We start from the raw sequence: 142,099 nt of genomic DNA, 5'->3' as shown, positions 1-142,099 counted from the left end.
TGTTTTAGCCAAAGATGGGATTGAGCAGAACCTTTCAAAGTTCTACTTCTGCTCAGAAGGAGGACGCTGGTACTTTGAGACAGGAGTCTGCCAGGCTCCTCATTTGCCAGCAAATTAATAAACTTCTCTTTCTTTCTCCTCAAACCACTTGTCCTTGTTCTTCTGATGTGGCCTCTTGGACAAGTGCTAAACTTTCAGTAACATCACCTAGAAGTCTGCTCCAACACATTCCTGGGAGTAGAGAAACCTCCTGGCAAGAAGAATCGGAGCCCCTTTAATATCCAGAGTTACATCAGCATATTTGGTGAGCTGGAGGGTAGGAGATACACCCACAACGATTTGGTGGCCTCCCACAAGAGTAAAGTTCTTAGTAGGCTAGTGGTCTGAAGCATTCCAGGAAATCTCGCCTAAGATAAGGGAAAGATAGCTCACCTCACAACTCCAGTCAAGAAAGGGGTATAGCACATGATAGACCTGTTGGGAATTTGGAGGTAGAATGTAGCTTATCTGGGAATACTGTCCTGATCCAATTATCAGATAACCCAAAAGTCATCTGGGAGAGACAGCTCTACAGTAGTGGCAGACTGCTTTTATTTTTTGTTATTATTTTTTTTTTGAGACAGAGTCTCGCTTTGTTGCCCAGGCTAGAGTGAGTGCCGTGGCGTCAGCCTAGCTCACAGCAACCTCAATCTCCTGGGCTCAAGTGATCCTACTGCCTCAGCCTCCCGAGTAGCTGGGACTACAGGCATGCATCACCATGCCCGGCTAATTTTTTGTATATATATTAGTTGGCCAATTAACTTCTTTCTATTTATAGTAGAGACAGGGTCTCACTCTTGCTCAGGCTGGTTTCCAACTCCTGACCTCGAGCAATCCGCCCGCCTCGGCCTCCCGGAGTGCTAGGATTACAGGTGTGAGCCACCGCGCCCGGCCAGCAGACTGCTTTTAAAAAGAAATTCCCGGCCGGGCGCGGTGGCTCACGCCTGTAATCCTAGCTCTCTGGGAGGCCGAGGCGGGCGGATTGCTCAAGGTCAGGAGTTCAAAACCAGCCTGAGCAAGAGCGAGACCCCGTCTCTACTATAAATAGAAAGAAATTAATTGGCCAACTGATATGTATATAAAAAATTAGCCGGGCATGGTGGCGCATGCCTGTAGTCCCAGCTACTTGGGAGGCTGAGGCAGAAGGATCGCTGGAGCCCAGGAGTTTGAGGTTGCTGTGAGCCAGGCTGACGCCACGGCACTCACTCTAGCCTGGACAACAAAGCGAGACTCTGTCTCAAAAAAAAAAAAAAACAAAAAACAAAAAAACAAAACAAAAGAAATTCCCATTCTAGATATATACCCAACAGAACTGCATGCACCTATGCCCTAGGAGGCACGATGAGAATGTTTTATGGCAGCACAATTCATAGAAACCAAAAACTGTAAACGACCCAAATTTCTGTCAACATTAGAACAGATAAATTGTGGTATAGACATCAATGAAATATGTATTGGTTATCTGTCATACATAACAAACTACCTCAAGACTTAGTGACTTTAAAAAAACAACCTTTCCTTTAGCTCCCAATTCTGTGGATCACCAATTTAGACGAGCTCCGCTGGAGAGTTGTTCTGGTCTCTGCTGAGCTGCTTTATGCATCTGTGATCAGCTGTGAGACTCTTTTACATCTCTGAGGCCTCAGCTCAGACGACCGAGGTAACTCACTTCTGGTCCCTGTATACTATCTCCAGCAGTCTAGCCCAGGCTTGTTCACAGGACAGAAGCGGAAGGCCCAACACACAGGGCAGACGCACACAGGCTGCTGGAGGCCTAAGCTCAGAACTGGCTCAGGGTCACTTTCACCACGTTCTACTGGCCAAAACAAGTCAAGGTGCCCACCCAGACTCAAGGGAAGAGAACCAGACCCCATCGTTTGATGGAAGGAGCTTTAAAGGCATGAGTATGAGGAGCAGTGAAGGGTTTAATAATCTGCTACTACACATGACAACATAGAGGAATCTCAAAAATGATGTTGAGGCCGGGCGCGGTGGCTCACGCCTGTAATCCTAGCTCTTGGGAGGCCGAGGTGGGCGGATTGCTCAAGGTCAGGAGTTCAAAACCAGCCTGAGCAAGAGTGAGACCCCGTCTCTACTATAAATAGAAAGAAATTAATTGGCCAACTGATATAAGTATAAAAAATTAGCCGGGCATGGTGGCGAATGCCTGTAGTCCCAGCTACTCGGGAGGCTGAGGCAGAAGGATCACTCAAGCCCAGGAGTTTGAGGTTGCTGTGAGCTAGGCTGACGCCACGGCACTCACTCTAGCCTGGACAACAAAGCGAGACTCTGTCTCAAAAAAAAAAAAAAAAATGATGTTGCGTGAAATCAGCCAGGCATAAAAAAATGCATACTGTAAAATCTGTCAGTGGAAAAGAACCCGAGCTCTGTAATTTAATGAGGTTTATTTCCAGCCAAATATGTGCTACCATGGCTCAAAGAGCCATGCCCAAGAAGCCTTAACCAAGTGGTCCTGACATGGTTGGGTTACAGTGTGGTTTTATACATTTCAGGAAGACAGGAATTACACATAAAGTCATAAATCAATACATGGAAGGCATACATAGCTTTTGCCCAAAAAGGCAGGACATCTTGAAGTGGGGTATTACAGCTTATAGATGGGTTTAAAAATTATTTGATTTGTAATTGGTTAAAGAAATGAAGTTTTGTCTAAATGCTTGGAATGTTTTAAATTAAGGAAGTCTGTTAATCAGAGACAAGCCACCAAACATATACTCAGACCCAAGTGAAGGATTTAATAAATGTAACCCTTTTTAAGTAAATTATGACTTGCAGGTGTGTTTTAAGCTTTGTCTTGCATATCCTTAGGCCTGTTAATGAATTACAAAGGATATCACAAAGAAAGGAGGGGGGCATGATGGGGCATGTCTGACCTCCCTTCTCATGACCAGCACTTCAGCTTTAGGGTCTTCCTGGGGTCCCCTTGGCCAAGAGGGGGTCCATTCAGTTAGCTGGGGGACTTAAGATTTTATTTTAGTTCACAAATCTTTTTTTTTTTTTTTTTTTTTTGAGACAGAGTCTCGCTTTGTTGCCCAGGCTAGAGTGAGTGCCGTGGCGTCAGCCTAGCTCACAGCAACCTCAAACTCCTGGGCTCGAGCAATCCTCCTGCCTCAGCCTCCCGAGTAGCTGGGACTACAGGCATGCGCCACCATGCCCGGCTAATTTTTTAATATATATATCAGTTGGCCAATTAATTTCTTTCTATTTTTAGTAGAGACAGGGTCTCGCTCTTGCTCAGGCTGGTTTTGAACTCCTGACCTTGAGCAATCCGCCCGCCTCGGCCTCCCAGAGAGCTAGGATTACAGGCGTGAGCCACCGCGCCCGGCCTCACAAATCTTTTTTGTATAAAGTTCAAAAACAAGTAGAACCAAAGTGTAGGGCTTATAGATACATGTTTAATAAAGCATTTTTAAATAAAGGAATTAATTATCATAACCGTCAGGATGGTCTTCACTTTGGGAGGATGGTTACTTTAAGGACAGTGGAAAAATGTTATGATTGAGAAGCTACACATAGGGCTTGTGGGTCACAGGCAGTGTACAATGTCTTAACCTGCATGGTAGTGACCTACGTGATCATTTTAAATCATTAAGTGGTAGATTTATGTTCCGTGCATTTTTCTTTGTCTTATATCTCATGATAAAAATATTAAATACTATATGATATTGGCACAAGAACAAAAAAAGAACAAATAGAACAGAATAGAGAACAGTTCATATTTATAGATGAGAATTTTATATATTGTAAATATTGCATCACAATTTAATGACTAAAGTAAATATTACTTAGAAGGTAGTATTGCAAAAACTGTCTCACTAGAGAGAAAAAAATTAAACTGTATTCTTACCTACCAGAGTATACAAGGAGAGCTCCAATAGGATGAAAGACCTCAAGGCAAAAGGTTGCAAGTTAACAACAACTATTTTGAGTTAATATCTTCCTGGCTTCTGAGGCAGGGAAGGACTTCAAAAGAACAACAAAAGAACAAATCACAAGGCCAAAACTGATTAAGTTAATTGCATCAAATTAAGGAAATTTATTTAATGAAGAACATCATGATCAATGTTAACAAAGATGACAAATTGAGTGTTGTTATACCTAAAACTAATTTTTATTTATTTTTTTTTTTTTTTGAGACAGAGTCTCACTTTGTTGTCCAGGCTAGAGTGAGTGCCGTGGCGTCAGCCTAGCTCACAGCAACCTCAAACTCCTGGGCTCGAGTGATCCTTCTGCCTCAGCCTCCCGAGTAGCTGGGACTACAGGCATGTGCCACTATGCCCGGCTAATTTTTTATATATATATATCAGTTGGCCAATTAATGTCTTTCTGTTTATAGTAGAGACGGGGTCTCGCTCTTGCTCAGGCTGGTTTTGAACTCCTGACCTTGAGCAATCCGCCCGCCTCGGCCTCCCAAGAGCTAGGATTACAGGCGTGAGCCACCGCGCCCGGCCTAAAACTAATTTTTAAAAAACTAATACAGTATCAAACATATACGAGGAACTATTAAAATTAAGATTAAAAGCAGAAACCTCAAAAGAAAAATAAACAAAGGAAATGAATAGGCAATTTGCAAAAGAGGAAATAAAACAGGTTGGCAAACATATAAAGAGAGGCCCAAACTCATTAGCTATCAGAGTGATGCAAACTTTTAAAATAATGAGATATGGCCAGGCGCAGTGGCTCACGCCTGTAATCCTATCACTCTAGGAGGCTGAGGTGGGTGGATCATTTGAGCTCAGGAGTTCGAGACCAGCCTGAGCAAGAGCAAGACCCTGTCTATACTAAAAATAGAAAGAAATTACTTGGACAGCAAAAAATACATAGAAAAAATTACCACCGGGCATGGTAGTACATGCTTGTAGTCCCAGCTACTCAGGAGACTGAGGCAGGAGGATTGCTTGAGCCCAGGAGTTTGAGGTTGCTGTGAGCTAGGCTGACGCCACAGCACTCACTCTAGCCCGGGCAACAAAGTGAGACTCTGTCTCAGAAAAAAAAAAAAAATTAGCCAGGTGTCATGTCATGCACCTGTAGTCCCAGCTACTGTTACAGTCTTACCAGGTTCATTGCCCACTGCTCAAGAGGAAGCCAATACACTGAGACAGCAGGGCCAGAGAAAGAGTTTAATTCACAGGTGCCATGCAAGAAGATGGGAGGAAGTTCTCAAACCTGTCTCCCTGAGAATTTGGGAGAAAGGGATTTTTAGATAGTTTGGCAGGCAAAGGGCTAGGCAATTGGGTCCACTAACTGGCTGGGTTTGGGGCAGAACCACAGTGGCATAGAAATTCTCTTCCTTGCTGAGTCAGTTCTCTGGTATGGGCCACCGGTCTGGGTGGGTCAGTGGTTCACTGGAATGCAAGACCTGGAAGATATCTCAAAAACTAGCCTTAGGTTTCACAAGGCGATTTCATCTATGGAGAAAGCTAAGAATCTTTATGACCATCTGCTGCGTGACTCCTGAGTGGCAATTACAGGAAAGCAAACTAAGGGACAATGGCTGGTTATTGTTGTTATTTTTAACTATGCCTGTGCCTTTGCAGAGTTTAGGTACTTACCACAGTTCTCACCTTGCATGCCTTTATTAATTTTAAAGGGTGGTTTCACTACTCAGGAGGCTGAGGCAGGAGGATCACATGAGCCCAGGAGTTTGAGGTTGCAGTGAGCTATGATGTACTCTTGCCTGGGCAACAGAGTGAGACCCTGTTGAAAGAAAGAAAGGAAGGAAAGGAAAGGAAGGAAGGATGGATTTGAAATGAAAAATACAATCTTCCTCAATAGCTTCTCTCTCTGTGACAAACATTAAGATTTGTGTGTGTGTGTGTGTACTGCACACATCTTTAAAAAATGCTGACTGAATTTCCTACTACATGTTTGTATGAACACATAATTTTCATTTACATCACATTGTTCTGTAACTTACTCTCTTCACTACATAATACACTTTGGCCATCTCTCCCTTTCAGCACTTACAAACCTACCTCCCTTTTAAACAGCTCAATTATTTTTATAAAACTCCAGTTTAATTTCCCTGCCAATAGATACTTCAGTTTGCCTTTTAAGTTGTTTGCTATTTAAAAAATTCGCTTTTTTAATTGTTTGCTATTAAACTGTAGGGCCCAAGGGAAAACTTCCCCTTCACCCTCTGAAAGTTCACTGAAAATCAACTGACAAACAGGCAAATTAATAGGAGAAAAGGCATACAAAATGTATTACCATGCACACATGTGCATGGGAGTCATACAAAATATAAAAACTTGGAAAAAGGGCCAGATGGTTCATGATTTCATATCCTCTTGAGGTTACACAAAGACAGGGGCTCTGAATGTGGCAAGACGGGTTACGGAGGGAGAGGGAGGAAAGCACAGCTGGCACAGGCAGTCTTGTTACTAGAAGAGCGGCACAGGCAGCAGCAGCCCCCAGAAACAAAGGTAGCCCGTGGCTGAGTTAATCCTTCCTAGATGCAGGCAAGGGAGAGGCCTCAGAGAAAGGCTGGCTGTTTATTTCACCAATGTAGATTTTTCTGTACACATGCAAATCTCCTCCACAAAAGGCAGCTTTTCAAAGCTATTCCTATCTGCAGGCCCTCTGAATAACCATCTCAAAATATGTCAAAGAAGTATATTTTGGGGTAAAATATTTTTGGTTTCCTTTAGTCCCCCATTTGAAAGTTTATTTTCAGAAAGTTTCACATACTAAAGTTGGTAGCTATGGAGAGAGTTGGGTTAGAGGTTGTGAGATAAGAGATTGGCAAAGACTGGGGAAAAAACATAGATTGGAACAAGCAACCCATATCTTCTTGACCCAGTCTCTCAGTCCTGAGAATAGGTCAGTTCCATTACACAGCCGTGTCCCATTCCAGGGGGTGGCATTGCAGACGGGCTCTCAAAGCTAGACCTTTGTGTATGATGCAGACACACAGATCTTTAATGAGAGGCCATTTCTATGGAAGCAGAAGAAAAACAAAGGTTAATGTCTGGTGTAGTCTTTAAACTAGATTTTTCTCTGAAGCACGTCCAGTTGGAGTAGGAAGGTAATCTGACAGATTTTCCTGGATTGTAGGTTGAATCGTCATTCAAGTAATCTTTCCAAGTGACCCATACGTCACTAGGCATGCAGGCTGTTTACAAACTGCTGTAGTGATTTCTCCCAACATTCTTATCAAGTTGTCTAGCTTTAGTTTTTGGGGTATTCAGAAAAGCACAGTTTTAATTTCTAGTGATTTTAAGTGAGCAGGGTGGAAGAAAAATTAGAAATGTTAGTATAAGGAATCACAGCCAGATATTGGAGGAAACTAAAAATTTAGGATTTAGTCCAGATTGCAGGGAAATAATAAAATCTGAAAAAGAAAAACAATGAGCTGGAATCTAATAACATGTGTACTATAGGTTTTCTCCAGAACATAATTATTTTTTTCTCTCTAGTCCTTCATTTCTACAAAGGATAAAACATAGTAAGACAAATTTATTTGCAAAATAAGTTTTAGTCTCATTATACTTGGCTTGATTATTTGCATAAAGTACAGCAAGAATAGTGATTGGCCATATGGGCACTTTTTAAGTTGGCTTTGTTGGAACTTTTTCATAAGAAATTTTACATTAGAGTTTTTAAAACCTCTTAAGGCTTAGGAGCCAAGCTAAAGGCTGTGTCTGTAATACTTGTATGAATTGGATGAATTCCTCCCCCAAATATCTTGAGATTCCTGGGCTTGTCAGAAGTGCCATTCTTTACTTACCACGAGGTCAAGAACTTTGTAAGGGAACCATGTAGACAAGGTACCAGGCCAGTGGTTTTCCAAGTCTATTGGACTTATAAAGTCAACCTCAATCCCTCAAAGCAGACTAGTTACATTTGACAATATGACATTCCAGTCAAAGCCTTGATAAAATAACTGGTGTTTCAAATTGTGTCCTAATACAAAAAGGAAATAGATTTATGGAACTTATACAAATAACTATATTGCCAAAAATAAGAATACTCACAGTTTCTGAATTCTGGAGGGACCAGCTAGAGAAAAAGGTAAATGTTTCTATGCACACAAAGTATACTTTACCCACCCACTGCAAACTGTAAGTAGCTTAAAAGAAAAAAGTTCTCCTGACTCTGGAAAAAAAAAAGAATCATCAATGTTTCAAACAAAAAAGTCATAAAAAATTATTTTAGTCCTTCATCAGTTCAGTTCTCATTCTGCTTGATGTAAGGTTGGCAATTTTGAGTCCAGCTTTTTTCATTGAAAATTTTTTGAAATTCTCACCCAGTCCAAATGTATGATCTCAAAGTTGTCAGAAACCTGTACTTAAGAATACTTGGGAACCTATGAACATCCTCTCATATACTTTAAATCATCCCCCGATTACTTACAATAACTAATACAATGCCTACATATCACTTAATTCACATGGATTTAATGTAATACTTGACATATGGCAAATCCAAATTTTGCTTTTGGGAACTTTATAGAACTTGTTTTTCCCCTAATATTTTTGATCTTCAGTTGGTTGCATCCACAGATATGGAGCTCATGGATATGGAGGGCCAACTGTAATTTAAAAGGAAAAGTTGTAGGATGAGATACCCATAAGAGGCTTTGAAAAACATACCATGTGGTCAGAAAAAATACTTGATATAATTTCAGTCTTCTTGAGCAAAGGTAGCAGAAGGAAGGAAATAATAAAGATTAGAGCAGAAATGAATGAAATAGAAACTAGAAAAACAATAGAAAAGATTGAAAAAACTAAAATTTGCTTTTTTGAAAAGCAAATGAAATTGACAAATCTTTAACTAGACTAAGAAAAAGAGATCACTCAAATAAATAAAATTGCAAATAAAATTAAGGAGACATTACAACTGGTATCACAGAAATACAAAGGAGGTAAAATATTACTATGAAGAATACTTGGGCCAGGCACAGTGTCTCATGCCTGTAATCCTAGCACTCTGGGAGGCCGAGGCGGGCGGATTGCTCAAGGTCGGGAGTTCGAAACCAGCCTGAGAGAGACCCCGTCTCTACTAAAAAAAAAAAATAGAAAGAAATTAATTGACCAACTAAAAGTATATATACAAAAAATTAGCCGGGCATGGTGGTGCATGCCTGTAGTCCCAGCTACTCGGGAGGCTGAGGCAGGAGGATCGCTTGAGCCCAGGAGTTTGAGGTTGCTGTGAGCTAGGCTGACGCCACGGCACTCACTCTAGCCTGGGCAACAAAAAGTGAGACTCTGTCTCAAAAAAAAAAAAAAAAAAGAAAAAAGAAAAGAAAAGAATATTTGTAGTCTTTTCCATGAACTTTCTTAAAGACACAATACTTTAGGATTTGCAAAGAGCTTTTAGAAGAAAAGGATCAGAATAAAACAATTTACTGATGACAATAAGACTTAAAATAATGATGGTTAAAGACACAACTGATAAAGAAATTTGGTAATTTTCCATGGCCTAAAACAATTTTACATAGCACATTTTTAGGAATCCTATACAATTTTGGAATACATATTAACACATTTATACAAATATAATGCAAAGAAGTTTGAACATGGTTTCTTATTTGACAATGCTTTCCATATAATTTGACATACTATTAATAAATCAGCCTGAAGGCTAGGCAGGTGGTAATCCTAGTACTTTTCGGGAGGCCTAGGCAAGAGGATCATTTGAAGCCAGGAGTTCAAGACCAGCCTGAGGACCAGCAAGATGTCCTCACTACAAAAAAAAAAATAACAATCATAATAGAAAAATTAGCTGAGCATGGGTGGCATGTGCCTGTAGTCCCAGCTTCTTGGGAAACTGAGGCAGGAGGATCACTTGAGCCCAGGAGTTTGAGCTTGCAATACTCATTGTACATCATAACTATACTCTAGCCCCACAACAGAGCGAGACCCTGTCTCAAAAAAAAAAAAAAACAACCCTGTATATTATCTCTCTTTTGGATGCTTTGGGAGCCATCTAAAATATCACAAATTTAGTTGGAGGTCAAAAATACTAAATTTTGATTTTAAAATTTCATTTTGGAAAGTCTGTCAAATATATCAAAGGTTTAAAACACATGATCAAAATAAGATTATAGGTCACTGTAAAATAATCGTCATTCATTTAGCCAAAGTAATACTTAAAAGATTTCAAAAGCAAAACACCTTTACTCTTTGATAGAGAGGAGACTCAGTTTTCTAAAAATAAAAAGACCTAATAAAAACAGCATGAGGCACACAAAATCTATTTCTCCTTTTTTCTTTTTTGCAGTTTACTCAAAAGATGAATCAGTTTATTACTACTTCTTATGAATACTATATGCAAATACAAGACTTAATCAAAAGAGAAAACCAAATTCTAGTTTTACATTTGTGTATTTTTTAATATTAAGGCTCAATTTTAAAACCTTTATAATGAATTTATTTAATTTTAGTCAGTTTAACCACACAAGAGTTTTAAATTCTTTTTTACCAACTTTCTATTTCTGCTTAATTTTATCTGTATGATTTTTTCCTTCATTTTGAAACATTTAAATAACCTCTAACAAAATGTTTTTTAACATTTGTATGCCTTTATAATTTTCCTAACCAAAAACATATCTTGTTTTTCTCATATAATTTACATATAGAATTATCTCCCTTATTTTAGTAATTTTAATTACATAATATTAATTTGATTTTTAACTCTTAATAACCCAAATTTCCAGTGAGGACAATCTTGCGACCCTGGTCCCAACAATTCTATTAAGCCATCTCCTATGGTTTAGCATAATTGAAAATAAACAGCAAAGAACATTTTTCTACCCCTTTGATTACTGGCCTTGGGAATGAATGGAGGTTTTAATTCCCAAAAAGGGTGGGAGTTTTAAAGAGACAACTCAAGAAACATTTCATTGCCCTTTTTCAGATCTTTACCTCTGTTACAAAATCACTAGAAGTCACTTTTAGGTCCCTTAATGTGATAACCAGAACTCACATATCACCTTTCAGTACTTTTTTTGATCCATTACCTAATGAAGGAAATAGGAACTGACACAGGTGACAAAAGGAGGGGCAGAGGCAAGTGGAAGAATGATCCTAGGGGAGCCAGTCTGGTGAAATCTTAAGCTTCCCAGAAGGCCAATGAAATTTTATAATTTTTTAAGCAAAAATATCATCAACAAGAAAGGAAGTGAACAGAGGAACCAAACATACAATTAAAAAGGAGTTTCAGTCAAATGAAAAAATTCCCATAGGAGAAATAGGAAGCAAAAGAGAGGAGGGAAGTATTTTTCGAATATATAGTCTGAATATCAGCTTTTAATTAAGCTGAATTTTGATCAGATTTTAAGCTCAGATTTTAGCCTGGAAAAATGACCAGTATTCCTGGCCTTTGAACTATTTTTTGCTCCTTTCTTTCAAACCAACAGTACCTACCAAATGACACAAAACCAAAACAAATAAGCCTTTTATGACTTAACCAGGAGTATAGGAGGTGTCTCCAAAGAGGTGCAAAACAACACTCATCACAAGATCCAGAGCTACCCCAAAGACAGTTGGAAAAAAAGAGAAAACTTATAGAGGAGCAGGAAAACAACAGCTGTCCATGGAAGTGGAAAGAATCAATAACAAGTGGATACTCTAAAAAGTCATCACGCAAATATAAAAATTCGAACAAAGAATTCAAACTAATTATTATACATGTTTCTATTTTCTCCTGAGTTAAAGGATTAAAATCTCTAAGGAACTGGTTCCCTGACCAGGAAACAAGCCTGGGCCACAGCAGTGAAAACATGAGCTGCTACCCACTCGACTGCAGGCTGGAGTGCCTTCTTTGCAAATCCCTCAGGGATCCAAAGCAGGTGGTTTGAGTGTACAAAGAAGTTTACCAAGGGAATTTTTAAGGCTATAATTCTTTCGTATCTTTTTCATAGGTACCATTAAGACAGCTGTTTAAATAAGGCGAGAGCTCTCTAAAAAGCATTCTTTTATATATAGCCAATTTATTTATTTAATAAATGACTCAAGCCAATAAGCCTTGTTCATGGAAGGTCCTAGAGGTAACTTTCCAGATATAGAATACCTTGGACATAAATGACATTTTTTAAAATTGGCACAAAAGATGCAGTTCTCCATTCCTCCAAAAATTTACTTTTAGAAGTAGGCTGAGACAGCAAGACTCTTGATGCCACAGACAGTTAATATTGGTGTCTCCAATATTGCACAAATTGCGGAGCAGTGGGGAGCTGCCAGTCGCAGACCTGTCAATCCGTGACACTAGGTAGGTCCTCCTGGAATTGGACTTTCCCAAGACAAACCAAGCAACAAGGGTTGAGACAACAAAAGCCCTCACAGGTGGGACTTTTTATTAAGAAAAAATGCCTTGATTACTTAGCACATTCAGAACAAACAGTGAGCTGCTTACTATCTTACATGTCTCAGGGTTCCCACTCCTGTCCTTTTCAGACTGGCCATGGGATGTAACCTGAAAATCCTTCCTCCCAGATGGGGGACACTGAGTGCTCCTGTTTGGTCAAAAGTCAAGCTTTCAAGGACATAAGAAAAGAGGGACTCTTTATAACAAATGACATGGAAAAACGGAGATAAGCGGAAAAATAAAGACTATTTTCATGAGGAAAATGATCATACAATATGAATATTTATTCCAAAAATTACACCAGAGTCCCTACACCTAAAATTAGTCTGTATAAATGCTTTTATCCCATTAATCTTAAAGTTGGAAAAGGAAAAAGGGATAAAACAGTGATTTTTACAATTCACTCGAACAGATTCCACAGACAGACACTCGGGGATCTGACTGGTAAGAAATTCTTACCCTTCTGCCAGCTTGTCAGTCCTGTGCTCCCTTGGCTGTGGCTTCCAGAAGAGCAGAGCAGGTTTGGTTATTCTACTCACAGTGCCAAAACCGTAGGGGCCAAGAGAAAACGTCCCCTTTGCCCTCTGAAGTTTTGCTGAAAATCAACTGAAAAAAGACAAATTAATAGGGGGGGGAAAGGCATGCAAAATTTATTAACATGCACCATGTGCATGGCAGTCTTTCAAAATATGAAGACTCAAAGAAAGGGCCAGATGGTTGATACTTTCCCAGCATCTTGAGGTTACACAAGGAATGGGGGCTTGGATCTTGGCAGACACGTTATGGGGGCAGAGAAGAGAAGAGGCCTGGCTAGCGAGGGCAGACTTGTTACACAGATGACAACTCACAGTAGCAGCTCTCAGAAAGAAGAGCTGGTAGCCCGTGGTTGACTTAATCCTTCCTAGATCCAGACAAGGGAGAGACCTCAGAGAAAGCCTGGCTGTGTATTTTACCAAGGTAGATTTTTCTGTACAGCTGCAAATCGCCTCCACACAAAGGAGCTTTTCAGGGCTGTTCCTTTCTGCAGACCCTCTGCATAGCCATCTTGAAATATATCAAAGAAGGGTATTTTGGGGTAAAATATTTTTGGTTTCCTTTAAAACAGTGCCTCTGCAAATGTTCTTGTACATACGCTTTGGGGAAATTTTATCCAGTGTTTTCACAATGTAAATCCCAAGTAGTGAAATTTCTCAGTGAAAACATACATGCACTTAATTTTTTTTTTTAAGGGATAAGGTCTCACTATGTTGCCCAGGCTGGAGTGCAGTGACTATTCACAGGCGCGATCATCGTACACTGCAGCCTCGAACTCCTGCCCTCCAGCATTCTTCAGCCTCCTGAGTAGCTGGGATCATAGGCTCATGCCACTGTGCTCAGTTTAGATATTTGACAGATATTGTCAAATTACCTTCCCAAACGTTGCAACAATATTAAGTCTCATCAAAAATATGTGAAAGTACCTATTTATCCATACTTTTGACAGTGCTGGGTATTATAAAGCTTTTTTTATTTTTTGCCACTCTAAAAGTTGAAAGATTATATCTTGTTGATGTTTTAAACTCTATGTTTTTAGATATGTGTGAGACTAAGTATATTTCCATAATTTTACAGACCATTTGTATTTTTCCCTGTGAACTGTCTGTTCTTATAACTTGCCTACTTTCTTCTTAGTTGTTTTGCTTTCTCATTCATTTGTATGAGAGTTATTTTGCAAATTTAAGGCAATTAGCCATTTTATCATATGTTCTACAATTACATTTTCACAGTCTGTCTTGTCTTTTGCCAAACAGAAGTTTTAAATTTTTACACAGTCAAATTTATCAATCTGTTCTTTTATGGCTTCTGGAGAAAAGATATTTAAATTTTAAATTTTATTCTATGGCTTGGAAGTTTTTTTCTGAGAGGATTGATTAGACTGAGGTGAAGAGGGAGGGAGTTATTGAGACAATTGCAACGTAAAGGCAGAACAAAGACTAAGTGAGGAGGTGGCCGGGGTCTTTGGGGTAACAGCAGCAGCAGCTCAGCAGAGGCCGACCTCCAGGGCAGTGACATCCCAGCAGGGTCTGTTGGATCTTTCCACTTTAAGGGAGTTCTTAGCTACACCAGTGAGCAGCCCAGTCTGGTCCTGAGCTGGGGGGTGGGCCACATACCAAGTGCTTTCCAGTCACATCAGGAAAGAGAATTCCCCAAGATAAATGGATGTCATAATTATCTGGGCTTTGGGGGATATTTCAAAGTAGGATATAAAAACTTAATAAAGTTTTTCTTTATTAAGTTGGTAAAACTGGCCATACTTGTACCGTAAACCCCACAACTAAAAGGTTTTCTCCACCAGGGTTCCAAGAAAGATTAAGATTTTTTAAATTTTAATAATTTGAGTTCTCTCTCTCTTTTTTTTTCTTGTTTAGTCTAGCTAAGGATTTGTCAATTTTATTTATCTTTAAAAAAAACAACTTTTAGTATCTTTGATCTTTTCTATTGTTTTTCTATTTTCTGTTTCATCTATTCCACTCTAATCTATATTATTTCCTTTCTTCTGCTAACTTTGAGCTTAGTTTGTTTTTCTTTTTCTAGTTCCTTGAGCTGTTAAGTTGGGTGGCTTATATGACAGCTTTTTTTTTTCTAAATGTAGGCATTTATGGCTATAAATACCCTTCTTAGAACTGCTTTTGCCACATCCCATAAGTTTTGGCATGTTTTACTTCCACTTTCATGTCTCTCAAGATTTTTTTTATTTCCCTTTTTATTTCTTCTTTGACCCATTGGTTGTTCAGGAGTGTGTTGTTTAATTTCCACATATTTGTGAATGTTCTGATTTCCCTCCTGTTGGATAACCTAGAATAAATAAGTACATTACTAGAATTACACAACATACCAAGAGTAAATCATAAAGAAATAGAGAATCTGCTGCAGAAATGTAATATCTTATTACAAAAAAAAGAAAAAAAAATCTGCACATACCAATTACAAGTAAAGAGATTGAATTGGTAATCAAAAACTTCCCAATAAAGAAAATTCCAGGACCAGATGGCTTCACAGATACATTCTACCAAACATTTAAAGAAGAATTCATGCCAATCCTATTCAAAGTCTTCCAAAAAACTGAAGAAGTGGGAACACTTCCAAAGTCATTTTATGAGGCCAACATTACCCTGACACCAAAGCCAGATAAAGTCACTATAAAAATAAAAATAAAAAACTACAGGCCAATATGCCTGATGAACATAGATATAAGAATACTCAACAAAACACTAGCACACCAAATTGAACTGCCCATTAAAAGGATCATTCACCATAGAGGGATTTATCCTTAGGATGCAAGGATGGTTCAACTTATGCAAATCAATAAATGCTCCATACCACATTAACAGAATGAAAAATAGAAATCATATGATCATCTCAAATATGCAGAAAAAGCATTTGACAAAATACAACATCCTTTCAGAATAAAAACTCTCAACAAACTAGGTATAGAAGGAATGTACCCTAACATAATAAAGGCCATATATGACAAGCCCACCACTAACACTGTATGAAACAGTGAAAAACTGAAAGCTTTTCCTCTAAGATCAGGTAGGAATAAGACAACGATGTCCATGCTCACCACTTCTATTCAACATAGTCCTGCAAATTCTAGCCCGAGCAATTAGGCAAAAAAAGAAATAAAAGGCATCAAAATGGGAAAAAAGAAGTAAAATTGTCTCTATTTGCAGACCACATGATCTTAAATATAGAAAACCCTAAAGACTCCACCAAAAAACTATTAGAACCAATTAATAAGTGCAGTAAAGTAACAAGACACAGAATCAATGTACAAAAATTAGTTGCATTTCTATACACTAAAAAAGAAGTATCTGAAAAAGAAATAAAGAAAACAATTTCATTTATGATAGCATCAAAAACAACAAAATAGCTAGGCGCGGTGGCTCACGCCTGTAATCCTAGCACTCTGGGAGGCTGAGGCGGGCAGATTGCTCAAGGTCAGGAGTTCGAAACCACCCTGAGCAAGAGCAAGACCCCGTCTCTACTATAAATAGAAACAAATTAATTGGCCAACTAATATATATAGAAAAAATTAGCCAGGCATGGTGGCACATGCCTGTAGTCCCAGCTACTCGGAAGGCTGAGGCAGGAGGATTGCTTGAGCCCAGGAGTTTGAGGTTGCTGTGAACTAGGCTGACGCCATGGCACTCACTCTAGCCTGGGCAACAAAGCGAGACTCTGTCTCAAAAAAAAAAAAAAAAAAAGACAACAACAACAAAATACTTAGGAATAAATTTAACCAAAGAAGTGAAAGATCTGTACACTGAAAACCATAAAACACTGATGAAAGAAATTGAAGATCACACAAATAAATGGAAAGATATAGTGTGTTCAAGGATTGGAAGGATTAATATTGTTAAAATGTCCATATTGCCCAAAGCAATCTATAGATTCAATTCAATCCCTATCAAAATTCCAATAGCAATCTTCACAGAAATAGAAAAAACGATCCTAAAATTTTTATGAAACCATAAAAGTCCCCAAATAGCCAAAGCAATCTTGAGAAAGAAAAGCAAATCTGGAGACATCACATTTCCTGATTTCAAAGTATATTACAAAGCTATAGTAATCAAAACAGTATATTACTAGTATAAAAACAGATACATAGACCAACATAACAAAATCAAGAGCTCAGAAATAAACCCACACATATACAATCAACTAATATTTGGTAAGGATACCAAGAATACACTATGGGGTAAGAATATTCTCTTCAATATGTGCTGGGAAAACTAGATATCCACATACAAAAGAATAAAATTAGACCCTTCTCTTACACTGCTCACAAAAATTAACTTGAAAGGAATTAAAGACTTAAATGTGTGACCTAAAACCATAAAACTTCTAGGAAAAAAACATAGGGAGAAAATCTCCTTGACATTAGTCATTACAATGACTTTTTGGATATGACACCAAAAGCAAAAGTAACAAAAGCAAAATAAATAAGTGGTACTATATCTAACTAAAAACTTTCTGCACAGGGAAGGAAACAATTAACAAAATGAAAAGACAACCTACAGAGTAGGAAAAAATATCTGTAAACTACATGTCTGATAAGTGGTAATATCCAAAATACACAAGAAATTCCTACAACCTAATAGTAAAAACAAATAATCTGATTTAAAAATGGGCAAAGAACTTGAATGGATGTTTCTCCAAAGCAGACATACAAATAGTCAATAGCTACATGAAAAGGTGCTTAGCATCTCTAATTATCAGGAAAATGCAAATCAAAACCACAGTGAGATGTTGCCTTACACATGTCAGAATGTCTTTTACCAAAAAAGACAGATTATGTGTTGGTGAGGATGTAGAGAAAAGGGAACCCTTGCACACTGTTGGCGGGAATTTAAATTGATACAGCCATTATGGAAAACAATATGGAGGCTCCTCAAAAAAATTAAAAATTGGGCCAGGGGTGGTGGGTCATGCCTGTAATCCTAGCACTCTGGGAGGCCAAGGCAGGAGGATCACTTGAGGTCAGGAGCTCAAGACCAGCCTGAGCAAGATCGAGACCCCATCTCTACTAAAAATAGAAAATATTAGCCAGGCATGGTGGTGCATGCCTGTAGTCCCAGCCACTCTGGAGTCTAGGCAGGAGGATCGCTTGAGCCCAGGAGTTTGAAGTTGCAGTGAGCTAGGCTGATGCCACAGCACTATAGCCCAGACAACAGAGTGAGACACTGTCTCAAAAAAAAAAAAAATTAAAAATAGAACTACCATATGATCCAGCAATCCCACCTCTAAGTATGTATTCAATGGAAATGAAATCAAACAGACACCTGCACTCCCATGTTCATTTCAGTATTATTCACGTTAGCTAAGACATGGAAACTACCCAAGTGTCTGTTGATGGACGAATGAATAAAGAAAGTGTGATGTGTATGTGTGTGTGTGTGTGTGTGTGTGTGTGTGTGTGTGTGTGTGTAATGAAATGTTATTTGGCCACACAAAAAAAGAAGGAAACCTTGCCATTTGTGACAACATGGATGAATCTGCTAATCAAAATAAGCCAGACACAGAATGCCAAACACTGTATGATCTTACTTACATGTGGAATATAAAAATGCTGAACTCACAGAAACAGAGTAGAGTGGTGGTTGCCAGGATGGGAGTTTGGGGGAATAGGGAGATGTTGATCAAAACAATACAAACTTTCAGCTATAAGATAAATACGTTCTAGTGATCTACAGTAAGCATGGGTGGTGATGGATATGTTCCTTGATTTGATTGTGATAACTATTATACAACATATACATATATGAAATTATCACATTGTGTGCCTTGAATACATACAATCTAAATTGTACATACAATTACATGTATGTACATACAACTGTACATACAATTAAATATTTTAAAAGAAAAAAAATGATTGAAAACAATCAGCTATTTTGGAACTTTGCTAGCTGGGTGATGCTGCTGTTTGCCAGTGATGGGCAGTGACGGAGCAGCCCCATTAGCCATTTCATTATAGACCTTTGGGTCCCACAAGGCAGTGAGATGTACAACAATGTCAGCATCTCCCTGTGGATTGACCTCCCCAACCTTCCCTGACACCGCTGACTACCTGACAGGAGTGAACAAGCTTGATGTGGGCAACAGACAATCAGAAGCAAACTTTCATGCCTGGCAGCTTCCCCTCCCACCCAAGAACTTTGCTGTTGTTAATGTTACAAAACTTGGAATATGTGAGCCAGAAGTGAATTGTACTGTGAGTTTTATTCAATTTCTTGAAATTCTCTCACTGAGTTATTATGCCTTTCTATTTTATATTTATTATCATTTGTATCTCACAAACAAGTCCAGTGTGGCAATTTTTTTAAGCTAAGGTGTAAGATGAGAAAGGGGGATTCTATGCCAGGCCTACGACAATTCTGAAGGTTAGTGATAAAGAATTATAATCTTCTGAGTCACTTCACTGCACTAGGGCAAGAAGTGGTGCTATGGACTCAATTTTGTGTCCCCCTCAAAATTCATATGTGGAAGCCCTAATCCCCAGTGCAGTGGTATTTGGAGCTGGGGCTTTGGGGAGATAATTAAGTCATGAGGGTGGAGCTCTCTTGAATGGGATTAGTGCCTTTATAAGAAGAGACACAAGAGAGATGATCTCTCTTTCTCTCAGTGGTATGAGGATATAGCAAGAATGTGTTCCTCTATGAACCAGGAAGAAGGCCCTCACAAGCTGCAATTTATTACAGAAGCTGAAAAGACAAGGGGTAGATGTCTTTGGAGCACAATTAATTCTGTAATATACAGGCCTCTTCCAAGCCTCTGACTCAGTCTCCCTTATAGCAAAATGATTATGTGCCTAACATTTGAGGAGTCAGTGTAGATAGGGGTAGATTTAAAGACACAGTTAATCCATGCTATAAAGCCATTCCATACAATTGATATTTTTGTACTGATTTGATTACGTTTCCCCCCCCCCATCTACCACTGTTTGTACCTTGTGATAAACTTATACTATTTAGCATAGAAATTAGCTTATGATTAACAAACTCTGGTTTTTCCTCAGGCCAGTCATTTTCCACCAGCATTACATCCTAAAGAGTCTTTAACTAGATTTCCCAATACATTGACCATCAGTATCAATATTATAATCTTAGTAGCAATGCCAGTGTCACACCATTTTGCAAAATGGTAGTGGATAAAACCTGAAAAGTACATCAACAGATCCTGGCATATTACCAGAGTTCCACTCAGTCAGTAACAACCGGTCCAGTTGGTCATCATTTCATGTGACCAGCATATCTCCAGGGATATTTATGCCAGTCAGGTTTGCAGGTTCCATTCAACCCGTCAGGTTCCAAAAGCAGGAGCGGTCTTGGCAACATACGGCCTCACCAGTTCAGGCATCTGGCATGACTGAGCTAAGGAAGACGATATCATCTCTTGCCTTGAGCCTCTCGTGGAGTACAAAAGTAATATTGGATTTTCCTCATTACATAACTCATTTATTCACTCATTTAGCCTCAGCTGCTATTCCTCCCTCTCTCCAATTATCGCTTTACCCAACCTTTTACAACTCTGAAGAGACATGACTTAAGCCACTGTCCTGATCCAGACTGGCAGCAGCAAGACTGATCTAGCAAGTGTCGCCTCCTCGTTCACTCTTGTTGTCATGGCCTAGGGCTACGTAGGTACGGCTAGCAGGATACCATTATCACCAGGCAATACTGGTGCATTCCCTGTCAGCCCAACTTTGCCATATGGGGGGAAAGTACAGTCCACCTCATTGGGATCTTAGGAATCCTGATCTAAAAGTTTCAAAGTATAATTATAGCTTCTTGTGTAAGGATTATCTCTGCCTCTGGTACCTGCAGTTGCAGCCCTGGTCCTGAGATCACTGTGTCAGGGAGGAAAAGAGAAAGTTGAAGTGATGTGGCAAAAAAAGAGAGAAAAAAAATGAGCCAATGTGGAGAAGAACTGTAATCTATCTGTCAGCTACCTGAGGACCCTCTCCCCAGGGCATCTGTCCCATAGCCATCTGCAGTCTGTCTCTCTTCTTGGCAGGCAAAACAGATCTTGTTGGCATTTTGCACAAGAGGAATATGTCTAGTTTCAGCCACCTCCGCATTACTGAAGTGCCCAACATTCACTCATGTGTTGGGTCCAGTTGGCCACCTCAAGCAAGCACACCAGGATGTACTCTTGCCAATTCTAATTACCTTCTGATCCTAGAAAGGAGCTCTTCTGATGGGCATCAACATGTCCTACTTTAATGTGCCCCTTAAGTTCCCACAGGGAGTTTTATAAAGCCTTGCCCTATGTGGGCATCTATTCAGTAGGCTGTCTTCCATCACTGCTCTACCTGACCATATAGCCAGGCCATTGGCCACTGCTCATGAGTCAGTAAAAACCAAAACCTAAATTCTCCCGTCACTGCAAGGAAAACAGCATGCAATTCAGACCATTGAGCTCATTCGTTATCCCCTTCAATCAAACTCTTTCAACCTGCCAATTTTAGTGTGGTGGCCTTCCAAACAGGATGCTGTTCATCCACCTTGGAACTGCCATCCATAAACCAATCAGCTATTTGTTGTTAATGCAGATCTGTGAACAGGGCACTGTCCAGGTGGCAGTAGGATGCAGAAGCTCCTCAGGTGGTTCCAAAGTCAGTCCTAGAAGAAAAGGGGCTACCTGTTTGTAGATACAATGAGTACCTCTTCACATTCCCCCAGTAACATGTTCCTGTGTGACCCATTTCCATTTTATTATGGAACTTTGTTGGGCACTGCCTTATTAGAATATTTCTTTGATATCACCCAAAATATTTTGGATATTTCAGGTTTTAGGAGAATTTTATGTCCTTCAGTTATATGTCCTTCAGTCTCTATTAAGTCCAATAGCAAGCTCGTAGTTGTTTCTCTACTGGCATACATCTTATCCCACCATTAGGAATATTCTGGTATAAAGTTCTATCGGCCACCTCTGGGTGGCACTCATAAGCTATTGCAATAACCTCAAGTCTATGTGTTATAGACACTTTCAAAATCACGTGTGAGCGTGGAACATAAGAGCCCAAAGACATCAAGAGAAAAGATACTTTTTGCAGTTCTCATGTTACCTGATTTTGTTTGAGACCCATTCCAATATGGCCTTTTTTGGGGGGTGTAGCTGTATGGGTAAGAACTAGCAATATTCCCACTGTGGAATATGTATCCTTCAACATACAAATAGATCAATGAGATTTGGGGCTCCTTTCTTTAGTTCAAAGGGTGAGTAATGAGATCAGTTTATTTTTACTCACCTATGGAATGTCATGTTGCACCTGCCCAGGTTATTCTGAAGAATTTCACCAGCTGGGCAGACCCTTGGGCCTTTGCTGGATTTACCAACCAGCCTCTGTTGGTCATGTGTGTCCCCCCGACATTTAGGACAGTCTTCAGTTGGTCTTCAGTTTCAGTTGTTATCATGATATCATCACCATAGAGTGCTGCTGCACTCAGAACCTGCATCGATCCAAACCTCTCACAAAATTGTGACAGTAGCTGGTGAATTCAAACAACCCTATAGCAAAACAGCAAATGTAAATTGGAATCATTCCCACATGAAAGCAATTGCTTCTTTTCTAAGATTGAGATAGAAAAACATTAGAGAGATCAATCACTGAGTACTAGTCTCTTCAGCCTGCTGTACTCTTTGTGCCGTTGAAACTATATCAGGACTCCTGATGGTGTGGGTGGCACTACTTTATTCAAGCTTCAACACTCCACTGATAGTCTACATCAGCCATCTGCTTTTCCACAGTCTATACAGGGCTATTGTACAAAGGATTCATTGGTATAGCACCTCAGCTTCTAACGTATCATTGATTTCTTTTTGTGCACCAGATATCCTACACTGTTTCGAAGTAACATTGAACAGCTCTAATTGCTCCCATTTAGCCTGTCCAATCAAGACTGGGCTGAGAGCAGATTCAGATGCTTTCTGTTTTATAAGATTACGTAGGGGAAGTGTTTCACAGTCAGATACAGAATCCATCCTAATACATTCAGGTAAAGAAGACATCTAAAATCTCTTCAAATATTCTGATTCTCATCCAAATTTTTGCTTTAGTCCCGTGAACCGCTGTATGTCTCTACCCTCCCACTCCTACTATGGTCCCCACCGGGATTTCACCAACAGGTTTTACATTTATACTGCATAGGGATCCCCTGTCAAGGAGTCCCAGGAAAGCCTCTTCCTTACTCCAGGCCATTTTACCCACATGTGTGCATAAGGTTTGAGCTGGGAATAAGCCAGAAGACCCAGGTCTCTGGTCAAATTTCATTTTGATTAATCTGACAGATCATTGCCACAGGCGATTCCAGCTCAGTTTTTCTCATTGTCTGCTTTGCCCTCTGGTTTTTGTTTTTTGTTTAACTTCTCAAAAGTTGGTTGATTGGTCAAGGCTTTTTTTTTATTATTATTTTGAGACAGAGTCTCACTCTGTTGCCCAGGCTAGAGTGAGTGCCATGGCGTTAGCCTAGCTCACAGCAACCTCAAACTCCTGGGCTCAAGTGATCCTCCTGCCTCAGCCTCCCGAGTAGCTGGGACTACAGGCATGCGCCACCATGCCCGGCTAATTTTTTCTATATATATTAGTTAGCCAATTAATTTCTTTCTATTTATAGTAGAGACGGGGTCTTGCTCTTGCTCAGGCTGGTTTCAAACTCCTGACCTCGAGCAATCCACCCACCTGTCTCGGCCTCCCAGAGTGCTAGGATTACAGGCGTGAGCCACCGCACCTGGCCAAGGCTTTTTAATATTGAGGGGGGGGGCAGTGGGGCTTCCCATCGGTCCACCCAACTTCCAACAGTGTTGCATTAAGACCTTTGTTTCAACCCCATCAATGTCAGATTTATTCACCCCACTTCTCAATAGCCATCTACAATTTCTACTCTGCTGGGACATGTCCCTTGACTCTTCCCTTTGTCTTTGCTCACTTTCTTGTGAATCATCCTAATTTTCTTAGCATCTGTAAGTTCCATAAGGGCATGCTAACAAAACAAGTCTTATGAGGCTTCTCTTACCATTGTTCGATTTTATAGCAATAAGGTTAGATAAAGTGCCCCTGCAAAAAAGGTCTCCTTAACCACAGTATTTATCATGATCTGCGTAAGGGGTATATTCAGTGGATAAAATGTCCTGATCATAATAAAGCCAATCCAACATGGCTTGCATAGGAAGCATACCAACCCCTTTATCTGGAAAGTTCTGCTTTATATTTATAGGAGGATGACAATTCCCCTTCTTCAGGTAAACAAACTAACAAATTTTACAGTGGTTTTTATACAGTCCACCAGGCTAGCTGTCCCCAGGAAATACGCTGCTATGTGTCATGATCATGCATGGCTACCTACAAGTGCTCAGCAGTGAGCTGTGGATATTGCAAAACGGAAGAACACTGACCTAAACATGTTCTTTCATCCTACAGTATGCAAAACTATGGACATCGCCCCCTAAGTTAATCCTTTCACAATGATTTCAATAAAGGTTTTACAAGAAGTTGATGATAAGTCTCCGCAAAATGACACAACTCTTTCACGTCATTCCTCCTGCTTTCAGTAGTTTCTTGGTTTTTGTCCTCCTCCAACATGGATATCCATCTCCATGACCAGGGGTTGTAGCCATGCTGTTGTCCCAGCATTTTTTCCCTTTGGCAGTGACCCTGAATCTAGTGGCCATAGCTCAGGCTGGCTGAAATCTGAGCTTGGCCCAGCATCAGGATCTTGCCCAGTGCTCTCTTTCACTTTTGCTTTAGCTATTACAGGTAGCAATAATCTAAGGATTGCATATTTGGCTTATTTCTTATTATTTTACATTTCTTTCTTTTTTTTTTTTTTTTTTTTTTTTTTGAGACAGAGTCTTGCTTTGTTGCCCAGGCTAGAGTGAGTGCCGTGGCATCAGCCTAGCTCACAGCAACCTCAATCTCTCCTGGGCTCAAACAATCCTGCTGCCTCAACCTCCCAAGTAGCTGGGACTACAGGCATGTATCACCATGCCCGGTTAATTTTTTCTATATATATTAGTTGGCCAATTACTTTCTTTCTATTTTTATAGTAGAGACAGGGTCTCGCTCTTGCTCAGGCTGGTTTTGAACTCCTGAGCTCAAACGATCTGCCCGCCTCAGCCTCCCAGAGTGCTAGGATTAAGGCGTGACCCACCTTGCCCAGCCTATTTTACATTTCTTTACATATCAAATAAGACAGCTCCTTGGGAGTTGGATCTACCACTTCTAAATTCCATTGGTAACTTTTACCTCTAGTAACTGATCACAGTGCAGATACAGTTCCACAGCACAGATGACCTGACAGCCATCCAGGAATTAAAGGTTCATCATTACCTGCCCTCTCATCCTTTTTCTTCCCAAATCACACATTTCAGTGGGTCAGGGTTGCTCTAGTGAATGCAAATCCAGATGCCAACTGCAAAAGTCACCCAACTATGAAGTTGGAGGAATAGTTCATAAGACTGCCCTCACTTTGACAGCCATTACAAGTTTGGAAATCCCCAAGACCATCCCTCAGGTTCAAACATTCATTAGAAGGACTCACAGAACTCACTTAAAGTGATTATACTCACAGTTTATTTATTTATTTATTTTATTTCAGCATATTATGGGGGTACAGATTTTAAGGTTTCAATAAATGCCCATTTCCCCCCTCCCCCCACAAGTCTGAGTCTCCAGCATGACCATCTCCCAGATGGTGCACATCTCACTCATTATATATGTATATACCCGCCCCCCTCCCCCCTGCCCAATACCCTATTACTGCAGTACCTATGTGACCACTTAGGTGCTGTTCAGTTAATACCAATTTGCTGGTTGAGTATATGTGGTGCTTGTTTTTCCATTCTTGGGAAACTTCACTTAATAGTATGGGTTCAAGCTCTAACCAGGAAAATATGAGATGTGCTATGTCACCATTGTTGCTTAGAGCTGAATAGTACTCCATGGTATACATATACCACATTTTATTAATCCATTCTTGGATTGATGGGCACTTGGGCTGTTTCCACAGCCTTGCAATTATGAATTGTGCTGCTTCGAGTGCAGGTGTCTTTTTTGTAGAGTGTCATTGGATCTTTTGGGTAGATGCCCAGCAATGGGATTGCTGGATCAAATGGTAGATTCACTTGTATCGCTTTAAGGTATCTCCATATTGCTTTCCACAGAGGTTGAACTAATTTGCAGTCCCACCAGCAGTGTAGGAGTATAGAATTTTTTTATTTCCATCTTGATTTCTTCATTTATGAAGTAATCATTTAGTAGGAGGTTGTTTAATTTCCACGTTTTTGTGTAGAAATGTGAGTTTCTGTTAGGGTTGATTTCTACTTTTATTCCACTGAGATCTGAGAAGGTACATGGTATGATTTCTATTTTTTTAAATTTCTTGAGATTTACTTTGTGTAAATCTCTAGGATATGGTCAATCTTAGAGAATGTCCCGTGAGCTGATGAGAAGAACGTATATTCAGTGGATTTTGGGTAGAATGTCCTGTAGATGTCAGTCAGACCCAGTTGTTCCAGGGCTTTGTTTAAGTCCATTTTTTTTTATTAATTTTCTGTTTGGAGAATCTGTCTTGTGCCGTCAGTAGGGTGTTGAAATCTCCGGTGATTATGGAGTTGCTATTAATCCTTTTGCTTAGATCCAGTAAGGTTTGCTTTATGAAACTGGGTGCACCTAAGTTGGGTGCATATATATTTAAAATTGTTATCTCTTCTTGTTGAAGTGTGCCCTTCACCATTATATAATGACCCTCTTTGTCTTTCACTACTTTTGTTGGTTTAAAAACTAAATCGTCTGAAATTAGAACTGCCACGCCAGCCTTCTTTTGGCTTCCACTTGCCTAGAATACTGATCTCCACCTTTTTACTTTTAGTCTATATGCATCCTTGCAGGTTAGATGTGTTTCCTGAAGACAGCATAGACTTGGCCTGTATTTTCTTATCCATTCAGCCAGCCTATGTCTCTTGAGTGGAGAGTTTAAGCCATTCACATTTATTGAGAGAACTGATAGGTAAGGTAGATTACTGTTCATTCTGTTGGGTTGGATATTGTTGCTTTGATTTCTCTCTTGAGCCATTGTATTATCTGGCCTTTAATCTTTGGGTTTTGGTTGTTTTTATATTCGTGAGTTTTTATTATGTTGTTCCGTACATAGCACTGTTTTGAGTACTTCTTGTAGGGCTGGTCTTGTCTCGGTGAATTCTCTGAGACTTTGCTTGTCTGAGAATGTCTTTATTTCTCCTTCATATATGAAGATACTCACAGTTTATTACAGGCAAAGGAGACAACAGATTAAAATCAGCTAAAGGAAGAGACAGCTAGGGCAGAGTCCAGGAAAATTACCAAATGTGGATCTTCTCATTGTCCTATTCCTGTGGAGTCAGGTAGTATCACTTTCCTGGCGTGGGTACATGACAGTGCACACTGAGTATTGCGAACCAGGGAAGCTCACCTAATCCTCCGTGTCTAGAGTCTTTATTGGGAGCCCATCATGTAGGCTTGGTTGACTGCCCAGTCACTGATGTCAGTTTTCAGCCCCTCAGGAGGCCAACTGATACATGCTGCATGAGGCAGAACCCCACCATCCATCACAATGTTACTGTCTGGCTGGCCCAAGGCCCCCGGGCAAAGACACCCCAGGGCAGAACATTCCAAGGCTTAGAGATCACCTCCCAGAGACTGAGGGCAATGGCCAGACCTCTTTTCGGACAAGATTAAATTCTTTCCTATATAAGTCTCAAGTCTCAAGAAAACTGCAGAACAAAATTCAACAGCATTTTCCTTTCCTTCCACACAAACGCATGGGTGGAGGAAGGATCCTATCTCTGAATCTGGAATATTCTGCTCATCCTGAGAACTTGACTTCAAGAAAAGAGGAAGAACCTAGTGAATTGAAGAAAATTTCATGAGATTCACTGATCTGTCCTAGAAAAGTTTTGGATTTCTGTGAAAGAGTATCATACCACTCATAGGAAAGCAATACACACTATACTGAAGTTTTCTACTTTTTATATATGTGTGCGCAAGCTCTCTCTTGTTTAACGACCATCAAGAATGGAACATATATTCTCTCTTTTCAGGTTAAAATGATATCCATGTGTGCTTATCGCAAGTTTGAGCCAGATTTCAGTATGTATTTGTACAATAAAAAGTAAGCATAGGTTTTAGATAAAAGACATGAATGTCATTCTATATTTTTAGTCTTGAAAAAAAAAACACTTTTTATGCACCTATAGGCCTACAGAGAGATCAAGACATTAATATACATGCCTAAAAATTGTTTAGGTAAAATTTTTAAATTTTTTTCAGGTGTTTTTTTTTTTTGTTTTTTTGTTTTGTTTTTTTTTTTGTTTTTTGAGACAAGAATCTCACTCTGTTGCCCAGATTAGAGTGCTGTGGCATCAGCCTAGCTCACAGCAACCTCAAACTCCTGGACTCAAGTGATCCTCTTGCCTCAGCCTCCCAAGTAGCTGGGACTGCAGGTGCATGCCACCAAGCCCGGCTAATTTTTTCTATTTTTAGTTGCCTGGCTAATATTTTTTTCTATTTTTAGTAGAGACAGTGTCTCATTCTTGCTCAGGCTGGTCTCAAACTCCTGACCTCAAGCAATCCTCCCGCCTTGGCCTCCCAGAGTGCTATGATAACAGGCATGCTTCCCATATACTTTAAATCATCTCTAGATTACTTATAATACTTAATACAACATAAATTCTATGTTATACTGTATTGTTTAGGGAATAATGACAAGAAAAAAGTCTGTACATATTCAGCACAGACACAGTTTTTTTTTCAAATATTTTCAGTCAGTGATAGGTCAAATCTGTGGGATATGGAAGCCACAGATACAGATGACTGGCTGTAGATTTCTAGGTCAAAGGTTTATGTCCATTTATATTTGAAGCAATTTCCCATATTGCCTTCTCCTTGCCCCCACTCTCTTATTGCAGTTCTATCCTGCTTAATGATAAGGGTCACTGAGTCCTGTTAGGACGGTGAATCCTTTACTTCTCTGCTCTTCTTTGTCATAGGAGCTCGAAGATGGCAACCATAGCTTATAGTTCAATAGAATTCTTGCTTATTCCCAAGTAAAAGACCTCTAAATTCACAGAACTTTGAGATGTAGGCATTGAGAGAAATGTCCCAAGTTGGCCTCTGGGATGGTAAACAGGACCACTCTTGCTTCCACTCTGCTCTTCTCTGCCATGGTTTCTCCTGCATGGTCCTCCCCACCTAAACACAAAAGAAAGAGGAACAAAATGATCATTGCTAACAGCTTCTCAGAGGAGTCATCATCTTCCTAGCACATAAACAAGGAGTCAGATGACTGCACTTATTGGGAAGTGAAAGGTTGGAAAAAAATATTAGAACCATTAGTCTGTTTCCTGCATCCTTATTCTTCATTCACAATTTCGTTTAATGCAGAAATTATCTTATTAGCTTTGATGGCTTGATTACAGGCTCTGGCCGGGGCACAGGCATCTCAGGGACGTCCAAGAGGGCAGAGCTGGGGGATTCTATGCCCATGAGGTCCCTTCAATCCAGAACACTCTCTTTCCTGTGTCCCACATACACCCCCATTCTCCAACATCCGGGGCCTGCCCCAGAATCTCCAGGCAGGTGGGGAACACTGTGGGAGGATCTGTCAATGTCTAGGCAGAGAAACCACACAGCAAGCAGCTGTAGGAGCTGTCCCCTAGGCCAGCTGGGCTAATAGGAATGTTTCCTCTCCTGAGAGTCAGGATGTCTCCACCCTACCTGGGCCTTTGCTGACCCCTTCAGGCAAGGGAAGGAACTTCATCTGTGTCCACACCCACAGAGCTGGCCCCCATCTCCCCAGGCTTGCATCCGAAAGACAACCAGCGTCCCCAGACTCCATGCTGTGGGGAGGAAACCTGGTCTGTCATAGCGGCAAGTAGGAACAAATAGGACCTTCTCCCATGACTATAGGAAATTACTTCAGACTAAGAACCACTCTGTGAGCTCCAAAGGCATTGCTAGAGGCACCCAAGGCTAAACCACTAGCTATCCTCGGTCTATCTTCAAGTCTTATATTTGTCACTTCTTTGTGACTCTCTCCCTTTGGAAGGCAATTGTGGGGGTGACGGGAAATTTCTCCTTTGCCTCAGAAGGTTACTGAAAGATCAACTCACAATAAGGCAGATTAATAAGAGAAAGAGATTTATTTACCATGCATATGAGAAGAATCACATAGTGATTACCCAATATCCCAATGGGGTCCAGAAATTTATATATTCTCCTTGTAGAGTGAGGGGAGATGAGGAATACAGGTAATTCTGTTGAGAGGCAATAAATGGTTACTAGGGAGGAGGAATAGATACTCGGGAGAATGAATGGATGGGGAAAACAGATTGACTTGTCAATGATACTCTTTGGAAATTAACCTGATGGGTTGGACCACGTCTGGTTGCATTCTCGATCTTCTTTCCTGCAATATATTGGAAGACAGGAAGGGGAAGGAAAGGCCATTGTTCTTTTAAACGGATCCATCTGGTTTTATGCAGATAGAGGGAAAGCCCCTTCCAAAGCTTGTTGATCTGTAAGGGCCTTTAATTCAAAATACCCTTTATACCAAGGAGTCATATTTTGGGGTGAAATTCCATGAGCTCCTTCATTCGCCCTGTCTGGAACTTTCCTAGAAGTTTCATACATTAAAAGCTGACTCAGTGGCTGTGGAGAGAAAGAGCTGGTTAGTAGTCAAGTAAAAAGAGATCTGAAAAGGGACACAAGAACAGAGATTAGAATAAGAATGAATAAGTAGAAAAGAACAGATCTTAGCAATTTCCCCACACCCCATTAAGCCAGTCTGCCATTCCTGGGACTAGGTAAGAGTAATAGAATGGTTTTGCTTCATAAATCTGATGGAGAATGTTTATCTTGTCTTTTAACAGGTGTAGATCAGCCTCTACTTGCCCTAAGCTGTTTACACAGAAACAGAATTTTTCACCAATAATCCCACAAGCAAACTCCCTGTTGTGCTGTCAGCGCATCCAGGACGTGGCAGTTTAGAAATACAACAGAGGCTGTTGGCTTCTGTCTGAAGTGCTCCCAGTGCTTGCATGGTGATATTGAACTCTTGTTCTATTACCATGGAGAGATTCAAAACTGCCTTTTCAATTTTATAAGTTTCAGATGCTGGGAAAAGAGTCCTGAGCACGGGAAAGAACTTAGAATTGTGACACACAAGGGGGTTTTCTATAACATGTGTCTGGTACCTTTGTGTGCTACCCCTTTATGAACTAAAGAGCCCAATTTTATCATTTGGCAGCATTTAAAGTAGAGCACCTGGTACCAGAGGGTGTTAGATAACCAAGTCCACAGTGCCCTGACTATCCAGGTGGGAACCACTCATATACTTCATACCTCAAAGGGGGAGGCTTAAAAGAAGTGTTTAGAAAGGACCCTTTGGGGGGTCAAAAAGGAGGGAAAAGGAGTTTTTAGATGAAAAAATAGGGTTTCTTGATCCACAATCTTGGGGGAAAGCTGTCTACATTGTGAAGACGTCTGCTTCAGGAGCCTGGGAACTGACCCTGGAAGGCCTTACTTTCAGGTCACTTGTAGAGGTGGTACTTTAGTTATCTCAGTGTAGTTTGGGGTGGCTCGCATGAATACAGGAAGATTTCCCTTTTATTTTGACAGCAGTGTAGGTGGATAATAGTATTTCATAAGGGCCTTCCCAACAAGACACATGTCTTGTTTAGAAGAAGACACAGGTCTTCTTCTAAAAACTTTGATGTGCACATCATCTCTTGGTCAAATACAACGGCAAGGCCTATCAGTTGGCAGAGGCCAGGCTCCTTTCACCTGCATGACGACATCCTTTCACCTGCTGCAAGCATATTAGTTAGCGTCTATATGTAGCTAGTCACGGTGTTGAATTGTTCACATAAGCCCCCATGGTGTTCAGTCAGCCCAGGAATAGGAGGTTTAGAGGTACCAGTAGGCGTGGGGCGACTAAACACTATCTCAAAAGGGGTTAATCCATGTCTCTTATTTGTAGTATTCCAGATTTTTATAAGGGCCAAAGGCAGTACTTCTGGCCATTTAAGTCCAGTGTCTTGCCAGACTTTTCCCAAAGTCCTTTTTATGTCTAGGTTTTTACATTCCACTTGCCCTGAGAATTGGGATGATATGGGGTATGAAATTTTAAGAAGTACCCCAGAGCCTTTGCAAGCAAGTGGTTTATGTCTGCTATAAAATGAGTTCCTTGATCTGACTCAATCCATAAAGAAGTACTAGAATAAGGAATAATCTCAGTTACTCATTTCTCTACCACTGTTGTAGCATCAGCACACCTACTTGGATTGTATTTAGTCCATCCACTAAACTTGCAAATAATAACCAAACAGTGAAAAAAGTCTAAAGCTGGAGGTATTAATAAATCCATAAAATCAATTTGGAGAGCTGCAAGGAGTGGTCTGGGCCTTTGGGAGCTTCCTGGAGAGTGCTGGTTTCCTCCACAGATTTGGTGAGATTTCCAAACTGTACACTGGGAAATAATTTGGTCAGAGATTTTGTAGATCCAGAGAAGTACCAACTATATATTTTTTCCTTAATTATCCCCATTTGCAATTACATCTCATCTAATGGGAGATAAGTACAAGTCAAAAAGTTTTTAAAAAGAGGCCACAGGGAGTCTGGCCCAATATACAACCTGTCTGATAATTGTTTAGCACCCTTTTGTATCTATTTATCCTTTTTGTATTGTGCGGCATTAGCCTGATGATCAATAATATCAGACACAGATGAGGACAGGGTAATAAATTGAGCATGCTAAGGGTAGGGAGGGCCATTTGGGGTGGCATAGTTAGCAGCCCTACCTGTTCTATCATTTCCTAGGGATACAGCATCCGCTTCCTTAGTGTGGGCTGGGCAGTGAACAAAAGCAATCTTAGAAGGAAGGTGAATAGCTTGTAATAGGGCAGCAATTACAGGCCCATGGGCAAAAAGAGTCTCTGCAGAAGTTCAGAAACTATAAGATTTCCTAATTGTGCCAACTGCATGACAGACTGCAAAGGCGTATTTGGAGTCTGTGTAAATAGTGGCAGCTTTTCCTTTTGCCAGTGTGCAAGCTCTAGTGACAAAATTGACTCAAGGCATTTTGGGCTGAGCTTTTGAGTGCCCTGAGATATTTCATGTCCTAAGTAAGTAACAGTTGTCTGTACCCACTGGAGTTTTGACCTAGAGGCTTTATGACCTCGTTCAGCTAGAGTCTTTAAAAGAATAAGGGAGTTTAAGAGGACACCCTGTTTACAGAGCTAAAGACCATCAACATACTGAATAAGAGTGGGTCCCTGGGTAAAGGTTATAGAGTCTCAATGAGCTTTGAGAATTTGAGAGAATATTTAAGGACACTCACAGTATCTCTAAGGTATTCAGGACTACATTGTTTCCCTTTGAAGATGAATGTAAAGAGAAACTGAGTCAGGGTGCAACAAAATCGAAACGAAAGTTGAGCAGAGGTCAATTATTGTATTATTAAAGTTATGTGAACTAAAAAGCATGAGTTAGTTTCTATCTTGATAAAATATTTAAGTGCTTTTTTAAGTTAATGAATTAGAGCTCTTTTATATATTTTGATAGTGAAATATCACATACACACAACACACATATAGACACACAGACATACAGACATACAGACAGAAGCAGATCTTATAACTCTTATAAATAATTTTTATTTGCCAGCTCTTAAATATTGTTATTTTTATTCAGACTATCAATATCTTATTTATCTATTTCATTGTTTTAAGCAATTATTAGCTAGGCAATAATTTGCCATGTTTGCTGCTTCCAGGGCCTAATGCTTCTATATGTGTAGGGAGGAGTAGCCAGAAAGAAAAGTTCTTCAGAAATTAAGGATCCTGTTTTCACCCTGAGTCTTGGCTTTGGCTCTCAGGTCTCCATGATCAACTTAGGCAATGATTTTTTTCTTACCCAGGCACACAAGAAAAACAAACAAAGGGATAGAACGCAGAAATCTCTGTCATCCTAAAAGTTGGAGTTTGCACCCACTGTACTACTGCCATTTACTGTTAGTTTCTGTCTGATTCAATCAGACACTTGAGGCCTCTAACTGGATCTAAGCCAATGATTATTGGATGCAATCTGATCCCGGACCTAGTTCAGTTTCTATCGCAACTTCTGAACCCAGTTAGGATCAAAAATTTGCTCAACCTCAAAGAGCTCAAAACAACAAATCTGTAGAGCTTTGGAATCCAAGAGAGAACTTTCCCACAAACCCCAGTTGCAGCAAGAGACCAATGGACACAACGGGTCTGCTGGGTACCTCGCTTGGACTCGTGCTCCTGAGGGTCTCTGGGAGAACCTATTTCAGAAGCTACTTCTGACAAATTAAATTTAACCGAGTTTAATTGAGCAAAGAACCATTCCTGGATTGGACAGCCAAACCAAAGCAGGTTCAGAGAGACTACAACGCTGGAGAAGATTAATGGACAGAAAAGAGAAATTGACACCCAGAAAATGGAAGTGAGGTGTAGAAACAGCCGGATTGGTTACAGCTCAGTGTTGGCCTTACTTAAACAGTTTGAACAGTCAGCCACCTTTGATTGACCAAAACCCCATGATCAGCAAAGAGCAAGGAGTAGAGAGGAGAGGAGATGAATGGAGCAGACTTTAGCCAGGACAAACAGCTGACAATTTTGCTTTTGTCAAGCAAAAAAGGGTATTTTAACTAAAATACCCTTTTTTAACTAATACCCTATTTTAACTAAATACCCTATTTTAACTAAAATACCCTTTTAACCCTGTAAAACCAATAAGCCTTAACTGAGATTACAACTTAATCAAGGAAGCAAGACGCATCTCCAAAGAGGTGGAGAACAGTTTTCACAAAAATCAGAAAAGCCATAAAAACAGCTCAAAGCAAGTCAAGTCTCGATAGCCATAAATAAGGTATAATCCACATTTTTTTGTCCAGCCATATTTTCTAGGGTCTCAGCTGTTTAGCTGACCATTTATACATAAATGTCTAAAAGCCCTCCATGCTTCAACAGAATACAAGAAATCAAAAGCTGTGTGCAGAAGGGAAAAGAATAAATAAATGGCAAAAGTTATATAAATATCAAACCAGAACAGGCATTCCCTGCCTGGGAATCAAACCTAGGCTATTGCATGTAAGCACAGAACTTTAACCCCTAGGCCACAAAGTGAACTGGATTCTATTGCTGCTCCTGCTGGGGCAGTATATAGTGTTTTTCTCCCTTTTTCTTTTAGGTCATATTTTGCTCTTTAATTTTCTTGAGAGAATTTTTAAGGCTAACCACAGCATTCTGTGTCTTTCTTTTAATCTAATTCCTCCATTAATACAAATAAGGCAATTGTTTGGAATAAGAGATCTCTAAAACTTTTTTTTTTTAATTTAGAAGTCTTTTAATTTAAAGGATCTATCTTTTGACCATTACAAATTAGAATTCTCGATGGTATATGTATTACAAATGCAACTCAATCCAATCCTCTTCATAGAAAACCCAGGTGGAAATTTTTCAGGTTTAGTCTGGACAGGGCATAGAAAAGGCAGTTCCCATGATTCCCCAAAATCCATTCTCAGAAATAGACTGAAGATAGACAAAGAGGATAGGACCTTTTACAACAAAGACTCCCCCAGAACTTGACACATTCCGTACAAAGAGTGTGCTGCTTAGAATCTTACGTGTCTCCAACTCCCGATCTTTTCAGACTGGCTGTCTGATATGTTTCTGATAAAACATGCCCCTGGCCCCCCATGGCGGAGACTGAGGAGAAATCTCCCACTCAGTCACAGGACAAGCTCAGGGACATATAACAGGACAAAGGGGAAGCTCAGATGTTTACCCCCCTGTGGGGACCTCCAGCAAAGTTTGTCTTTAATAGACGCTGGTCCACTGGTCTAGTCAGAACCATATAACTGGCTGGAACAGCGGGCTCATAGGGGTGCTGGGCCTGTGTTCTACCCTGTGGTGTCCCTCTTTTTTTTTTTTTTTTTTTTGAGACAGAGTCTCGCTTTGTTGTCCAGGCTAGAGTGAGTGCCGTGGCGTCAGCCTAGCTCACAGCAACCTCAAACTCCTGGGCTCCAGTGATCCTTCTGCCTCAGCCTCCCGAGTAGCTGGGACTACAGGCATGCGCCACTATGCCCGGCTAATTTTTTATATATATATATCAGTTGGCCAATTAGTTTCTTTCTATTTATAGTAGAGACGGGGTCTCGCTCTTGCTCAGGCTGGTTTCGAACTCCTGACCTTGAGCAATCCGCCCGCCTCGGCCTCCCAAGAGCTAGGATTACAGGCGTGAGCCACAGCGCCCGGCATGTGGTGTCCCTCTTTATGACAGGATGACACAGAAAGACAAGGACAAAGGAAAGCAACAACAACAACAAAAGGCTATTTCTGAGAGGAGAGGGATTAGACAATATGAATATTCATACCACAAAGTACCCAAAAAATATGCCAGAGTCACTATAGCAAGACTAGTCACTCAAAAATCTTTTCTCTCATTAATTTTTTTTTTTTTTTTTTTTTTTTTTTTTTTGAGACAGAGTCTCACTCTGTTGCCCAGGCTAGAGTGCTGTGGCATCAGCCTAGCTCACAGCAACCTCAAATTCCTGGGCTCAAGCAATCCTTCTGCCTCAGCCTCCCAAGTAACTGGGACTACAGGCATGTGCCACTATGCCTGGCTAATTTTTTCTATATATTTTTAGTCGGCCAATTAATTTCTTTCTATTTTTAGTAGAGTCGGGGTCTCGCTCTTGCTCAGGCTGGTCTGGAGCAATCCGCCCACTTCGGCCTCCCAGAGTGCTAGGATTACAGGCGTGAGCCACCGCACCGGCCTCTCTCATTAATCTTAAATTTGAAAAGGCAAAAGAGACAATGATCTTCACTGTCTGCTCAACCAGAGCCCACAGAAAGACAGAGGAAAACGAGGAGTCCGACTGGTAAGTTAAGGTGTCTTCTTACCGTGTCATCAGCTGGTCAGAATCCAGATTCTCCACACTGTGGCTTTCAGAAGAGCAGAGAGCTTCAAAAATCCTGCTAGCTACGCCAAACTGTGGTGGTGATGGGAAACTTTCTCTTAGCCCCAGAAGGTTCACTGAATGATCAGCCCACAATTGGCAGATTAATAAGAGAAAGAGATTTATTTGCCATGCATGCTAGGAGAAACGCAGAGTGATTGCCCAATATCCCAGTGAGGTCCAGAAATTTATATATCCTCATCTTAGAGGGGAGGGGAGATGAGAAATCTAGGGATTCTGTTTAGGGGCAATAAATGGTTACTAGGGAGGATGAATTGATAAGTGGGAGAATGAATGGATGGGGGAAAACAGATTGACTTGTAAATGATTCTCTTTGGAAATGAAATTGACCTGAGAGACAGGTATTATCTTTAAAATGGGTTGGGCCAGGTCTGATTGCATTCTTCATCTTTCCTGCAATATATTGGGGAAAAAAGGAAGGGGAAGAAAAGGCAATTGTCATATTTGATGGGTCTGTCTGATCTTATACAGATAGAGGGAAAGTCCCTTCCAAAGCCTGTTGATCTCCAAGGGCCTTTAATTCAAAATACCTTTTATACCAAGGAGTCACATTTTGGAATGAAATTCCCTGAGCACCTTCAAGATCATACTGGAGAACTCCCAGTCAGGAGACATTTTCTGATTGGGCAGGGCTGCTTCCACAAATTGGGCCTTCTGCTGGTGTGGACCGGAGTTCAGACAAGAGGCAGCCACCCCAGAGGGTGTGGGCAGCCACGGACTCACTCTGACTCCATCCGATACCCCTGCAGGGCTTCTCAAGAGGCAAAATCTCTCTTCCTGCATTCCTCGCCTCCCATAAATACACCCTATCTCAAGCCTCCCTGCTTTTCTTAAAAGATTCACTGAGGCCAGGGTCTGGAGTCAACAAAGCCCAAGTGTCTATCCTGCTTTAGGAATGAGAGCCCAGTCTCAACAGCTTCCCTAGCAGGAGCTCCACATATGGGCCCGGATGTTTGCTTTCTGCAGGGTAATCAGGTGGTGGGGACGTTCCCAGCACCTCACTGGTCAGACCGGGGATATTATAGAGATGAGTTAACAAAGAGCAGACCAAAGCCTGTAAGATAAGGATTAGCTTTGCACAAAACGGTAGCAACTGTCTCAAGGGTCTTGCTTCCCCCAGCTGTCTAAGCCCTTTCTTTAGACAAAAGGCATAGCCCATATGAGAATGGGCTTGAAGTGTTCAGGCCGCTACACTGGGGATGGCTAATAATCCTACACAAGAAATAACACAGCTAACGATTTCTGCACAGGGAACTTGTTCAGCTTGCATCCAACCTGGAAGTTGTTCCCTTCTTTTATACTTCTAAATACTTCAATGCAAAGCAGAAAGAGATACGCCATTCCCAGACACCAAGCAATACACATTTTCGCAGAGTGAACAATATACCAACTGCGGTAGACGGAATAATGGCCCCAAGCATATCCACATTAATCCCCAGAACCTGTGAATGTTTTCTGATGTGGGAAAAAGGACTTTGCAGATGTGCTTAAGTTAAGGATCTTGAGATGGGGAGATTATCCTGGGTTATCTGGCTGGGCCCTAAATGTGTAACAGAAGGAATGGCCTGGGGGGAAAAAACTGCAAAAATATTTTCTGTCTCTTTAAGACATCCTCATCTCCTTTTCTGAGAACAAAAATCTGCATCCTGGCCAGTGTGGTGGCTCACGCCTGTAATCCTAGCACTCTGGGAGGCCGAGGCGGGCGGATTGCTGAAGGTCAAGAGTTGGAAACCAGCCCGAACAAGAGCAAGACCCTGTCTCTACTACAAATAGAAAGAAATTAATTGGCCAAATAATATATACAGAAAAATTAGCCTGGCATGGTGGCGCATGCCTGTAGTCCCAGCTACTCAGGAGGCTGAGGCAGGAGGATTGCCTGAGCCTGGGCAACAAACTGAGACTCTGTCTCTAAATAAATAAATAAATAAAAATTAGCCGGGCATGGTGGCGCATGCCTATAGTCCCAGCTACTCTCGAGACTGAGGCAGGAGGATTGCTTGAGCCCAGGAGTTTGAGGTTGCTGTGAGCTAGGCTGACGCCACTGCACTCACTCTAGCCTGGGCAACAAAGCGAGACTCTGTCTCAAAAAATAAAATAAAAAATAACCCTGCATCCCTGCCTCAGACCAGTGGTGGAAGGAGCAGGGTAAGTCTTTTGTTATTTGAGCTAAAGGAGATGGTCCAGCCCAGCCGACCTGGTAAAGGGAAATCCTGGGTGGAGGTCACACGATTGTCCTCAGCGGAGATGGGATGATCAGGACCATCAGCTGTGGTTGAACAGTAATTGCCTGAAGCTGAGAACCCATCCTTTAAAAGCTCTATGTCTGCTTATTAGGAGGATGACGGCATTTCAGACAGGAGTCTCCATCCTCCTCCTTTGCTGGCAAAGTAATGAAATGTCTTTCCTTCTTCCTCAAAGCATTTGTTCTCGCTCTTCTGATACAGCCTCGAGAACAAGTGCCGAGTGTGGGATACAAGCTAACCGCTATCATCTTGGCTTCTGTTCCTTAGCTTTTGTAATTCGCTGGCTTGCTCGCCACTTAGCCTGACTGAAGCCATGACAAGCTTCTACAAAGTAAAAGAAAAAAAAAGAGAGAGAGAGAGAACAAACAAGGCCCCAGGGAGGAAACCGGTAAGGCAGTACCTGATAAGGTAGTGCAAAGTCCCTGGGACCTGGCCAACCAATCAATAAATCAATACACGGCCTGCATGATCAGTGCATGAACAGCTTGAGTGGGATGTGTGGGTGCTGGGTGGGCTCCGGATAACACTTGTAACCAGTAACCTGAGTTGCACAACTAAAAGTATAAAACCTGTGCTAAAACCTTGCCAAGGGTCCTGGTCTAAAGAGACCACTGAGCTGGTGCTCTGAGACCTGGACCCTAGCTCGAGCTAGCTTAAGCAAACCTCCATTTGTTGCTTACGATGGTGTGAGCTTGTTACTCTGACATTCCGTTCTGAGATACAGAATTCTCAGACACAACACCGAGGTTTTGGTAACAAATGTAATCACAATGTACTTATTTTTTTTAACTTTTTTTTTTATTTCAGCATATTATGGGGGTACAAATTTTAAGGTTTCAAATAATGCCCTTTCCTCCCCTCCCCCCACAAGTCTGAGTTTCCAGCATGACCATCCCCCAGATGGTGCACATCTCACTCATTATGTATGTATACACCTGCCCCCTCCCCCCTCCCACCTGCCCAATACCCTATTACTGCAGTACCTATGTGCCCACTTAGGTGCTGCTCAGTTAATACCAGTTTTCTGGTGAGTATATGTGGTGCTTGTTTTTCCATTCTTGGGATACTTCACTTAGTAGTATGGGTTCCAGCTCTAACCAGGAAAATACAAGATGTGCTATATCACCATTGTTTCTTAGAGCTGAATAGTACTCCATGGTATACATATACCACATTTTATTAATCTACTCTTGGATTGATGGGCACTTGGGCTGTTTCCATAGCCTTGCAATTATGAATTGTGCTGCTATAAACATTCGAGTGCAAGTGTCTTTTTTGTAGAGTGTCATTGGATCTTTTGGGTAGATGCCCAGTAATGGGATTGCTGGATCAAATGGTAGATCCACTTGTATCGCTTTAAGGTATCTCCATATTGCTTTCTAAAGAGGCTGAACTAGTTTGCAGTCCCACCAGCAGTGTAGGAGTGTTCCTATCTCTCCGCTTCCACACCAACATTTATTGTTTGGGGACTTTTTTTTCTTTCTTTTTTTTTTTTTTTTTTTTTTTTGAGACAGAGTCTCACTTTGTTGCCCAGGCTAGAGTGAGTACCATGGTGTCAGCCTCGCTCACAGCAACCTCAATCTCCTGGGCTCAAGCAATTCTACTGCCCCAGCCTCTCGAGTAGCTGGCACTACAGGCATGAGCCACCATGCCCAGCTAATTTTTTCTATATATATATTAGTTGGCCAATTAATTTCTTTCTATTTATAGTAGAGACGGGGTCTCACTCTTGCTCAGGCTGGTTTTGAACTCCTGACCTTGAGCAATCCGCCCACCTCAGCCTCCCAAAGTGCTATGATTACAGGTGTGAGCCACCGTGCCCGGGTTTTTGGAGACTTTTTGATGAAGGCCATTCTCACTGGAGTTAAGTGATATCTCATTGTGGTTTTCATTTGCATTTCCCTGATGATTAGAGATGTTGCACTTTTTTTCATATCTTTGCTGGACATTCTTCTGTCTTCTTTAGAAAAGTTTCTGTTCATGTCCTTTGCCTACTTTTTTGATAGGGTTGTTTGATTTTTTTCTTGCTGATTTTCGTGAGTTCTAAGTATATTCTAGTTATCAGCCCCTTATCAGATGTGTAGGTTAATTTTAAAAATTTTATCCCATTCTGTGGGTTGTCTGTTTACTTTCATGACTATTTCTTTGGCTGTGCAGAAGCTTTGTAGTTTGATCATGTCCCATTTATTTATTTTTGTTGCTGCTGTGATTGCCTTTGGGGTCTTCCTCATAAATTCTTTGCCTAGGCCAATGTCTAGGAGAGTGTTTCCAACATTTTCCTCTAGAATTCTAATAGTTTCATACCTTAGGTTTAAGTCTAATAGTTTCATACCTTAGGTTTAAGTTATCCAGCGTGAGTTGATTTTTGTCAGAGGTGAAAGGTATGGGTTCTGCTTCAGCCTTCTACAAGTGGCTATCCAGTTTTCCCAGCACCATTTATTGAAAAGGGATTCTTTTCCCCAGTGTATGTTTGTGTCTGCTTTGTCAAAGATTAGATGGCTATATGAGGATGGTTTTATATTAGGATTCTCAGATCTGTTCCACTGGTCAATATTCCTATTTTTGTGCCAATACCAGATTGATTTAATTATTACAGCTTTGTAGTATAGTTTGATATCTGGCATATTAATACCTCCCATTTTGTTTTTGTTGCCTAGAATTGCTTTTGATATGTGGGGTCTTCTTCGGTTCCAAACGAAGTGTAAAATTATTTTTGCTATATCTGTGAAGAATGCTGATGGGATTTTAATAGGTATTGCATTGAATCTGTAGATCAGTTTGGGTAGTATAGACATTTTAATGATGTCGAGTCTGCTGATCCACGAGCATGGTATGGATTTCCATCTGTTTACATCCTCTGCTATTTCCTTCCTCAGTGTTTCATAGTTCTCCCTGTAGAAATCTTTTACCTCCTTGGTTAAGTATATTCCTAGGTACTTTAATTTCTTTGTTGCTATTGTGAAGGGAATTGAGTCTTTGATTTGGTTCTCAATTTGATTATTGTTGGCGTATATGAATGCCTCTGATTTCTGTGTATTGATTTTGTATCCTGAGACTTCACTAAATTCATTTATCAGTTCCAGGAGTTTCTTGGTTGAATCTTTGGGGTTTTCTAAATATAATATCATATCATCAGCAAACAGTGAAAGTTTGATCTCTTCTGCCCCTATTTGGATACCTTTAATTCCACTTTCCTGTCTGATTGCTGTAGCCAGGACTTCCAGCACTATGTTGAATAGAAGTAGAGATAGTGGGCAGCCTTGCCTGGTCACAATGTACTTATAATAAGTGTACTTATAAGAGGGGGAAGAGAGGAGGAGGTGATTTTACTGCAGAGAGGAAGGTGATGTGATGCGGAGGTTGAAGTCATGCACTTTGAAGATGAGGAAGGGGGCCACAGTCAAGGAATACAGGAGGCAACGAAATGCTGAAAAATACAAGGAAATGGACCCTACGAAAGAAACCAGTCCAGGGAGACTGATCCTGGACTTCTGACCTCCAAAACTGTAAGAAAATAAATTTATATCATTTTAAGCCACTAAATGTGTGGTAATTTGTTAGAGCAACAACAGGAAATTAATACATCATCTTTAAGACCATCATTTTATGTTACTTTTAACAGCTTCATTGAGATATAACTGACACATATAAATACACTGTATATATTTCAAGTGTACAATTTGATAAGTTTTGACATTGGCATATGTGCATGAAACTATCATCATAGTCAAGGTAGTTACATATTCGTTAGCTCCAAAGTTAACTCATGCACATCATAATCCTTAACTCCTGGCCTTCCCTGAGCCCCTGCCTTCCGGGTGATCACTGGTCTGTTTTCTATCACTATAAATTAGTTGGTTTCATATAAATGGAATCATTCAGTATGTAAAGTTTTTGTCTGGCTTCTTTCACTCAGCCTAGTTATTTGAGATTCATGCATGTTGCTTTGCATATCAATAGTTCATTCCCTTTTGCTGCTAAGTGGTATTCCATTGCATAGATATACCACAATTCATTTATACATTCACCTGTTGGCAAACATTTGGGTTTTTTTTCTATTTCTTGGCTATTTTAAATAAAGCTTCTGTAAACATTTGTGTAAAAGTCCTTATAGGTTTTCAATTTTCTTGGGTAAATACCTATAAATGGAATGGCTAGATTATATAGTAGACGTATATTTTACTTTTTAAGAAACTGTCAAATTGTTTTCCAAAGTAGTGGTACCATTTTACACTCCCAGCAGCAACAATATCTTGCTGTTATATTTTTCAAAGTATTTAAGCTTCTCATTAATTGAAGCTCATCTCCATCCCTAAATAAGGTAAATAAATACAGTATTACTTTTAAAAAATGCATGGATATAATGCAGAAAATGGAGGTCAAATAGGCATAGAAAGAAAAAATGGTAGACCGAGGGAGGAAACTGGAGGAGAGGAATGGGGCAAAGGAGAATAAGAGAGCAAAAAGGGAGAGAGAAACACAAGAAAGTACTGTCAATCAGAGTCCCGACAACAAACTAATGTCTTGTGCAAACTGGCTCATTGAGGAGGTACTAATAAAGGGTCTATTTACAAAGGTGTAGGCAGGACTTAGGAAACTAACGAGGGACAGTGCAGTACCTTGCTTGCCATTTCCAGCCCTGAAGGGTGTCAGGGGAGGGAGACGCTGGGCAGCGGCAGAGAGAAGAGCTACAGGGAAAGGGCCACCTGTTAGAGGTGGGGTGCAGCCGTCCCTCTGAACTGGAAGGGAGCTGGCTGCAGCAATAAACACTCTCACCTCACTCTGCACCTGCCCTCATCTCCTGCTGATGTCCTTTAGCCAGACGCAACCAGAAGCCAGAAAGCATGAGTCTGCAGATGACATTCACTCGGGCCAGCCTCCCTGCCTGGAGTGCACCAGTAGGAAGTAGGCCTGGAGGGGCACAAGGAAGACACCCAGAAGACAGGTGGGCCAACAGAGGAAAGGGACATAGAGCTAAACTGCTTTACCATCTGCCTCCATTGACGACATGAAAAGATTGGGAAAACAACGTGTTAAGACTCGGAAACACGCCTAGGGAGGCAGGACCTTGTGCAGCGCAGGCTGCTGACCCTGCACGCTGGAATTCTGACTGCAGTGGTCAGCGTGGGCTGCTCAGTTTGGGGATCTGTTTTGACCTGGGCTTTAAAGAGAAAAAGCCTGATTGTATCCTCATTAGAAAGGGAGAAACTCTTCTAAATCATGAAACACGGTGTCGTGACTCTGAAAGTATGGACTACGCAAGTAGGGTCTAGGGCGGTCAGGCCTGAGACTCACTGGAGACGCTTGATGGGAAGACACAAAATGTCTTTAAACCTCAGAAGAGATGCACACGTTTTAACAGGACAGGTCCTCTTGGCGGGCGACTATTCTTCTGCATCATCAGATGACGTGCCTGTTTTTGAGTTAATCATCTCCATTTTATTCATTTCAACTGCAGGTAATAAAACAAAAAACAAAAAAACAAAGATGATCAAGGGAAGAACTCAATGATCTTTCAGATCCACTGGAAGAGCTGGAAACTTTCTCTGCTTCCTTTTCTTTCTTAATCTCATAAAACCCTAACATTTATCTCCCTTAAATTACATTGGCATTTCATCTTTTATGCAATCTTTGTTATGTCCACAAACTAGCCATTCATAATAAGGTATTTTTAGAACACCTTCTTATTTCAGGGGGGAATAGTGAAATCTTTTTTTTCTCATGTATTTTAATAAAAACTGAAGGTATGAACATAGCAGTGTCTAATATGAATCTGCCAGCCACTTTTTACAACATGGACACTGAAGGGAAACCTTTGGAGGGTTAGCAGCAATTTTAACATCTGCAATCAAGTTCCCTTTAACTGAAGCTTTTGGGCGATTTGCATTCCTTGCTCTCTTTGTTTGGAACCTCTGAAGGGGAAAGTTAAGAAAAGTCAAGCTTACTGCTATTAATTGCTTCTTCCAGTTTCTGCAGTCTAAGAATCAAATGAGGTAGTTTCATAGTTTGCTATGATTCCAAACACTTTGATGGATGAAAAGATAGTCAACAAAGTTTTATATTCATTTGCTTACAGATATGAGCCAACTCAGGGGTAGAGTGGAAAAAAATAGATATGAGATCAGGAGTTTGGCATTCTCATTCTGGTTATTTGACCAACTATCTCTGTGTTCTCAGATAAAATTCACTTAATTCCTCTGTGTCTGTTTCCTATATCCTTCCAACAGAATTATTATACTTACCAACACTAATCTGCCTGAGAGTGGGCATAAAACTATTCAACAGAAACAACCCCAAAGATAGCAACAGGCCATGAGAGGCTTAATGGTGTTATACAGGAAATATTACAGAATGAAAGCGAGGAGCAGCGTGAAAGGGCACAGCAGTTAACACACAAGGCACAAGGCTAGGCTGTGGCACAAAGAAGCAGACTTTGTAAGAAGGCACGCAGCAGAGCAGGGGCACAGGCAGAATCCCCATACCACAGAGAGCCAGAAGCCATCTCCAGATTAATAAATTAGCCACAGGAATTTTGTAGAACCCATTAGAGTCACCTCAGGAATACGACTGATAAGGACTCGGGAAATGCAAACTATGATCAAGTGCATAAGCAAAGTCCCCGACATCAGATGGAGCCCTGCACAGACCGACATGGGACAAGAATAATGAGAGACACCTGAAATAACAACAAGCAGAACATGGAAAACACAAGGACAAGGGACATCCAGGCAAGGCAAACACTATTCTCTCAAATCATACTGGGGTCAGGGTTTTGGTCAATTCCCTGGGGATGAATTGGGAACCAATTTATTAATCCATCCGGCTAAGGTATGTTGAGCATCCTCATGTACCAGGACATAGGTGTTGGGGGCAGGGATACACCTGTGAGCACAAACAGCTCGCCTTACAGCTACAGTTCATAGGGAAGACATAAAGTGCCGTGATTGGAGCCAGAGCGCTGCAGGCGCACATAGACCAAGATGTTGGGGAAGCAACAGATCCGAGCACTTCTGCAAGGGCAGAAGCCAAAACAGCAGTGAAGCTGGCCTTTACACACATCAATAACAGGGTGCAAGGCGAGAACTGTAGGAAGAGCCTAGCTAAAAATAATGATAATAATTAGTCATCGTCCCCCTGTTTGCTTATCTATAATTGCCACTCCGGAGCCATGCAGTTGGTGGTCATAAAGATTCTTAACTTCTCCCCATAACTGGTGTCCATAAAGCTTCTTAACTTTCTCCATAGATAACATCACCTTTTTAAAACCTAAAGGTAGTTTGTAAGGTATCTTCCAGGCTCCACATTCCAGTGGATTCACTGACCCTCCCAGACCAGCGGCCCATACCAAGAAACCAGCTCAACTGGAATTGTGCCCCCAGGGACTAGAGCAGCACAAGAAGATGATTTCTGTATCTCTATAATGTTGCCACAATTAACAAACCTAATTGCCTAATTCCTTGCCTGCCAAACTAAAAAACCCTTTCTCCCAAATTCTTGGGGAGGCAGATTTGAGAAAATTCTCCCATCTCCCCGCTTAGCGCTATGCAGAATAAAGACTCTTTCTCTGCTGTAAAACCTGCGGACTCAGGTTCTTGGGCAGCACTGGAGTGAACCTGGTTGGGCAGCAACAGCAGCAGGTTCAAGAAACTGAAAGGCCAGCCCTGGAGAGCAAGGGCTGTGCCAGAGGAGGCTAGACATGAGGACAGGGGATACCTGGTGAGATTTACTGTTCATCCTAAGATCAGTGGGAGGCCCCTGAAGGGTTTCAAGTGGGGGCTGACATGACTAGACATGTGTTTTGAAAAGATCACTCTCGTATTAGTTTGGAAAACATATCAGAACCCTCTATGCATCATTTAAACCTCACCCTATAAAAGTATGCCCACATTACCTATGTTCTCACACTATTTTATAATGAAGAATTTGTTGGCTCTTTGTCCCAAGTTCTGGACACAGAGCTTCTAAAACTCTTGGAATTTCCCAAGTGATAGAAGTGTCTTCATTATTCATGAGCCCCTGAGTTCCTGCTAATGAGGAGACTCATGGTGGTGTAATTGGCTCCATGAACAAATTTCAATGACTCCTTTATGTTTTTTCTGCAATCTTCTCTCTTAACTAACTACTTGACCTTTTGAATTGTTTCTTAGAAATGGTGGATTTTCTGCCAGACAAAGGAGCTGGGATTCTGAAGACTTCCTGGGCAGACTTCCTACTGCCAAAACTCACCACCTTGCACAACCTGCCCCGAGGCACGTGCCCCTCCTTGAGACAGATTGGAGGCAGCTTCTCCCAGTCTCTTCACTTTAGTATTAAAAAAAATTTCCTTTCCGGCCAGTGAGGTGGCTCATACCTGTAATCCTAGCACTCTGGGAGGCTGAGGCTGGAGGCTCCCTGGAGGCCAGGAGTTCAAGACCAGCCTAAGCAAGAGCGAGACCCCATCTCTACTAAAAATAGAAAAATTAGCCAGGTCTGGTGGTGAGCACATGTAATCCCAGCCCCAGCTACTTGGGCGCCTGAGGCAGGAGAATCACTTGAGCTCAGGAGTTTGAGGTTGCTGTGAGCTAGGCTGACACCATGGCACTCTAGCCCAGGTGACAGAGTGAGACTTCTTTTCAAAAAAAAAAAAAAAATTCCTTTCTTCCTTGGCAATCCTTATTATCTCAGTAATTGGATCTTTGTTTAATGAGTAACTGGACCTAGGCTGAAACTCAATAACAGTGGACCTAGGCTGAAAGTTTCAATAACAGTGAGCCCTCCTATAGCTTCAGGATAGAGACTGTTCACCAGAAAGACCAACCATGTGGTTAGAGGGTTGGGACTTTGATATCAGCCCAGTCTGACCTCTGGAGAGGGGAGGAGGACTAGAGATTTGATGGGATTACGACCACTGGGACTTAGGGATGCTATGTCTGAGACTGTGAGAGGAGAGAAGGTGAAGGAATTGCCTGAGCAGAAGCCTGAAGTAAGGGCAGATGTTAACTGCCTAGTTGGGGGACATATATCAGCGATCTGGGAGTACAGCAAAGCATGCTCCAACCTCAGAGCCTAAGAGGTCTCATGCCTGAAAAGCCACAGGCGGCCTGACATGAAAACTTCTCAAGGTTGTAGAGGTAGATTGCAATATGTCAGCCTGGGAGAAGGGTCTCAAGGCTTCTATTGTTAGAACACTTGGCCAAGCTCCTTCTCTCCCTTTCTCTCAACAATGCCTCAGTTAATGTAAGACCAGTCTCCCAGTGGAAAGCATATAGTTTCTTTCTTCCTTGATCAAATGGGTCATAGCTACTAAAGTTAAAGATTGATATCTATGTACACAGCTTGAGCTTGGGATAAAATTAGTTAGTTTACCTTGGGACAGGTTGTACCTACTGAAGAATTATGTGTTTTTCACTTCTAGAAAGGAGAAGGTGATTAGCTAGGACACCTTGTGATTTGGGGGAGAGCCCGGAAACCTTTGATCATTGTATCTCATGATTTTTTCACATGAGATCACTGTTATTTTGCAGCATGGCAAACAGAATAAAAAGCAAGTGCTGGGTTTTAGTCACCACCACCTTGGCACCAAAGTGCTGGTGGTCCCCTGATTTCCCCCCACACTCTTAAAATTATTCCTGTGTCTGTGTGTGTGTCTGTGTTTCTTTCATTTGTTGCAACACATTCAGCCCGGGGACCCTATCTTTAACTGGGATGTCATGAACTCGCCATAGAGACTGAGTTCAGTAACTTGGCCAATGACAGAATTAACTATGGCTATGCATTGGAACCCCAGTAAAAATTCTGCACACCAAAGCTCAGTGGAGCTTCCTACTGGGTGGACACATCGATGTGTCAGGAGAGTGACAGCTCCCTGATTCGATGGGAGAGAGCACAGAGCTCTATGTTCTAGTCTCTTCCAGATCTTGCCCTGTGTGTCACTTCCTTTGGCTGCTCATGATATATATCCTTTATAATAAAATTGTAATCATACAATTGTCAGGTTTCAGTCTGAAATGTCGGTTCTTGGTGTGCTCATGGCCAAAGAAAGACCAGACACTCCAAAGTAAGGCAAGCACAAAAATGAGGTTTATTGAGGAGAGAAAGAGAGGATTACAGAGCAAGAGCAAGATACAGGTTTATAGAGTGTGATACATATGCCACAGATGACAACCGGACCCCCTGTCACAGCGAAGAGAGAACAAAAGCAGGGGCTCAAAAAAAGGGACTTGGTTGTGGTCTCTGGTTTTATAGTGCCCAGATTGGGACCTCCCTAGTGGTTCAGATGTCACCATGAAACCACGCTGATTGGACAGTTGGCAGTTGCATGACCTGAGTCTTACTATGCATTCGGGGTGTTCTCCGTCACTTCTGGACTCTATGGTACCTACAAAGCTTGGCCTATGGGCTAGAGAGTCCTCTGCATTCTTTTGCAGCTGTCGCACTAAGTTATGATTGGCTGATTCACAGGGTATTCCCTCCTCCCCCAGGTATGGAAGTCACTCAGGAGAGGACTAGGGTGGAGCAGAACCCAGATGGGGGCCTGGGACCCACCCCTGTCCTTCTTCCCAGGAGCGGCAATTGCACCAAGGCAACAGCATCCACTTTTGTTTTTAGGAGACCCAGAATTCCTCGCTATCTATCTAACACAAACATACAAACTTTCCTGAGTTCTAGGAGTCATTCTAGTGAATTATTGAGCCAGAGGCTGTGGGAACTCCCAAATTTGTAGCCAGTTGGTCAGAAGTGCAGGTGGCCTGGAGACCTCTGAATTGCAGCTGGTGTCTAAAGTGGGGAAAGTCCTACAGAGGACTGAGCCCTTAACTTAGGGGTCTGCACTAACTCCAGGTAGTTAGCACTAGAATTGAATTGCAGTACACCCAGTGGTGTCAGACAACTTGGGGCTGAAAGAGAATACATGCTATATTTTATTTTAGTCATCCTTAATCAATTTCAAATCCAAGAACCCTTTGTTTAATGGAGTTAAAAAAGAAAAAAAACTTGAACCAAAACTAAGAAATGAGCATATTCATATGCATTTGAGAAAAACCACTGGCTTTAGGAAGCTCAAAATTCCGACCTCCTTACCAGCCATACCCCAGTGGGCTCAATGCCAATGATGCTTTCCTGTTATTAGCCCTAACATAACTTGGGGGTAAAATCTTGTCATTCCCAATATAGGCTACACTTCAGCCCTCTGTCATTTGCTTCTGAGAAGCGTTTTTCCTTGGCCTAAGAGTTTGCATTCCTGTCATCTCAGGCGTCCTGACAAGGACTTCCTTCCCAACATGTCCTTCCCAACAACTGTTGTACACTTGATGTTTTTGGTGACCTTTGAAATGGAACTGCAAACATTCCTACTTTGTAAAAACTAGCTGCCTACATAAGCATCATTTGCCAACACTAAAAGTCCTCCATTTTCATACCATTGCAGGACCAGCACACTCATTAGTAACCTTGTTAACAAATTAACAAACATTGAATTGGGTTTGAGATCGATTTAACTAAGAACTTTTGCTGAATATTTCCTAGGAATGACTATAGTAAAAATTCACGTTCGTAGTGGGCAGGAAGAGTACCAAACCAGGGGGAAAAAATAACTCTTAGAGAATTCCATCTTAATAAGGCTCATTTCAGTCCAGATGGATTACAGTTTACATACTTAATATGCCCAAGCAAGACACATTAATTAGCAAGACACTGGTAGTCATGATTAATACATCATTTTAAAAATGTTGTCATTAAAGATCTTTAAGTCTTCATCATTTGTATTATAAAGTTGGTTATCAAATTTTTCATAACTTGAGATAACATCTCATTATAAATGATTCTTGGTAATAGTTCTCTCTTCCACATTATCCACAGTGACAACACTTCTTGTCCCAGTAGTAGCCTGTGTAATAATAATTGTCCAGGAAGACAATACACAATTGTTCATTCTCTTTGTTTTTCAGCTGGAAGAATTCAACCAACATTGGAGCAATTCAATTTTTTCCCACCACTATGTAGCAAATGCCTTTTTACCACTTTCCTCTCCCCTCACCTCCTGGATATTCCAAATCCCTCCTCCCAAAAAAACAAACACAGACAATTTTTTTTTTTTTAATGTCTAGAGGTTACAGAAAGAAAATGGGTTAGCAGGCCGGGCGCGGTGGCTCACGCCTGTAATCCTAGCACTCTGGGAGGCCGAGGCGGGTGGATTGCTCGAGGTCAGGAGTTCAAAACCAGCCTGAACAAGGGCAAGACCCCGTCTCTACTATAAATAGAAAGAAAATTAATTGGCCAACTAATACATACAGAAAAAATTAGCCGGGCATGGTGGCGCATGCCTGTAGTCCCAGCTACTCGGGAGGCTGAGGCAGTAGGATCACTTGAGCCCAGGAGTCTGAGGTTGCTGTGAGCTAGGCTGCCGCCATGGCACTCATTCTAGCCTGGGCAACAAAGTGAGACTCTGTCTCAAAAAAAAAAAAAAAAGAAAATGGGTTAGCCAGCATTTTCCTCCTTGTTCTATTGGGTGCAGAGCTCTCACTAACTCACTTTAGAGTCCCCAGCCTTTGTTCTGATTCATCTCCAAGGTCTACACCCATAGTCACTGCTGTCATCTACTGGTTTTGCAAGAACCACATAGAACCACAGGGCAGAAAAATAGCCAGTGGACTCTGCCCTCAGTTTCCTGGGCTATTCCTCCTTTATTTTTTGCCACCAAAACTAAGATGAAGCTGAACTACAGGTTCCCAGTCTTTTGTTTTATTTGGTTTGGGTTTTTTCCCTTTTAGTTATTTATTTTTTTCTTTTCTTTTTTAAAATTAAAATTTCCATGTCTCATGCCCACATTGTCTAACAAGTTCCCCCTCTGCCTCAACTTTATCAAGGTTTCAAGGAGATCACTAAAAACATGTAATTACTAATTGTGTTCCTGAATAAAAAGAAAAGAATAATATTTTCTATTGCAGAGTAGAAGGAAGAAAGTGTAAGGCATACAGAATACCTGTGATATATAATATATGTGCACACACATACATATACACATATTCTGTTTTTATATTTTGGCACTTTTTTGTTTCTGTGTGATTGGTGATCCTGTACTTTCCCAAATAGTTTTTCACTTTTTTCTTTTCTTTTATTTATTTATTTACTTTTTTGGAGACAGAGTCTTGCTCTGTTTCCCAGGCTAGAGTGCCGTGGCATCAGCCTAGCTCACAGCAACCTCAAACTCCTGGGCTTATGCAATCCTTCTGCCTCAGCCTCTTGAGTAGCTGGGACTACAGGCATGTGCCACTCTGCCTGGCTATTTTTTTTTCCTATATATTTTTAGTTGTCCAGCTAATTTCTTTCTATTTTTAGTAGAAATGGGGTCTCACTCTTGCTCAGGCTGGTCTCAAACTCCTGACCTTGAGCGATCCTCCCGCCTCAGCCTCCCAGAGTGCTAGGATTACAGGTGTGAGCCAAACTTTTCACTTTTTTCAAAACATTTTCCCTTACAAACTATACTCAGAGACACTTTCAGGTATCTCTGATTCTGGTTGTAGTTATCATCATCAAGTGTATCCTGACTAATTAGAAAGTCAAAGTGCTTTAATAGGCATTTAGAGTCTTCACCAAAAATAAATGTTGATTTAAATACAACTGGTCCTTATAATTATATAAGTGTAGTCATATTAAGCCTGTTAATGTCATTGGTGAGGTTTTTTTTTTGTTATTATTTGATCCCCAATAATTGGACCCACTACAAAGCCAACTAAGATTTTTAAGTGTTACTTTCATTCACTCCCTAAAAAAAGATAAAACTTTCTTGGTCATAGCGAGAACCCAGAGGATTATTCCACCTCTGTCTTTGCATGAATTTCACCTCAAACACATACATACAAAAGTCTACTTCAAACAGACCACTCTCATTAACTCAAACCTGATCAATAAAGCCAGCACAAGAGCGCCTCCCTCCATGCCATGACAGAGAAAATACACCGCTGTTATTTAGGAGACCTAGTAAGAAAGAGATTTAAAGTTTTTTCTCTAGAAAATAATAAGAAAAGCAAATAGCAGACTTTTAGATTGTGTGAATGGAGCAATATAGCTGGAATTTATTATACAAAATCTTTGTAAAATCCTTGTGCTATTTTAAATTTAGTTTTGGAGCTTTATTAACCCTTTGCACTCGCTTGCTTTTTTCTCATTATCCACTTGACATTACCCACGCTTGACATCCTAGTGCAAAGGGTTAAATATGGTGGTAGAAATGATTAAAACACATGCATTATAAGATAAAACAGCACATTTTTCTCTGCTACCAGATGTGGACATCAGTGCTGCTAGCCACAGGACAGATTTTGCCTTCTCATCTACAGAAATCAGTTGTTATTTCCTCAGAATCTGGAATAAGACTGCACAGTCGATTGTCTGACAAGCTCCAGGTGGGCATCAACCAGCATCACTGGGTGCGGCTGGAACTCATGGGAGCAGGGTCAGCAGAGCCACGGCGCTGCCCTCCCAGCATCCCGTTGAAGGGGGTGCTTGGGCCACGTGAATGGACGTGCCATGGGAACATATAGCAGAAGGCCCCCACCTCTTGGTGTTCTTCCATTTAATGAGGTATGTATAAAAGTGGCCTTTTGTGGAGGAATAAACATTTTAGATATACACACCAAACAGTCTCAATCTTAGGTACCTACTGTTTAGGGGCATCCTCTCAGATGTCACAGCTTCCAGAATGTGGAGACCTGGGGAGCCCTCAGTCCCATGGGACATTGAGTCTGAGAACTGGCTTGTTGCCAGGCAACTCAGGGAGAGGCTCCGGTGTCAGGGTCAGATAGTTGTGTTGATCTCCATAACATACAGCAGTATACAGTTGTGTATACAGACATACAGTTGTGCATTTTCAACATGTAAACTTAAATTTGCTTATGCAAATTTCAGGCATGTCACATAACACATATAACCTAAAATATATGGGTGAAAACTATTAACATGATTTTTTTAAATCCTATCTTGAAATTGCAATTATTAGTCCCCTCAAAGAGTCAAGTGAGTTAATCAGAAGTGTTAACAATGACCGCCTTGCTAGTAGGCAAAATTATTAAGAGGAAAAACTCATTTATATCCACTAGATACTTTGTAGTGTGTTGTCCTAAACTTAAGCACATTGGTCTTCCTCCTGTTTTCCTTTAATTTTTAGTAGCTTTGTCATCACCCTACCTAGATATCATGAAGTCACTTTGCTTTATCTTCATCCCTGTCAATCCCCAAATGCTATGACTCCACATCTCAAATGTGACCTCCCTTCCAACCTCCCCTGCTGCCTCTCTGCCCACACCCTCATTCCTGCAACCTGGACTAGGGCAACAGCTCCCTTGGTGGGTTCCCTAATGCCCTAATGTTCTCCACAGTCACCAGCATTGTCTTTCATTCATTTATCAAACACTTGTTGATTTCTCACTATGAGTAAAGTGATGACTTACTGAAGACACAAAGATGAACAAGACACCTTCCCTGGTGTCCCCACTTCATGGACCCAGAAGGTCTAGCCAGCCCCACACACCAGAGTGGGCAGTCCTGGCCTCCCTGGACTCCACCCTATGCCCCTCTCCTTGCCACACACACTCCTCCTGTGCGGTCTGTGCCTCCATCTCCGCTCATCTTTTGCATTGGAGCTTTCTGCTCCCTCGGCCCCCAGCCCTGTGGCTCTCCCTGGTCTCTGCTGCTTCTTTTGGGCTCCCTCCCGGGCAGATTCAGTCCCACCTATTGTTCTCTTTCTAGCCTTGGTATTGTCTCACTCTCTGCCTTTCAGTTTATGCAGCAGTTACCAAATGTTCTAGATTTTCCAACATCATACTGATTTTAACTATTCTGTCCCATCATAAGGCCACTTGGGCCAATTTTCAGGTCAGAAATATAGTCAATGTATATTTATTGCCCCTAGATAGCATGTTTTAATTGGTACCATGTGCACAAGATACAAAAGTTCAAATGGCATCAACCAGTAGAGTGTATAGAGCGAAATTAAGTCACTTCTTAGCCCTCTCCCCCAGCCCCACGAGTCCCTGTTTCCCCTACTCAGAGGCAGCAACGATAAGCAACTTCTTATCCTTCCAGATGTAATCCATGAACCTCTAGCCTGGATGGGATTGCCTATGTGTCAGCAGCAGCATTGGCAATTTCTCAACCATTTATAAATTTTAAAGTATTTCAGGAATTTTAAAATTCAGCATCAATCCTACCACCCTAAATGAACTCATGTCATTTCTCTAAATTGCATTCTAATTTTTATCTGCAGGCACACATTTTTCATTGTTTAATCATAATATTGTTAAAAGTTTAGTTCTACTTCCATTGCTAATTTCTGAGGACTGAACTCTAATTTTTTGCTAAAAACTCCTTCCTAAGGAGGCCAGCTGGGTTAGGCTCGCAAATGGTAAGGAGGCCAGCAGGGTTAGGCTGACAAACAGTAAATTCCCACTAAGCGGCTTTTGTTAACCAAACGAAGCAGTGGTTTACTTCCTGACCTGATTCTGGTATGGCATTAACATCACCTAAAAGATAAGAAGCCCCTGTCTTAACTCAAGCATCCTAGCAGATGCCTATTCTTAAATTTAAACCATCTTAAAACATCCTAGCAGGCGCCTATTGTAAATTTAAAGTGTCCTCCTGTCTGGACCTCCCAGAGTGCTCATACCCTTATCTTAAAGTAAGCATATCCTTTCTGGTCTTCTAGATAAAGACTTAACTCTCTCAGCCAATTGCCAGCCAAAGAATCTTTAAACCCACCTATAACCTGTAAGCCCCCGCTTCGAGATGTCCCACCTTTTTTGGGCCAAACCAATGTATGCCTCTCATGTATTGATTTGTGACTTTGCCTGTAACCCCTGCCTCTCTGAAAATGTATAAAACTGAACTGTAGCCCAGCCACAGCGAGTCCACTTGCCCAAGGCCTCTTGGCAGTGGCTCCGGGTCATGGTCCTCAAATTTGGCTCAGAATAAATCTCTTTAAAATTATTTTACAGAGTTTGGCTTTTTTCCGTCGACAATTTTGGCGTAGTCGGCAGGATCTCAGAGAAGACTCAGGACCGCCTAAGGAGCAGCGCGGACTCGGCGCCAGGTACCGGCATGGCCCTTTTAGGCCTCCGACTCCGAGCTTCTCCTTCAGCGGGACTGGTAAGTCCTCCTGAGATCCGGACCTCCCGCTTTTGGTTGATGGTCTTGGTTTATTCTGAGCTGGTTCTTTTCCTAGGAATTGTTGTTTGGGATCCTAATTTAGGTTTGGAGGTGCACTCTAAAGGGCTTTCTCCGTTGCCTTTTTTTTTCCCTCTCAAAACTAGTTTCAATTGGCTTGTCTGGGCATTTGGCAAGGAACCCAACTGTCCTATTTGTAGATAGATGAGAGACTGAGTTTCTCAGCTCCGAAGAAAAGGGGCAGCTTTCTCCTCCCAGACCTAAGGCAGCTCTGGGTGACCAGGGCCCTGAATGGGAGTTGCCTGGGGCGATTCCCCAAGGCGTGAGTAGCCCCACAGGGAACCCCCCAACAAATTAATTAAAAAAAGGCTCGTTCAGGAAACGCACATAAGAGCTGATCACTCAGCGTTTTGAGCCCTCTCGGAGGTACTAGACCCCCGAGAGAGAAACTGAGACACGTAAGAGGGTGGGACCGACTCAATGGTGAAACATTGAGGAGCCCCACCCACAAGCAGCACACTGTGATCCACGACACCAAACCCTAGACCGCAGTTCGGTTCCTTGAAGAAAAAAAAAAAAAAAAGAAGAGGAAGGGCAAGGAAAATGACTCTTTTGGGGGCACCCCAGTTGGTTTGTGGTACCTCTACTTGCAAGTATTTTTGTAAACAAAAAGATTCAAAGGCATGCCAGGTTTTCTAGGGCTCCAGCTGGTTATAGCTAATTCTTGTGCACAAGGTTTTAAGAAAGGGCAAAATTACATCAAGAAAAATTCAGAGCTGAAATGGTCGACCTCCCACTATTAAAATGTCTCAAGCTATCTCTCTTCCTTTCTGGCTACTCTAAAATCTGCTAACTTTTTCTAGTGATGTTAAGATAACTCATTGTTTGTGGTATTTACAATTGAAAGGCTGCCTGGAGACCTTGCAGCCAGTTCTAGCTAAAATGCTAACACAGAATACTCATTTTGCACTGAAGAAAAAAAAATCAAACTGCCATAGAAACTGCTTTACCCAAAACTTTGATCCACAGGTCTAATTAAGTTACCTATCAGGTCAACTAAAGTTTGCCAGGTGTACAAGTTCCAGTCTCATCAGAAGAAATTTAGATCCAGCTTTCTTTTACAGACTGGTGAGTTTGTGTTACCATTTCATGGCTAACATTCTAAGGTAAAATTTATCAGAACTTTGTGTGTATGTATGCGTCTGAGAGAGTGTATATGTTTGGGTATGTTTTATGTCTGTCCATGTATCACATGTTTGTGCTTATAGGTTTCAGACTGTTTTAAAATTAAGGAAGCGCTCATAAATTAAACCCAAATGCTTCATGTGAATTTAGTAACTGTTGGTAAATAAGCTGTGTTATTATTAATAAATAAGGTGTTATTAGTAAAGTAATAGTAAAAATGCTTTCAAACTGTCAGCATACATTTGTTTTTGCCTGGCTTTTACTGGACATTTTTAAGTTCTTGAGGTGTAAAGGTTTGATAAAAATGTAATGGGTGATTTTTGTTAAGTAAATTTAATATCTGGTCAAATGATATTAACTGAATCTGGGTTACCAACAAAAATACTTATGTGTTTAACTTTAAGGTAAAAATGCAAATGTACCTGAGTCAACAAATTAGAATAAATAAAACACCAAGTAGAGGAAAAAAAAAAATCCAAATTTAATCGTTAAAGGTGTATAAAAAAAAAAAACATTTTGGTTTTGGTCTTTTAATCCTAACTGCAGAAATAGTTTACCTCCACTCATTCAATGCCTGTAGAGAGGTGCACAAGGTGTGTTCAACTCATTTAACAGTACTGTTAGGAATTCAAAGTTGTCCTGAAAGTTGTAAAGAACTTAAATTGAAAGCTTTAGTTTTACCTTGGTCTTGTCCATTTTTGTCCTACTCTTTACAATCTAGCTGGTTATGATTACATTGTGTTACTGTAATAGAGTTTTTGCCTAAAAAAAAAAATTCTAAATTATTAATTTTTATATAGCAATTTAAGATAAAAAGTGACTGATGGTTAAAATCCATGAGACTCTCAAAGTAATCTTACTCTATAAATGTGCTCAAGTTTATGCACTAAACATTGTTTTGAGATCATTTAGATAGTTTGTTTTTTTTAACAGCTTAATCTTGAACCTCATGTAAAAAGCATGTTACCACTTTGTATCATTGTTTGAGGTGCTAACAAATGGTGCTGAAAGTTTTTTTCCTCAGTCTACAGCCAGGAGATCTTATGTTGATGGGATTAAAAAAAAAAAAAAAAAAAAAAAAAAAAAACTAGCTTAAAATAAAGGCTTCAAAAGCAAAATTTTCTGACCTTGCTCACCTCTTGTGCCAATTCTTCCCTAAAGCTAGCCATAAAACCTAAAATTATTCATGTAAAATGCCCATAAAGCAATTATCTGACCTACTTTGTTTTTACTTTGTTTTACTGTAAAACCCCATGCCAGAAAGGGCTTTGTCCTACACCCAAAAGGGAAAAATGCACACTCAAGAGGCCAAGCAAAATCTAAATATAAAATGCCTTGCTGGTTCTGCCACTAAGCCTGTTAGAATTAGCTCATATCCTTTTTGTCCAATCATCTTTCTACACAGCTGTCCATACTTTAAACATAAAAAATGGACAATTTCCCCTGCATCTTTGTGTTCATTCTAAAAACGTCCATGTATAAGTTTTAAGTCCTTCTCTTATTAATCCTATTACTTTTAATGTCAGTAGATTTTCAGCAAGCCTTTAGGAGAACAGTAGCCTTTGCTCCCAAACTTTGGGTGCCAGAGACATTCCCCTATGATGCCAATAGATTTTGTTTGGGGATGTGATGTTTTGGAAGGATCTAATTAGCAACTACCTTTAAACAAGATATTCTAAAATGACTACTATGTTTACAAAATTTAGAAGTGATGTTATATTTTGTTTAAAATAACAAGTCTTATTTGAATGCTTATTGTTTCTGATAAGATTTGAGTTTGTATTTTAATCTGTGTTCTGTTATATATATCTAATTTACAGGGTATAAAAATGGTTAATAAAGTAACTTAAACTTTTAATAGCTAGGATCTAAGTAAGCTGCTAATATAGATGAATTAGGTAAATACAAATAAATCTTAAAGTCATGTTAAGTTAAAAAATAATCATAAAATGTCATTATATGTCCCTTAGAAATGGGTCATTTATAAGGTAAAGTACTAGAACATCAGTTCTTAAATATAAGTTTAAGTTTATACCTTCATAGCCTTATATTTAGGAATACTAATACAATTGGTGACTAATAGTTAAAAGTTAATTTAACTTCCTAAGTTTTTCTAAGAGTTGACATTATGATTAGTACGTGTAATTAAAACTTCTAGATAAAAAAAGAACAACTCTGTACAAAAATTCTTTTAATAAAATGTTATACAGCATAAGTATTAGTTTGTTAAAAGATAATTTTGTTTATAGGCATTTATGGAAACAAACTTTCCTCTCAGGACTGCTTTAGCTGTGTCCCACAGGTTTTGACAACTTGTGTTTGATAACTTGTGTTAAAAAAAAAAAAAAAATCTTTTGATTTCCATCTTGATTTCCTCATTTATGAAGTGATCATTTAGTAGAAGGTTGTTTAGTTTCCATGATTTTGTGTAAAAATGAGAGTTCCTGTTAGGGTCGATCTCTACATTTACTCCATTGTGATCTGAAAAAAGACACGGTATAATTTCTATTTAAAAAAAAAAAAATTGTTTGAGATATGCTTTGTCCTAGGATATGGTCAATCTTAGAGAATGACCTATGAGTTGATGAGAAGAATGTGTATTCAGTGGTTTTGAGGTAGAATGTCCTATAAAATGTAAGTCAGGCCCAATTGTTCTAGAGTTCTGTTTAAGTCCATTATTTTGTTTAATTGGTTTTTTGAAACTACTTATCCAATATGTAAATGATCATTAAAAATTAAGTGGATATAAAAGTTAAAGGTTATAAAAGGTTTATAAAAGTCTTATAGTCTTATAGGTTAAAATTAGATTGATTTGTTTATAAGATTTTATTAAAATTAACTTTGATGATTAGTACACTAACACAATGAAATTTGGTTTTCTCTTTTAAACTAGATTGTCATATGATATTAATAGGAATAACAAGATTTTTTATTCATCTTTTAATAAACTGCAAAAAAGACACAGATTCAGCTTCCTTATTAACTTGTACTGCAGTCTGTCTATTTAGGTCTTATACTTGTTTGAGACACTGAGTCTCCTTTCTCTAAAAAAATAGGATTTTGGCACTTAAAAAAAATATATATATATTTGAATTATTAATTTGGCTATAATTTTACAGTAACCTACAATCTTGTTTCATGACAAGTGTCTTAGGATAAACAATTCATGACTTCCTACTTTTTAAAGTTTTCACTAAAATTTAAAGTTACTAAAAATAAAAATTCTAGTCATTGTATGTAATTCTACATATAAGGTGTACCAAAGAATATAAAACAGAATGTTCTTATTAAAATGTGTAACTTTGTCTAATAAGGGCTGAATCAAAATAAATTTAGAAAGAAAATACAAAATTCCACTTGTGTAAGAAAAAGATGTAAAGGGACAATGAATATAGAAATATATTTTGGTAAGAAAGGTTAAACAGAAAGAATAATGTAAAGAAAGGATCTTGCATGAAATTTTTGTCCTAAAATGAATGGTTATTTAGAAAAAGGGAATGTTAGGACAAAATCGAAAGTTTTAAGGTATGTTTTGTAAATGGTTTGTGGTACGTGCAGGTGAGGATGAAGTTTATAAAAAATTTATTAAAAAATTTTGGCTAAAACAAAGATTTCTGTCAACATTAATTTACTCTTAATGAAATAACATGATGTGTACTCATTTTGATTTTATAACATGTTTTTTTTCCTCTTAATATAAAAGGTAGTGTAGTACAAAAGGTTTTTGTTTAATTTTCGTAATTGGCATTTTATGCTTTGGTAAAACATTTTATACTTTGTCAGATAATCTCTGTGCTCTCTTTATTAGGTTTTGACTAACTAGAAAAACTAAAAAAGGGTTAAGATTTGTATCCATATAACTTTATCACCTTTAGATTTATTTGATATCTATCTCTTTGTTAAATTATTTTATAGTGGTTTGTGATTATATATGCACAAATGCTTTAAGCCTTTGATATTTGACAACCTTTCCAAAACTTAAATTCTAAATCCAGCCTTTTGACCTTAAACTAGTTTTTTACACATTAGGATCACCAAAAGTCTAAGACAGACTTTAGATTTATTTTAATGTGTCAAAACTATCCAGGGAACATTATCAAATATAAAATGGTGTTTAACTTTCTTTGGGCTGTACTTATAAGTATATTATTAATATACTAGTATTGTAAAATATTGACATGTCTTGGTATGTGTTATCAGTAATAATTATGGTTATTAGGTAAATTGCTATATGTCACAATAACCAATTTGGACTCTCTGTAACCATGGCTGGTCAAGTTTTATCATCTTTTAAGTTATTATTTTACTTTGATTCATCTCAGAAAATGATTCTTTCTGGCTAAGTCTAAAATTGGCTTCTTCAAGTAAAGGCCATGGAAAAGACTGACAAATCCACTTAAATACTGGTTTCTAATAACTTTGGAGATTATATATACCACTGGACTAAAAGAAAACAAAATTCCAAGACTTTAATTAAAAATCTGATATGACCATGAGTATAGCTAATTCAAACCTCATGAGACGGAACTAAATTTTCATATAAAGACTCTTTATTTAAAACATTACTAATTCTTTTATTTTGTTTTCCAGAGTCCTGACAAATTTTAAGTAATTAGCAAGTTTACCTGATCTCTGGGACCTTAAAACCATAGAATCTGCCAAAGCCCTGTTCAAATGTCCTCCCTCTAAGCCCAGGGAATATCGCGGAAGAGGGGGCGTGCCAGATTGTAAGGGCCAATTCTGAGGGATGGAATTAGTTTAGACCCTCCAGATGAAGGAGGGACACACAAAAGCCTAAAGGAATACTAAATAAGATACTCCGTCTTTTCAGGCTACATGCTGCAGATAGCCATCCCAATCATAAAAGTCTTTCTCTGCTTCCTATAGACTTAGAACTTACTAAGTATAATTTTTATCAGTTATGGATTTATCCAAAAAGAAATATAATAAGTAATTTATCAGCCACCTTACTATAAATTACTAAATTTCCTCCTTAGCTTAATTGTTAATAATGCTTATATTTTGCTACAAGTTGTAGGTAAATTAGTTTTATAACTTTGCCTTTAAAATATTAAAGATCAAATGTTTCTCAAGTTTAATTTATGCCCTCCTCAGGATGTTATACCTATGGAGACTAATTGTCCAGAGGAAAAATTAAATTTATTAGATTCTGAATTGGTATCAGTTTTGTAATCCTCAAATAAAATTTACCATAAAGTTCAATTGACTGTTGATACAGAGGGTAAACGCATTGTAAGTCTGATTAAAAAAAAATATGATGATGCATGCAAAGGATTTTTTTGGCTGGTTAGGCTGCTTGTTACCTTCTAATTCTACCTATGACTCTTATTAAGTTTCCTGTAAATGCTATACCAGATACAGGAAAAGGAAAAAAAAATCAATCAAAGGCCCAGATCATGATAGCTCGCAAAACAGATCTGGTTCAAGATGTTTTTTTTCAGAGTAGGCCGGAGGCCTGACTCTATCTGGCCCCCTTTAACAATTGGCTATTAAATCAAGTGGAGTCATGTCCCTCCCCTAAGATATAACACCGCCTATTTCACAACACCATGCGACCAGATAGACAACTCTAGGAATGAGCCTTCCTAGCACCGTGGGACCAGACATCTCTAGGAATGAGCCTTCCTAGCACCGTGGGACCTCATGCTAGTTATTGGCCTACATATGCATTCCATGGAATAATCTTTGGCCAACAGGGGGAACTGAGGACTGAACTCTAATTTTTTGCTAAAAACTCCTTCCTAAGGAGGCCAGCTGGGTTAGGCTCGCAAATGGTAAGGAGGCCAGCAGGGTTAGGCTGACAAACAGTAAATTCCCACTAAGCGGCTTTTGTTAACCAAACGAAGCAGTGGTTTACTTCCTGACCTGATTCTGGTATGGCATTAACATCACCTAAAAGATAAGAAGCCCCTGTCTTAACTCAAGCATCCTAGCAGATGCCTATTCTTAAATTTAAACCATCTTAAAACATCCTAGCAGGCGCCTATTGTAAATTTAAAGTGTCCTCCTGTCTGGACCTCCCAGAGTGCTCATACCCTTATCTTAAAGTAAGCATATCCTTTCTGGTCTTCTAGATAAAGACTTAACTCTCTCAGCCAATTGCCAGCCAAAGAATCTTTAAACCCACCTATAACCTGTAAGCCCCCGCTTCGAGATGTCCCACCTTTTTTGGGCCAAACCAATGTATGCCTCTCATGTATTGATTTGTGACTTTGCCTGTAACCCCTGCCTCTCTGAAAATGTATAAAACTGAACTGTAGCCCAGCCACAGCGAGTCCACTTGCCCAAGGCCTCTTGGCAGTGGCTCCGGGTCATGGTCCTCAAATTTGGCTCAGAATAAATCTCTTTAAAATTATTTTACAGAGTTTGGCTTTTTTCCGTCGACATTTCATACACACATTTCATTTTCATTATTTTTAATAGCCACATAAAATTCATTTGGGTTAAAACCCAATTCTTAAGTTTTTGTTCTAAGTGTTCACAATTATAAAGAATATCAGTATAGCCATCTATAATTTTGCTTCTTTGAATTATTGCATTAGGATAAGTTCCCAGAGTGGTAGTAGTGAGTCTAAGGAATGGTTCATGTCACATTTAGCCAAATAATTCTCTTAGAAAGGCCAGAGCAGTCTGCAATGCCCCATACAGATATCAAGACACATCTTACTTTTGTTTCATTAAATATGATAATTACACTTACTAAAATAAAATGTTTCTTCATAGTGTTCTCACCTATGCATTTCTGTAAGAGAAACTCAGGTCAATGTCTTCTATTAGGTTTGTGTGTTTAATGCAGGCTTCTGTTAGAAGCAGTCCTCAGAGACAGATGGAATAAGGTTAATGAGCAACTGGTTAAATTTTCAGGACCTTGAAGAGCTTATAGATCTTTGTTGCATCCTGTAAGGCATTTTGGCAAGGTCAAAAATGAGATGGGCACATTCTCTTCCTCTCTCTCTCTCTCTCTCTCTTTCTCTCTCTCTCTGGTCTTTGGTAAATTATTCCATATTCAACAAGTTCTTTTTATGCTTCTAGAAAAGGCAATAATGTTTCCAATTTATATTCTTTTAAGAGTGATCTTCTCTTTGGTATGTTATTGCAGGTGTATCTTCTTTATTATTTAAAATATGTATAAGACCCCCTACCTTGAAGAGCAAGACCTGGACTTGAACTTGGGCTCTTCACTTACGAGTCATATCCCTTGGGCAAATCACTTAGCTTCTTGGAAGTCAATGTCTACGAGTAAGATAGGAGTATAATAATCTCTGTCTACCTCACACTGCTGTAAAAATCAAATGATAAGATGTGTGAGTGTGAGAACTGTTTTGTAAATGGTAAGTTGCTCTTCAAATGTTCATAATTATCCTATTAGGCCACATTCTATTAGGCCATATTCTCTGTTTCAACTTACTGGTTCTGGAAAAATGTATTATTGGGTCTTTAACTATTGATTTAGTGCCTTTTATTTGTCTGGTTCATTCAGGAAATCTAACTGTTCAGAAATTGCAATGCTGAGCTCTATTTCCCAGATCTGCCCTCCTGAAATGTTTCATTTCTTAATTTAGTTTCTTAAAATTCTGGATATACTGCTCAAGTTTATTCTACTGATTTAAGGGCTATCCCTGCTTCATGCAGCTTAAACAGCATTTTCAGTGTGTCTTTTGCAAAGATCATAACTTTCATCCTTTGTTATTCTTTTACTTGAAAGGATGTAGTGTCCACTTCTTTGAAGAGAGGCTCCAACCATTTTCTGAATTCTGTGTATGGCTCCCTGAGGTTGTTAATTAATACAAGGTTTCTGAAGATTCATTGTTCTTTTTTGAAACTTTTTTAGGAAGCTCACATTGATTTTTTATCAGTTCAAAGCATTCTCACTTAAGTTACCTCAGTGACTAGTCTCTGCTGAAAATTCTTCTTCTTCTTTTTTTTTTTTTTTTGAGACAGAGTCTCACTCTGTTGCCTAGGCTAGAGTGCTGTGGCATCAGCCTAGCTCAAAGCAACCTCAAACTCCTGGGCTCAAGCAATCCTTCTGCCTCAGGCTCCCAAGTAGCTGGGACTACAGGCATGCACCACCATGCCCGGCTAATTTTTTCTATATATTTTTTTCTATATATTGTTACTTATCTGGCTAATTTCTTTCTATTTTTAGTAGAGACGGGGTCTCACTCTTGCTCAGGCTAGTTTCGAACTCCTGACCTTGAGCGATCCTCCCGCCTCGGCCTCCCAGAGTACTAGGATTACAGGCATGAGCCACCTTGCCTGGCCTTTTAATTAATTTTAATAGAGTTTATAATTAGGAGTTTGGTGGAGTTTCTACTCACTCCACCATTTTCCTGGAAAATCTTTCTACCATGTCAGTCCTTTTTATTCTCTGGTTTAATAAAGTCTGGAAAGAATCCAAAGACCAAAGATGGAACTAGAACAAGAGAGCCAAACATTTTCAATAGAAAATTGAAAAATGCCTTTTTTTTGCTTTGTTGTTGCTGTTAAAGCTCAGGCTACACCTAAGAAAAGGGAAGCAAGGTTAGAATACTGAAATGTAATCTTACCAAAAACTCTTTGCTAACTACTTATTTGCTGCATTCCTCCAGTCTCTGAACCTGCAGGCATCTTGGAAGCAGCAAGGGCTGCACTAGTTTCCTTAGCTGCAAATCAAGGGGATGCTAAATTATTTCCAAAGTCACTTTTACAGCTCTAAATTTCTACAATATGAAGTAATTTATTTAAGCTTCAGATTCAGGCATTAATTAATGTGACCAGAATTATCCCAACTTCTTGCTACCCTACTTGCAAAAATTCATACATATGTATTTGTATGTGTGCACAAATGCACGAGCATGCACACACACACACACACACAACCCTACTTTGGTTTCCCCGTTTTTAAATTTTTCAAATTAACTGCTATTAAACATAAAATAATCAGCGAGAGAGAAAATGAGGGAACTGAAAACAAAATTCCTCCCTTCTGGAATCAGGACAGCCTCTGCTCCCCAGATCTGCTCCAAGACATGCAGTACCTCAGCGAATACCCTGCAAGGCGGCATGTGGCCAAGGTAAAGGTGCACCAAATCTCAGCCGCCTGGACTGCGAGGGGAGGCCTTGTGGCCCTCTGGTGGAACAACAGTGGCATTGCAGCCTTCTCTGCATTAAAAAAGCACGACGTGCTTACGCGATGGAAGCCTCCAGTGGCTCTTCCCCACCAGAGTGAGCGGAAACCCTAACCAAGGGCCAAGCAGCCAGGGACAGGCTGGGTCTTTGCCTCAGAAATGGCGCTTTCGTCATTTTGAGGAACGGTTACTCCTGCAGATTTTGGATTTGAGGTTCAGAAAGTTAGGCTGGATTTCAAACAGGGTAATGTTAAATGGACTACACTTTTACTAGTGTTTGGGGCACTCCTAGAAGAAAATGGTTTAAATTCCACATAATTCACAATGAATTTAATCAGATTGAAGTTGTTGTTGCTGTTAAAGCTGCAACACCCCCCACCCCCCCACCCCCCCACCCCCCCCACCCCCACCCCGTGGTAGCAGCTTCCAGCTGTCACTAATATGTGGTGGTTTCACCAGTCCGTTTGGCTTCTCGGCCCTATGACCTGCAAAAGCAATTTCCTGGTTTAAAGTCCGTATTGGAAATGCCTAGGATCATTCTGTTGTATTTGGCAATAAGGATATAGCAGTGAGCAACAGAACACAGTTCAGATCTCGTGGAACTGGTGTATCCCAGCAAGACAAATATTAAATAAGCAATTATATGTTTGATAAGTATTTCAAAAGAGAAGTACAGGAGACCGTATAGCAGAGGGGCTTAACTTAGAATGAGAATAAATTTTTTAGTTCCCCAGATGACACCAGAAGCTAGAAATTCGAGGTAAGTGGGTGTTTACATAGAGACAACCCCACAAGCAATGGTTGAAGCATAGCAAGTTTTAATGTTATTTTTCCTCCTCTCTGGATCCGGGAGGGAAGAAAGGCTTTCCCCTAGCCAAAGGGGAAAGCTGAAGGAAGATTCAGATTCAAGCAAGATTCAAGGCACAGTGACAGAGCAGCAAGGATGAAGTTATTCCAACAGCATGGGCCTGCCCAGTCCAGCCAGGGAAGAAACCAGAATCTTGGAGGAATGTGTCATCCCCCTGTGGCAACCTCCAAACCATGGGCATCGGGCAATGTCCAGGCCAAGCCTGACTCAAAGACAATGTTTTCTCAAAGATTAAGCTCCAATATTACAATATCTCCCAAGTCTCTTCCCAACCCAGCATCATGTTATGGGGAATGAAGTTGGGAGAGCAGCCTGCTGCTGTGCTCCTTTGTCCTGGTGGGTTTCTATTCTTGTCTTAATGAGCTCAAAACATCCTTATCTTTTCTATCTACCTGTCAGTGCCAGATTTACTCAACACCTTGACTCCCCATGCCAAATCATAAAACCTCTAAATTTATACATCAGGTGGATTAGGCATTCTTTCTTCACCTTTGATACTTAGATCACTGTTGACAAGGTCTAAAGTATGTTTTTTGACCAGAGGATTTCCAATTCCATCCCACAAAGGAAAGCCATTACTCAAATGTACAGCCATTCCAAGCCACCCTGCCTTGCAGAGTTCCCTGATGGGGAATAGGGGAGAGAGAAAAGTTTCAGAGTCTTCTCCCCTCTCCAAGTTCACTGCCTATCCTAGGTTAACATTAGACTTGAGTACGTCTAATAACATTATAACTCAACATACCACCCCCTGCAGCCCTCTGGTCTTTCCTTTGAACTTGTTATACTTACTCTGCACTGTCGAACTCTTGACTCAAGAAGTCATTATGGGTCAGTTGTGGCAACTGAAGCAGGCCAAGAAAAGGCCTTCAGGTGTTGCTCAAAACCCTTGGACTAGGGCCCGGAGCAGCCCTTCTCAATCTGGGTTCCATGAGAAAACTAAGCCCTAATGCCCCAAATCATCTGTTTTATGTAACTTATATTTCTTCTGTTTCTAGAATGATACTAGCTAGGTAACATCATTGGGAGAATTGAGAAAATAGTCACTCAAATAATATTCTTTTCTGGACACCCTGTTGAGAAAGGCTGGACCAACAGCAAAAGTTGGTTTCTGTCATACTTTTATCACTCTCTTGAACCTGTCTAGTTCCAGGGATCATACACAAATGATTACACTCACACAAACATTAGCACAAGTGGAGGTGGGGCATTTATTAGAAGGGCATGGGTGTAAAGTCATAGCGAAGCACATGGAAAAGCTACTAGACAACTAGAGGAGCCCCAGGAAGTCCACGCCCAGGTCTCTTGGTGGCCTTTTCTCTTCCTTCCATTTGTGGAACTCAGCAGACTCGTGTCAATTTAATAAGGTACATTGGACCCATTCAACTAATCACACTCACCCAATTTTAACAGAAGACAGCTGAAGAAATTAGACCCATTTTTATCTGAGCATGACCACATTTACAACATCTAGTCTCTGGACACATCTCTACGTGAGGCCACCCCTCCCCACCACCCTTGCACTCCCCCCGCCCCAGCCCACTGAGCCCTGCGGGAAGGGAGTGGATGAAGGGGTGCAGAGAAACTCTTTGTCAACTGTGACTGTGTTTCATGGGACAAGGAATGGGGGCACTGGAGGGAAAATTTGTACTGTCTGCATAGTGTGCCCAGAGTTCTGCCAACTGGGGCAGGGTAAAGCCTCCCTGTGGGGGAGATGCAGTGGAAGGGTGGGAAGTATGTGAATACATTACACTTAGTTTAGCACTTTTTCTAGCAGTTGTTTTCTAGGTATTTTATTGACACGTCCTATTTCCTCAGCTAGACTGTAAATTCCTTAAGTGCAAGGATGAAATTTATGCTATAAATCTTTAATCCTCTACAGTGTTTAGCACTGCTTCTCCTGCAGATGCTTAATCAGCATATTGTTGATTAATTAGAATCTGCTTTGGGGGAAAATGGTGTATCCTTGCAACAATTACAGCACAAGGTTTATGTGAAAGAACTGTAGGAAAGGCTTTGCTTAAAATATTTAATGCTTATGCACTATGAACCAAGGTTCCTCCCACATCCCAACCCATTATGCCTCAAGGAAGCCACCCACCTTGCAAGTCAGGCAGAGAGAGAAACCTGAGCTGGAGACCCTCTCATCCCTGCTGGAATTGAACAGAGCTTCTCCTGGAGACAGAGCCCAAAGTCTCTTTCTCACCTAAATCTCCTGGAACAGTAGGCAAGCCAGAAACTGTGGGTAAAATTGACCACCTCCCATCTCCTTTCCACCCTTTCTGCTCCACAAAGTCAAAGGTTTCTCTCATCCACCACCCAAGTGAAAGCATTACTTCACAGCTGAATGATAGAGTCCCTCCAACATTCAACATGTGCTACTCCCAGTCAGCAATCAGCTTGCACTGCCCATCCCCAGGGTTTTCAGCTCAGCCTCCGGGTCCTAGCTCTCTGGCAGGGTCCTAGTGCTCCCGTGTGGTCTTGGAACATGTGAGATCTGATGGCCGGTTTCAGGATGGGTCTCACAGAAGTCCTGACCCTGGTAAGACTCTCAAACCAATCAACCAGAAGCTTGCATAGTCAACACTTTGGTGGGAGTTTGGTTCTGAAAACGGATTCCCATAACCCACACTCACATGAAATTGACTTAGTCTCAAAACTCAATGGGTTAAGTTTCAGTGGAGAACATGCCCTTCCAGTGACAAGAAAAGGTATTGTCCATGATTCATACCTCCAACCTGGAGTAATAATCAGAAAGTAGCAGAGTAAATGTGGAATCAGGAGAGAGAGAATTGGCTAAAGCTAACATATCCTTCAACCAGGCAGAAGTACAAGTCCCCAAATGGCCTTGGCCAACCCTCCCTTGTTTGCAATTCTTAGACAGAATGTACCAAGAATACACCATTGTAAGATAAAGATGAAAGGCCCTGAACAGCCCAGGCTTTGTCTCTGTCATTCCTAGAACAAGATGTCCTACAATGCTTTGCTCAGCAACCCAAGTGCCCTCCAAGTATAAAACCAGAGAGGAATGCTTTGGGCTCTCTTAGCTGTGGTACAAGGGGGACACACACAGATAAGACTCTATCCACCCTGGGCAGCTAGAATCATGGGTGAGTCTAGCTCACCATGGATCCTAGACTTCTGTTGATTCGTGCTGCCTATCTAGGAGTAATAGTTGCTTTGCTTGACTTGTAGTGCAGGTGCTCTGTCTCTCAAACTCATACGCCAGCAGCTGGGTTCACGCAAAACCTTCTGTCAGATCTAGAAACCTGCCAGATATAGGAACCTTAGCAGAAGTTAGCGAGGTGTTTAGAGTTTTCTCCTGGGATTGGTAGCAGGTGCATAGAGTTCCCCTCCAGGGATTGACACCCATACTTGGTATTCTGCTTAACAGAGCCCTTGGTGGTGTAGACAAGCACCCACTCTCCATGCATCAGGGTGTCCAGATGCCCATGCTTACTGGGAAGTATGGCTCTCCTTCGGGACAGTATTAGAAATCTTATAAATTCTTAATTCACAGCCATCTTCATCCTGAGTTTGATGAGCTTAGATCTCCTTCCTTTTGTTTTAATCATTCCATCAAATTTTCAGCATATTTTTGCTCTTTTTAAAATATTGAGCCACTGTTACATCATGTACTCACAAATAAAGAGCATCAACCCATGACGGCAGGGCCTCCAAGGCTGCTCTGGGGAGATGGTGTCCTGCCCTTTCCTTTGCATTGTCTTCCAGATTTTATCTCCACTGTACTTGTGGAGTGGATGCTCTTGGCCCTTCACTTGTGGCCCCCCCATGGATCCTGGCCTGTTTGCTAATTTTCTTTGGTCGTTAGTGAGCATGTGGTGTGTTATCATCCCTTCTTTTAACTTCACTGTCTTTGGGGGTAAATGCAGAGCAACTCTGATATCTCCACCTCTCTCCATCCATGTCAAGCCAATGGCCAGAGCTCTGGGATGACCATCTTCACCCATGGTTAGTCACGTCCTCTGGCTCTGCTGCAAAACAAACTGGGTGTTTCTATTTGTGCTAGTCTGCAATTAACAGCCAACCATCATGACCTTTACACCACATTTATCAACCTTGGCAAAGGGAAACCTGGACTTTGAAAGCTATTTGGCAGGGCTGACTGCCCAAAGAACTCAAAGACCAGCCTAGCCAATTGTACCAAAGTTGATGACATTCTTTAGAGCCACAACTCATACATTTTTATTCAATTTTGGGGTCCTGTTTGCAGTATCATACATGATCATCAAACTGCTGCTAGAATACTTACACCTGTTCTACAAATTCAAAACCCAAGAAAGACTTCTCCTGGGAATTTATTTTAGGTCAGTGTCAGACTGTCTGGCACGAGGCTGCATTTATTCAATATATTTTTTTTTTTTTTTTTTTGAGACAGAGTCTCACTTTGTTGTCCAGGCTAGAGTGAGTGCCGTGGCGTCAGCCTAGCTCACAGCAACCTCAAACTCCTGGGCTTGAGTGATCCTTCTGCCTCAGCCTCCCGAGTAGCTGGGACTACAGGCATGCGCCACCATGCCCGGCTAATTTTTTATATATATATCAGTTGGCCAATTAATTTCTTTCTATTTATAGTAGAGACGGGGTCTCGCTCTTGCTCAGGCTGGTTTTGAACTCCTGACCTTGAGCAATCCGCCCGCCTCGGCCTCCCAAGAGCTAGGATTACAGGCGTGAGCCACAGCGCCCGGCCTATTCAATATATTTTATTTTATTTTTTTTTTTTTATTTTTTTTTTTTTTAAGAGACGGGGTCTCGCTATGTTGCCCAGGCTGGAGTGCAGTGGCTATTCACAGGCGCGATCCCACTACTGATCAGCACGGGAGTTTTGACCTGCTCCGTTTCCGACCTGGGCCGGTTCACCCCTCCTTAGGCAACCTGGTGGTCCCCCGCTCCCGGGTATATATATTTTAAATCACTGTACTCAAGCAATAAGATCTGGAATCCGATTTGCAGTTCTTACTCTGGGGCATCCAGGAAACTTTCCAGCTCAGTGAACTATACACAAATAGACATTTTAATGTGGTATAGGACAGTGGCTCTCAAACATTTTGGTTCCAACAGTAAGAAATACATATTAAATGACAACTCAATACACACACACACACACACACATCCCTACGTCACTGAAACAAAAGTTTCTTTAAACAATACTGCCTTAGAGGAAAATGCATGTAAAAGTGATTTATTAGGAATTGTTTCCAGGAAAAAGAGTTAGAGAGGCAGAAAGTCAGAGCAGAAAGGGGCAAAGTAAGGGTGTAACATCAAGCCAAGTCCCAGAGAGGGAACTTTTGATTCATTCCCACAGAGGGATTGGGGGACATTGTAGGTCACACCTGAAAGTCATCCCAAAGAGAAGGCAAATGAGCTGGAGTGTGCATATCCCACCCTATCAGTCCTTGATTAAGGGACATATATTCTCAGGTACTTCTGGCTCTCCTGGACCTTCCAACAACATGCTGCCTTTGGGGAAAGAACACATACCGGAATTGATCTGGTGTGCAGGGAGATGGCAAAGGGACCCCAGGTGATATAACCAGAGCAGGGAAGCTTCTGCACAAACACCCTAACTGCAGGTGATGGACTGTGTAGAGGATAAAGCAACTCCAACTTGGGTGCTAACCTGCCATGTCGACCTCTGATCAACCCCTGTTCTGGGACTGCCTCTAGATTTTTACTTTATCTACTGTTACCATAAATCCCTAAAAAAATATATGAAAGAGCTCTAATTAACTGGCTTTAAAAATTTTATCAAATATTTTCTCAGAAACTAACTCAAAGGCCTTTTAGTTCAAGTGACTTTAGTCATCTTTGATTAATAAGCTAGGCATAGTGGCTCAGCCTGTAATGCTAGCACTTTGGGAGACCAAGGCAGGAGGATTGCTTGAGGCCAGAAGTTTGAGAACAGCCCAGGCAACATGGTGAGACCTCCTCTACAATTTTTTTTTTTAAATTAGCCAGGTGTGGTGGAGCATACCTCTAGTCCTAGTTACTCAGAGGCTAGGGCAGGAGGATTGCTTGAGCCCAGGAGTTTGAGGTTTGCAGCGAGCTATGATGATGCCACTACACTCTAGCCTGAGCAACAAAGTAAGACCCTGTTTCCAAAAAAAAAAAATATTTTTGATTAACAACACTAGTTCTAAAGTTGTTAAAATAGAAATGTCTTTAGAATTGTCACTATTAAATATAAGCCAGGGTCTGGTCTGCCTGGGTCTGCTAGTCAGAAAGGTTTAGGCTATCTTTGCTAGATCCTTTAAGGTCATTAAACTGTTGCTTCTGTGATGTTGTTGATAATTGTTTGACTTGTCTGTGACCTTATGTCTTAGAGCCATTAGATTCCAGGCTCTAAACAAATGGCCCTGCTAAGGCCCGGGGACTTATGTGGAATTCTCCCCCAACCAACTCTGCATCCGCCTATGCTGGGAAAGGTCAGACATTATCTTCACAGCTTTGTCTTCTGTCCGGAGATCTACACTTGGTAAGTAAATTGAGGATCTAGCCATCCTTGGGTGCCACATGAGTATTTCGGATCCAGGACAACTGGGAAAGACATGGGGAAGGGGTAACTGTGTCATAGTTTCAAAATTCTTTTTAGTAATTTAATATCTTAAAGTTACCTTATGCTAAATTAAGTAATCTGAGGTTTTTCACTAAAAATAAGAGTTACTAATAATTAACACTATACATATTAACATATGTAATTAAAACTAGATATAAGAGAAACAATTCTACATACAGAGTTTATAAAGAAAGTAAGATATGTTTCTGGTGACGAAGATTATAAAAAACATGATGATGTGGTTTTTCTTAAAGGAAAAGTGATTTTGTCTAGTTTAAAGCCTATTTAAATGTTGTTTCAAAATGAAGGAAAAATGGTGTAGATGAAACCAAATGGATAAAAGGAGAAAGGATAAAAGGGTAAAGGGGAGAGTCAAAGGACTTATCCCAAGAAAGTGGAAATTCTTAAATGGTTGTTAAGAAATGAGATGAATAAAGAAAATATTGATGGGGTGAGGCTAAAAGAAATAATAAAAGGGGGAGAGAGTCATAGGATTCATCCCAGCAGGGTGTAAATCTTTAAACGAATATTAAGAAACAGAAGGAGGCTGGGTGCAGTGGCTCACGCCTATAATCCTAGCACTCTGGGAGGCTGAGGCGGGGAGAGAGTTTGAGCTCAGGAGTTCGAGACCAGCCTGAGCAAGAGCGAGACCCTGTCTCTAGTAAAAATAGAAATAAATTAGCTGGACAACTAAAAATATATAAAAAAAAAAAATTAGCCAGGCATGGTAGCGCATGCCTATAGTTCCAGCTACTTGGAAGGCTGAGGCAGGAGGATCGCTCGAGCTCAGGAGTTTGAGGTTGCTGTGAGCTAGGCTTGTTAGGGACCGACCTTCCACAGCCCCACCGGACAGAAAAGCAGAGACATCGAGGATGCAATCACACAAGAGGAGGTTTATTTTCTGGCTAGCCAGGGTCAAAGCCCCAGAGCACCAACGCAGTGGCCACTCTCACAGGCAAGGACCCCGACCGGAACAACGGCATGCCTTTTATCCCCATGGTGCACAAGCTGCGCACAAGCCGACTACGCATGGATCATGCGTTGACCTTTAAAATGATTGGTTGCCCACTATTGCCTTTTGAAATAATTGGCGGGTTGGTTGCCCTCTATTGCCTGATAGGCCAGTCGCCCGTGCTTCAATGACCTCATCCCATAATTCCCCTTACAGGGGTGTAGCAAGCAAGCAATGACCAGAAGCAAAGGTTTGCGGTTAGCTCATTGCCCCACCCAAGTGAATTCCCGACAAGTAGAAGAATTCCTCTGCCTTTCCTCTGTCCTACAAATTCCTCTGCCCTACAGGCTGACGCCACAGCACTCTAGCCTGGGCAACAAAGTGAGACTCTGTCTCAAAAAAAAAAAAAAGATACTAAAAAAAAAAAAAAAGAAAGAGCACAATTGTTTCTGTAACTTATTATCACAGCACAGGGGTATTATTTTTATTACTGCAATAATGTGCTATGTTATTATTACCACATACAAGCCATTACACTATTGTTATTATTATTATTATCATATATGTTAATATCTGCTATTCATCAGAAACCTAAGTTACATATAAATCTAACCTAAAGACGTTCAACTTGTAGCTATTATGATTAATAAATGTGTCCTCAAAATAGTAATACAGAAGTTTCTGTATCCTCTTTTTTTTTTTTTTTTTTTTTTGTTTGAGACAGAGTCTCACTTTGTTGCCCAGGCTAGAGTGAGTGCCAGTGGCATCAGTCTAGCTCACAGCAACCTCAATCTCCTGGGCTCAAGCAATCCTGCTGCCTCAGCCTCCTGAGTAGCTGGGACTACAGGCATGCACCACCATGCCCAGCTAATTTTTTTCTATATATATATTAGTTGGCCAATTAATTTCTTTCTATTTTTAGTAGAGACAGGGTCTTGCTCTTGCTCAGGCTGGTTTTGAACTCCTAACCTCAAGCAATCTGCCCGCTTGGGCCTCCCAGAGTGCTAGGATTACAGGTGTGAGCCACCACACCCGGCCTATATCCTCTTAACTATGCTCAAGAAGACATGCATGCATAAAAACACAAAGTGGTGGAGTATGGCTTCCTTACATACACACGTACAAGATACAGAGGGCATGTACACAAATATTCACTGCCTCTTGCCTCCATGGTTTTGCTTCTTATTCCCTTTGTCTAATGCTGCTCATCATTCAGGCTTCATCTTAAACATCCCTCATTCATGAAGCTTTTCCAGACCCCAGCTAAACATACTCTCTCCCACCTCTGAATTGCCATGTTCTTCTATTGGAAATTATTTTATGGCAGTTTTAACACTTTCCTTTTTCCTCATTGTGATATCTATTAAAATTCTGACTTAGGAACAGACAGACAAATCAAAGGAATGAAATAGAGTCCAGAAATAGGCTCAAATACATATAGGAATGATAAAGAAATCAAGGCACAGGGGAATTACTTCAACTGTGCTGAGACACGGTTAACCATTTGAGGAAAAAAACTAACCCAGATCTCTATCCTACTTCCCACACCAGCGCAAATATCAGACAGAACAAAGATTTAAACACATACACGCACAAGTGCACATACATTGAATAACTACAAGAAACATGAGTGAATTGCTTATACTCTTGGAGTAGGCCTTTCTAAGCATGACACAAAACTTAGAAGCCATAAACAAAAACATAAATACATTCAATTCCACAAAAATCTTAAACTTCTACATTGCATTTAAAAGACATAAATTTGAAAGTTGAACTGAGAAAACTATTTGCAACACATGACAGTCAACTAATTAGCTTCCGTTTATAAAGGATTTATAATAATAAGAAAGACTATAAACAACTATAAGTGGACAAAGGACATGTACAAGAAGTTTATAAAAAAAGAAATACAAATATCTATAAACATTTGAAAAGATACTCAATCATCTTAATAAAGAAATGTAAATCAAAAATTTTTTTTCACCCAGATTGGCAAATATGTAAACGTTTGGTGAAACTGAGTGCTATAAGGGCCTAATGAAACGAACACCATCACAATGAATTGACCCTTAAGGAAGGTTTCCTGGGACAGGGAAAGGGCAAAACTTTCCTGGAAGGCAATTGACAATTGCTATACAAATACCAAAGACACACACACTTTGCCCTTGCACTTCAACTATCCATCTGGGCTTAGCACAGTTCTCCTAGCTATGTACACAAGGACGCTATTGTGACATCATATGTATTAGAGGAAAACCTCTAAAAAACTGAAAGTGGACTCCAGCAGTGGACTGATAAATGATAGTTCATCCAGATAATGAATAAAGGAATAAGAATGAAAGAGATTTGTACGGCCTGCTAGTCAAAGATCTCCAAGGTATACCAAGTTAAGAAGCACACACACATTGACACACACAAATGAGTGCATGTAAAAAATGATAAAAACCGAATCAGGTCTATAGTCTAGATAACAGTACGGTACCAAATGTCAATTTCCCAGTCTTGATACTGTCCTGCAGATGTCACCAGGATAAGTTGGCACCGCTGGGGGAAGGAGGAGAAGAGTACATGGGGACTCTGTGTACTACTTTTATAACTTCCTGTTCATCTATAGTTACTTCAAAATAAAAAGGTTTTTTTAAAAAAAAAAATTAAGGTGCAGAAAGAATGTATAGTTTCTTATGAAGTACTGAAAGGTAAGAATAATCCCTGTGGCATTAAATTCAAAATAAGTGGGCAGAGTATATGTAATTAGAAGGACAAATCCACCCAATCCCTCCCGAGGGATTGCTCCAGGAAGAAGGATAATATATTCTTAAACTACCTCCACTTCCATTGCAGAGATTAAAAAGAGTACAGCTCTGCCCAAGAATTTGGTCTGGCCCAACAAAGAGAGAGCCCTCAGGAGTAGACTGCTCTGTCTTCTGGCAAGGCTTGTGATAGGCCTTATTTATTTGTACCATAGTCTCTTACATCACTCTAAAAACCAGATAAGGGAACTGAAACTACTTTGCACAATAATGTCAAATGTTATCGCCAGTGAGGGCACACTGGCCACCTCTGGAGAAATAGTTCTCTTTCTTAATGTGAATTTAGACCACGTTGTCCCTAGGAATTACTGTTGGTTCCTGGAAAGGGGGTGTGTGTGGGTTTGTGTACTTGCACATTATGTGTGTGTCCAGGTAATCTGGAAATTCCTCCCGGGAAAATAGAATGCCTCACCAAGAGCTAGGGGACATTTCCTCTCCTACTAGCAGAAAGATCTCAATGAAAACATACATGGAGCTCCAGAACTTTCTTGACTTGCAACTCTGGGCCAGCCTCAGACTGCCAAAGCCCACACTTTTCTACTAATACCCATCCCATCCCATACACTCCCTACCCCATCAAATAACCAACTGGCAGGACCATACTGATAGTCCCCTTGCTTCAGATTGCCCTGATACTCTGCTTCAGGGACAGCATGGGTCCTCTGGGACAACATCCCTGGTGTGTTAGGAGTGGGGTCTTGCATCGTGAAAGGAGACTGTGCACGAGGCAAAGCAGACACCTTTGGAGTTAGGAGTCCAGAGTGTTCATTTGAAGTAGCGACTATGAAAGGAAAAGGGAGAAAGCAGGATCAAGAAGGAGAATGTGGGGCCGGGCGCAGTGGTTCACACCTGTAATCCTAGCACTCTGGGAGGCCGAGGTGGGAGGATTGCTCAAGGTCAGGAGTTCAAGACCAGCCTGTGCAAGAGTGAGAACCCGTCTCTACTAAAAATAGAAAGAAATTAATTGGCCAAATAAACATATAGAAAAAATTAGCCAGGCATGGTGGCACATGCCTGTAGTCCCAGCTACTTGGGAGGCTGAGGCAGGAGGATAGCTTGAGCCCAGGAGTGTGAGGCTGCTGTGAGCTAGGCTGACACCATGGCACTCTAGACCAAGCAACAGAGTGAGACTCTGTCTCAAAAAAAAAAAAAAAGAAGGAGAACGTGTTAGACCACAAGATGCAGGTCTGACCAACGCCAGCCCAACTGTGGGCTCCAAACCACCAGAAGGCCTTTAGAGAAGCCCCATGATGGGCAGAAATGGTGAGGTCCTCCTACTGCCATACCACTCGGTAACAGGCTGGGGCCACCCTCAAAAGAATGTGACCTCCATTTAAAAGCGGAAGTGGGCCGGGCGCTGTGGCTCACGCCTGTAATCCTAGCTCTTGGGAGGCCGAGGCGGGCGGATTGCTCAAGGTCAGGAGTTCAAAACCAGCCTGAGCAAGAGCGACACCCCGTCTCTACTATAAATAGAAAGAAATTAATTGGCCAACTGATATATATATAAAAAATTAGCCGGGCATGGTGGCGCATGCCTGTAGTCCCAGCTACTCGGGATGCTGAGGCAGAAGGATCACTCAAGCCCAGGAGTTTGAGGTTGCTGTGAGCTAGGCTGACGCCATGGCACTCACTCTAGCCTGGACAACAAAGCGAGACTCTGTCTCAAAAAAAAAAAAAAAAAAGCGGAAGTGGACCTGAAGGAGATAACAGCTGGACGCTCACAGCTAAGCAGTATCCCAGCAGCTGGGCCTTGAGTCCTTCGTCAGCCACAGGGACGATCTCTGAGGGAGGACAGAAGAAACCTCAATTTTTAAAACAGGGCTAGGAATTTGGTTGTGCCCATAAGGATCCAATGGGAAGTTATATTAGGCATCCTATGGGACATGGAAGTGGGGAGATTTGTCCCTCTATGTTCTAATTCATTCTACCCCCAAATCTTCAGTGGATTTCTGGGTGCACTGGTATTGTGAGGAATAAAGGATGAGGCAGTTGGGAAATGTGGCCTTCCCCACCTCATCCTGCCCCAATGCCTGCATCTCAGCATCCACACGGAAAACCTGCAAGAGCCATAATCCTGGAGTAAAGTGGCCGGCAGCAAACAGCACTGAGGCCCAAGATGGAGCCTTCTGCTACTTGAAATCAGACTAGGGACTGCATGAGACAGCCCCTGCGCCCACCGCCCTTTCCCGAATACGTCAGAAGAAAGAGAAGCCCATGCCTCTTTTATAAGCATCTTCTTCCTGCGCTGTACGGAGTTACTAAAAAGGACCCATACAAAGGCTGAATAATTTCTAAACTGCATTCACAAACTACTGCTTGAGTACAGGGTGATTGGGGGAAAAACTGGAAAACCAGAAGTTGAATAAGTTATACAATAGAGCTGTGAAATTCTAGATAGAGCAAGATCTAATGAAATTAATAATCTATTACATTTAAATGGGCTGAGATCGTGCCAGTCTCTGGTACCTACAAATCCATGAACTATTTGTTTTGGGAGAGGGGTACTTTTTAAGTAAATTAGTTGCCAACATTTAGGCCGGCTCACACCTGTAATCCTAGCACTCTGGGAGGCCAAGGAGGGAGGATTGTTTGAGCTCAGGAGTTCGAGATCAGCCTGAGCAAGAGTGAGACCCCATCTCTACTAAAAATAGAAAGAAATTAGCCGGACAACTAAAAGTATATGAAGAAAAATTAGCCAGGCATAATGGCATGTGCCTGTAGTCCCAGCTACCCGGGAGGCCGAGGCAGAAGGATGCTTGAGCCCAGGAGTTGGAGGTTGCTGTGAGCTAGGCTAATGCCACAGCACTCTAGCCCAGGCAACAGAGTGACACTGTCTCAAAAAAAAAAAAAAAAGAAAAAGAAAATCAAATATTTCCTATTAACATCCAGATTTCTAGCTTCTGTTCATATATCCTAAGATCTGGCAACAGCAGGCCAGCATTCTCAATGACAAACATGGATGAAACTGAGCATGCCTCAGATCTGCATGCTGCAGTTCAGTGGGATACACCAATCCCTATGGGCTCCCAGCCACTGAGACCCAGGCTGTGTTGCCACTTACCACTCAGCTTAAGCCATCACCAAAGTTTAGACCATTCTATGTACAATGTATAAGAGGGTAGGGCAACAGGTAAATTCACTTTAGAAAAAAATGTTCATTAAAACTGGTTAAATCAGCTGGGTGCAGTAGCTCATGCCTATAATCCTAGCATTCTGGGAGGCCAAGGTAGGAGGATCGCTTGAGGTCAGGAGTTTGAGACCAGCCTGAGACCACCCCCCCCCAGTCTCTACTCATATTAGAAAAATTAGCCAGGTGTTGTGGCATGCACCTGTAGACCCAGCTACTCAGGAGGCTGAGGCAGGAGGATTACTTGAGCCCAGGAGTCTGAGGTTGCTGTGAGCTAAGCTGAGGCCATAGCACTCTAACCTGGGCACCAAAGCGAGACTATGTTTCAAAAAAAAACTGGTTAAATATTTTTTAAGCTATCAATTTAAAACATTTGACCCAGGGTACAAATGCATTTGTACAAAATACAAACAAATATACACACACACACACACACACACATACACACACACATCCAAGGTTGTTCACTGTAGCATTGTTTGAAATAGCAAAATACTGGAAGCCACTTAAATGTTCATCAGTAGGAGACTGGCTAAATAAACTATGGAATATCCACACAATAGAATACTGTACAGCTATTTTATAAAGAGACAGAAAATAAAGTAGATCTATTATGTACAATTCAAAATATTCTCCAAGAGTGTATTTTAAGAAACAAAGGAAAGAAGAGTGGGGGAAGAAAGAAAAGAAGCAAGCAATTTGAAGGACAGTATGTATAGTATCATCTCATTCATGGGAAAAAATTTTAAGAGAAAAACGCATGTTAACATATAGAAAATTTCTGGAAGGATACACAAGACCAGGAGTTGTATGGGAAGCAGGTAAAATAAGCATAGAGAAGAGTTACTTTTTACTTGTTCCATAACTTTTTGTCCCTTTTGAAAATCATGAGCATGTGTTATTTTTATAATTTAAAGAATAGATATTTTGATTTTAAAACACACTGGTCCTGAAAGTAAAATTCCAATTCAGAGAAAATTAATTTCCATGAAAACTATCAATTCCCCAACAGTGCCAGAAAAATGAAGTGTAGCTATACCACATTGACAGTGGGTCAGGTTGTCATGACTTACTCTGATTGCACATATAAAAATAAAAATGTCCATTTCACCACATTAGAAATATTCAATGAAACTTATTTTAAAAAGCACCCAACACTTGCCAGCACTTAGTAAGTAACTGCTCAGTAAATAGTTACTGTTAAGACTCTATTACCTTCTCCACTTGGCAGTTGTCCCAAGCCCACACCTGCTCTCCCACTCTGCCCAATCCTGACTTGTGTCAGTGATGCATGACTGAATAATCAATACAGGATAGCAATTGCAAAATGCGAGATTTAAATTCCACCCCAGATGAACTCCCTTCTGGACCATAAGTAGTCAGCCCTTCAAAAAGATGAGGGTGTAGTCCTCAATCATGGAGGCATTTCCTCAAGTTAAGCAGATGGTAACACCTTCATACAAGAACAATCCCATTGCCTATTGAAGTTCCCATTTCAAAGAGATACACCTACACATGTGTGTATTTCCCCCAAAGATTTCCTACCCTTATTTCCAACAAACCAGCTTGATGAAGAGTAGGAGCTACAGGCTCACACATCTTGCCTGCCTTCTACCCTTTTCTGTTCATAGATACCCTCCCTAATGTCCTGTGCTCTCCCAAAAGAAATGGTACTGGTGGCCAAATATTAACCCAGCCTCAACAAGGAGGGGCCATCTCATGCGCAGCAAGCTCCCAAGCAAGAATTCTCTTTTCCCAGCATCCTTTGCTCTTCCAAATGTGGTCTCCCTCACCTTCCTGCCAACCTCAGCCCCTGAGGAGGAGGTGGAGAGAGATCAAATGTGCCCTGCAAGGCCGGGCGCGGTGGCTCATGCCTGTAATCCTAGCACTCTGGGAGGCCGAGGCGGGCAGATTGCTCAAGGTCAGGAGTTCAAAACCAGCCTGAGCGAGACCCCATCTCTACCATAAAAATAGAAAGAAATTAATTGGCCAACTAATATATATAATATAAAATCAGCCAGGCATGGTGGCTCGTGCCTGTAGTCCCAGCTACTCGGGAGGCTGAGGCAGGAGGATTGCTTGAGCCCAGGAGTCTGAGGGTGCTGTGAGCGAGGCTGACGCCACGGCACTCGCTCTAGCCTGGGCAAGAAAGCGAGACTCTGTCTCAAAAAAAAAAAAAAAAAATGTGCCCTGCAGGCCTGTCCCTTTGAACCAAGCCCTGAGAACCGCCTGCGCACTGTCCCCGAGCCCCACATGCAGGTGGAGAGCGCCGGAACGGGTCTCCACAATGCATTAGCTCTGACCAGTGAAGGAAGAAGAGGAGTGTGACACTATCCAGCCTCTGTCAATAATTCATGAGGCTCCGACTGAGGGGCACCGGTCAGAGAGTCAGTTTTCCCTGGACATGGGGAAAATTAGACTTAAGCTCTGTTATCTCATCAGGATGTGCTGAGTGCCAGAGCTGAGTACCACAGCTGTAACTTCTTGGCTGAGAAACACACTGTAAATCCAGTGCATGCCTGGTATATCACTTGGTGTTTTTTTCTTTTTCTATTATTTGGGTGACACACTTGTTATCCATATACCCCCTTGTGCACACTGAGATCCTTTTTCAGCTCCTCAACGGTCTTAGACATATACTAAATGGATCTTCAGCAAGCATGAATTCTATTAAATGATGATCCCTAGAACTGGATTTCACACGCCAGGGTTCCTTCCCCTCTAATTGTAGGGACTGACACAAGGTTGCCAAACTAGTGATTTCACCAACCAACAACATTTTTCTAAACCTACCCATTTGCTTTCATCATCTTTTCTAAAAGAAAATACTAACACCAAGCAAAGGGGGGATCAAAAGCACGCTGCAGAACAAAGGACTGTTAAGTTAAATAAGCTTAGCTTTATGAAACTCATTCTGTTGTCTTCATTTTTCTCAATTTGCCTTGAACTAGCAGAAACATTGCCATGGACCAACACTGCTTCTCAGTCTGGCATTTGGAGGCTACTGGCTTATACCAATTCAGATGCTTGCACTTGCTTCTGTTGAGGCCTTTCTGTAGTGAACCATAAGCCATCCAGATTTATTCATTCTCCCAGATACCCGGGAGGGAAATCATTTCAGCCCACTTGGCAGAAGTTGGAGGCTGAAGTCTTAGACACAGAATTTATAGCTGGCAAGGACTTTATTCATCATCTACTCCACATCCAGAGTTTACAGATGGAGAGTCTGGCCTGTGGCAGCAATAATAATTACTATATGGTGGCAATAATCACTATGTGTTTCATAGTTTGCAGTTCATAAAGTGCTTTTACATTCAACAGATATTTATTGAACTAGGATGGAGGCTAGGACCTGCAGACATAGTAATTAGGGACAATTGGAGTGCTCCCTAGTTCTCTGTATTTCCACCCCTGCTTGAGGGACCGTCTTCCCTCCTTGCTGGCACTTAGCCACTGTAAAAGGGGGAAGTCCTCTTGGATGGAGGGCATAAGAGATTCTGTTCAGTCAGTGCCACAGTCCACACTCCAAGGCCTGTGAGGGTGGAGGACACCTGGAGCCAGACAGAGGGGCATTGCCCGGCCTGGTCCACCTCCTCCCCATCACGTCTCTCTCCCACGCTCCTCCAGCCTCACGTGGTAGACGCTGTGGAGACCACAGGCCTCACCTCCATGGCCAGTCTCCAACATTTGCCCTCCTGTGGGCTGTCACACACAGTGACCCAGACTTTCTTGGAGAAGGAATTCCATCTTGAGGTTTGGGGAAGCAAAAGCAAACAACTCAAGGCCTCCTCTCCCCCAAAAGAAGACGTGGACAAGAAGATGTGGAAGGAGGAGGGGGAAAGTCTGCGGGTTCTTGCGGAGGTGCGGGCCCCTAAGAGAAAATTGGACCGAGAGAGCACCTTCCCTAACCCAGCCAGGCGAGGGCAAGGCGGGCGGAGGGTTGTGCACGGCGGGGCGCGCCCGGTGTGTGCCGGCAGGGGGCGCCCGCGGCCGCAGGAGGCTGCCCCGCACCCAGGGCGGGAGCCAGGCGAGCAGGGGGCTGGCCGGGGAGCGGGCTGGGGAGGCGGCGTGCTCCAAGGCCTGCCCCTCGCCCTTATTTCGCTGTCACCTCCCCTGGGCGGGGTGGAACCCAGGCTGGCCGCTCTGAGCCATGCAGAAGGTGGGGCTGCTGCTAGGTCGCTCTGCGCGGGCGTGGAGGTCGGTGCGGATGGCCAGCTCCGGGGTGGCCCGCCGGGACCCGCTGGCGAATAAAGTGGCCCTCGTAACAGCCTCCACCGACGGGTGAGTGCCCAGGCCGGAGCCTCTGAAGCCCTCGCTGTCTGGAAACAGAGTGGCCTTTTGTCCTTTGCCTCTCGAGCCTCTGTCCTCAGACCTCACACGCGGCCAAAGTCTGGCCACGGAAAAAAAGGAACCACGCGGTCGGCATGAAGCCCCTCCGAGTCCCCTGGCCCCGGCCCTTCCTTTGCCAGCCCTCGTGTCACTCCTGCTTCTGTTTTTGTACCCCATCGGTCGGGTCCCCCATTGCTCTAGGCTGCCCCAATCTACCAGCCCCACCTAGCGTCTGGGAAGACCAGAAACCGTAAATCCAAGGGAATCCGGATTTGAAAAATCCTCTCCTAGCGCCTCCACCCACCATGAAAGTGTTCCCTCACCCATTTGGCCACTGGGCAAGTCCGGGAATTCCTCCGCCTTACCTAGATGAGACGCCAGAGCCCTGTGTGCCTGTTTCTGTGCAGGTCCGTACATTTTGGCCTAACCTGCCCAGCCTGTTTCTCACCCCCACACTTCTCTGTCCTGTTTCTCATTCCTACAGGACTTTGCTAGATTCTAGCTCTTCACAAATCTAAAATATAAATGTATGAGAAATGCTCATGGCTGACAATTGCAAAATGTGTAACCCTTACTCCCAGGCGAATATTTACATTTTTGACCAGCTACCCGTCCTTTCACATGCACCCCAAAACATTACTAAGGACAGGAGTTTAAGAATGATGTAGACTAGTAAAGGAGATATTTGGGGGGCAGGGGCTCTTTTGAGTGAGACCCTCAAACCACACAAGTCGCTGCTGCTGCACACCCAGCTTATTTCTTCCCCCTCAGTCCCGACAGGGTATGGGGTCTGTGAAAGGTGATGTTATTCCTGGGAACTGAGGCCAAAGGCCAATACCATAATAAAAATAAATAAATGAGTCTCAAAAACGAGCTAAGCATGTTCATCTGCATGGCAATGGCTGTGCCATTAGCCTGCTGTACACATAGTAGAGACACACGGAGATCACACAGAGGAAGAGCCAGCATCCAGGCCCTGGCAGCCTGACTCCAGATCCCATGCTCTCAACCTCCTCTCCTGTACTGGCCTTGACAGTCTGTGTCTCTGCTCCGGCAGGATCGGCTTTGCCATCGCTCGGCGCCTGGCCCAGGACGGGGCCCACGTGGTGGTCAGCAGCCGGAAGCAGCAGAACGTGGACCGGGCCGTGGCCGCGCTGCAGGGGGAGGGGCTGAGCGTGTCGGGCACCATTTGCCACGTGGGGAAGGCAGAGGACCGGGAGCGGCTGGTGGCCACGGTGAGCAGCAGGGAAATGGGCACAGAGACAGGAGGTGGAAAAGGGAGCCAGCCTGGGCCTCCTTCCCTGCTTTCCTGGATAGCAGTGGTGAAATCCAACGCAGCACTGCTAACTAAAATGTAACAGTGCCTTCTGCGTATCCACACCTCGCCACCAGCACATTTTTATTGGGTGCCTTTCTGTTATGTCGACACACTGAAGTCTGAGAATTATCCCATCCTAGTCAGAGAATCAAAAACAACTCTAGGCCGGGCATGGTGGCTCACGCCTGTAATCCTAGCACTCTGGGAGGCTGAGGCAGCCGGATTGTTTGAGCTCAGGAGTTTGAGACCAGCCTGAGCAAGAGTGAGACCCCATCTCTACTAAAAAAATAAAAAGAAATTAGCTGGACAACTAAAAATATATTGAAAAAATTAGCTGGGCATGGTGGCACATGCCTGTAGTCCCAGCTACTCGGGAGGCTGAGGCAGGAGGATCGCTTGAGCCCAGGAGTTTGAGGTTGCTATGAGCTAGGCTGACATCACAGCACTCTAGCCTGGGCAACAGAGTGAGACTCTGTCTCAAAAAAAACCAAAAACCACTCTAACACTTCAACCCTGCATCATCCCTTGGGGTACCCCCCAAAAAAACACCTGATCTTGGCTCTCAAGTAGTTTCCAGCTAATTGGACAGACGAGAAAGGTAAATACAATTTCAAAATATATGTTCCCACCTAGGAGCTAATTAACAATCTCCTATTCTTCAGCTTATAAACTGAAGAGTAGAGTCTCTGGGAACCTACAGGAGGTAACCCACCATGTTTCAACCACCTACTCTGTGCCTTTACTGTCTTCAGAGCCTTACACAGGTACTCTGACAGGTAAACCTGACAACAATCGAAGCAAGGCTAGGACTATTTTTCCTTTTTACAGAGCTGGTTCAGGTAGCTGGAGCAACTTCCCAAGGTCCCACAGCCTGTAAGGAAAGAGCTGTGATTCGTCCCAGACCCACCAAACTCCTTGGCTGCCTACAGACTACCAGGCACTTCCCCATTAGTATGTAGGGTCAAGGCCTTAGATGCCCATTTGGACTTTAGTCTCAAAGAAAGTGTCTAAGCCAATGTCAGAGTTGGTACTTGACACCAACCTTCCAGCTCCACAAGAAAACATGACCCAGCCAGCACCAGAGGCTCCTCTTCCCCTAAAGCTCAGGGCACACAGTTTATTCCAGGGTGGAAAGGAGAATCTACCCAAGAATGGAAAGTACAGGATCATGCTAACAGATCGGAAGGCTGGCAGAAAAGGAGGACCTTAAATAATAGTAGAGAGTGATATGGCAGATGGTATAGGGTAATCTCATTTTTAAGAAACCGTTTGGAAAATGCTCAAATGTGCATTGGAAAGAGCCAGATGTGAATCCAAGAAGGTTACCTTGCCTGGCATAGGCTGCTAGACAGAACCTAAGATTGGGGCCTTGATCCTGAGGGTGGAAGGAGCCATTTGGGAGCCTGGGCCAATGATTGGCCAGCCATATGAAATGTACACAGCAATTTAATGTCAAAAGTCCTGCTGGGAAAATATCCTCTGGCCCCCACCAGGTCCACCTAACAGGTTATGCACCCCTGACCTAGAAGTGGGGCTTGAGCTAGACCTTGATGAGTGGGTAGGAATGGACGGGTGGAGTAGAGTTGAGCGAGGTTCCAGTGACCCTACAAAATGAGCAGACAGCCAAGGAGGGACTGAAGGAGAGAGGGGGACACTGTCAGTCCACAGCAGAGAACACAGGTTTTGGGAGTACTGGTGGGAAATGGGCAACATGGGAAAGATTGGGGACAGAGGTCTCCATGACCTCCCAGGGGAGTTCAGACATTCTCATAGGGATAAGAAGCCAAGTGAGGTTTTGAGCAAGATAAAAATGGTTATTAAGGAAGAATAATCTGGCCCTGGTAGGAAGGAGAGAGAGAGAGAAGACACCCAGCCAAGGACATCAGGGAGGAAGTTATTGCTGTCATCCAGGTCTAGAGCAGGGTGATGGGACCAGAAAGGATGTGCCCAAGAGACCTTTCATAGGAACCAAACACAATGGTGTGGTGAGTAGAAACCAGATTAGCCATTTCTCTACTTGGTCATGCTTTTTCTAAAAAATTTATGACTATCAGAACACAGACTAAACAACTCCTGCCCACTTTAGTGTAATCACACAATTCACAGCAAGACTGTGTCATAGGTACCTTTCTCAGTCATCTTTTATGGTTCACTGTCTTTGTTCAGTCAAAACCCAGCCTCCTCCCCTTTCTGTGCTGACAGGCCTGGAAGGAGAGGGTACCGGGATGCACAGCAGAATGCAGAAGGTCTCGAGTGATTCTGGGTCAATCCACCGTCTTCTCCCCACCCCCAACACACACGCACACAACACAGCACACATCGCTTTCTGACTTATTCTGCACTTTTCTAGTCACAAGTCTATCGGCAGGACTTACACAGAGCCAAGACAGGTGACTGGGGCTTTGTGCCAGCACATCAAAATATAGAGGGCGCAAGAAAGTATTAATATGGGTTTTAAAAGATTATGCGACTTTAAATTTTGTTGGGTTTACATGTTGACAGCCCAGGCATTCCTTCAGCAGTGTGGAAACAACTGAGCTTAGCACCTAGTTAACAAGAATAATTAGTTAAAATGGGAAGCTAGCAGATGGTGTACATTGTTAATAACACCCCTCTGTATGCCAAATCTAAAGCACAAAGTTGATCGAGGGCCCATTTAGTACTATTTGCCCAAGGCATCAAAATTGCCAGTTCTGAGCAAATGCAAAGTCTAGCTTCATAGTGGCTTAGTATTGAAAACCCTTGTCGGCAGATTCTGCTTGGCCATTCATTGCTCAAGCATACACCTTTACTACCTACTTATAACTTATTAAGGAGGTGAGATGTTGCCTCTCTTGTCTTTCCCAGTTTAAATCTGTTTCTGCCTTGAATTGTAGGTCAAAAAAGAGAAAGAGAGCCGGTCGCGGTGGCGGGCGCCTGTAATCCCAACTAATTGGGAGGCTGAGATGGGGAGGATCACTTGAGCCCAGGAGTTCTGGGCTGTAGTGCTCTATGCCGATCGAGTGTCCACACTAAGTTCGGCATCAATATGGTGACCTCCCGGGAGCAGAGGACCACCAGGTTGCCTAAGGAGGAGTGAACCGGCCCAGGTCGGAAACAGAGCAGGTCAAAACTCCCGTGCTGATCAGTAGTGGGATCGCGCCTGTGAATAGCCACTGCACTCCAGCCTGGGCAACATAGTGAGACCCCGTCTTTAAAAAAAAAAAAGAGGGAGAAAGAAAATGACATCATAACCCAGTGTGGTATCTTCCAAGCTGGTATCTTCGCCCATCATGGCTCTGCTAGGCAGCCAGTTTCAGAACAACTCAGACTCACATTCAGAGGGTTTTTTTAATTATCTCCATGCTACAAAGTAGGAGACTGACCTCAGTTCTGCCATTACCAACTAGCTTTGTGCCCTGAGCAAATCGGGTCACCTTTCCCAAACACGCTATGAGCAGGCCTCCTGCTCTTAGCTGCCCCCAGTGTGTCATTACTGAGCTCTATGACCTTGAGAAATAAACTTCCCTGACCTTCAGCTTCAACGCCTCCACCATGAGGACATTAGGGTAGATGATCTCAAAGGCCCCTCCCAGTGGTAACATTCTTTCGGTCTGTTTAAACCAGTTTCTCTATTCAAGCAAATGTGGACAGGTTAACTTTGAGATAATGGTAACTCATTCCAGGAGGACTGGACAGTGAGCACTTGGAGAAATGGGGCTGCAACTAAGTACGAAAAGAGAAGGGGGTCTAGAAATAGATTTTGAGGTGAGAGTTGAAAACATGAGAATGAAGGAGCTCCCCAAAGGGAAGGTAGAAAGAAAAGAACAAAGGGTCAGAGACAAAAGACTGCAAAAGAAATAAGACAACCTTCAATGGTTAGCAGCAGAGCTTAGGGAGAGCTTTGGAGAGAAAATGTTTTTTAAAAAAGATGTCATTTTGATGACTGTTCCTAAGAAGGAATTTTTATCAACATAGATAAACAAACGCACCTCCCTTACTTACTGCAGCCCTGGTCCAGACCTCCCTCCTCTCTCTAGGCTGTGAAACTTCATGGAGGTATTGATATCCTGGTCTCCAATGCTGCCGTCAGCCCTTTCTTTGGAAACCTAATGGACGCCACTGAGGAGGTGTGGGACAAGGTGAGAGGGGATTAAAACAACAGGGGCGGGCCTCAGAAAACATTCAGCACAAACTCAGTCTGCTTTTAGAATGCGTTTGTCAAGTGCAATGTAAACGTGAGGAATCTTTGCAGTGTGCCACGCACCTGGAGCACACCTGGTAAAGGGCAGGTGGGGGGTGGCTTCTTCTATCCCTGCCCTTCTCTTTCCTTTCTGCTGCTCCCAGTTCTGTCTTCTTCCATCTGCTCTTTGCTAGCCGCCTTCTGCTTCCCTCCCCAGCCCTCTTCCCCAGCATGCTCTTCTTCCTGGTTGATTTCCAGCAGAGACATGGCAGCTGATATGCCAACATCTAAGACACTTAAACTTACACACCCACTTGGCCCCTTTTCAGCTGCCAAAAAAGGATAATTTTTCATTAGCCAAGACATCTTCATGGCTGCTAGTTAAGTGAAATACCAATTCTTGTGAAATGACCAAAGTTGCTACTTCATAACATACAGCCTTTGAAAAGACCTGTGCTCTTTTCTTCTTAACTGCAGTGCCAAGAAAATCTGAGATCTAGATGTCTAAATTCAAGTGCTGGAATATTGGTTTCTATGTGAAAGTGTATAATTACATTATATTCATAATATATTTCATATACCTACATTTTTAAATTATAAAGCCCTAATGAAAATATTTCTCTTTGTTTACTAAGATTAATATTCCCACATAATTTGGAAACGTTAAATTTTTTATGATTTCCCATGGTTTTGCTTTTTACTCTGATGTCATCGATAATTTCTCAACACTAAAGTTTAAACATATAAAAATATTATAATTTATCAGTGTTTCACACACATAAAGACCAAACTGCCAAAATGTTCTTCCATGAGCCAGTTTCTGATTCTGATATACTTTAACGTAGAGAACCATTTTTCATGAATAGTCTAAATAGAGACCACATGAAAATCAGGGTTTTTTTTGTTTTTTGGGGTAGGGGGACAGAGTCTCACTCTGTTGCCCAGGCTAGAGTGCCGTGGCATCAGCCTAGCTCACAGCAACCTCAAACTCCTGGGCTCAAGTGATCCTCCTGCCTCAGCTTCCCAAGTAGCTGGGACTGCAGGCATGCACCACCATGCCTGGCTAATTTTTTCTATATATATTTTTAGTTGGCCAGTTAATTTCTTTCTATTTTTAGTAGAGACAGGGTCTCACTCTTGCCCAGGCTGATTTCGAACTCCTGACCTTGAGTGATCCACCCGCCTTGGCCTGAAAATCAGTTTTAAACAAAGTATAGACATACCTTAGAAGTATCTTCAGTTCAAGTCCAAATAGCTGAAATAAAGTGAATATTGCAATAAAGCAAGTCATACAAATTTTTGGTATCCTGGTACATATAAAAGTTATATTTACATTATGCTTTAGTCTATTAAGTGTGCAATGGTATTATGTCTAAAAAACATTGTCCATACATTAATTTAGAAATACTTTATTTTTACGAAATGCTAACGATCATCTGAAACTTCAGCACATCATAATCTTTTTCCTGATGGAGGGGTCTTTCCACAATGTTGACAGCTGCTGACTGATTGCTGAAGATTGAAGTGGCTGTGTCAATATATTCAAATAAGACAACAATGAAGTTTGCCACATAGATTGACTCTTCCCTTCACTAAAGATTTCTCTGTATCATGCAGTGCTGTTTGATAGCACTTTACCTACAGTAGAACTTCTTTCAAACTTGGAGTAAATTCTCTCAAACCTTGCCACTGCTTTATCAACCCAGTCTATGTAATATTCTAAATCCCATATTGCCATTTCAACAATGTTCATAGAATCTTCACCAGGAGTAGATTCCATCATAAGAAACTACTTTCTGGCCAGGTGCGATGCCTCACGCCTATAATCTTAGCACTCTGGTAGGCCGAGGAGGGCAGATTGCTTGAGGTCAGGAGTTCAAAACCAGCCTGAGCAAGAGCGAGACCCCGTCTCTACTATAAATAGAAAGAAATTAATTGGCCAACTAATATATATAGAAAAAAATTAGCCGGGCATGGTGGCACATGCCTGTAGTCCCAGCTACTCAGGAGGCTGAGGCAGGAGGATTGCTTGAGCCCAGGAGTTTGAGGTTGCTGTGAGCTAGGCTGACGCCACGGCACTCACTCTAGCCTGGGCAACAAAGCGAGACTGTCTCGAAAGAAAGAAAGAAAGAAAGAAAGAAAGAAAGAAAGAAAGAAAGAAAGAAAGAAAGAAAGAAAGAAAGAAAGAAAGAAAGAAAGAAAGAAAGAAAGAAAGAAAGAAAGAAAGAAAGAAAGAAAGAAAGAAAGAAAGAAAGAAAGAAAGAAAGAAAGAAAGAAAGAAAGAAAGAAAGAAAAGAAAGAAAGAAAGAAAGAAAGAAAGAAAGAAAGAAAGAAAGAAAGAAAGAAAGAAAGAAAGAAAGAAAGAAAGAAAGAAAGAAAGAAAGAAAGAAAGAAAGAAAGAAAGAAAGAAAGAAAGAAAGAAAGAAAGAAAGAAAGAAAGAAAGAAAGAAAGAAAGAAAGAAAGAAAGAAAGAAAGAAAGAAAGAAAGAAAGAAAGAAAGAAAGAAAGAAAGAAAGAAAGAAACTACTTTCTTTGCTCATCCAACAAGAAGCAACTCCTCATCCATTCCAGTTTTATCATGAGATTGCAGCAATTCAGTCACATCTTCAGGCTCCACTTCTCATTCTAATTCTCTTGCTTTTTCCACCACATCTGCAGTTACTTCCCTCTACTGAAGCCATCCACGAAGGTTGGAATCAACTTATTCTACACTCCTGTTCATGTTGATGTTTTGTCTTCCTCCCATGAACACAAATGTTCTAAATGGCATCTAGAATAGTGAATCCTTTCCAGAAGGTTTTCAATTGACTTTGCCCCAGATCCATTAGAGGAATCTTTATGGCAGGTATAGCCCTATGAAATGTATTTCTTAAACTAAAAACATTTGAAAGTCAAAATTGCTCCTTGACCCATGGGCTGCAGAATGCATGTTGTGTTAGCAGCCATGAAAACAACATTCATCTCTTTGCACATCTCCACTAGAGCTCTTGGGTGACCAGGTGTACTTTCAGTGAGCAGTAATCTTTTGAAAGGAATCTTTTTTTCTGAGCAGTAGCTCTCAACAGTCAGCTTAAAATATTCAGTAAATCATGGTGTAAACAGATGTGCTGTTATCCAGGCTTTGTTGCTCCACTGATAGAGCACAGAGTAGATTTAGCATAATTCTTAAGGGCCTTAGGATTTTCAGAATGGTAAATGAGCACTGGCTTCCACTTAAAGTCACCAGTTGCATTAGTCCTGTCCTTTGGAGTTTTTTTGGAAGCCAGGCCTTGACTTCTCCTCTCTAGCTATGAAAGTCCTAGATGGCATCTTTTTCCATAGAAGCTGTTTTTTCTACATTAAAAATCTGTTGTTTAGTGTAGCCACCTTCATTAATTATCTTAGCCAGATCTTCCAGATAACCTGATACAACTTCTACATCAGCACTTGCCGCTTCACCTTGCACTTTTATGTTATGGATGTGCCTTCTCTCCTTAAACCTTATGAACCAACCTCTCCTAGCTTCCAACTTTTCTTCTGCAGCTTCCTTACCTCTCTCAGACTTCAAAGAATTGAAGAGAGTTAGGGCTTTGCTCTGGATTAGGCTTTGGCTTAAGAGAATGTTGTGACTGATTTGATCTTCTGTCCAGACCACTAAAGTTTCCTCCATATCAGTAATAAGGCTGTTTTGCTTTCTTATCATTTATATGCTCACTGGAGTAGCACTTTTAATTTTCTTCAAGAACTTTTCCTTTGCATTCACAACTCGGCAAGAGTTTGGTGCAAGAGGCCTAGCTTTCAATCTGTCTTAGCTTTCAACATGCTTTCCTAACTAGGTTTAATCATTTCTAGCTTTTGATTTAAAATGAAAGGTCTGCAACTTTTCCTTTGCATTCACAACTCGGCAAGAGTTTGGTGCAAGAGGCCTAGCTTTCAATCTGTCTTAGCTTTCAACATGCTTTCCTAACTAGGTTTAGTCATTTCTAGCTTTTGATTTAAAATGAGAGGTCTGCAACTCTTATTTCACTTAGAGACCATTGTAGGGTTGTGAACTGGCCCGATTTCAATATTGTTGTCTCAGGGAATAGGAAGGCCAGAGGAGAGGGAGAGAGACAGGGCAATGGCTGGTTGGTGGAACAGTCAGAACACATACAACATTTATCAATTAAATTTGTCATTTTATATTGGCACGGTTTGTGTCACCCTAAAACAATTACAATAAAAACATCAAATATCACTAATCACAGATAACTATAACAGATATAATGAAAAAGTTTAAAATATTGAGAGAATTATCAAAATAAGACACAAAGTGACCACATGCTGTTAGAAAAATGGTTCCAACAGACTTTCTCAATGCAGGTTTGCCACATACCTCCAATTTGCAAAAAACACTATATCTGCAAAGTATAATAAAACAAGGTATGCCTGTAATTTTTCTTTTGAGTTTACATTTTTCAAAATATTAACATATATCAAATCTAAATGCTATGGTTGATCCTTGATTGAACCCTGGATTTTTTTTAAAAAAGGACATTTCAGGGACAACTAAGGAAATTTTATTATGGACAACATGTTAGATAAAATCATCATCAATATTAAACTTCTCAGGTGTGGCAATGGATTGTGGTTGTATAAAAGAATATCTTTGTTCTTTGGAAATGTGTGCTAGAGTAGTAGTTAGGGATAGAGCATTGTGAAGTTTGCAACTTACTTTCAATGGTGCATTTTTAAAAAATGTGTAGGTATAATACATAGAGAAGGCAAATGGGGCAGAATATAAAGGATATCTGGATTTTCATTGTACTTCTATTTCCCCTTTTCTGTAAGACTGAAATTTTTTAGATAAGAAGTTGTCTGGAATGTAAGCAGGGGTCGCAGGTCTGCTTTAATTCTGGATGTGGGTTTGATGGTAGCCTATGCCCCAGCTGCCCCAGAGCTGCTTCCACATCACCCCACGCTCCAGTAATGTCCAGCCAGAAAGTCCAGCCTGGAAGGCCCAGAGCAGCTCCCTCCCTAAGTTCAGAAGCCAAAGAAGTTCTGGAGCAACCCAAGTGCCCGAGGACAGGCCACGTGTTCCCTGAGGAGCTTGGCCCCCTCCAGGGCAGGTCGGGGAGGTGGTTAATTCCAGGCTCTCCCTACTCTGAAGAAATGCAGAAAACCCAGCTCAAATCCAAGGCATCCTTATGTGTTTAGGCTTATTCTGGGCCAAATCCTATTTGGCCGGTTAGGACACAAGATGAACCAGGCTCCATTTTTTCATCTGAACCTAATGTATCTAGCTGAACAGCAGGTGAGAGCTGCTTCTCCCTGAACCCTGGATTCATCCCGGTAAGGCCCAGGTAGACCACCACTAAGATCTGCATCAGCTCTAACTAACAGGAGCCCGCTATAAATCATCATCGCCATGCCTCCTCAACGCTCTTCCCTCCTCAATGCTCTTCCCTCCTCAACGCTCTTCCCTCATGCTGTTTCCTTCTTCTCTTGGCTCCAGATTCTGGACATTAATGTGAAGGCCGCAGCCCTGATGACGAAGGTGGTGGTGCCGGAAATGGAGAAACGAGGGTACAGACAGTGAGGGCAAGCCGGGGGGAGATGGGGCCCAGGGGCTAGGGAATATCGCCATCTGGGGAGAAGGTCAGCTCTCTTCTTTTTCCAGAGGCGGCTCAGTGGTGATCGTGGCCTCCATAGCAGCCTTCAATCCATTTCCTGTAAGAACCCTTTTGTCTGCCACTTCCACCCCATTCTCCATCTCACATCTTCCCACCCCTCCAGTGACCCAAAGCAGCTTGTGTCCCTTTTTAGAATCACACCACCAAGACCCTTCCCACAATAGATGCCTTGCCACCATGACCCCGGGGAGGGGAGGTTTATCCACATGGCAATTTCCTAACTGTGACCCTCCCTTACAGGAGATACCCTATTGACCGCTGTACCTTTATGTCAAATAATAAAAACCAAGAATGACCTAGAAACTATGCTTCTAACCCATTCTCTTCTTTCCCCAGGGCCTGGGCCCTTACAATGTTAGTAAAACAGCCTTGCTGGGTCTCACCAAGAACCTGGCCATAGAGCTGGCCCCAAGGAACATTCGGGTGAACTGCCTGGCACCTGGACTTATCAAGACTAGCTTCAGCAGTGTGGTGAGGAAGGGGAGCCCTGCACCCCACTGGGACCCCATCTTGGATGGGGAAGCCCAATACCTGACTCCTAAGCTCCCATCCACACCATCCCCACACACACACACGCAGGACTTTCCCATGTTCCCTCTCTGTCCCAGCTGCTCTACCCAGAGCAGACTCCTTCACTCCTTTCCTGAGATGGAGGGTGGACACTGAGGAATTCAGACTCTACTCTCACTGTTTCCTATCTCCTTAAGTGGGTGAGAATTGGAGAGATGCAGTGAAATGCCTCGTGAAGTGAATGAAATGGAAAAGGGCAGTGGAGAGAGCTGGGAGCCAGGGAAATACAAAAGTGAAACGGGAAGGGGAATCTCTCTCTCCATTCTTCCTCTCAGTTGATGTGAGGATGGGCAGTTTCTTCTCTCTCTGTCCCTCCGTTTCCCCTTCTTGCATATAAAGAGATTTCCTTTCTTCCTGCAGTTCTGGATGGACAAGGCAAAAGAGGAAAGCATGAAAGAAACCCTTCGGATAAGAAGGTAAGGTTGTCATAGGGGCAGGGTAGGAGGAACGAAGATGGAAAGGTGTGGTCCCTAACACAGCCCACGGCTCACTGTCTCAGTCCCACAGACAACATGGGCATGCTCTCCTCTGCCTCCCAGACTTCACAAATTCATAAACACTTTATCACTGCAGTGGCCTGGGCAGCAAGTCTGCTTCCATTGCAGATGGCACACACACAGAGGTGTCTGGCGCTCAGCAGAGCAAAGCTCTTGGGAAAAGCCCTGACTCCTCTCTCCACCTGGGTGTTTGCCTCCACCGCTGGGCATCTGTGGCGACCAAAAGCAAAACCATGCTTTTTTAGTTCCCCTTGAATAAAGAGTCATGTTTTCAAGGCTCAGGTAGATGATCCTACAATCCAAATAAAAGGAACGCAGAGCTTTTCTCAGCCCCAAACTCTGCCTGACTAAGAAAGTTACTCTCTTGCCCAGTAAGCTGGCTGAACTGCCTGGCTGCCTTTCCTCTCCATTCTCTGCCTTTCTCCACCTTCTGGTTTCTGAGTACTCTCTTGGTCTTTAGCTTCTGCATCTTGTCCCCTCAAGGATAAATGTCAGCAAAACCTAAACCCTTACTGGTCCAAACATCCCAGAGTCTGAAATCCTCCCAAAGCCATTCTGATGTCACGCATGAACCATAGGCCTAGTTCACAACTCATTAATAAGTGTGGGTATTGTCATCCTAGAGCCCCAGTGAATGATCTAGACCCATATTATAGATACACATTAGAATCACCTGGGAAACTTTTTAAACTGCAGAGGCTCAGGCTCCACTCCTAAAGATTCTGCAGTTGGTCCAAGGTGGGCCCTGGGCATGTTTTTGTTTTTGTTTTTTTAAAGTCTCTCAAATGCTTGCAAGGTGCAGCTAGGATGGAGAACCACTAATTCAGGCCCTCTGAGTTACTCACTCTACCCACCTGTACAGCATTCTATGACAGTCAGATTCAAGTGTTCCCTAACTATGAAAACAATAAGAATTAGCACATTTTGACGGAATGAACCTGGCTTTAAGGGACAAATATATTATAGATTCAAAAAGTCATCTGTAAATTGAACTTTTACAAATGGAATCATTTTAAACACAGCATTTACTGTCACACAGACCCTCTGACACTTGAGTCATATGCACACATGTGAAACAAATTTTTGTGAAGTATAAAATAATTGGTCACCTTTTTATCTATATAACTTTGGATTTTGGTATCCTGAGCTCTCTAATAAACAGTGTGTCTCTATATTATTTGAACACTATATATAATGGTTTGTATAGAGTACAGTATGTTTATACTAAATTATATCAGCTTATCCTCATGGTAACCCTATTTGATAGGTAGGAAACTTGTACACTGGTCCTGAAAAATCATCTGATAATTCTCTTTTTTTTTTTTTTTTTGGAACAGAGTCTCACTCTGTTGCCCAGGCTAGAGTGCTGTAGTGTCAGCCTAGCTCACAGCAACCTCAAACTCCTGGGCTCAAACAACCCTCCTGCCTCAGCCTCCCAAGTAGCTGGAACTACAAGCATGTGCCACTATGCCCGGCTAATTTTTTGTATATATATTTTACTTGGCCAATTAATTTCCTTCTATTTTTTAGTAGAGATGGGGTCTTGCTCTTGCTCAGCCTGGTCTCGAACTCCTGAGCTCAAACGATCCACCCGCCTCGGCCTCCCAGAGTGCTAGGATTACAGGCATGAGCCACCGACCGGCCTGATAATTGTTGATTAAGCAAATTTCATTCCTGTGAGCCAGGTGAGGGGCCTGACCTATTTGATTTTTACTCCCTTCTTTGTTTCTCCTATTCCCCAGGATAGGCACGCCAGAGGAGTGTGCAGGCATCGTGTCTTTCATGTGCTCTGAAGATGCCAGCTACATCACTGGGGAGACAGTGGTGGTGGGTGGAGGAACCCCATCCCGCCTCTGAGGACCTGGAGACAGCCCACAGGGTAGAGGTGGGCTCCAGCTCTTGGGTGCTGTTCCAGCATTCATTCTGGCCTCTCCAACCTCTGCTTATCATACTGCTCACCTCGCAAAATCAGTCTGCCCTGTGACAAGATCCAGCCTTCCCTGCAGTCCAGACCCTGCAAGATAGGGTCTTAGGACGATTCCCACTGTTACTATGGCCTTGAATAAAGGCTTCCCCTGGGAACACAGGGCAGACTTGCTGAGAAGGCTGAGTCTACCTTGGCAAAGACCAATTTTTTTTTTTTCTGGGCCTTGGGGGAATTGGGAAGATGGGGAAAGAAGGAACCTGGAGTGGAAGGAGCAGGGTTAGAAATTAACAACTTGCAAATGAGGTGCAAATAAAATGCAGATGATTGCATTGCTTTGAATCAATGTGTTCATTTCTCAGTGTAGGGTGCTCAGCTGAGCAGAGAGCAAAAGTCTGGGCAGGCTGGATCTCTGGATCCCCCTATCCCTCCTCCCTGTCTCCAGGACCTGAGCGTGATGCTCAGGGGTGCAGGTGAGGTTTCTGCAGAGCTGCCAGCTGAGAGGAGGTGGCATAGGAACTCCCAGGTGCTACTCTGGGCCTCACACCCCCAGGGATGGTGTCAAGGACGCCACAGGGATCCCCGAACGGACGAGCGAGCCAGCCAGCTAGCGAGCAAGCAGGACGAACTCCCCCCAGACCCAACCAGGTCCTCTCCGTCGTTGCCCTCGGACCCCAGTCTGCTCTCGGGTCAGCAAGGACAAGCTGGACGGGTCCAGGCCGGCGGGAGAAAAGGGAGGGGCCCTGCAAGAATAACCCGGGAGGTGTACCCAGACCCACGAACAAAAGAAATGGGTTCTGCCGGTGGTGCCTGAGGACTGAGTGGCACGGAAAGCTGCCCCCCAGCCCCGGAGGGTGCCCCGACAGCAGGCGACGCGCATCGGGCCTCTCACGCGCGAGCGGCCGGGAGGGGTCGGTGCGAGCGCGCGCGGGGTCTCACGCGGCTCGGCAGCGCGGCGCGCATGCTCAGTCCCGCACCTCTCCGGGCGGGGCGGGAGACCCAGCTCTCCGAGGCGGGGGGAGGAGCGCTCGCGCAGCCGCCCCTGACGGGAGCGGGCTCCGCCGCTGCTGCAGCGCTCAGCGCCGGGCCCTGCCGGAGCCGGGTCTAGCATGTGCCGCGGCTCCCGGGCGGCGGCGGCGGCGGCTCCTCTGCAGCAGCAGCAGTAGCAGCGGCCGCCATGGCCAAGGCCAGCGTGGAGCTCACCCGCGAGCTGCAAGGTACGAGGCTGCCTTGGTCTCCGGGACGCCCCGTCCGGGAGCATCCCAGACCCAGTGCGTTCCTCCCCGCGGTACACCCCACCCGGTGCCTCACGCCTCCGCGCCCATGCATCCCGGCTCCAAGTCCCCGGCCCCTGCATCCCAGCCTGGGCATCGCTGTCCTGGGAGCATCCTCCGCTGCCCTCCTTGCCTCACCCCGTCAGGACCTTCCCGTCCCTGAGCAGCCTGTCCCGCTCTTTGGTGACAGGTGCAGTTCCCTTGCGCTCCCTGGGGCTGACTCTCAGCGTCCCTGGCCCACCCCTCGGCAAAGCGTCCAGTCTCCCCTCCTGAGAGTCCCTGCTTCCCCGCCGGGCGGGGCCAGGCGCGGCCCGCCCCGCCGGGCGAAGGGAGCTGCCCCTGGTCCTGACCGCTGCTTGCCAACACCCTCCTTCCTCCCGGCCCCGCCCCGGAACTGGCCCTGAAGAAACCCTAGGAGTGGGCAGCGCCCAGGCCAGTGGGGCAAAGAAGGGAGTCAGGGATGAGGCCCCGCATTGGAGCTAAAACCAAGAGCAGGGTCTCTGCGGCTCGCCTCTCACAGCCCTCGCCCCAGCCTGCTCCCTTCGCACTACCCACCACCCATACCTAAAGGCTTCCTGTTTGCGTGCTTCTCAGACCTGGCCCAAGCCAAGGCCCGGCCCCCCCAGCACCGCCACGACCCTGACCCCCAGAGGCGGGAGCACAGGCTAGCCCACGCAGAGAGCAGGAAGCTCAAGGATACTCGCAGGCATGCTGCACTGTGGCGATTTCCCACACCTCCACACACACAAGCAGGATCATGGGACGAGTGTAAACACATCTTTACAGAAACCGCACCCCCCCACACACACACACACAATATCTGGATGATTCTACCAGCAGATGGGTATGGGGTTCATTTAAACACTAACTCCTTCCCGCCCCCTCACCCCCACCCGCACCCCAACACACACATACAGGAACGCCTGGCTCTGTGCCCCTTTCAGCAGACTCATTCACACCAGCCATCCCCACAACGCCACACTCGGGCTCCCTGACATCTTCAAGAGGCACGCACACACTCGTAGTAAAGGCAGACACTCACACCCAGACCACCTAGAATACAGTCAGAGGGACACCCCCACACCCCCACACACTGACTCACTGTGTATGTGGTGATGGCTGTTGTAGTGCACGGGTTGGAAAAATCCTTCACACCCTCAGAAGTGTAAGACTCACCCTCCCACAGACAGTCAGCAACTGTCCCCTGACTCAGGGACATCAGGAGCCAGAGTTTTCTCCACACCCCACTCCCTCTCTAATAGTAAAAATCAAAAAGACAGAAAAAAAGTCACCCAAGAAGGAAAGGTTTCTCTCCCTGTCCTTCTTTGTTTCTCTCCTCCCATCTGCCCCTGCCCTGGGGAGGCGGGCTGGCCAGGGTAAGGGGAGCTCTGAGCAGCCCCCCACCCACCTTCAGACAGCATCCGGAGGTGCCTGAGCCAAGGAGCTGTGCTCCAACAACATCGTGTGAAGTTGGAGACAAAGCCCAAGAAGTTTGAGGACCGAGTGCTGGTGAGGGTATCAGGCTTACTGGGAGGGAGGAGTGGCTGGCCAGGAGGGAGGAGTGGCTGGCCAGGAGGGAGGAGTGGCTGGCAAGAGCAGCTGACCAGTAGAGGGAGCCTGGGGGCAGGGGAGACAGGTGGGTGAGCACTGAGCAGACAACGCCTGGGGGAGGGGCAGACTGGCCTGGGTTACTGCCCAGGAGCCTAGGGGAGGACAGGAGAGAGGGGGGACTCCCAGACCAGAGCTGAGGACTAACGGAGGGCACCAGTGCCCAGCCAGCTGTCATGAGCTGCTGATATTCTTTTCCTCTCTCTGCAGGCCCTGACCTCCTGGCGCCTCCACCTCTTCCCCCTTAAAGTCCCAGCCAAGGTGAGTAGGGCTGAGGAGCAGCAGAGCACCTGGCATGCTCCTTCCCGAGCCTGGCAAGCCCGGCCCTTACCAGGAGCTGAGCACCTCCCTCCCTCCCAGGTGGAAAGCTCCTTCAATGTCCTGGAGATCCGTGCCTTCAACACGCTCAGTCAGAACCAGGTGAGCCCCAGAGCAGGGGCCCACTACTGAGCCTGCCAGAGGAGGGAGGAGGGAATCTGAGGCTCTGCCACTCGCTCTCCCCCAGATCCTGGTGGAGACAGAGCGTGGCATGGTGAGCATGCGGCTGCCATCAGCAGAGAGCGTGGACCAGGTGACACGACATGTGAGCTCTGCCCTCTCCAAGGTCTGCCCTGGCCCTGGGTGAGTGGCAAACGAGAGGTCTCTCAAGGGATTACACAACAGGGAAACTTCTTCCCTCCCTCCTTCCCCTGGGCCTGGGCTCCTGGGACAGCAAGAAGAGCTCTCTTGTCCCCACTCTAGCTTTTTCCTGGGTATCTAGAAGGTGTAATAGGAGAAGAACTGAGAGCCTCCTTCCAGCTCTTTCTGGGATGATTTGTTTCTCTTGCAGGTGTTTGATCCGGCGTGGAAACGCAGACACCCCAGAGGGGCCCCGAGACACATCCCCCAACTCTGAAACTTCCACATCTACTACTCACAGTGTCTGCGGTGAGCAGGGGCAGACTGAGAAAAGTGGGCTTGCCTTGTGTCCAGAGCCCTTTGTGCATGGGGTGTTGCTGGGGGTGGGGGCTGCCCACCCTGAGGACTCCAAGCTCCAAGGCCTCAGGAGGTTCATGGCATAGCAGGAACCCAAGGCACTGGCATATAGAGTGACCTTGACTGTTCCTTGAACCACAAGCCTATTCCTTATCTCCTTACCCTTCATGGAGCCAGCCCATCTCCTGCCCCACAGGTGGCTTCTCTGAGACCTATGCTGCCCTATGTGACTACAATGGCCTACACTGCCGTGAGGAGGTGCAATGGGTGCGTTGGGCAGGGACCTGGCAGGGGACAGGTGGGACTCAGAGGGAGGGGACTGAGGAAGAGGGGGGAAGCAGGTATGAGCAAGTTCCACCTCTCCAAGGATGTGGACACCATCTACCATGCTGAGGATAACCGGGAGTTCAATCTTCTGGATTTTAGCCACTTGGAGAGCAGGTAAGCAGATGGGACAGAGACTCAACCCCAAAGTCCCAGCCTCAGCCCAGTCCAGCCCTTCCCAGGATTTCCCTTCTGGTTCCATCCACAGCCCCAGCTCTATCTCCCCAGTTCCACCCATCCCCACTGCCATCCACCCATCTAGGCTTTCCCAGCCCAACACCCCCCATCCCTGGTCTCTTCTTGCCTGTGCCAGCCACCTCCTCACCAACTCCCTGCCCCTTCCATATCCCCACAGAGACTTGGCCCTAATGGTCGCAGCCCTGGCCTACAACCAGTGGTTCACCAAACTCTACTGCAAAGACCTGCGGCTGGTAGGAACCAGGAGGGCTTGGGGAGGGGGGTAGTACCCTCCTTGGCCCCTAATTGCAGGACCCCCTCTGTCCTCAGGGCTCTGAAGTGCTAGAACAGGTGCTACACACCCTGAGCAAGTCGGGGAGCCTTGAAGAGCTGGTGCTGGACAACGCTGGGCTTAAGACGTGAGGCCAGCCTCCTCCTTGGGCAGTAGTGCTCCCTTGCTATAGTCTAGGGTCCCAGAACCTTAGAGCACAAAACGGGCCTCAAACTATCTCATCCAGCTCCTCACTTTACAAAAGAGGAGACTGAGACCCAAAGAGGGCACAAAGCAAGTCAGTGGTCAAGCTGAGACTCAGACCTAAGCCTCCTGCCCCTGGCTCCGTGGCCTGTCCCCAGAGTGCTCCATGCCCCCGCCTCCTTCTTCCATCCACCGCCTAGCAGGGTGGGCTGCTCTGGTCTTGAGGACCCAAAGTTGAGCTTTGTCTCAGCACAACTTCCCAAAGTGTGTAATGCTCCCAGGTACCCCAGAGTGGTGACAAGCTCCCTGGCAGGCCCCAAGCTGCTCTCCCCATGGGGGCCTCTGACCATTGCAGCCCCCGCCAGGCAGACAGGTAGAGGAGGAGGGGAAGCCCAAGGCTGGGACCTGGGGCTCAGCTCAGGACAAATCCTTCCTCCCCTTCCCTGAAGGGACTTTGTCCAGAAGCTGGCCGGGGTGTTTGGGGAGAACGGGAGCTGTGTGCTGCATGCCCTCACTCTGTCCCACAACCCCATCGAGGACAAGGGTGAGCCCCAGCCCTGAATCCTATCCCCACCACAATGCAGACCCCTGTCCTAGCCCAGAGCCCATCCCAGGTCTGATGAGGGGCTCTCCAGCCTGGTTCCAGCCCCTGCCCCAACACCTCCAACCTCAACCCCAGGCCTGTACCCCACCAAGCCCCCAGTCTGACTGCACCACCAGTGCCCACTGCCCAGCCTCTCACTGGGCCTATTTCTCTCTCCACTCCCCAGGTTTCCTCAGTCTGAGCCAACAGCTCCTCTGCTTCCCCACTGGCCTCACCAAACTGTGCCTGGCCAAGACTGCCATTTCCCCTCGAGGTATTTGCACTGGGACCCCTGACCTCTGACCTCTGACCCACCCCAGTGCTGCCTGGGCTGTTGAGCCAAGTGGTATACCCACACAGTCATACACCATCCCCAGGATCAGGAAGGAAAAGGAGCCACATTTTGGGAGCGGGGAGTTATGTATTGAGGGGAAGCTGTGGGGATGGGGGCCAACCCAGCCCAGTGCCCGCTGTGCTCAGGGCTCCAGGCACTCGGCCAGACCTTCGGGGCCAACCCGGCCTTTGCCAGCTCCCTGCGATACCTGGACCTGAGCAAGAACCCTGGGCTGCTCGCCACGGACGAGGCCAATGTGAGTCCACGGAATACCACCTCAACCCCCTGAGAAGCATGCTCAGGCCTCGGGCCCCTGGCAGCGGCGGGACTCTATTGCCCCTGCCCCGCAGCCCCTCTGTCCTTCCTTCGCCAGGCCCTCTACAGCTTCCTGGCCCAGCCCAACGCCCTGGTGCACTTGGACCTGTCCGGGACTGACTGCGCCATCGACTCGGTGAGGGGTTGGGAGTGGGGAGCCCCTGTGAGGTGATTTGGGGAGGCCAGGGCAGGACTCTGTGTCCCTGAGTGAAAAAGTCAGCAGAGTGGTTGGGATGACTTCAAGTTCAGCTGAATTATAAAGCGATGTCCATAGCTTGCACCTGTGTGGCCCTTTTCCAGGTCACAAGGCTGTGCTGGCTGTGCCTGAGAGCCAGCCCTTGCCCCGTTCCCTAGCTGTGCACCCGGCACAGGGCTGGGATGCTGTCCCTGCCTTCATCAAAGGCACCTTGGGAGCCACTGGTGGCCCTGGCTTTAACATCCACTGTCTGAGAGCCTCTCCCCACCCCTGGGAGCCAGGCAGGGAGCAGACCCACTTTCCAAGGAGGGGAAACTGAGGCTTGAGGGAACTGAGTGGACATCCATAGTGGAGCACACACAGACTGACCTTGATGGGGAGGGACAGGGAGTCCTGGCCCTAGCACCCCACCCCTCCCAGCACCTCTGAGACCCGCCGCGTCTCTCCCACAGCTTCTGGGTGCCCTGCTCCACGGCTGCTGCTCCCACCTCACCTACCTCAACCTGGCTCGCAACAGCTGCTCCCACAGGTGGGAGCAGGAGGGGTGCAGGGAGGGCCGGGGCAAGCCGCACCACCCCTCCCTCCCTCGCTGACCCCACGGGTCTCCACAGGAAGTGCCGAGAGGGCCCCCCGGCCTTCAAGCAGTTCTTCAGCAGCGCCTACACGCTGAGCCACGTCAACCTGTCGGCCACGAAGCTGCCCCTGGAGGCCCTCAGGTCGGGTGGGTGCAGGGTTGGGGGTGTCCAGGGGAGCCACGGGGAGCGGGGAGGGGTAAAGCTGGGCCTCCTGCCTTCCTCCCACAGGGCACTGCTTCAGGGCCTCTCCCTCAACAGCCACCTCAGTGACCTGCACCTGGACCTCAGCAGCTGTGAGGTGCGCCCCCAGCCCCCACCTGTCGCCCCAGCAGGCATCGCTCTCACCTAAGGCAACTCCTGGCTCCATCTCGCCTCCAAGCTACCCCTCTGCAACCCCCGACCTGGCCACACCTCCACTTTCCCCTCTCAGTCCCCACACTGTGACTCTCTTTGCGGAGGCCACTCCTTTTCAGTCTCCAGTATCTCTGCCCTTAAAGCTTTGGGGTGGGAGATTCCAGGCCTTCCCACCAGAGGGCGGCAGCAAGCTGTCTTAGAAACAGCAGCCTCTGGCTGGAGGGAGGGAAGGCTCTGGTGTGGAGAAGGGGCCTCTCCGATTGAACATCTCAGTCCTGTTGTGACCTTGAGTCCTGGCTACTCTGGTCCCTAAGCATTAAAGGTGCCCTATCACCCTCCCCAACCCCTGCCTTCCCCACCCCACCTTGTCCCTGCAGCTCCGCTCAGCAGGAGCCCAGGCCTTGCAGGAGCAGCTGGGGGCTGTCACCTGTGTAGGCAGCCTGGATCTGTCAGACAATGGTGAGTAGAGGCCCCTCCCTTCTGTGGGGGCCAGGTGGGAAACGGTCCTGAGCATGGGGAAGAAGCCCTGACGAGACAACAGTGACCCTCAGGCCTCAAGGCCAGGCCTCTCCCATCTGCTGGCCAGGCTTTGACTCGGACCTCCTGACACTGGTGCCTGCACTTGGCAAGAACAAGTCCCTCAAGCACCTTTTCCTGGGCAAGAACTTCAATGTCAAGGCCAAGTAAGGCCCCCTTTCTCGTCCCATCATGCACCCATCCTCTCGGCTCACTGTATTACCTCTGGCCATCGCTCCCTCCTCTGATAGCATGACCCCAGCCCTGTCCTCTCCTACTCTGAGCCCCCACTCCCCACAGGACCCTGGAGGAGATCCTCCACAAGCTGGTGCAGCTGATCCAGGAGGAGGACTGTGTGAGTGCCTGGGCCTGGGAGGGGACCTGCGGTGGCAGAGGGCTGTGGGGACTAGGCCCAACCCCCCATTTGCCCACACAGTCCCTGCAGTCCCTGTCAGTGGCAGACTCCCGGCTGAAGCTTCGTACCAGCATCCTCATCAATGCCTTGGGCAGCAACACCTGCCTGGCCAAGGTGGATCTGAGTGGCAATGGCATGGAGGACATAGGGGCCAAGATGCTGTCTAAAGCCCTGCAGATCAACTCCTCCCTCAGGTGGGGCCCACACCTGGCCCCTCTGACCTGGACCCCCAGCCCCTCCCCCACATACGTACCTTCTCCCCGCTTGCATCGATGCTCTGTACCCCCGCCTCCAGAAGATCCCCACCTTCAGACCCATCTCTGAGTCAGCCTCATTACCCAGGAAAGGAGGGAGGGCCCAGGAAGGGCTGTGTCCCCAGTCCCTGATTGGGACCAGAGGGAAGGATGACAAACTGGTGCTCACCCTTCCCCCAGAACTATCCTGTGGGATCGGAATAATACATCTGCCCTGGGCTTCCTGGACATCGCAAGGGCCCTGGAGAGGTGAGTGGACCAGGGCCTTGCCCTGACCCAAGCTCCCAGCCTTCCACTGCCTGGACCAGGCCTGAACTGCCACAGCCCCACTCCAGCCTCCTTGACCTATTTGCACAGAAGTGTTCGGAAGGGCACAGAAGAGGGAAATCATGAACAAGGGGTGGGTTTTTCCCACTAACAGGGGAGGCAGAGGCCTCGCCTCCTCACCTGTTCCCCCACCCAGCTATGCTGCTGTGTCCCACAGCAACCACACGCTGCGCTTCATGTCCTTTCCTGTGAGCGACATCTCTCAAGCCTACCGCAGTGCCCCGGAGCGCACCGAGGATGTCTGGCAGAAGGTGGAGAGTGTTGTCCTGAGCAGGGTGGGACAGCAAGGGGCAGGGGACAGCCCATATCCCCAGGCCGTAACCCCACCAACCCCATCATCTGCAGATCCAGTGGTGCCTCGTGAGGAACAACCACTCCCAGACGTGCCCCCAGGAGCAGGCCTTCAGGCTGCAGCAGGGCCTGGTGACCAGCAGCGCCGAGCAAGTAAACGTTTCCCTCCAGGACACGTGGGGCACGTGTGGGGCATGCATGGCGCAGGCACGATATGACAGAGAGCGTGGGGGCATAGAGAGGCATCATGTGGTGTCCATCACTGGACAGAGCATGTGGGGAGCAAAAAGAGAGGGCATGTGGAATGTGGGCCCCAAACGTAAGTGGGCAAAAAGCAGGCAGCCCGCAGACAAGGGGAGCTTGCCTGGGCACTAAAGAGGCCACACACCAAGGAGAGAGACCAGGCTATCCAGAGGCATCGCCACCACCACTGTCAGTGCTGGCACCAGTAGCACTGCCCAAGGGGTCCCCCTGACACTCCTGCCACCGTGCTCCAGATGCTGCAGCGGTTATGTGGACGAGTGCAGGAGGAGGTGCGGGCCCTGCGGCTGTGCCCCCTGGAGCCCGTGCAGGATGAGCTGCTCTATGCTCGGGACCTCATCAAGGATGCCAAGAACTCCCGGGCGGTGAGCCCTCTGTAGCCCTGCCTTGCCCCATAGTCTGGAGAACCCAAGAAGGCCAAGCATGCTGACCCAGGAGTGTTCAGGCCCTGCCCTGTGCATCTACCTCCTAGCCCAAGGCCCCCAGGGACCTAGTGAGGCCTGATTCTGGCCTGCTAATCATAACCCTTCCTTCCCCAGCTGTTTCCCAGCCTCTACGAGCTGGGCCACGTGCTAGCCAGTGACGGGCCTGTGCGGCAGAGGCTAGAATCAGTAGCCAGTGAGGTGTCCAAGGCCGTGGACAAGGAGCTGCAGGCAAGTCCTGGGGGAGGGAGGAGGCCATGGTGGGAGACCAGTGTTGACCAAGGGCCCAAGCTAAGAGCTGAAGTCAGGGCAGGAAGATTACTGGAGGGCAAGAGGGACATGCACAGAGTTGAGACCACTCACAGTCCCACTGTGCCAAGGCATTGCTACATATCGGGCTTGGACTTTTTTCTGCTAGCTTTGACCTTGGCCCCTAGACTCTGGATTCTGATCCTAGGACTGACTCTCACCACATCTATATGGTAGGGTAGAAGGAGCAGTGACCAATGGGAAAGGCTGAGCGTCCAAAGCTCTGTCGCTAACAGCTCTGTGACCTCAGGCAGGTTGTCAGTCTCACCATAGAGGGCTGGATTAGATAGGCTAAAGTCTTTTCTGCTGTGGCGCCAGGCCTGACCCTACCCCCCTTGGGGGTCTGGCCCCTTTCTCCCTACGCTAGGTGATCCTGGAGTCCATGGTCAGCCTAACACAGGAGTTATGCCCTGTGGCCATGCGGGTGGCTGAGGGGCACAACAAGATGCTGAGCAATGTGGCGGAGCGTGTCACTGTGCCCCGGAATTTCATCCGAGGGGCATTGCTGGAGCAGGCGGGACAGGACATTCAGAACAAGCTGGAGTGAGCCTCAAAGGGTGGTGCTGTCAATGGGGCTGGATTTGGCCCAGAGCACTCAGGGACTTGGGGCTGGAGAGCTATCAGCAATGAATAATGAATGGCACCATCTCCATTACAGGGGATAAATCTTTAACCAAATGCAACCTTGCTATTTAGGGTCTGACTGGTCTTTGCCCTAGAAATCTAAGTGCTGAGCTGAGATTAGGAGCCAGGTGGTGTACACACACAGGTACACACACACACCCCTACAGCAGGAGTCACCTAGAAACAAAGCACGGCCTCCTCAGAGGCAGGAGCAAAGAAAAGTGATGCAAGTCAGGTGCATGGAAACACTGTCTTCCCCCAGTTTTCATTGCCTGTAGAATTCTTTCATTCTGGGTATGGTTGCCATGACTCATGACTCACCTAAGCAAAGGGAAGTTAGCACACGTACCTGTGAAACAGCCAGGCTCAGGAAGTGCTGGTTTCTACCCTCACAGTAGCAACCAGCAGGGTTTACTTAGCACCCCAGTTAACCTAGCTCTGCCCCATGGGGCTCCTGGCCTGACCTGCAGCCCCCTTGCTCCTCCCTCACCTCCTCCAATTCCTCACTGCCCACGCACAGCTGGGCTGGGTGTCCATGGGTGGGCCTAGATGTGTATTTGTGGGGACCTGAGTGCAGTGGGCCCAGGGTGCCTCCTCCAGCAGCCATGCTGTCCGCGGGCAGCCAGGCTAGCTGGCTCGTTCTCTCAGGCTTCTGGGGAAGGGAGTGGGTGAGGCTCAGGGCTAGGCAGGGAACGGGGTCTGAGTAACCCCATCTATACCCACAGTGAAGTGAAGCTCTCGGTCGTCACCTATCTGACCAACTCCATAGTGGACGAGATCCTGCAGGAGCTATACCACTCCCACAAGAGCCTGGTAGGACTTCTGAACCCCAGCCGTGGCCACGGCTCCACCCCTCACCCCACACCGTCCCATCTCCCTGACCACCCTCCCCCTCATGGCCCTGGGAGGTGGGCAGTTTCCTTGGGATTCTGTGCACACCTGTCCTTTCGTAGGCCCGGCACCTGACCCAGCTAAGGACACTGTCAGATCCACCAGGGGGGCCAGGCCAAGGACAGGACCCGTCCTCTCGGGGCCGAGGCCGGAACCATGAGCACGAGGAGACCACAGATGATGAACTTGGGACCAACATTGTGAGCCTCCCACTGCCTCGCTCCCCTCCTTAACCTGCATAGCACTGTCCCCTCCCACTTCTCTGGACTCCCCTCAGCACCCTACTAATGCCACCCTCCTCCACCCCAGCCCCGGTCCAACCTCTTCCCTCCTCCCAGGGCCTCAGCCCCTGAGGAGAGGGGCTGGGTGGGCTCTAAAGAGAAGGCTCTAGGCCGGGCGCGGTGGCTCACGCCTGTAATCCTAGCTCTCTGGGAGGCCGAGGCGGGCGGATTGCTCAAGGTCAGGAGTTCGAAACCAGCCTGAGCAAGAGCGAGACCCCGTCTCTACTATAAATAGAAAGAAATTAATTGGCCAACTAATATATACAAAAAATTAGCCGGGCATGGTGGCGAATGCCTGTAGTCCCAGCTACTTGGGAGGCTGAGGCAGGAGGATTGCTTGAGCCCAGGAGTTTGAGGTTGCTGTGAGCTAGGCTGACGCCATGGCACTCACTCTAGCCTGGGCAACAAAGCGAGACTCTGTCTCAAAAAAAAAAAAAAAAAAAAAGAGAAGGCTCTGTGAGGAATGGGAGGCTCCAGGGGAGGTGCTGGGACTTGTGACCTGGCCCCGCCATTGTTCTCCATTTCTGCAGGACACTATGGCCATCAAAAAGCAGAAACGCTGCCGCAAGATCCGGCCAGTATCTGCCTTCATCAGTGAGTCTCCCAGCCTCGGTTCTCATGTCCTCCGTACTCCCACACCTTCCACAGGCCCTCTTTCCTTTCCATTTGTCTCTGTCTCTCCATCCTGCTTCCTCCCTGTCCCCCCTCTAATGCTGCTGTCCCCACAGGTGGGAGCCCTCAGGACATGGAAAGCCAACTGGGGAGCCTGGGCATCCCCCCTGGCTGGTTCTCAGGACTCGGGGGCAGCCAGCCAACCACTAGTGGCTCCTGGGAAGGTCTATCCGAGCTGCCCACTCATGGCTATAAACTAAGGCATCAAACACAAGGGAGGCCCCGGCCTCCCAGGACAACCCCTCCAGGACCTGGTCGGCCCAGCGTGAGTCCCTAAGGCCTCACAAGAGGACCAACTTCACTTACCAGTGTCAGAGTTAGGGGTTCTAGTTTCGGGACCCAAATGCCTGTGACACTAGCCTTGAGGGGTCGGGCAGGAGCCCAGGCATGCCATTGAACGGATGAGGGCTTATCCAGTCTGGACGACAGCTAGACCTTGTCACAGATAAGAAATCTCTGTCTGCCAGGCAGTGTTGTGCTTACTTTGGTGAAGGATAAAGCCACCAAGAGCACCAAGAGCCACCAAGCTTAGGAAACACCCAGGTGAACATAAGTCTAAATTTCCATGGGGCCAAGTCCAAAGGGGAATGCCCCGAGTGGAAGGGAGGTGGGACTTTCTGACCTCGATGAGATGTTCCATAGGACTTTGCTTCCAGCAGGTACCAGTACCTGGGACTCGTCAGGAGAATGGGATGGCCACCCGCCTGGATGAGGGGCTGGAGGACTTCTTCAGCCGAAGGGTCATGGATGAAAGTTCCAGGTGTGACACCTAAACACTGTCCCATTCTCAACAGTCCCTGAGGCCCTGGGAGGGCTTCCATGTCCCCTCAGCCTCTCCAGCATTGGTCCCCTAAAGCTAGTCTCTTTGGGACATTTCCCCACATTCTCATCCCTCCCCACACAGCCCTTAGCTCCCATGGCCTCTGAATCTTCTCAGAACAGCTGGAAAGAATGGGACCAGAGTGAACCACCACAATGGGATGGGGGGACAGGGTGGGGGTGGGAGGGAGGTGGCTGGCAGCGGACCTGGAACAGGATGCCCGTTGGTGGTGAAAGGTCCAGAAGGTAGTGTTCCCTGTCACTGTGCTACACAGACTGCCCAGCGTCTGTCTGGGAGGAGCCGGGTCACTTGGAGAAGCCAAGAGAAGGAGGCAGGGGGAGGTGCCTGAAAGGAGAGTTGATTTGGGGGAAAGAGCTGCCTGAGGATTATGGCAGGGCAGGGAAGGCAAGGACACCGTCTCCCCTGAGAACTGAGTGGAACAGGTTGCAGTGCAGCAGGAGAGGTTAGATGAGAGAGGAAAGCAGGAGGCTCATCAGACCTAGGATTAGGCTCTGCATCTGGCGTTTGTCACTGACTCACCCCGACTCTGCACAGCTACCCCCGGACTCTGAGGACCGTGCGGCCAGGCCTCTCGGAGCCGCCGCTGCCTCCGCTCCAGAAGAAGAGGCGTCGAGGCCTGTTTCACTTTCGCCGGCCCCGGAGCTTCAAGGGGGACAGGGGGCCTGGGTCCCCTACAGCTGGACTCCTCCTCCCTCCACCCCCACCCCCACCCCCGACTCAGGAGAGCCCCCCCAGCCCAGACCCCCCAAGCCTTGGCAATAACTCCTCTCCCTGCTGGAGCCCAGAGGAGGAGAACAGCCTCCTCCCTGGATTTGGGGGGAGCCGAGGGCCTTCCTTCCGCAGGAAGATGGTAAGTTGAGGCAGGGGGTGCTGCACCCTCCCCCTCTCCTGACCCACACAGAGCCTGTCCCCCGACTCCACCCAAGCTTAACGGGAGAAGGCTAGGACCCAGGGTTCTGGGGAACATTGGTCATTGCAATTCCCCTCTCCTTGAGAGTGGACTAAGACTTGGTGGCCCAGAGCATGTGCGTGTGCCATATGCAAATGGAGGCGCTGGGAGAACTGCCCAGAGGGTGTAGGCAAGGCTTCCCCAGGGCTGGGGGCTCAGTGGGACAGGGGCCCTCCCACAACTTGTCTGCTGCCTGTGGAGCCCCTTCTCCATCGGGAGCTGTTATAAAGAGGAGACCTTGTTCCAGGGCACCGAGGGACCAGAGCCAGGGGAAGGGGGCCCAGCCCCTGGGACAGCACAGCAGCCAAGGGCACACGGAGTTGCCCTTCCTGGGTTGGAAAGAGCCAAAGGTTGGAGCTTCGATGGGAAACGAGAGGTGAGGGGAGCCTGGGATGGCACACCGAGGGTCCTGGTGGTCCCTGTCGGCCACCCTCCCCTTCTTGCTCCCACATCCGTGGCAGTTCCATGGAGAAAGCGGGTGCTTTGGCGTTAGAAGGTGTTAACTGCAGTTCCGTCGCTGCCACACACTTGCCAGGGAATCCTGGACTAGTCACGTAACCTTCTGGAGCCTCTACTTCCTTCTCGTAAATGGGGGTCATAAAAGTACTTACCTCTAGAGCTCTGTTTCCCAGACTTGGTGACTTGATTATAACCTTTATGCCTGATTTTTTCCTTTTCCGTGTGCCACTTGAATTTTTATGTGTATATTTTTATTTAAATCAACTCACCTTTTTTTTTAACGTAGTCTGAACCTAAGCATTATCATCTTTAAAGTCTTGGGCTCTTTGTACTAGTCCTGCTTTTTTCTACTACACATAAAATAAACATGTGACTATTAAGATGACAGTATGTTATTTGTGTAGACCATTTCTTGTGCCCCTAGGGTGGTATGGGTGCCACTCTTTGGGAAACACTGGCCAAGTGTCTAGGGACTACTGACATGGAGCAATGGAGCAGAAGACCTTTGTCAGCTGCAGTCCTCCACGGAGAGGACTTTTCTTCTGCCCTGACTCAGCTGTCCTTTCAGGGCACAGGCCCAGACCTGGAGGGCAGCACCCAGGCTTGGCAGAAACGGCGCTCTTCGGATGACGCAGGTGAGAACGGTCAGCCTCACTCCCTTCCTTTGCCCCCTGTCTCAGGGACTCCTCCTGATTTGCCTTTTCCCTTCCTCCTCCTCCGCTGCCCCACCCTCTCCCTCCATTCCAGGGCCTGGAGCCTGGAAGCCCCCCCCACCACCCCAAAGCACCAAGCCGAGCTTCAGCGCCATGCGCCGAGCGGAGGCCACGTGGCACATAGGTATGGAGAGCCTCTTCTCGGGCAGCAGCACTGAAGGCCCGGGGTGTGTCCAAAGAAACAGGAGCCAGGACCCCTGCGCTGGGGGATTTGCGACCAAGGTGGCGCAGCGAGAAGTCAACACAGTGAAAATGTTTAAGGATAGTTACAAAGTGACATCCAAATGAGACAAACAACCCTATGCAAAGACAGCTTCTACAGAACAGAAAGTGGCCCCGCCAGGGTTGGCAGAGAGGAATGATGCTTTGTGGAAGGCTCCTGTGAATTCTCTAGGGCAGGTGCCGCCTCTGGTCACCTTCAGCGCAGTGGTGCCCTCTGTAGAGAACCCCTCTCCGCGCCTTAGCTGGGCAGAGGGTGAGCAAGTCAAACTGCCGGCCGGTGCCAGCTGTGCCAGGCCCACCCGAAAACATTTCAGCCTCCTCCAGAAATAGCTCATCAGCCCACTCTCGGCTCACGCAGAAAGGTACCCCAAAGAAGGGGCAAGAGCTCTGCCTTGGAGGGCAGAAACCCTGGGTATTAGTCTTCCTCAGCCACCCATGAACTTAAGTCATTTACTTTCTGGCTCCATGACTAGAGAAACAGAAGGGAGGGCCATTATTCCAGGTATGACACTTACCTTCTTCTGGGTTCAAAGCTCCTTCCACTTAAGGAGCCACTAAAGAAAAGCTCACTCAGAAGGTTGATGCTGGTCAGCTCAGCATCAGCTTACGTCCCCAAAGGCCTGGAATATGACCCTCCAACAATATTGACATGGACAAAATCTCCTTGTAGATGTAGATGTCCCCCCACCTCCTCCACTCCCACACCCAGGCTAGGGGCAAAGGCTAGAAAGAGCTAGGAGCTGAGCAAGTGAGTGTGGCTTGGGCCCCATGCTCCCTGTTGTCCCCTCCCGCCCATCCTGCCCCTGCCCCTCCCTTCCCTGTGGTACAGAGCTGGTGTCTCTGCCCCCTGCTTCATCTTTCCCCAACCCCTGCCAGGCCAACCCAGCACTGGGGACTTCTTTGCTGACTTTCCCATCCCACACAGACTTGTTAAAGCTTCCAAAACAGGGCTCCATCCTTCATTTAGGAAACCACAAGAGTCAGATGCTCCACCACACACGCACCTCACAGACAATGCCTTCCCGTGTCACACCCACAGGCTCGTATCGCTTAAAGCCACAGGGGCAGGGGACGAGTGTGCCAGTGCACCTCTCATCTAAATGAGACTGTCAGACAGAGTTCTGGGAATGCCAGGCTGCAGCCTTGGCAGGGGCCCGGGGCACTGCAGCCCTGGATGGGCAGCCACGCCTGTGCACCCAGCAGACCCTGTGCCCTGGCTCTGCCCAGCAGGAAAGAGCTCAGGCGCTGCTCTGCAAGAGGGCAGCCAGGCCAGAGCCCCTTCCAGAGGTGATGGCCTCAGGACCATCCTGAGGACCTGGGGCTAAGGAAATGGTAGCAGCAGGAGAGGACATCAAAGGCAGAGATGTAAGAGCAAATGGGCTTGGAGGAGGAAGTTCTGGCCCCTAGGGCTTCAAGGGCAGAGGAGACAGGAAGGGCCATGCAAGAATGCCTTTTCCTGCAGCTTCTCCTCTCTGCCATCCCTCAGCTGAGGAGAGTGCCCCCAACCACAGCTGCCAGAGCCCCAGCCCAGCCTCCCAAGACGGGGAGGAGGAGAAGGAGGGGGCCCTATTCCCAGAGAGGACAGTTCCAGCTAGGAACGCCAAGGTGAGGACCAGCAAGGCGGGTGGGGAAGGCACTCTGATGAGGCAAAGGAATGAACTGACCTGCATCTTCCTTCTTCTGCCAGCTGCAGGACCCCCCTTTAGCTCCACGGCCCCCCAAGCCAGTGGCTGTACCCAGGGGCCGCCGGCCCCCCCAGGAGCCAGGGGGCAGGGAGGAGGTGGAAGCTGCTGGTGCAATCCCAGGAGTCAACAAACCCCGGCTGCGGCTGGGCTCACAGCAAGACCAAGAGGAGCCTGAGGTCCAAGGTCTGCCACCCTAGCTGAGTAGAGGGGTCGGGGCACCTCTGGGACTTTGCTGTCCATAGCAGGTCTTCTTTGAGGGCATGGAATGAATGACAACCAGGAGTCACAGCCTGGATGAACACCCAGCCTGTGAGCCCCACTCATGTGCCAGGCTTGCCTTGACTGTTCTTTCAGGGCCTCCTGATCCAGGTCGCCGGACTGCCCCCCTGAAGCCCAAGAGGACACGGCGGGCACAGTCCTGCGACAAGCTGGAACCTGATAGAAGAAGGCCCCCTGACCCCACAGGTGCTGGTGAGGGCAGGTCCCCCTTCCCACCTCTCTGTCCAACATGGCACCCGCCCCCCAAGCCCCAACACCGGGTAGCTGACTCTCCCTGCCCAGGAAATGAGACTCCCTGGATTTGTCCCCAACAGGAACCAGTGAGCCAGGAACAGACTGACAGCTGCCACAACACCCTTCCCAGCCCTCCTCTCGACATGTGCCTCACAAGGACTCAGACCCCCATCTACCCTGGCTCCCCCAGGCCCCCTGCCAGGCCCTGTCCTACTGGGTAGGATAGCAGGACCAAGTGTTGGGGAGCAGGAGGCAGGGGGCCAGGAGGGAGGAGAAAGGGAGGCTCTCAATGCCTCACCCTGCGATAGCTTTGGGGTGGAGGTCTGTCTCCTCCCCTGAGAGGGCAGATCTCTGTCCCTCTATCCCCAGGGGCTCCCTCCCCACTTGTATAGAATAAAAAAAACAAAATCACTGCCTGCCTCCAGTCTCTGCTGTCTTCCCCATTCTCTGCCCCCACCATCTGTTCCCTTCCCACAAGCCCCCAGAGCTTGGCCACAGTAGGGAAGTGAGGAACACCCCCAGGGATGGGGCTAGGGCCCCAAGAGCAGAAGGGGAAAGAATGGAGAACTGCCAAGGGAAGGAGACTGACAGGTCCCCAGGCTAGGGTGGGTGTTCTGTGCAGGGTCAGGGCTGACGCGGCCGGAGAAGGAACCAAAATGACAAAAAGTAACACCAGTGTCTGTCTGGCTTTGGGGGACATAATGGGATTGGAAGACTCCAGTGTGGCAGGGTGTGTGTGTGTGTGTGCACGCACACGTATGCATGCTAACAGTGGAATCGCATGGTGTTGTGTCATCCTGGGGCTCCCTCAGTAGTCAAAACTCTCACAGTAGGGCGGCTCGTAGGTGAGCAGAAGTCTACAGCATGAGAAGGTCAGCAATTAAACTGTTTCCTGTGGCGTCCTAACAAACACCACCTTGGCACTCAAGGCCCCACTCAAAAGCCTCTTCCTCTGTGGAGCTCTTCCTGATTCCTTCCCCACGCATTCAAACTGAACCCTCCTTTAATGTGCCCCCACTGCATCCTGAGCAGGGCCATAACTTCGCATCTGTCACACTTAACCGCATTTGTGTAATGGCTCATCGTCTCTCTGTCTCTCTGTTCCATATACATCTGCCTCCCCAGGAGCAGGCAGGGACTGTGTCTTAATTACCTGTGTGTCCCCAGCACTCGGCACAGTGCCTGATGTGGGGAGATGCTCAAGAAATGGCAGCCACACTAATACATGAGCAGCTTAAGGGGATGGAGGGTGAAGGTGCCCCAGTGAATGCTCTTGCATACTCATCCCAAATCACCACGTGCCCAGATGTCTTCACGTGTAGCTGGCAGCTCCCCAGGCAATTGCTTACTTCACCCTGGTCACACTAGGAATGACTAATGTCTTGTTTCCGTAAGATCTGTGCATGGCCCGGCCCCTCCCACAAGGATATGGCCATATGGGTTGAATCTTGGGGGGTGTTGGGGACATTATGGCACCAGGAAGATGGCTTGGGAGTCAGTTCCTCAGCACACGCCCCCCCCTCCCCACCCTGCCCCTGTGCAGCACTGTCTTCAGGGGCTGCGTGACCAGGATGTGAAGCTGTGTGTCCTTAAGCAGTCGTGTCCATTTCCTGTGTCTCATTACAATAAGGTGGCTCAGGAACTGGACATCATTCTCAAAGCTATGAGGTTCAGCAAGGTACGTGATGGTTTTTAAGGAACACATGAAGATCTACATTCTGTTGTATTCCAGGTTGGTGTGACTGAGTGTGTGCGTGTGTGTGTGTGTGTGTGACAAGGACAGCCCAGTGTTTTTTTATATCCTTGACAAGTAATGATATTGAAAGTGTTGTGCGACCGAGTGTGTTTCCCAGTGTGTATCAGTGGGGCTGTAACTGTCATGGTGTCATGGTGAGTTTATGTACTGGCGCCTGTGCGTGTCAAGATATGTGTGAGCCTGTGAGTCGTGGGTGCATGTGTCGCCATCATTCCCTGTGTGAATGTGTGTGTGTGCACGCACCACTGCAATGTGTGCATCCCTGTGATTCTGGGTGTGGGTGTGGCGTGAAGGGGAAGATGTGTGTCACTGTGTCTGCGGGGGTCCTGCCTCGGAGCCACCCCCAGCCCACCCTCCTCGCCTGGTTCTGTGGCTCCCTCCCAGGCAGTGGCCCTGCCCCTTCCCTCTTCTCCCTCCCAATCTGTCTGTGCGGGGGGAGCTGGTGCTGCGGCCCCCCCACCCCTCCCCATCCAGGCCCCATAAATAGCAGCAGAGCCGGAGCCAGAGCCGGCGCCAGCGGCTGGAGCAGCAAGGGAGACAGGGCCAGGGCCCGAGAGCCGGAGAGAGGAGCCCCCAGCTGAAAGCCCAGGTGAGCCCACCATTCCTCCCGAGCCCAGCCCCTGCCGGCCCGGCCCGGCCTGGGCCGGTCTCCATGACAACATCTCCTGTAGCCCCCAGAGAGGTCCAAGCTCTGCTGGATCCCTTCACCACCACATGCCCCTGCCTATCCCAGGGACCCGTGATAACTGGGAGACTTGTGGCTGAAAGACAGAGCCCCCCCCCCCACTCCCACGCAGACCCTCCCTCACATATCCAGAAAGGCATACACTGTGGGGTGGTGGGTACTCAGCCGCAGTCCCGGTTCTAAGGAAGGTACGAGAACTGTCACACCCTCCTGGAGATGGACACAGGACGGGCAGGGGCTGGAGGGACAGACACAGAGGGTGGGGCACTCAGACACACCAAGGCACATTCGCTCGGGGAAGCATGACATGGGATCAGACAACCTCACCCTGAGATCTGGACAGACACAAATAGATGGACTGACCAGCCATGAACTGGGGCCGGCGTACCCCTGCCTGCTGCTGCCCGAGGCTTGGTACCACTGCTGGGGGAGGGTGGCGTGCGTGCATCCCACGAGCAGCATGGAGGGGGCTGTGGCTCCCCAAAAATCCTGTCGCTAAGAGACAGTGTGAGTGCTGCCAAGAAGTGTGAGAACAGGGGAGGTGGGGAGGGCTGTGAGGCTTGTCATAGTGGCAGCCCCTGCCAGGAGGCTGGAGGAGCTTTCAGCAGAGCCCCGGAGGTCCTTCCCCCAATTCCTCAAGCCCACACCCCCTCTGTTCCATCAGCCAGCCAGAAGGTGAGTGGGGGCAGGGAGTGGACAGGGACAGCCATGCAGGGCCCGTCTCCTGTCTCCTGCCCACTGCAGACTCCACACCTGAGACCCATCTTTAGACCTCCAGGGGCCTCTCCACCCCCTGCCCCACTCCCTTGCCCCAGTTCAGCTCCCTCGTGCCAAGACTGAGTGCAGCGCTGGCTCAGACACCAGTCGGGAAACAGCAGAAGGTGCTGAGGCAGCAGAAAGTGTGGATCAATCGATGGCCTGGGAGCCAAGACTGCCAGGAACAACCCAGCCCTCCAGCCCACTCCAGCCCCAGCCCCGCATACCTAGCCTGGCAGATGTGACAAGCTCGGTGCTCCTGTGCAGGGGTGGGAGGCACAGGGCATCTGCGCTCCCCTGCTTGGAGCTCCAGGGAAGCCAGTGGAGGGCTGGGAAGCAGGAGGCCTGTGAGAGCCCAGGGACTCAGGAAGGAGGGCAAGGGGCTGGTGCCAGGCTCCTGGAGGACAGACCCATCCCCTGGCAGGTGTTCCCTTTCTAAGGTCCAGTCCACCTGCTCTGTACCCACAGTGACATGGCAGACCCTGAGATGGAATGGGTACCTGAGCCCCCAACCATGACACTGGGGGCCTCGCGGGTGGAGCTTCGGGTGTCCTGCCACGGCCTCCTGGACCGGGACACACTCACCAAGCCCCACCCCTGCGTGCTGCTCAAGCTCTACTCTGATGAGCAGTGGGTGGAGGTGAGAGCGCCTTGGGTTTCTCCTTAACTAACCTGGGTTAAGCCTGGGAAGGAAGGAGGCTGGGGTGGGGGCAGTGAAAGCCTCAGGGAATGTGAGGACTCCCAGGGTGGGGGTGGGGCCTTTTCTAGGCCATGTGGGTAACCTTGGAGATGAGTGTGCCATCATTACAAATACAAACCATTTTACAGCTTCTAAAGCCCACAGAGTCCCAGAGGGTCCTGAGGTTGCCCCAAAGGCAGTAGGATCACTCCCAAAGGCCTTATGATATCCCTGAAGGACTGAGGGTCTAGTGGGCAGGTGGCGCCTGAGCTTGGGGGTCAGCGTAGGAAGAGAAGAGCTAGTCTCTGGGGATGTACAGCCCAAGAAGAGCCGGCATGACCAGGGTGGTCCCATGGTCCAGGGCAGGGAAAAGCAGCCTCAGTCCACAGAGAGCCCTCACCCTGCCCCCATGCCACAGGTGGAGCGCACAGAGGTGCTTCGCTCCTGTTCCAGCCCCGTCTTCTCCCGGGTGCTAGCCCTTGAGTACTTTTTTGAGGAGAAGCAGCCCCTGCAGTTTCACGTGTTCGATGCTGAGGACGGAGCCACCAGCCCCCGAAATGACACTTTCCTCGGCTCTATGGAGTGTACCTTGGGCCAGGTCTGCATTCCCCACCCATCCCACCCCACCCTACCCCCATCAGCTTCTGCCTCTGGCAGCCAAAATAAGAGAGAGCATGAGCTCTGGAGCTAGTTCAAGTGGGATTGGATCTCACCTCGGCTGTTCATTGACTGCGCAGCCTTGAGCAAGATACTTGACCTCTCTGAGTCTTGGTTTCCCCACCTAAAAATGGTGGAGGAGGTCATAGTGCCTCTCTCTTACAGCTGCTGTAGAAATTGAGTCCGTCCTGCCCCCAAGCGAAAGAGCCAACCCTTGTGGACACTTAGAGGGCACTCATTATTCCACCCCTCTTTGTGGCCAACCAAGCGGGGACATCACAGCTGGGTCTCCCTACACCTCCATCCCTAGATTGTGTCACAAACCAAGGTCACTAAGCCATTGCTGTTGAAGAATGGGAAGACTGCGGGCAAGTCCACCATCACGGTAGGCAAGGTCACCTGTACTCACCCTTGGACCAGACATTCAATGCCCCTGCATGGACATCCATGGTGACATCATGCTCAGGACCACTCCAACCTAAGGGAAAGGGCTTAGGGTGGCCTTTGTGCTTGGGGAGGGGAGTTCTGCCACTTGTATCCCCTTTGCAGGTCGTGGCTGAGGAAGTATCTGGCACCAATGACTATGTGCAACTCACCTTCAGAGCCCACAAGCTGGACAACAAGGTTGGAACCCCAGAGCCCAGCCCCCCATCTCCTCTGCTAGTCCTGGACCTCCCACTCAAGACAGATCCCAGGGGCCCAGACCTGCTCTCTTCTCAGTGGTAGCCCCCTCCCCCACCCTGCTACAGCCCTCACCAGACTCAGGGGACATTTCCCTTGTATCCCCAGGATCTGTTCAGCAAGTCTGACCCTTTCATGGAGATCTATAAGACCAATGAGGACCAGAGTGACCAGCTGGTCTGGAGGACGGAGGTTGGTTGCCTAGGGTTGTGGGAATGGAAGGAGGGAGAGTAGAGTAAGAAAACTTAGACAGGTGACCAGCTCCCTGATGCCTCTCCAAGGTGGTGAAGAACAACCTGAACCCCAGCTGGGAGCCATTCCGCCTGTCCCTGCACTCCCTATGCAGCTGTGATGTCCACCGGCCTCTTAAGGTGAAGCCCCAGCCCAACGAGCACAGCCTACCTGGAGCAGCCAGCCTGCTCCTGAGACCTTCCCCCCTCCACAAGTGGCAAGCCTCCTCCTTCTCTCCCATGTGATAAACACTTCCCACTGTGGGATAAATAACAGGTCACAGCTCAATGTTAAGCTCCCCATATGTGTGCCTTTATCAGTGGCCAAAGTCCCTACCAGATTGAGCCAAAAAGCAAAGTTCAGCAGGTAGTCTCTCCAGGAGGGTTGAAGCCATCTGTTTGGGCCTAGAGACTGCAAGGCCCCTACCACCGTGAGTTCCACCCTACCGAAACCAATCAACTCCCGCAGCACATACGCGACCCTGACCCCATCCTTCCCCTGCCTTCTCAGTTCCTGGTGTATGACTATGACTCGAGTGGGAAGCATGACTTTATCGGAGAGTTTACCAGCACTTTCCAGGAGATGCAAGAAGGGACAGCGAACCCCGGGCAGGAGGTGCCATAAAGACCCCTCCCCCCAAATCCCACTCAGATCCCTGGGAGAATCCTGACGAGACCACTGTAGGTGATGGGCGTGGGGAGGGTGGAAAGCACCCAGGCTCAGCCAAAGGACTGAGCTGTGGGGGTCTCGATCTGCTGGAATGGGTGAGAGGGGGTCACCTGACGGACTTGTGACCCTCAGCTTGTGGGGTGGGTGGGGTCTAGATGCAGTGGGACTGTATCAACCCCAAGTACCGGGACAAGAAGAAGAATTACAAGAGCTCAGGGACGGTAGTGCTGGCCCAGTGCACGGTAAATTCCAGTTCCTGCCTCATGCCTTGCTACAGCCCCTGCCCCTACCACAATCTCAGATTCAACCCTTCCCTTGTTTCAAAGATGTGTTTCTCTGCTTCTGGGAACTGAAAACCCTTGCCCTAGCTCACCCCAACTGCACCCTCAAAAACTCTGGTCTCCCCACAGAGGCCCTACCCGAGCTCCCTCCCCAGAGGACCACCCCATCCCCTCACTTCACCCCTCCCCCTACCGCCAGGTGGAGAAGGTGCACACCTTCCTGGATTACATCATGGGTGGCTGCCAGATCAGCTTCACGGTAAAGGCCCAGGGGATGGGGGCACAGGCAAGAGGTAGGGGCGCAGGGAACAGGTGGAGCCCAGAATCCCCACTATCCCCCTCGGGCTTCTCAGGAGGATACCCCTCCCCCACTCTACCCCACCGTGAGGCTACCTGTGGGTTCCCCAGGACCATCTCAGTTCCCCCTACAGACCCGGCCCCAGCCTAGCTTCCCTGTGGGCTCTCATGGCTGCAGCAGGACCCTTTCCTACCCCCACTCCCACCTCCACCAGGTGGCCATCGACTTCACTGCCTCCAACGGGGACCCAAGGAGCAGCCAGTCCCTACACTGCCTCAGTCCCCGACAGCCCAACCACTACCTGCAGGCCCTGCGTGCAGTGGGAGGCATCTGCCAGGACTATGACAGGTAGGAGGAGGTTGGAGGGGGGACAGGCAAGGGGGCCTTGCCCGAGGGGCCCCACAGCCTTTTCTTCTCCCCAGTGATAAGCGATTCCCAGCTTTTGGCTTTGGGGCTCGAATACCCCCCAACTTCGAGGTAGGCTGGCTGCAAGGGAAGGGAGGAGATGGTGGGGACATTGGACAGGAAGAAAAGACATCCCCTTACTCCTCTCACCTTACCCACACAGGTGTCCCACGACTTTGCTATCAACTTTGACCCGGAAAATCCTGAATGTGAAGGTAAGAGGAGAGATCCCCGCCAGCCTGTGGGGGCCCCATGCACATGCCTGCTGCACACGTCCTACATCCCATACAGGCCCAGCTCCCTGTCCCTCCCACCCATCCAAGTTCTGTCTCATTGGTAAGACTTCCAGCCCCATGGCCCAGCGTCTGCCCACCCAACTCTCCCTCTGCTTAGTGAGGAACTTGTTGGATTGGGGGCAATCCTAAGACCTAGAAACATCTTGCTTTAAAGAGTGTCTGGAGGCCAGCCACGGTGGCTCACACCTGTAATCCTAGCACTCTGGGAGGCTGAGGCGGGCGGATTGCTCAAGTTCAGGAGTTCAAAACCAGCCTGAGCAAGAGCGAGACCCCGTCTCTACTATAAATAGAAATAAATTAATTGGTTAACTAATATATATATATAAAAAATTAGCCGGGCATGGTGGCGCATGCCTGTAGTCCCAGCTACTCGGGAGGCTGTGGCAGGAGGATTGCTTGAGCCCAGGAGTTTGAGGTTGCTGTGAGCTAGGCTGACGCCACGGCACTCACTCTAGCCTGGGCAACAGAGTGAGACTCTGTCTCAAAAAAAAAAAAAGTGACTGGAGGGAACCCCGCCACCACCACTCCTATCCCACAACCCTGTTGCCCCGCTAATCTCTGCCAGCTTCACCTCTCCTCTTTGCCCACAGAGATCTCGGGGGTCATCACCTCCTACCGCCGTTGCCTGCCCCAGATCCAGCTCTATGGCCCCACCAACGTGGCCCCCATCATCAACCGTGTGGCCGGGCCAGCTCAGCGGGAGCAGAGCACCGGCCAAGCCACAGTGAGCACCACACAGCAGGGGACCGGCGACCGGGAGCTGCGGGGGGAGGGGGGGGAGTGGGGAGCAGTGGGGAGGCCAGGGCCTGGGCTTGAGGCGGGTGTCACGCTCTCGCTGACAGAGCCAACCCTTCCTCCCGCTCTGCTCGCCCCCAGAAGTACTCAGTGCTGCTGGTGCTCACGGACGGCGTGGTGAGCGACATGGCCGAGACTCGCGCCGCCATCGTGCGCGCCTCGCGCCTGCCCATGTCCATCATCATTGTGGGCGTGGGCAATGCCGACTTCTCTGACATGCGGCTGCTGGACGGCGACGACGGTCCCTTGCGCTGCCCCCAAGGGGTGCCTGCCGCCCGCGACATCGTCCAGTTTGTGCCCTTCCGAGACTTCAAGGATGTGAGTGCCCAGTGCCCCCTCCTCAGCTCCTCATGCCCCACAACGGCCCTGTCTCTTCCACCTGCTGACGTCCTTCAGGACGCTGGAGCCCAGCTGGCCGCCCCGCAGCTCCACCCCTCCCTCACTTGACCCTGCCTCCTCCAGTCCTCCTCCCCTAACCATGATGTCGCTGTCCCCACACCCAGGCCGCGCCTTCTGCACTAGCTAAGTGCGTCCTGGCGGAAGTGCCCAGGCAGGTGGTGGAATATTACGCCAGCCAGGGCATCAGCCCCGGGGCTCCCAGGCCCTGCACGCCAGCCACGACCCCCAGCTCTAGCCCGTGACTGCCCCCTCCGGACCGACACTCCCTCAGCCTCTCAGTGAGTCCTGGGAGCCCAAAGAGGTGGAAACAAAAGGGTGCAAAGTGGGGCTTGGCGGAGTCTGCCAAGGCTGGGTGTAACGTAGCCGGGTGCTTACCACTCTCCCACGCCTTCTCAGGTGCCTGTCCTGAACCCTGTGACTCTCGTGACCAATGCCTCCACATCTTGGACCAGCTGCACCCCTTGGGTCCTAGAAGTGAGTGATGGGGCCTGCCCCCATCTCTCCAAGCCCCATTCCTCTCAACCCTGTGGCCCCTCAGTGACTTCCTTTGGTGATCCTGACTTTCTGGCCATTAATAAAGGGAACTGCTCCTAGCACCTCAGCCTCTATCCATCATGCCTCAGATGCCCACTGGGCAGTCCGCACTACCCCACACGCACAAGAAATGAGGAGGACCGGCACCTTTCAAATCTGAGCCCAGTGTGGCGTTGGTGGTATAGTGGTGAGCATAGCTACTTTCCAAAATTGAGCCCGACTCCCCCAGCAGGCCACTGTCTTCTGCTTCTTATCCCAATTGTGTGCCAGTGGGGTCTGATTTGCTCCCACCCTCATCTCCCAACCCCGGGGGTCCAGGCACCATGGGGGTTAATTACAGGAGATAGGGGGGTAATGAGGGGTTGTCGAGGGGGCAGGCTGATGCCCTCTTACATCTGTTTCTAGAGAGGCCCCGCCGAGTTCTCCGGAGGCTGAACCCCAGCCCCCACACAGCTGTGGGGCGGGCCAGGAGAGGGTGTTGGTGGGACTGAAGAGGCAGCAGGTCTGCCAATGAATTGTAAAATAGAAGGGGCATCTGAGACCTGTACAGCCTGGTTTCCTGGGTGTGTGAATGTGTGTGTTCATGTACTACACATCCCTGACTCTCCATGCGTGTGGCCTTAATGGTTCAGGAAGTCCAGTTACTCTTTTTTTTTTTTTTTTTTGAGATGGAGTCTCACTCTATTGCCCAGGCTAGAATGAATGCCATGGCATCAGCCTAGCTCACAGCAACCTCAATCTCCTGGGCTCAAGCGATCCTCCTGCCTCAGCCTCCCGAGTAGCAGGGACCACAGGCATGCGCCACCATGCCCGGCTAATTTTTTTTTTTTGTATATGTATTTTTAGTTGGTCAATTAATTTATTTCTATTTTTAGTAGAGATGGGGTCTTGCCCAGGCTGGTTTCGAACTCCTGGCCTTGAGCAATCAGCTCGCCTCAGCCTCTCAGAGTGCTAGGATTACAGGCGTGAGCCACCACGCCAGGCCACAGTTACATACTCTTAATGATAACTTCAACAACAACAGCAAAGATTATTATCTAGTGTCATACTTTGTGCTAAGTGCTTTTTTAAAAGCATTCATTCTCACTAGGTAGTTACCATTATTTTCCCCATTTTTCTGACAAAGCAAATGAGGCTTGATTTAACTCACTCATGCTTAAAAAGCTGATAACTGAAACTTGAGCCCAGACCCATCTGACTAAAGCATCCACACTCTTAATCCCTACAGTTTGCAACTTTTGGGGGAAGGTATTTCCATGTGACCCAGTTGTATCATCTTGAGACCCAGGTGTGTGTACTGGGTATGTGGCCTAGTTGCATACACAGGCACCTGTGGATGGGTACCTCTGCCCTTGTGTGCTGTGCAGGTAAGAAAGGTGAGCAAGAAAAGTAGGGGGTCTGGATTACAGCTCCAGAAAGCAGGTAAGGACAGACACAGGTGAAATTCAGTGCGGGGGGGGGGGGGGAGAGCTGGGCTCCTGGAGGCACCCTCCCTTCAAAAACGAGTGTGGAAGGGGACAAAGGAGGCTCACAGTGCCGAGGGGATCCAGAGCCAAAGAGGGCGACCAGTGGCCAATGGTGGGGTGGAGGAGAGGAGAAGAGAGATATTCCCAGGGGGTTGGAGGATAGGACTCCCATTGCAGGCTCCTGAGTGGAGAAGGGAGGAGCTGGACTAGAGAAGGGGGAGGAGGGAGTAAGAACTGTGATGGGAAGAGAAGAGACAGCTGGGGAGGAGGTGGATTGAGGGGGCAGAAAGGAAGAGAGACATATGGGAGCCTCTTCCCCCATGCCTGACCGACCGCTTCTCCCATTTATTGTGTCCCTTAGAGATCAGACTACAGTGACTGGTGAGGTGGCTGCTCACAGCTCAATGCCTGTGCTCTGCCCAGAAGCCCCACCGGCCATCCTGTTTGGCTGCTGGACTGGAGGGCTGGGTTACCATGGCAACCGTGAAACCAAGGCAGCCACAGGCAGACCTAGCTGGGCCTCTGCAGCAACTGGGCTTGGCGGTGGTGGTGGGAGGGAGAGGATCCATCTGGCCCAATGCCCGCCCCTCCACCCCATTTCTATTGGCTCTCCAGAACTGAGATGTGCCACTCAGCTCCTAGTGGGGACTTCCCAGTTTCTCTCTCCCTCTCGCACATGCACAGTAGCCTGAAACAGGAATAAAGAATGAACACTTCTTACATTGCAAGAACATTTAGCCAATAGCATTAGAGTTCTGCCTGGACTTCAAGTTTAATTCACAAAAGCTGCACTCTCTCAGCTCCTTGCCATCCCGAGAAAAGTCTCACCTCAGCTTGCAGAGAGGTAGGAGGTAGCAGGGGCACCCTATGCAGGTCTGCGGGCTGAAGCAGCCTGGAGAGAGCAGCAGGGACCAGTGTGTGCTCATGAAGAAGCCAAGCTTCCTCCCCTGGGCTGCTCAACCACTGCCCAGGCTGCCCCTTTGGTGAGGTCATCTTGGGGACTTCTTGGGGAGACCATTAGGACTCCCACACTGGGGAGATGCCGGAACTGGAAAGGTGTCAGAAGTCATCCAATCCAAATGAGGAATAAATAAAGTAACTGAGGCCCAGGAAGCAATCGATTTGCTCAAGGTGACAGAGGGATCCCATGGAAGAGCTGGGACTAGCACCAAGTCTCCAGACTCCTGCTCAGGGGTCTCTCCCAACCCACAACACCCACCCTCAGGCGTTTGCTGATCTGGGCCCTGAATGCCACTGGGTTGGGCAGGGAAAAAGCATTTTGGATAGAGTTCCTAGTCTGGCTAGCTACTGGGTATTGAAATCTTGAAAATGCAGTAGTCCTAAAACGGGGACGTTACAAGCCTCAGAATGAAAATACAACCTCATTGCTAATTACAGCCTTAATGCATTACAGGCTGAAAATCCTGAATTAAAAACTAAACTGAGGGGGGAGCCGCACCACTCCACCACCTCCCATTCACTGGGTCACCACACTTCCACCTGCAGAGCTCAGTGTGCTAGTCCTGTGGGCTGGGTTTCTGTGGACCGTGTGAGAGGAGGGGACCTCTCCCCCAGAAAATGACCAGCATCTAAACTCGGGCATGCCTTGAGGGTCCTGGAGGTTTGGAGTATTTGTGTGGTCATACAGGGAGTGGCTGGGACCAGAAGGCTCTCTGTGATGATCCAATGAACAGTGCAGCCGCCTCCTGGGTGGTGCGCCCCACTCACCCACCCGCCTCCTACAACCACCCCGCGCCCCGAGCGGCTCAGAGGAAGAGGTGGGCGTGGTCCCCGGACCCTGGGCAGCTGGAGGTCAGCCGGTCACAGCGAGCCTTGTAGAGGTCGCGCTCCCGTGCCAGGCGGGCCACTTCGGCCCGCAGCGCGTCCAGCTGGGCGGCCAGGCGGGCGCGCTCGGCCTCCAGCCCGCGCCGCTGCTGCAGACGCTTGGAGCGACAGGCCTGAGCGTAACCGCGGTTCTTCAGCGTGCGGCGCCTCTGCTTCAGCCGCAGCGCCTCGTCGCGCCCGCAGCCCCGCAGCTGCCGGTTTAGCTCCCTCACAGACATGGAGACCAGCGCCGCGTCCGAAAACCGCTCGGCCAGCTGCGGAAGGAGAGTGCAGGGACCGGGTCAGCGCCGGGTCTCCGCGCCACCCCGGCCCTGCTCTCGGCAAAGCTCCGCCCCCGGCTCCCACCTTTACCAGAATGCTCGCCCTTCTACCGCCGCGCAGTCCAGACCCCGCCCCGGGTCCCGACTCGCCCCGCCTCCCCGCGCCCCCACTGGCCCTTGCCACCAGACTCGCGCCCCGCAAGGCCCGCCCCACGGTGCAGGCCCTGCCTCCCACGGTCAGGTTAGCCAATCGCGCGCCTGAGCCCCGAGCCCCTGTCCGCGTGCTGCCGCATCCGGCTCCTGGCCGGGTGTGCCCAGCGGACCTGCGCCCTGACAGACCCCGCCCTTCCAACGTGCCACGTCTCCCAGTCCTGAAGGCCACAACCCTGTGACCCTCAAAGGATTTGGATTACATCCTAATGCCCTCAACACCCCCGTCTGTGTCCATAATTAATAGGATGTGTCCCGATCCTTCCTGAGAAGGTTGGGGCCTGGGGAAGCACAGTCTTGAAAAGGCCAACCTGAACCACTGTCTTCGCCCCGCCCCATTCTGCATGCCACCTCTTCCCTGGTTTACGCACTGGGTGTCTATTTACCCCCTGTAACCGCCTGTTCCCCAACTCAACCCTTACTCTTTGGGTCCTCTTCTATCTTCTCCCTGTTCCTCCTGGTTCAGCCTACTCATTTCTCTCCATTTTGAAAAAAGAGAGAGGAGCAGAATTTAGTTTTCTCTGGTTTTTTTCAAGGGCCCTTCTTCCCTTCTCTTTTTCCAATGTCCAGTCCATAAGCCTCTCCGCGAACTCTCCTTGCTCTGTCGGGCTGTCCCTCAGCCCAGCTTGCTGATCACTCACCTGGGCATGCTGGGCTCCAGCCTCCTCGGGGCTCCCTGGGTAGTAGCCGTGGGGACCCTCAACAGGGACTGGGCCCTGAGCCTGCAGCAGTTCCACCGCCTCTTCAGGACTCAGTCCCAGGGCCTCCCCAGCCCCCAGCTGCTGCTGCAGGGTTGCCAGCCAGTACAGCTCCTCCAGGCCTGGCCGGGGGCCCTCTGTGGCCCCCATCATACCTGGTTCACTGAAGGTAGGTGAAGGAGGCACTGAGCTGTAAGGTGTGGAGCCCAGTGAGGCTGTGGGGGGGCCAGACCGCCCTTCAGAGGGCTCCCGCTTTACCTCAAACTTCATCAAGTCAAAGTCATTGACATATTCCATGGCCAGGGGGCTAGGGGGCAGTGCCATTCTGGGGCTGGGCTGGGAGGAGTGCACCTGCAAAAAAGAGGAGCAGTCTGGAGCACATAGAGGCTGCCTGCCATCCCCCTCCTCCAAATCCCTCTTCCCCCAAAGCCCAAGAGCCCTGGAGCCAGAGTTCTGGAAAGCCAGAGTGATGGTGCAGCCCTGTTTCCTGCATAGTCACCTCCGGGCCGAGGGCACCCTTGCAGGTGGCAGGGGCTCCTGATAAGGGACAAGCAGCTGAAGGCCTAAAGGAGCAAGAGGACAGCACAGCCTGTTGCCCCAATGGTGCCTCTGGAATCTATAAAAAACAAGAGCAATATGGCAGGGCTCCCAGCCTAGTACTGAGACATGCTGAGAGGCTCTGTCATCTCAGGAGGCATCATTCCATTTCCAAGCAATTAAAAAAATTGCTTAATTAACTGTGACAGAGTATGTGTATATTTTAGGACAGTGGGAAGGCATGTGAATTTTAACAATACTGTGCTGTTATACTTCTACTTCTCAAAGCACTGAGGATAGCACCTTGCATATGAATCCCTTTTATATGAGCAAGAGCAAGAGACTTTATAAGGAAAAAGAAAGGTCCTAGAATTAGTTAGGGTTTTTTTTGTTTTTGAGACAGAGTCTCACTTTGTTGCCTGAGTTAGAGTGCCATGGTGTCAGCCTAGCTCACAGCAACCTCAAACTCCTGGGCTCAAGTGATCCCCCTGCCTCAGCCTCTCCAGTAGTGGGACTACAGACATGTGCCACCATTCCCGGTGAATTTTTTCTATATATATATTAGTTGTCCAGCTAATTTCTTTCTATTTTTTAATAGAGACAGGGTTTCACTCTTGCTCAGGCTGGTCTTGAACTCCTGAGTTCAAACAATCCTCCTGCCTCGGCCTCCCAGAGTGCTAGGATTATAGGCATGAGCCACCACACCCAGCCTAGAATTAGCTTTAAAAAGATCAGGACTGAGTGGTCACTATCTGTCCTCAAGGCCAATCTCTCCAAGATTGACTTCCGTCCTATTCAGAACTTGCTATGTTATATGAACTTGAGCATATCACCTTTACCTTTCTGACTTATTTTCCCTTCTGTTCAGTCAGGCTTTTTTTTTTTTTTTTTTTTTTTTTTTTTTTTTTTTTTTTTTTTTGAGACAGAGTCTCACTTTGTTGTCCAGGCTAGAGTGAGTGCCGTGGCATCAGCCTAGCTCACAGCAACCTCAAACTCCTGGGCTCGAGTGATCCTTCTGCCTCAGCCTCCCGAGTAGCTGGGACTACAGGCATGTGCCACCATGCCCGGCTAATTTTTTATATATATATCAGTTGGCCAATTGATTTCTTTCTATTTATAGTAGAGACAGGGTCTCGCTCTTGCTCAGGCTGGTTTTGAACTCCTGACCTTGAGCAATCCGCCCGCCTCGGCCTCCCAAGAGCTAGGATTACAGGCGTGAGCCACAGCGCCCGGCCCAGTCAGGCTTTATAACATGTCCCAAAGAGTATTCTGTGGAACACTAATTCTGAGAAATATCCTTGAAGATAATTTTGAGAAACGTTGTCCGACCTCGTGCAGATTCTCAAAGCACAAGAGCATATTTAAACCAAGAAATCCTTCAGTAAACCATCCATTCAACTTCAACACAGAGTGTCCCAAACTTGTGTCACCAAGAAACTCTCCTTTCTGTTAGCAACCGTGTGATCACGTGTTCACCTGAGGAACCTCTGAGATGACCTCAGAGACCCTTCCGAAAATCCCAAGCTCTTGCCCAGCTCCCGATTCCAATAGCCCATCCCCACCTCCACAAGGGGCAGGGCAGAGAGGGCCCATCCCCAGGGCTTAGACTTTGGCTCCATCTCAGTGCCCAAGCCTGGGTAGCCCTCCTTCCAAACACATCTCAGACCCCAGGCCTCTCTCTTCTGTCCCAACGAAGGGTTGCTGTCCTCTCTATGGAGCTTTGAGAAGATGGAAGGGATGGAAACAAAGGCACGGATTGAAGGAACTGGTCCTGGGCAGGAGGAGACAGTGAGACACAGAGAGAGATGTCCAGGGAGAATTGTATGTACAGGGAAAGGTAAGTGGGGAGAGTTGTTCATCTTTCTGATGTGATAGCAGCAAGGGGACATAAGCCAGTTGGGGTGGGAGTGGGACAGGGCACAGAGTGTGAGGATTGCTGAAAACAGACAACAGAGAGCAGACAGCAGGTGCTGGAGAAGGGGACTCTGGATGAGAGGCCTGGCACCCAGGTGGGCCCTGGACATACTCACTTTAGGGAAGGCAGAGATGATGTGGTCAGCGCCAGAGCCAGGCAGGCACAGCTTCCCCAGAGACTGGAGGCTCCATGGAGCAGGGCCTGGTGCCTCTGTGCTCAGAACAAGGGGGCTGCAGGCACAGAGCCCAAAGGGCATTCTTAAAGGGCCAGCTCTCTGAGGTCATCTGTGGTCCTCAGGCCTCCAACCAATGAGGAAAGGGGATCATTTGCATATCTCACTGGCCCAGGGGTTTGGGGGCATGGAGAGGACAAGTATGCCTGTTCTTAAAGAAGCAAAGGGTTGCCTTCCCCAGCAAAGCTCCTCACTGAACAGACTACCCAGGTTCCCACCAGTTTCCCAGACTACGGAGGGCCACATGGACCCCAACCAGCACCCCTGCAAGTAAACACAATGCTCAGCCCTCTGCCACTTGAAGCCTGGGCCTGGGCCAGACAAGCTCCCAGAACTCTTGCCTTCCAAAGCCCCTCATTAGTGTCTTTGGGGAATACAAGCTCTCCTGAACCCACTCTCACCTGGACTGTTGGGTCTCAAGGTTTTCAAGAATGCTCACATTTCTGCCCTTGCCCCACCTTCACCCTGACTGGCCTTACACCCCTCTTAGCCATCACATCAGAATGAAAAGCAGCTTTCCCCGGGGAGAATCTGCAGGACTGGGCCATCCCATCCCCAGCCTCTCCCACTCTTGCCCCAGGACAGGCAGACCAGCTTGGGAGAAGGAGAAGAGAGAACAGGGAACTCTGCTCCTTCCTTCTGGGCCACTAAGGAACACTGAAATCTAGTTACCACCCATCCATCAGAGACACTTTTGTAACTGCCCTCACACGCCCTCACCTTCTCCCTGTGTGTGTCTCTGCCCCTCTCTCCTCCTCACTCACTCATTCTAGTTCCCAGATGGCTGGGGGGTGACCTACATTTTCAGCCTAATCCCCTAACACCTCTTAGAGCTATCATCCTCAAGTAGGAGTTGGAACAGGGATCCTAGGAATTAGCCAAGGAGATGTTTAAACCTGTCCGAAGCTGTTTAAATAGGGTCTGTGCTAGAATAGAACTCCAGGAGTTAAAAGCTATTCCCTACCTTCTGAGGACACCTAAATATTCCCATGGGTTAAGGGTTCTCTTTCCCAACCCAGAGAGAGACATGGACGTCTGTCAGCCCCTAGGGTCATCAGTTATAAAAAATACCTCCCAGCCTTAGGTGTTGGGGAAGAGCTGATAGATGCAATTTATCGAAGTTAGTGGTTTTCAAAATGGGATCCTCAGAGCAGCAGCATCAGTATCACCTGGGGATTTGTTCGAAACACAATTTCTGTGGTGTCAAGTCAAACCTACTGAATCAGAAACTCTGGGGTGCAACCCAGAAATCTGTATTTTAACAGGCCCTCCAAGCAATGCTGATGTGCACAAAAGTTTAAGAACCCTGGTCTACAAAATGTCTATAGTCAACCCAGCTTCCCGTGTGTGTGTGTGTGTGTGTGTGTGTGTGTGTGTGTATTTTCTCTCCTACCAAGCTCTCTACACACATATTAGAAGACCTAGATCAGATGACATCACTCTCTTCCTACACCTGAGCCTTTGTTTTATGGAGCAGTGACCATCATCATCATTCAAATAAAAAGGCTTCTGTGTGTGATTGCCTGATCTAGTGCTGAATTCTTTGAAAAATCAAAAAGCCTAAGGTCCGGGAACCAACCACAAAACGGGAACAGGGATTGCAGAAACAGGTAACCACACACAAGCCTGTGGACTGTAGCTCTAAGGTAGACACTCAGAAAAGAGACGCTAGAATTTCCCTCGTTGAGGAAGGAATGGGAAGTGTTGAATGCAGGCCGTTTTTCGTGCACGCTCTGGCCTGGCCAGACACTTGCCCCCACCCAGCAGCTGTCAGATCTGCTCTGATCCCCTTGTTTACTGGAGGGCTCAAAGGAGGTGGGAGGGCTAAGCCGCTAACGAGCTAAGAGAGTCAGACTAAACAAGCTCAGGTGAGTTGAGCTGCTAGGGGCTCAGACCAGGCACCACTAACTGGGGAAAGGAGTCAGAGGAGTGAGGCCCGGACTCAGGACAGGCCAGAGGAAAGGACCAAGGGGACAGAGGGGGGAGGCTGCGGCAGCCAGTGGGGACCCTGAAGGTGGAGCCCTTCCCAGGGGCTTACTTGGAGATTCGGAAATAAATATTGAGACTGACTGGCTCAGGACATCTGAGGACAGGGAAATTGGGATGAAAAAGATGAATCCAAGGTGGTCTCCAGGAATGACAGAACAGAGGAAGGGAGGAGGCTAGGAGACTAGCTAAGGAGGCAGTAGGTATAGATCCGAGAGAGAGGGCAGAACAAGTCAGAGGTTCCACAGGGATTTGGGTTAAAGGGAAAAAAGGGGCCAGGCAGTGGCTCACGCCTGTAATCCTAGCACTCTGGGAGGCCAAGGCGTGTAGATTGCTCAAGGTCAGGAGTTTGAAACCAGCCTGAGTAAGAGCGAGACCCCATCTCTACTATAAATAGAAAGAAATTAATTGGCCAACTAATATATATAGAAAAAAAAATCAGCTGGGCATGGGGGCACATGCCTGTAGTCCCAGCTACTCTGGAGGCTGAAGCAATAGGCTTGCTTGAGCCCAGGAGTTTGAGGTTGCTGTGAGCTAGGCTGATGCCATGGCACTCACTCTAGCCTGGGCAACAAAGCGAGACTCTGTCTCAAAAAAAAGAGTTTGAGACCAGCCTGAGCAAGAGTGAGACCCCGTCTCTACTAAAAATAGAAAAAAATTAGCTGGACAACTAAAAATATATAGAAAAAATTAGCCGGGCATGGTGGTGCATGCCTGTAGTCCCAGGCTGAGGCAGAAGGATCGCTTGACCCCAGGAGTTTGAGGTTGCTGTGAGCTAGGCTGATGCCACAGCACACTAGCCTGGGCAACAGAGTGAGACTCTGTCTCAAATAAAAAAAAGAAAGAGAGGGATGTAGGCTCATGGAAGAGATGAGCAATGGGTCATGGGGAATAAAAGAAAGAGAGGAAGTCTTCCAAGAGGGGACCAAGAAGGGAGTAAGGGACAGCAGGAGAGGTGAAGAGGAGCAAGAGACCAGAAGAACAAAAGTGACAGAAGATAGGGACAGAGGTTTCCTGGCAAAGTAATAAGAGAAAAAGGAAAAAAAGAGAAGAGAAAAAGGAAAAAAAGAAAAGAAAGATAAAGAAAAGATAGGGACAGAGGGAAGTAAGATTGGGGACCAAGAGCTAGAATCCAATGCTGGGGAACAGACACATAGTTAGCTGCAGAGGAAGACCAGTGGCCAAAGGACAGGAAGGTAGGAAGATATGGACAGAGGGATATTGGACCATGAGGAAAGAGGGCTAGGCAGGCAAAGGGCCTGCAGGAGTAGGATGGAAAACAAGGAGGAAAGAGGAGAAATGAGACAGAGTCAGCATTCCAAGATGCCACCCCCATCTCCTCTGTCCTGCACCCCCAGTTTTGGAAACCTGTGAGACTAGACCTGCCTCTTGGTATCTAGATCTTCAGTAATAGATCCAAATCCTCAAGCCTCTTCCTGATGTACCTCCTACATTCACTGACAAATATGTGTGAACTAAAATAAAATTTTAAGGCTCCACCAGCTGACTGAATGGACCCCCTCCTGGCCAAGAAGATACCTTAAAACTGAGTTGCCAGCCAAGAGAGGGTAACCAGACATGCCCCATCATAACCATCCCCCTTCTTGTAGATATCCTTTGTAACTCATTGCCAGGCCTAAGGCTATAAGACAAACCTACAGGTCCTCAATTTATATAACAAAATAAACAATTATAACAATATAACAATTTATATATGACCAGTAGCTTGTCTCTGATTAACATACTTCCTTATCTTAATTTAAAACATTCTAAGCCTTTACACAAAGCCTCATTTTTTTTAACCAATTACAAGTCAAAGAGTCTTTGAACCCACCTGTAACTTACAAGGCCCCACTTTGAGATGACCCACCTTTTCAAGCCAAAGCAATGTAAGCCTCCCATGTATTGATTTATGACTTTACCTGTAACCCCTATCTCCCTGAAATGTATAAAACCAAACCGTAACCCGACCACAGCGAGTCCTCTTGCTCAAGGGCATGGCTCTGGGTCATAGTCCTCAAATTTGACTCAGAATTAACCTCTTTAAATTATTTCAGAGAGTTTGGCTTCTTTACCATTGACATACATATTAAACACCTAGTCTGTACTAGGCATTAGAAATACCTCAGTAACTTAGACTGACACCAGCCCTGCCTTCATGGAGCTCACAGACTGATGAAATAGAAAAACATCAAGTGATTGCCCTTAGGCTCAGGCAAGAGTGGCGCCTGCCCTGGGCCCTGTGCTTTTAGAAGGCTCCACTCTGGCCCTCCTCTGGCTGTGTCCCACCCCATGGGTGAGGAGTCCAACCTTTCTCTGCCCATACCCCAGTCTCCTGAAGACCATACTCCAGATATCTAGGAATGCCCTGCCCAACGGGCCCAAGCCCACTTCTAGGGCCCACATGGACCTCTTCCCTGAGTTTGCCCTCTCATGGCTAGAGCATACTGCTGATACATACATCCTGAGGTCCAAGGGGTGGCTGCTTGCAGTTGGCTATGGACACAGTTGGGATGGGCAGACGGAAGGTCCACATGCTTGTACACAAAGCCCCTTGCAGTCCAAGATGGTGGCAAGGGTGGCAAGAGCAATGAGTCCAGCTGAGATCCAGTGGCCAAAACTGCCTCTCCCTACACCAGCAACATTCTGCTGCAGAATCCTGAGGATTCCAAATAAAATCCAAATTTGAACCGGGCCTTCCAGGCCATTATGAAGTATTTATGTTCCAGGTAGAAGAATAAAACATATTTTGTTTAATAGTTTGTTCACTTGAGTTATACATTTTAAATATTTAAACACAAGGTTTGTGGGCCTCTATTTGTACTCTTGCCCCAGGCCCTACATATGTTAGAGATGTGCCTACATAAAAACAAACCACTTTAACTGTGATGAGTGTGCTATGAAGGGGAAGGGCAGAGTGCTATGAGATTTTATTTCATGAAGACTCAATCTAACATGAGGAGCTGGGGGTGCGGGGCGCTATGTTACAGGGACAGGTTGCCTAAGGAAGTCACATTAAACTGAGACTGGTCAGGTGACCCTGCCTGAAGGGTGGAGATTTCAGGCTGTAGGAAGAACATACACAAAGGCTGTAAGGCAGGAAAGAGGTAGAAAGTGTTCACCAAACTGAAAAAAAGACCAATGTAGCCAGAGAATAGAAAGCAAGAAAGGTGGGAGAATTGTGAAGGTGAGGTTGTGAGGTGAGGTTGGAGAAGTTAGCAGAGGCAAGCCAGAGTCCAGCTGAGTCTGTGCAGCATTCATGTGCAGCCTGGTAGGCCACGTTAAGGATTTGGGCCTTATTCTAAGAGCACTGAGAAAGCTACTAAAGGGTTTTTTGCAAAAATAGGGTGTGATCAGATTTGTGTTTGAAAAGATCACGTGGGTACTTTGTGTCTGTGGAGGAGGGCAACAGTGGAATCAGAGTCAGGTTAGGGGGCTAATACAGTATCCAGGTTGAGTCTGGAGAATATCTGCACCTGAAAACACAGCCTGAGCTAGAACCTTGTGTACAAGTGGCTTACTGGGGAGGCCTTTCAAAGAAAGTGAGAGCAGCAGGCCTGGAGAGAGAGCAAAGTTGAATTGCATTGCAGTTGCAATCAGCTAGGCCCAGAGGAGTTCTGGGGCTGGGATGGACCTTCACAGTTGTCCCAGAATGAGGCAAGGGGACTAGGGCTTTGTACCTCTATAACAACCAGTCACTGGATACACACTGCCCCTGGAAAGGGGACGTTGCATTTGCTGAGAACTCCCTTCAGCCACAGATAGTACTCAAGGAAATAGTCAGCTGCGAGCCATCACCAGCCAACACTTAGCAGCTGGGACAATGAGTGCCATGATCTTGAAGTGGAGATCTCGGCTGCTGCCCATCACAGCGTCCACTACGGGTGTCTGTGAGACATCCAAGGGCTGAAACAAGAGGTCTCCTGGGCGGGAGAGTGGAGGGGAATGCAGACCAGGGCAAGGCTGGTCACACCCTGCCCTCTGGTGGCACTCCTTGGACACGGGGCCAGCTGGCGGGCCAGGCTGGGGTGAAGGGGGGGGGAGGTCTTGCAGCAGACAACTGAACTGAACAAAAGTGTGTGGCAGATAAGGGATAATCAGCAGTGCAAGGAAATCCTCACATGAGCCCCTTGTTCAGTCTGCCTAAACCTGAAGAAGTGATGGGGGGGGGGTGGGGACGGGGAGAAGGATTCAGAAACATGGAACTTGTTCATTCTTTCATTCAACCAACATTTATTAAATGCCTATTACAAGCCAGATACTGCTAGGAGCTAGGATAAAAACAAGACTGAAATTTGAGTCCTTCTCTAAAGGACCTAACATTCTAGTGAGGACTATGCAGATGCAAAAGTAACTACAGTATAATAAAGTGTGATAAGTACAAAAATACAGGTATATACATGTGTCACCCGAAAAAAAGACCAAACTCTGTAAAATAATTTTAAAGAGATTTACTCTGAGCCAAATTTGAGGACCATGACCCAGAGCCACGACCAAGAACCCTGAGCAAGTAGACTCGGGGTGGCTGGGTTACAGTTTGGTTTTATACATTTCAGGGAGACAGGGGTTACAGGTAAAGTCATAAATCAATACGTGGGAGGCATACATTGGTTTGGCCCCAAAAGGTGGGCCATCTTGAGGGGGGGCCAGAGGGGCTTACAGGTTATAGGTGGGTTTGAAGACCTGCAGGTTTGTCTTTCGTAGCCTTAGGCCTGTTAATGGGTTACAAAGGATGTTCCCAAGAAGGGAGGGGGGCATGATGAGTCATGTCTGACCTCCCTCCTCCTGGCAGGCAATTTAGTTTTGGGATAATCCTTTGGCCACAAGGGGGTCCATTCAGTCAGCCGGTGGCCAGGTGAGCCTTAAAATTTTATTTTAGTTCACACATGGGATAGAACCAACACAGATTAAATAGATGTTCATTCTAAGTGGCAAACAGAAAAGGCTAATTTATAAGGTGATGTTTAATTTGAGTCCTAAGGGGCAGGAAGAGTTCACAGAACTGCTCTGGAAACTGCAGAGCTCACTATGTAGGAGGAAAGTGAGCAAGGTGAGAAGGTAGAAATGATAACATTGGCAAAATAGGAGTCAGATTATGAAGGACATTGGATGCCAAGTGTTAGAGGAAACCTTGAAGAGACTTTAGGCCTGAGAGTGATATAATCTGATTTTTTTTTTTTTAGACAGATTCTCACTCTGTTGCCCTTGCTAGAGTGCCGTGGCATTAGCCTAGCTCACAGCAACCTCCAACTCCTGGGCTCAAGCATTCCTACTGCCTCAGCCTTTCAAGTAGCTGGGACTACAGGCATGCACCACCATGCCCGGCTAATTTTTTCTATATATTTTTAGTTGGCCAATTAATTTATTTCTATTTTTTTAGTAGAGACGGGGTCTCACTCTTGCTCAGGCTGGTTTCCAACTCCTGACCTTGAGCAATCCACCCGCCTTGGCCTCCCAGAGTGCTAGGATTACAGGTGTGAGCCACCGCTGGCCTAATCTAATTTTTAAATGATAGATCAAGGGAATAGTATAGGATTCCAGGTGTGTGGGCAGACTTGGTAATTAGAATCAAAAGGCTTGGATTTGGATTCCATTTCTCCTGCTGACCAGATGTGTGACTTACCCTCTCTAAGCTTCAGCATCTGCATCTGTAAAATAGAGTTGTTGCAAAACTGAATGAGATTATGCACACCTACTGTCCACACCCCAATGTTACTCCTCTCTCTTAACTCTCCAAAGTGAATTCATGCACATGGGGTGGGAGCAAGGCTTAGTGGAAGGAGAGGGGTGGTGTTTGCAGAGGTGCCTTGGAATCTATCACCTGAAGCCAGGTGAGAGATAAGCCTTGAACTAAGGCAGTGGCCATGGGGATAGACACAGATTTGAGGGCTAATCGTGAAGTACAAATCCAAAGGCACTGGTGTCTGATTGGCTATGGAGGGTAAGAAAAGAATAGTCCAGACTAATTCAGGTTCCCTCTGGGGCAGTTGGCTAGATGGTGGTGCCATCTGCTGAGATAGGAAACTATGGGAGCAGGAGCAGGGTTATAGATGATATGATGAACTTTAGGTTAACCATGCTGCCAACAGTGTGCACACCCTTAAGCCCAAAGGGTGGCAAAGGGTGGCTAAGAAACAACTGCTTACAGCTGGGTAGGTGTGGACAGAGTTTGGATGTAGAAACTGGGGAAAACAGGTCCAAATACATACATGTGAGGTAGAGTGTAGGCTGGAGCCTGAGTGGGAAGAGATGGGGACCAGCAGCAAGGCCCATGGCTGGAGGCCAGCTCTTCTTATCCTGCTGTGTTCCAGCATACACCTGAGAAATCTGAGAATCAGTATTGTTTCTGTTGTAAGTGAGAGAAATTCACTTAAAATTAGCTTGAGCAAGAGAAGAAATTTATTGATGGCCGGGCGCGGTGGCTCACGCCTGTAATCCTAGCTCTCTGGGAGGCCGAGGCGGGCGGATTGCTCGAGGTCAGGAGTTCGAAACCAGCCTGAGCAAGAGCGAGACCCCGTCTCTACTATAAATAGAAAGAAACTAATTGGCCAACTAATATATATAGAAAA

The 142,099-nt window shown here is 45.9% G+C and overlaps 4 protein-coding genes and 1 non-coding gene across 5 annotated transcripts; 3 read left to right on the top strand and 2 right to left on the bottom strand.

Moving 5' to 3' along the window:
• Positions 1-71,732: 71,732 nt before the first annotated feature.
• On the bottom strand, positions 71,733-71,854 carry LOC142871778 (small Cajal body-specific RNA 16). The gene has a single exon (XR_012919966.1).
• A 13,121-nt stretch (positions 71,855-84,975) lies between these two features.
• On the top strand, positions 84,976-99,766 carry LOC105866620 (dehydrogenase/reductase SDR family member 4). The gene is made up of 8 exons (XM_012756061.3): positions 84,976-85,254; positions 86,360-86,537; positions 90,640-90,741; positions 96,256-96,326; positions 96,421-96,472; positions 96,770-96,904; positions 97,364-97,419; positions 99,243-99,766. Exons 1-8 carry the CDS (start codon positions 85,124-85,126, stop codon positions 99,355-99,357), a joined length of 840 nt encoding a protein of 279 aa, XP_012611515.1. The 5' UTR covers positions 84,976-85,123; the 3' UTR covers positions 99,358-99,766.
• A 725-nt stretch (positions 99,767-100,491) lies between these two features.
• Positions 100,492-117,664, top strand: CARMIL3 (capping protein regulator and myosin 1 linker 3). Its single transcript, XM_012756070.3, has 40 exons — positions 100,492-100,641; positions 102,113-102,207; positions 102,517-102,567; positions 102,667-102,726; positions 102,812-102,927; positions 103,136-103,233; positions 103,478-103,548; positions 103,649-103,722; positions 103,961-104,036; positions 104,113-104,201; positions 104,707-104,801; positions 105,028-105,114; positions 105,321-105,430; positions 105,548-105,625; positions 106,138-106,214; positions 106,297-106,401; positions 106,489-106,558; positions 106,992-107,073; positions 107,201-107,297; positions 107,431-107,485; positions 107,567-107,739; positions 107,980-108,048; positions 108,284-108,377; positions 108,472-108,570; positions 108,915-109,043; positions 109,218-109,331; positions 109,777-109,952; positions 110,759-110,846; positions 110,987-111,124; positions 111,736-111,799; positions 111,934-112,142; positions 112,537-112,637; positions 113,253-113,568; positions 113,915-114,043; positions 114,695-114,761; positions 114,874-114,963; positions 116,548-116,666; positions 116,749-116,929; positions 117,101-117,211; positions 117,340-117,664. Exons 1-40 carry the CDS (start codon positions 100,602-100,604, stop codon positions 117,363-117,365), a joined length of 4,119 nt encoding a protein of 1,372 aa, XP_012611524.1. The 5' UTR covers positions 100,492-100,601; the 3' UTR covers positions 117,366-117,664.
• Positions 117,665-119,488: 1,824 nt separating this feature from the next.
• CPNE6 (copine 6) lies at positions 119,489-126,443 on the top strand. Its single transcript, XM_012756079.3, has 17 exons — positions 119,489-119,604; positions 120,925-121,096; positions 121,554-121,733; positions 122,103-122,177; positions 122,342-122,416; positions 122,582-122,665; positions 122,755-122,844; positions 123,215-123,319; positions 123,529-123,615; positions 123,854-123,913; positions 124,167-124,300; positions 124,375-124,429; positions 124,521-124,572; positions 125,244-125,377; positions 125,530-125,766; positions 125,952-126,125; positions 126,244-126,443. The coding sequence occupies exons 2-16, from the start codon at positions 120,929-120,931 to the stop codon at positions 126,087-126,089; spliced, it is 1,674 nt and encodes a 557-aa protein (XP_012611533.1). The 5' UTR covers positions 119,489-119,604; positions 120,925-120,928; the 3' UTR covers positions 126,090-126,125; positions 126,244-126,443.
• A 2,157-nt stretch (positions 126,444-128,600) lies between these two features.
• On the bottom strand, positions 128,601-134,284 carry NRL (neural retina leucine zipper). Its single transcript, XM_076004153.1, has 4 exons — positions 134,265-134,284; positions 133,428-133,522; positions 130,804-131,211; positions 128,601-129,946 (listed from the first exon to the last, which is right to left on the bottom strand). Exons 3-4 carry the CDS (start codon positions 131,182-131,184, stop codon positions 129,614-129,616), a joined length of 714 nt encoding a protein of 237 aa, XP_075860268.1. The 5' UTR covers positions 131,185-131,211; positions 133,428-133,522; positions 134,265-134,284; the 3' UTR covers positions 128,601-129,613.
• Positions 134,285-142,099: the final 7,815 nt, after the last annotated feature.

This window comes from Microcebus murinus, chromosome 6 (assembly GCF_040939455.1).
Source record: "Microcebus murinus isolate Inina chromosome 6, M.murinus_Inina_mat1.0, whole genome shotgun sequence".
In the NCBI taxonomy this organism is placed as follows: Eukaryota; Metazoa; Chordata; class Mammalia; order Primates; family Cheirogaleidae; genus Microcebus; species Microcebus murinus.
Note: the sequence above shows the minus strand (reverse complement) of the source record. Positions and strands in the feature narration are given on the sequence as shown.

Excerpts from the sequence above, each read along its gene's own strand:
- LOC105866620 (XM_012756061.3), top strand. The coding sequence starts at position 85,124 with ATGCAGAAGGTGGGGCTGCTGCTAGGTCGCTCTGCGCGGGCGTGGAGG. Across the intron at positions 96,905-97,363 it reads AGACTAGCTTCAGCAGTGTG|TTCTGGATGGACAAGGCAAA; the intron begins GTGAGGAAGGGG and ends TTCTTCCTGCAG. Across the intron at positions 97,420-99,242 it reads GAAACCCTTCGGATAAGAAG|GATAGGCACGCCAGAGGAGT; the intron begins GTAAGGTTGTCA and ends CCTATTCCCCAG.
- CARMIL3 (XM_012756070.3), top strand. The coding sequence starts at position 100,602 with ATGGCCAAGGCCAGCGTGGAGCTCACCCGCGAGCTGCAAG. Across the intron at positions 107,740-107,979 it reads CAGATCAACTCCTCCCTCAG|AACTATCCTGTGGGATCGGA; the intron begins GTGGGGCCCACA and ends CCCTTCCCCCAG. Across the intron at positions 114,762-114,873 it reads GCGCTCTTCGGATGACGCAG|GGCCTGGAGCCTGGAAGCCC; the intron begins GTGAGAACGGTC and ends CCTCCATTCCAG.
- CPNE6 (XM_012756079.3), top strand. The coding sequence starts at position 120,929 with ATGGCAGACCCTGAGATGGAATGGGTACCTGAGCCCCCAACCATGACA. Across the intron at positions 122,417-122,581 it reads CCCACAAGCTGGACAACAAG|GATCTGTTCAGCAAGTCTGA; the intron begins GTTGGAACCCCA and ends TTGTATCCCCAG. Across the intron at positions 123,320-123,528 it reads CAGCGAACCCCGGGCAGGAG|ATGCAGTGGGACTGTATCAA; the intron begins GTGCCATAAAGA and ends GGTGGGGTCTAG.
- NRL (XM_076004153.1), bottom strand. The coding sequence starts at position 131,184 with ATGGCACTGCCCCCTAGCCCCCTGGCCATGGAATATGTCAATGACTTT. Across the intron at positions 129,947-130,803 it reads CTGGAGCCCAGCATGCCCAG|CTGGCCGAGCGGTTTTCGGA; the intron begins GTGAGTGATCAG and ends CTCCTTCCGCAG.